Source organism: Dreissena polymorpha, chromosome 4 (genome assembly GCF_020536995.1).
Source record: "Dreissena polymorpha isolate Duluth1 chromosome 4, UMN_Dpol_1.0, whole genome shotgun sequence".
Lineage (NCBI taxonomy): Eukaryota > Metazoa > Mollusca > Bivalvia > Myida > Dreissenidae > Dreissena > Dreissena polymorpha.
Genome location: NC_068358.1, coordinates 137,898,370 through 138,042,548, shown reverse-complemented (window position 1 = coordinate 138,042,548; position 144,179 = coordinate 137,898,370). Strand labels below are relative to the sequence as shown.

Genomic DNA, 144,179 nt, shown 5'->3' with positions numbered 1-144,179 from the left:
CAAAGGTCAAAATGGCCATAAATAATAATGTCATAATAATTCTTAAAAATCGCCATTTAGATTCTTTTGTTTTGTGAAGACAGCATGCAAAATAGTCTGTGCCAATGCGGCACGTTGGGGTATACGTCACGTCTGTGACAAAGCTCTAGTTAAATTTATTTTTATTTGTTACAAATTATTATGATCTATTGCAATATCTCTATATTAACAATTTTTCCTTACAAATATTGGATGTGAGTTTTCAGTCGTTTGATTAAAATTGCAAATTACCCTACATTATCGGTAGGTCACTGTAAGAAACCTACTCTTCATTCAATATATGAGAATACTATGCAATTTGTATTAAAATTCGCTAAACACTTGGAGACACTTCTAACGCATCACTTTTCAATCTTGAATATCTCACTTACGAGTAAAGATATTGATTTAAAATTTTACATACGATCATTTGACTACTTTCTATGCAAGCTCACGATAAAATCATTTATCCGTGACGATTGGACGCTTCAGCACGTGGGGTATGTGTGGTTCTATATTTTTGCACGTGAAAATGTTGAAACGCGATTTAATTCTAGTTTTATTTCAATTTAATTATTTTAGGTGGGTTCTTACATAGGGAAAACATAAAATTAATTTACAAAACAATATAGCTCGTATGAATATTCATGAGCGCAATCGCGCACTTTACATTTTACAGGCTACCTTTCCCACTTGCTAAAGCGTCCGATCGTCACGGATGAATGATTTTATTGTTAGCTAGCACATACTGTAGTCAAATGATCACAAGTGCAATTTTAAATAAAAATATTTACTCATTACTGAGATATGTAAGTTTCAAAAGTGTTGCGTTAGAAAAATCACCAAGTGTAGTAAAAGGCGATATACATTTTATTCCAATTTAATTTTATTTTCATAATTCTAGGTAAATTTTTACACAAGAACAACATAACATTAATTTAAGAAAATTATTATGGCTCGTATGAATATTCACGAGCGAAATTGCTCAATCGGCATGTTGCAAGCCGGTCAGTTATTAAGACGTTTAAGTTTATGCGTTTTATTTTCACATTGTTATTATTTTACGTTGTACGAGTCTGCGAATTTGACTTTTGAAGTGACGTTTTTAATTTGTTGAGTTTTACTTTTCGTTTTTTTTTTTCAATTTCAATTAAATTTTCAGGAGTTATCAGATATGTGTTGAATTATTCTTGGTCCAAATTTCAACACAATCCGATCAAAAATACGGGAGCTATATTGATATGATTAAGTGATGCGTTAGAAGTGTCTCCAAGTGTATAAACTACAAATTGGACAACATTGTATGTTTGGTTAGAGCACGCGCCTATTGTGCAAGTCAGACTTAATTAGCGTTTATATGTGTTTTCACGCAAAAATGCCATTAAAGGGCGCACTCTGCCGTCATTGTGGTTGTCTACCGTACTTACATGGTCACGTGGTTTATTACCCATGTTTATGTCGCCTTTGATGTTATTTAAGCATTATGTTCAGTAATTACTAAAAACATAAGCTGTTAAAGGGTTAATGGTTTTTGCAATTTAATTGTTAATACGATATTTAACTTGAATACCATTTTATGACAACAATACCTTGTTTATGTGATTGTTGATGTTTCTATTTTATAAAGGTAAACCTTAGCCAATTTATATCCAACCATTTAAAAGGTCAAAATATCACAGATACCGTGGTGCAATTCATATTAAAATTATACTTGGTGCAGGCGGATGCCTCATTTATTTTGTATTTGAGTGTGTGCATTCCTGTCACATAACTCGAGTAATTAAAGTCCATAAGGTTTGGTTTAATTTTCGACCAGTATGGTGGTTTATATAACAATGCGTCTCACTTAAAAAAAATGGCGCAGAAGAAACAAAGGAAATTCAACTCTCGCTACAAAAACGTAAAAAGCCAGGATTCAAAATGGCGACACATTTTTCATTCCGACTCTTTTAAAAGAACATTCTCACGGGCCACAATCTTGTTGATTTGTCAACAGCCTCAGGCTCTACATGGTACTGGAAAGTTACCAAAGAGATGCAGTGATGTTTTACCAACATTGCCTTTGAAATTTAAATATTGCAGTTGTTTGACTGCATGACTTGTCTCGACTCTGGATGCTGTTGGTCAACATGGTCAAATTAATCGATATACCGTAATTACTATAAGTATTCGGTTATTTAAAGATAATTATTTGTTCGTGTCCGAAAATTTCAAAGACGAAAAATATTCAAAAATTACAGGTGTGCGAAAAGTTAGAGACAAAAAATTAAGGTGCTCGAACATTATAATTATGTTGAAAAAAAAGCAAAACATCAATGTACAATTATTTTATTGTGATTGACTCTTTTTTTCTACTAAACAAACATAAATACAACTTCATAGCTTTGCTAATTCTTGCCATAAATAATATCTATAGAACAGACAGGTCAAAACATAAAACATTCTGCTTCCTTAATAGTACGAAACTGTTTCCAATGCTGTTGGGTTAATCAATTGTTTTCGACCGGTTTTCCTGTTTTCTACCCAATTACGCGAATGTAATGATACATTGCCCTCAGGCATGCATCTGCCAGATTTTATTACCTTATTCCGGTTGTAAAAACCCATGATCGAAGTGTCACGAGATAAGCGAAAACAGGACCGAAGTCTGTAGAAACGCGCTGTAAAATATGCTGTTCAAAAACGCGCTGTAAAATATGCTGTCCAAAAATTAACAGACGTTAATTACGGACGAAAACATGTATATCCGAAAATTAAGAGTCACGAACAATGCCTATTTTTGCTATAAAAGAGGGTGTCCGAAAACTTAGATTGGCCGATATTTTAGAGTAATTATGGTACTCCATTCTGTCACCTCCTGCAACTCATAGGGTTAGTGTACTATTATGTGAATGTGTTGCTTTAAAACATTTAGCTGGTGTCAAAGTTGTCAAGCTGAAAAGGCCTCTTGTATATATGTATACTTATTTATATAAAGCATCTTAGAAAAAAACGGTGTATTTGTTTTCTTTTACACATAATATTTTAGTTTTCATAATTTATTGCATTATTTGGACATGTAAACACCACAAGAATATTCACGACAGCGCAAAAACTACTATTTAAGTTGAAACTTTCTATCAAACATTTTTGAAAATGTTGATACAATTTAAAACTTTCATTGCAGCAGCACCTTCTAAAGAAGAGTTTCATTCTATAAGTACATAGTTATTCGATAATGCTATACAGTTTACAAATGTATACATGTATAACGATAAGAAGTCTTTAGATATTTTGCGGAAACCAATGATACAAGCCTATATAACATTGACCTAGACATGATGATCACAATTTTATAGGAGTCTTATTTTATGATTGACCTCTAACCTTATGACCTCAAAATCGAAAAGAGTCAAATACGTGTACTTTATATAAATAATTTCTTAAATACATAAATCCTACCATATGCAACCAATGCATTTGTAAACAAATGCATCTAAATAAGTAAGCGAATAAAGATACTTGTGTAATGTAAAATGTTTAAAGCTACACACCTTGAAATGAAATATATGTTAATCAATACATATAGAAACAATTTGCAGGTGTGCAAAAATATCATTAAATCTATAGCATAGTTAGCAAATAATTTATATATTTTTTTAATTTAAAAACCGAAAGTAGGATTTCTATACGCATAGGTCCATTTCGGCAAACGCGATTATTTTTAAGTTTTAAAGCGCCACAAAGACGGATTTCTGCCGTTTAACCACCAGATATATTCAACTTGGCATAGATAAAATTAAATCTATAGCCTAGTTATCAAGTAATTTATTATTTTTCAAACGGTACCGCTTTTAAAACCGAAAGTAGGATTTCTAGACTTATACGTCCATTTCAACAAACGCGATTATTTTTAAGTTTTAAAGCGCAAAAAGACGGATTTCTACCTTGTTACCACGAGATATATTCTTATTGGCATAGATAAAATATGTTTCTTATTTATGCTTCAATTTACTTTCATTTCAAGGTGTGTGGCTTTAAGCCTCTATATAAACTATGCATATGCTGTCTAGAGTCGTTCAAGCAATACCCCCATTATACATGTATCAAGCGTATAGTAAATATATTCCATTCGTTTTCTTTGCATTCAAAATATAAATTAACTAAGTCCGAGGTGGTAACAAAGAATACCAGTATCTGATCATTAGTCAACTATCCGGGTGGTAAAAGAGGATCCGAATAATTTATTAAACGATATAACTCCTATTGTTTTGAACTGCATGTTCATTTATTTTAGTATATTCCGACAACAATCTGTTTACTTGAAATCGTTGAAAGACTGACATTAATCCGTAAACGTGTTGTTTGCTCAGCGGATGCAGTGACAGTACCCTTTTAATTTGGGCTAATGCCCTAGTAACCGCATTGCCCACTTGCGAATCCGTGTTTTGTTTTATGGTCATTTCTTCCCGATAATTTACACTAATTGGCTACTGAACTTCAATTTACGTCAATTTACGGGTGCAACAATGTGAAAACGTGTGCTCTGTCCAATAGAGTTACTTCAATTGGTCAATAAATATTTATGTCGTCAGCCGGCTTGGTACTAACCCTGCTAAGGTATACATTCAATAATGACTTATTTGATGCGATCATTCTTATCAATTAAAACATTTGCATAGTTCATCAGAGTGAAAAAAGATACTGAATGAATCAACTGTGTATAGAACGTATATACAGTAGCTTGTTTGAGTTTGTTTCAGTCTTACGAAGTTTTTTAAACAAAATTCCGTAGTTCGCGACTTTGAAATATTTCTTATAAATGATTTTTTTTTATAAAAAAAAACATTTGAATTAGTTTAACTGTTTATTATATTGTGAACAGAGCTAAATCACTTATTCACGCGGTTTTTGATGTTCATAATAATGTTCATCCAAGCCTCTTGTAGATTACTTGCACAGAATATGGATATCCGGATATATTCGGATACTGGATGCGGTCCCTGTTTATTATCCCTGCCAAAATTTCGGAAGGGGATATAGTAATAGTCTCCGTCCGTCCATCCGTCCGTCTGTCTGTCCTTCCGTTTAAAGTTTTGTCCAGGGCATAACTCCAAATATATTCAATGGATTTACTTTAAACTTAAAATATATAGGGATGGCAACTAGGAGAAGTGCAGAGATCAAGAACCATAACTCTATCTACTTTAATTTTTTAATAATCGCCGTTTATAAAAAGGGATAATAAACAGGGACCGCATCCAGTATCTGTTATCTGGTATTATGTGTTTGTCTTTTTAATATCTGATGAATGCCGAAATGAACTACGGTTACATTTTTTCTGAAAGACAAGTGTTTTGGAAATCATTTTCACGTGCGGCAAATAGCGACTAAAAAAGGGGGCAAAATCCAATTTAAAAGATCAAATACTTATTTGCGTTTTAAATCTATTTTTGCTATGTGTTTAGATTTATAATAGTGTGTTCGAAGACATACAGGCGGACATACGGACATATTGAACAGAACGGCAATCCGATATTTTTCCTCCACCCCTCCATAACTTACACGGTGGTATAATAACCCATATTCGCTAGACAGTATTCATTTGGAATAGTTTAAGAGGCGCATGTGGGCATTTTCGTTGCTCAGACGATGCACTTTCTACGCGATAAAACCCGTCTATGCAAATAACTTGTGTCTCTTCATCACTTTGATTTTAACCGATTTTATATATGTTGTTAGTTGTCTATTTATCGGTTGAAACTAAAGTAAATTATTGGCATTTGTTTAAACGTCGGTTACCTCGCATAAAACTAGGTCACATAATCGTATGGAATATTTTGGGAATGGCTGCTTTTGAACAGGTTTTTTAATACACCTGTAAATATGTATACCTTATTTCTGAAGTTTATTTCTTAAGCAAATAATGAACATGTGATAATTGCTTTCTGTGATCATATTAATAGATATTGGAAAATCTAAGCGCTGTTATAAAACATTTGAACGTCGTTGAGTAACATAATACATTTTAGGTTCCAAAACATTTTTATTAAATGTTAATATTCCCGTTTATTCAAATTTTAAATACATGTATGCTTAAATGTATTAAAGTGCTGACCTGTAACAAATGTAATTGTTATCAAGGTTCGTGTATATATCGTCTTTTCGTTGTCCGTTTTGTATTCGACACAACGAAACATCAAAATCAACGCATATTAGTTCATATTCCTATTTTCGTATCATCGAAACAAAAACTATATACGAAAACAAAATTAACTTCTTTTTATCGTTTTTCGTTGTACAAAATTTAAAACAAAGCACGAAATGTATTTCCCTGATCATATTTCGTTTCATTTTTCAAATAACAAAAACCAATGATAAAAACATGAAACGGATTGTTTGGTCCCGTTTACCGTTCTTGGTTTTTCGTTATTATACAAGTGCAGTACGAACACAGATGAAGCAATTTTCCCTGTTTTACGAGGTACCAAATGCACATGTATGACACAATATTCACGATGATAGGGCGAATACCACAACCTTTCCGCTCACCGCCGAAATTTTATACTTCTGACAAGTGCACCGTATCCTTTTGACGAAAAGTAACATTGCGGACAAAGACAAATCCGGTAAGTGGGTGACAAAATGTTTTATTATAAGACACTGAACAATGATTGCCACTTGCGAAGCAATCCACCGAATTTCTGAACCAATATGTCGTCTATTTAAAAGTTTACCAGTCGTTTTATATTTAGCATGACTTTGAACTAGTGGTTACAAAAAGTCGTGTCGCGCTCGACACCATTCGTACTTGTGAGAAAAATGTAATAATCCGATGATTTTCGATGTGTCAGATCTGATGTGACAGACTTAAATCATTGTATATATAAAAAGAACATGCCATACGAAGCTGTTTGTTTCAATATCTGTTAAAGGCCTAATTTTGATGAAAACATGCATCACTTACATAAAAATCGATTCACCGCGCAACACTGATTTTAAGCACCGTATATATATTCCGTGTAACTGAAATTCGTGGCACCGCTAACTTCTGCACGTGGTTTTAAATTATAAGCTATAACAAGCCATCGTGAGCTTAATTTATTTACGATTATCTTCTATTTATCAAAGTTACATGTCCAAAATTTTATCATAAAAATGATGACATGCTTGCACCAAAAAAAGGTTCACCGGGATCGATTGTCTTGCTTTCCAGTACGTGGAGGGCACATGTTTAAGTCTCATGTTTCAATTTATCTTTATTGTTGTGGTATAATACAATCATTATTGATAATTATTATTTAGTGATTTCAGATTAATTATCCGTAAATGAAAAGATGTCAAACTACGATTATAGAAAGGTATAGGCAAATGTTGGTGCAAAACTAACCGAAAGAAATAATAAATTTAGTTATCTATAGAGTGTGCATTGTGATGTTACATTGGTTACATTTATTTAAATATTACTTTGGTGTTTGTGGCCAAAACCAAAGGTATATACCAAATATGCACTCGACAACTTAAATCAGAAAAAAACAACTTTTTTGAGACTGTCAATAGAAGCGTGTGAGTGCACGTCTCCATAGATAAGACATTACAGCGCGGTCCGTTTTAATAAATATTGTGCTATATATTTGTTAACAATTATGACCCCAAACATGAATCTTAACACTTTTCCGTGAAATAATCTATACACAACTCTCCAGAATTTCATGGTGTCTTCTTTGTATGTAATCATTGAGGCAATCAGTAGACCGTACCACCTGACAGCATCCAGAAACAATAGCAAAGCAATATTTGTCAGCGGAAACTTGTTGTAACATAACAAATTGATAAAGTTACAAAAGTCAGAGCATAAATTTGCCGAGTGTAATTTTTTTAAGGAAACCTGGTAATAGATGTGTCACTTTTTCAGTCATGTTTTCTAAACTGCTATTTTCAAATAATTTCTTTCTTGATGATCTTGCTTTCTTGGTTTTCCGTTTGTGTGGAGCATTAACAATATTGTCATGGAAGGCTGGGCGGCACTGATCAGTTGGTGTCTCTGTGACATACGTGGAGCTAATACATGCCGGTTGACGGTCGCCTGGAGATGCGCTGGTATCATATTCAGCACCTGGAGGAAAAAGTCTCCTTTTCTTGTTTTTTGGTTTGTTTAAACATAAATTGGAACGTCTCTTCCATCTGAATGAAAAAAATATCAGAAAAAAGCGGTGCCAAAAATCATAAAGATGCGGTGCATTTACGGACATTGTTGAGCGGTGTCCATATTTCTATAATGTCAGTGTTGGGCGGTGCATACTTGCTAACACGTGTAAATGTAAAAATCACAGTTATATTCAATAAAGCATGTCATAATGTGTTGTAAATTGATTCTTCTACCATTAAATACCGTTTAACAAAAAAATCTTTCATTTAAAATGTTTAAAATCTGCAAAAAATACGATTTTTCGCGTCATGAAAGTCACTTCTTTCAAGACATGCTCAAATTGTTTTCAAAGTTTTGAAGTTAAAAGCGACTCAATTTTGATGCGGTAAACGGCAATTATATGTAAAGTGTATACTTCGTTCGATGGAATATCTTTTTATTATGAACTTACCTTCTATCTCGTTTTTTTTCTTTCATTTCTGTACTCGCCAAAAAGGTTGCGGCCATGTTTTTGACAGAACGATACGGTGCTCTTGTCAGAAGTATAAAATTTCGACGGTGAGCGGAAAAGTTGTGGTATTCGCCCTATCATCGTGATATTTGCCAATCTGCAATTCAGGACCGTTTATTGGAAATTGTTTATAATGCTTTTTCTGCCGCTAGAATCGACAAGCTGCGCGATGGAGGGGCGGAGGATCCAAATATATCATATTTTAGTCTTTTAAGTAGTAAAACGAAAATGTGTTATTTCGATTCCGTGTTTGTTTCCAGTATTTTCACGAATGACGATGTCCCTTTCATTTCTATTGCTTTTACATTCATGTTGATAAATCAAATTGAATCTATAAATATATTATTGTTTTTAAACGTTATTATTACCTAATACACTTATGTATATACATTGCAATCGTTAATGTTAATCATCATGTAAAAACTTATTTGTATTGCACATGTGTGCATAGCGATAGATGTGTGTGGTGTTACTGTAATCCAGTTGTGTTTGTCTTTGACATCCCAGATACAATATCATTAAAGCGAGATTATACGATTTTTATATGTGTTAAATTGTAATATATTGATATAAATATTTTACAATAACAAACAATAGGCAAGAAAAAAGTATACATTGAAGGCGAATTTCATAAAATGCAGCAACGACAAATAAGCGCCCCGAGCCGATTGTGACCAATATATTTCGTGCATATTTTCCTACAATAACCGAAGCATTCGTCTTTTTATTAGGATCAGAGTAAGAGTTCGTGTGTCGTATGAATAGATATCGTTGCAGGAATTTAAGAGGAACCGTTAAACTAAATGTAGATCCACAGCGTACATGCATGATATACATACTGGCGAATTCGACTGTACAGACATTTTCGATTTCAAAATTAAATATTTGGCTTATTTCGCATTGTTCGACACATGTTCTTCTTAACTTTTATTTTAATTTATATTTAAATATATGTATAATAAGGTTTTTTACACATTTTATATAAATTCATAAATATTTGACAAAATCGTATAATGTCGCTTTAATATGTTGAAGCATCTTCAACGTATACCATTTTAGCAACAACAAAAAATGTGTTAATTGAAAAGTGTCAAAATCCCTTACCTGGATTCGAATTTAAGTCACTTCAAGGAAAAAAGACGGGTTGCAACCTTAATGTGATGAAATTATATTTTTACCGCGTCAGGCGAACATCTGGACCTTCGCTGTTAACTTTAAATTCGCTCAATATATCGTGGCCTTCAAGCGAACAGGGTTATTCCAGACCAGTCTGCGCGAGTGCATAATTCAGTTTCGCTTAACGCGGCTCTAAAAGAGAAATGTCCTTGTCATGTAGTTATACAATAACTAGGAGCGACAATTCTGATCGGTATTGTCATAAGCAATGAAAGATTTGTCGCCCGCTATATATAAGTGAAGCTACAGACGTTGTTAGCCCACAATCAATTATAGAGCCATAATGTATCTAGCAAAAAATTGTTTACTTTTTTATGTCACACATGACTCTTATTAAATGCTAGCATTTTATTTTTCACCAATGATGACATTTTATTATTGTAAAGTTATGTAAATAATGGTTAAATAATAATTATTATCATACTCGCTTATATATTCTGCAACAAATGATTTATCCTTGTAAAATAACTCATAAACAACGAAAACCAAAAAATAGCAAATCTGACGATATACCATTCTTACTTCACCTTTACATTTATTTTTAAAATCCTAAAATAATGGAAATAATATACCTTTAAATGCTTTCTATTGGTCAGAAAAACTGTCGATCTGATTTATAGCTATGAACCAATGCGGGCTAAAAGCCTCAAAAACAGTTAATAAGAAGAATATTGAATTCACCAAAGTTCAACCGACTTGAGTGTATACCATGCATCGGCTGGTTTTCAAATTCAAATTTCAAATTCACCGTGTGCAGTAGATGTCGCTAATGATGTCAAACATAAACGTTCTCGTGTATCAGTAAAAGGCATCACTTGGCAACACAGTGTTGAACCATTTCTTAACATCAGATTAACCTGACACGTATTGTGAATATTCATAAATAAATGATGCATAGATCATTAATAGTCTGCGGTGAGCGTGCACGCAACGTTCTGTCGTCACCCCACAATTGGCGGGAAATTCGATCCTAGTCTCAGTGGGGCCATCAATCATCTGCGCGCGCATCCTGCTCATCACACTCCCCAACCACATTGTCTTTGTCGTCTGTAGAAGTTACTCGAGTGTTATCCTGCTTCTTCTCCAGCTCATTTATTTCGCCTTTCAATCTTTTGTTTGACAGAAAATAATCGAAACGCGATGTGATATAGATTAAATATCTGTACAGTTGAGTTACCTTCAAATAAAACGATCGTAAATCGGGAAACTTACAAGTTCAAAATCGCATGATATTTAATATCCTTCGATGCGTTGAACTGTATTGACAACGTGTTGTTATAGAATTGTAATATATTATAATATTGATCTCTAAAATCCAATATTAAAATTATATTTATAATGAAAGCACAAAATCATCGCAGCATAAAATTTGATGGGAAAAAAGACACTAAACATGTGAAACACAAAATTCAGTAAAATCTTTATATCTTTAAAAATAAACAATATTTTCGCCAGGAATAACATTTTAAATATAAAAAACTCAGTTCGAACAAATAACGAAATGCATGTATAACTGAAAAAAATCACACGTTATTAAAGGGATCTTTTCACGCTTTGGTAAATTGACAAAATTGAAAAAAGTTGTTTCAGATTCGCAAATTTTCGTTTTAGTTATGATATTTGTGAGGAAACAGTAATACTGAACATTTACCATGGTCTAATATAGCTATTATATGCATTTTTTGACGATTTTAAAACCTAAAAATTATAAAGCGTTGCAACGCGAAACGATTGAATAATTTGGAGAGTTCTGTTTTTGTCGTTAAATTTTGTGAAACTATGAAGATTGCTTATATAAGGTATAAAATACTTCAACTTTATGTACTCGGCGAAATAGCTCAGTAGGCTAAAGCGTTTTTACTTCAGGACTCTGGCAGGACTCCAGGGATCACTGGTTCGAAACCTGGTCCGGGCAATGTTCTTTTCCTTTTTTAAATTTTATTCTTGATTTTTTACTGGAGCTTTTACGATCCAATGTTTACATTTATCGTTATAAAGCATTTAATGAATAAGTTAAAAAAATGCCAAAATCTGTGAAAAGGCCCCTTTAAAGCCACACACCTTGAAAAGAAATACATGTTAATCGATACATATAGATGCAATTTGAAAGTGTGCAAAATTGTCATTAAATATATAGCCTAGTAAGCAAGTAATTTAAAAAAAATATATTTTAAAACCGAAAGTAGGATTTCTATACGTATACGTATATTTCGACAAACACGATTATTTTAAGTTTTAAAGCACAAAATGGACGGATTTCTATCTTGTAACCACCAAATATATTCTAATTGACATAGATAAAATTAAATCTATAGCGTAGTTAGCAAGCAATTTATTATTTTTCAAACGGTACCGCTTTTAAAACTGAAAGTAGGATTTCTAGACGTATACGTCCATTTCGACAAACGCGATTATTTTTAAGTTTTAAAGCGCAATAAAAGACGGATTTCTACCTTGTAACCACCAGATATATTCTAATTGGCATAGATAAAATTTGTTTCTTATTTAAACTTAAATTTACTATGACATGTAGTTTATTTCAAGATGTGTGGCTTTCAGAAGAATTTCTATGGATCTTTTGTATTTTAAGGTTTTCAGCCAAACTTGAGAGTATTAAATACAACGTTTGTACCACACACGGACAATGTCCTTCTTTAATGCAGTACAGCCTGTTTTGCGGAAATATAAATTTTATATTGACTCCCTTGTTTTATTTATTAATGTGTATGTGCATTTCCGATCTGATACTAAACAAATACATGGAATACCCTTTAATCCACGCATTTCTTGGTTGTTTCGATGGGGCTTCTTCAAAAACTGCCAAATCCAATAATCATACAATCCCGTAGCGTTAAACTGATCGCATTGCGCTAATTAGATCGACTCTTTTCAGTTGCCCTTGTTTTATCTTTTTGAGTACAATTCACCCCTTTCGACCTTTTGTGACACATACCGCTCGGTGCGAATGCGTGTGACTCACTTTGTGGAGTGTTGCCTTTTATAATCGTAATGATTATCTCCCTTCTTATCGTTTAATCTCCCGCTTATCAATCAAACAATAATCACTTTCAACCGCTTTTCTCGTGTTTGTCAACAAGCGATTGTGTTTTAAGTGTTGACACAAAAGGATAAAGTGAAAGGCCGTTTTGTATTCTTTTCACAACTTTAACAATCATTTGTTTTAAATATTTCTTTTTCAAGCAATTCGACTTTAAAACAGTCGTTATGCCCAAACGATTGTTGACATGCTCGATACAAAAGTAAAAGATAATAAAGTTTATCACACCATGTTAAACTGTATTGATGCATGATTGCTGTTTAGTAATCATTACAATAACGACGTTCGGAGCACGGTTCATTTTGCTCTTAAGCAGAATCGCATTTCGAGCACAACACCTGACCTTTGTGCATTATATTCGATCGATGTACACTAAACGCGATTTGGGAACACTGTTCGAGCATTTAATTATATACGAGAGTCGTGCGTAAAACGATTGTTGTTTTGAATATACGAATGAGGTACACTATACGAGCATGATGCACTATACGAGCTTTTTCAATTATCTTATAGCCTTATGTCATAGTAAAATTACCGAAGCGCTTACAGTGCTTGATATCTGTTATACTGCTTGCTTAGGCATTTACACAGTCGTTTTTAGTCGATTGGCTTTAGACAATGGACTTCATAACTAATCAAATCCTAGAGATGACTCGTCGGTTGAGTGCAGAATACGGTAAAAATGCCCCGGATGTAGTAGGATGTTGTCAGACGAAATAGATGCGGTCATTAACACTGAATTTTCTAATTCTTTCAATTTTTTCACTTAGCGACTTTTTTCGAAGATTTTCGTCCGAGATCGTCCATTTTAAGTTAATTTTTCTAAGACCATTTTACTGAAAAAAAACGTTCTTACAAAATAAAACAAATTTCGTTATTGGCAAAGCTTTATAACGTCTTCTATAGATATTATATTTCGCATAGGAAGATACAAGTTTCCGTGGCACAGTGAGGGCGGATTCCCTTCCTAATCGTGACGACGCGGGTTCGAATATCGGCGACAGAAGTGTGTTCTTTTTTCACCAAATTTTCTAACTATAATTTAACATTAAGAAGTAATCGTTATTAATGACATATGAAAAAAATATGTTAACAACTCCCTTAAAAACGTGCATGTGAACGAGATGTTGATTAAATTATCGTAGTTCCACAACTTGTTTCATATATGCTATCATTCCAATAAATATATTCATAACATTTTTTGCTAACTGTTTGCCTACTCGTTACGTGTTTTTAACAATGTAAATATCGTCGTTTTTGATTTTGAGACACTTTTTCAATGACTTTATGAATGGGGTACGTTACTTTAAAAAGCTTTAAAGAAAAAATAGTTGTCTTGTTCCTTGCAAAAGACTGTCGAGATTTTAAGGGCTGTAATATCGATAAACATTGTGACGGCAACCAATTACTAGTACCCTGCGATTTGGGGCGACAAGAGAGGGGGTTCAAATTACTGTATTTTGATATTAATCTGCAAATTATGTAGCATGTTATTTGAAATTATTTTAATAATTTGAATGAGGATTAAAAACTTCAAACGTGTGCTCAAAAATACAGCGTGCATGTAATAGTTTGCGTATGTAACGAAGTCGGTAAATATAACAACAACAACAACACAACAACGAATTGTTCCTTTCTGCTTAAATGAAAATGAAGCGATCGTGACAGTATAATGAATATTTAAAGACAAAGCAAGAGAAAACAAAAATATAACTTTGACATAAGCTTCCGAATAAAAAAGTCGTTCAGTCTCGTAAATAGTAATGATGTAATGGAAACGTTAATTTAAACAGGAACATAAATAAACGTCTAGCAAATCAGAAATAACTTTTGCATTTGCACAAAATACCAAGCACCATTGACATGCATTTGTGAATTTCCGATTGATATATGATGGTTTGCAATATTTCACCACTTCTTGCTTCATTTATCTGTACTTATTCTAACAAAAAAGCTTCTTTTTGATAACCCTTTAGGTTTCCGTTCAGTCAACGGTAAGATCCAGGTAATTAGAATGACACGGAATACTCATTTGTGAATATATATACATTTTTTTACAATTATTACGAGCCACTTACATAGGATGTCTTGCCCGGCCAGATCTATTCTCACCACAGTAGTTATAATTATTTACAGTTTGTACCAACTTTGTAACTTCAGGGATCGGTCAAGTAGTACAAAACGTATTCTCACACTAGTAATGCATCATTGCAAAGTGACATCAAATAGTCTGGACATCCAATGCGTGCAGTTCAAAGGGAGCTCATTTCAATCCAATTTATCTGGTTTCAATTAAGAAAGGGCGCTGGTCAGTTCGCATACAATTGGTCATTTAACGGTCAGGGCGCAAAGTCTTCAAGGAATCATCACATTGACGACCGGAACCGACATGATTGAAATTCATTAATCATCCGTTGACAATGTCTTTTAACCATGTTGTCGATGACCCATCAAAATCAGGCCCGGGGGTCAAGGGTCGGTATGGGACGGGGATTAGGGTAAATCAAGCGTACATTTGACTGGTTATTCGGGTTGTCACAATCTCCTTAGCAGATTAGGCATGATTTGGCTGTCAACGTTCGAGGTTCCCATGACTGTCAATATTGATAATTATGTGTTATCTTGACTTTGTCTTTAAAACACCCTCAAAAAGTTCAGAGACTCATTCCTTCGGTCGGTCTTACAATGAGGAATGGCTAGAAGTTTACGCATGCGCAATGCAAGTTTTGTTCCAATATATCACCATATTGATCATGATTCTATGAACTAGCTTCCGTGATTATGAAACTTAAAGGGGTCGTCCAACAGATTAAGCGTCGTGCGACGTGAAACGATATTTTGGGAAACTACGAGGATTGCTTATATAGGTAAAAATACATCCGCTTTAAACATGAGCGTGGATGGTCGAGTGGTCTAGGCGGGAGACATTTTTCTCCAGGACTCCAGGGGTCAGTGGTTCGAGCCCTGTTGAGGGTTACGTGGATGGTCGAGTGGTCTAGGCGGGAGACTTTTCAATCCAGGATTGCAGGGGTCAGTGGTTCGAGCCTTTTTCCTTTTTTTTCAATTGTATTCTTGTTTTTTTACTGGAGATTTTTAGTTCAAATGTTCAAATTTATCAATATAAAGCATTTAATGACAAGCTTCAATACATGCAATATCTGTTGGACGGCCCGATTAAAGGACAATGGTATAACTTAAACCCGGCTTTTTACATAAATAACTTTGACATCAACATATATTACTTACAACGTATAATATGCATCAATTCTGAAATAGGAATACCAAACTGACAGACTTACTGACAAATCTTCCGGCTTGCATATTCGTATTTAATGTGGAACGAAACATTTAGATTGAGTGGTGGGAGCAGATTTGAATACAGTGCTGTCGGTGACGTAAGAGCGTTTAGGAAAACGTAGGCGTTTAAAATGCTTGTAGTAGGAACTGGAGTTATACACATATAATAAGTATTGAAAAGTCAACTTAAAGGTTTCAACGTGGAATTAATACAACATTCGCTATAAAAAAATTACCTGAACTATATAACACAAATACGCATAAAACAAAAACAGTTAATTGCTTTACATACATTCGAACACACCAAAATCAATTTACATAGCAATGACACGTAACCAGGTTTTCGGCGATTCATTCATGAAATTTATTAATAAATCAAATGTGCATTCGCAAGTTACATTATAGGTTTGCGTAGGGGAAGTCTGACATGGAGAAGATGCTTACATTCCAAGAGATTCGGCATTCTTGACGTCTGGTAGAGACGCAGAGGGTAGTAGAGGAAAAATCCTGCTTGATGGTAAGGGGCAATTGTTGGGTTGAGATTCTGGTAGTGAGTCCAATTTGAGAGAGGAAAATGTGTCTTAAGCGGTCGAGACTCGGCGAAAGATGGTAATGAAGTGCCGATAATTCGAATGCCGAACGAATCCAAAGGATTAAAACATAATCAATGTCTTCACATGAAACTATTAATTTGTGTTTTTATTAAATTATTGTTCTTAATTTAAAGGAAAATCATCCGTTATAAGTATATTTTCATTAAATTTATTTATTATTAAATTTATCAGTTCATTTATATGACAAAGCAACTTTCTTATTTCCTCAGGCAAATTAATCCATCAGAAGATATTACCATTATGACTATCGGTAATATTATAATGAAAAAGACATACTGGCCAGATTACGTGAGATTATTATTATCTTTGTGCAAAGCGGGGATAAAAACATACATCAACAGAGACGGCTAAAGAAAACTTGACAAGGGAAGATCCGCAAGTATTGACAGAGAAAATATTTTCACAGTGTATCAGGCACTATATACTTGTTTACACGCTGCATTGAAATTGCACTTACTGCTTTTCCAGTTCAATGTATTTCATCGGAAGGTCCAGTTTTGTTTTCTGTTGATATAACTAGGCCGGTCACCTTCGTTTTGCTACTGATCGAACAAGAAACTGTGGCTATAGAGGGTACCGTAATTAGCGTACAGGAAAAGCAGAGTTCTGTGTTCAAGCAGGACTTTAAAGCTACCATAAATATACATTTGTCTTGTGTGTGTTTTGTTTGTTAATAATACAAGATAAGTATTGATGCAAAGCATCAAAGGGCGTCGGGAATTTCAGTGTAAAGGCACTCAATGAAGTTACATGGAACGATTTTTTTTCTACTGTAAATATTAATATATTGGCCGATTATTTTAAACAAAATAGAAAAAGATACTGGTATAACCATTATCTATAATTTTGTGTTATAACCCCCAAATAAACATTATTTATGATGTTGTGTTATAACTCCCAAATAACCATTATCTATGATTTTGTGTTGTAACCCCCAAATATTGCATAGTTCATTTTATTTACATTGGTTTCCTCTATTTACTGGCATCCGTGTGCAGTTTTCATTAATGGAACAGAATTGTGTAGGTTTTTAAAAATCTGCTTCATCTTGTAAGCGTAATTTCATATTTTTCTCAACTTCAAGGGGAGATGATTCTGAACTTATTCTTACGTTGCTCATTTACGATAGGGGTTGAGTACTCATTGCTATGAAAACACTGTAAAAGTTTGAAAAAAAAATGAATGAAAACTGTAAATTGCATAAAGAAGCTGCATTTCACAATACTTTGAAATTCAGTAAAAGATCATCATAGATTTATTGCTCCGATATTCATCATGGGTTCGAGTAATACTGATATAAAAACACTTAACAAGTTTGGAACGATTCAGACGAAAGTTGTGAAATCTTTTAAACAAGTGGAAATTGTTTATTTTGTCAAATTTGATAGAAAAAATCTGGACTTATTGTCACGATGTTTCTCATTTTAAATGTGGTAAAAATGCTCATTGATATGAAGACACTGTAAGTTTGGAAAGAATCTGATGAAAAATGTTGACATAATCACCTAACCAAGCAGTTTTTCACTTTTATTTTTAAATTCAAAGAGACATAATTCTGGACTTATGGTCCGATATTGCTCATATAGAGTTTGGGTTGGGTCCTCATTGATAAAAAACCTGTGCAAGTTTGGGAACAATCGGATCAAAATTTTGGACTTCGAACAACGATTTCAAAATTTCTCAAATTCTAAGGAAGATAACTATGGACGTAATGGCCGGATAATGCTAAAGGGCCCATACCACCTGGGTTACGTGTCGCGCTTCGCGCTCTATATGTGGTTCTTAAAAAAAACCTCCGAGGAGTGCTTGACTCTAGGGAAACGGGTTGCTGGGACACAGCTCCTCCTTGATAAGCGGCTGCTTTCTTTATCGCAACTCATTGTTACAATCAATAATACGTGTCGCGCTTCGCGTTCTATATGTGGTAGGGATAGTACTAAGGGCCTATGATAGACAACCATAAAAATACATGGATAATAGATGTGTTGTTTGCATTTATTTTCTAATATAAAAACACGTGAATTTTTTATAAGATATTTAAGTGATGTAAGAAATTTTAATTAACGTTGTCACCACGCGGCATCCATTAATTTTTATAAAAATGTCCAATTGTAGTAAAATGGATTTTAAAATGTCTACATAAAATAAAGCTTTATTATATTTATTAACCTGACTGAAAAAAATTGCCAGTCGCCGAACTGTTCCTTTCGTACCGGAACCCGGCATTGAACCGGGGGCCTTTAGATGATTGTTGCGTAAACAACTTCAGTCTAACGCTCTCCCAACTGAGCTATTCCGGCTGACATCATTTTTGTACTGCTATTTGGTGAAGTTGTGTATAGCGATCGTTATTATATGTCTATTAATAAACTAATACATTGTACGTTTTCGTACCACTACGCCTTCCAATAAACTTGCTTGCGCGATAGGTCGTCAAATATCGTACTACATTGACTCTCCACTAAATAAGCAAATTAGAAAAACCACAAAATAAATATTTTTTGATTATGTTTTGTTTTTATACAAAACCAGAAAGTTTCGCGTATTTGCCCAGTCCCTGTGATCTTTCCCCTGTGATCAGTTGTGGATCAGTTATTAATTAAAACAATTAGATTTGCATAATTGGCAATAAATGTTGTAATAAATGTAATAGGCACACATGCAGTACTTATTTACACTAATTTACAAAAAAAAATCACCACTATGCAAGATATTCTTAAAACAAAAATATATACATTGATCCGTAAAATAACTTCTCCTCCCATAAGCGAAAAAAAAATGCATTACATACTAGTCGACGCTCTCCAGAGCGACGCCAATAAGCTTTATTTACTTTTCGCAAAAATGACCCCATACATTGCGCGTATTTCAATAATAATTCACATGTATATTAAATATCGTATTTAGATAAAAAGGATCTTCTGCTATTCAGTATACATCACGCTGGTTTAAATAATTGATTTGCAAAATACACAAATCGTCCATTTCAACGCTTAAATGAAATGAAAACAATTATTTCTATAAAATTATATATATCCCTTTTCTTACTTGTTTGAATAATTTGTTTGGGCAATCTAGTAAATAATGTATTTCCATTGTTTCACTTGCTTGAAGCTAGTTGTTTTGGGCAATCTATTAAACTATGTTTAGATAAAGTTAACTTTGCAATGTTTCGCATTCACATGTAGCAAAACGCTTGTTTCCACGTGTTCAAACCTCGTTAGTGGTATTTAGTTCATACTAAGGCGACGATAGCATCCTCTTATTCTCGTAAAAGGAGCCATGCTAGGAGTAAAATGTTGGTTCTTGGTCAGAGTGCAAATGCTAAAATTATGCCACAATACCTTATTAGTTTAGTAGTTTCGTAGCAAAATGAAAACAAAATCGATTAACCACAGGATATTTATACCGATTAATGCATACATGCCAATTTTATTTTGACTGATTAAAATAAAATAAATATGACAAAACAATTATTTTATTTATGTATTCTTTACGTTCGAAATTATCATTGAAACTTCAAGGAAATTATAGTGAACATGTATGGCCAACTTTCGTATATGTGCACTTTTTGTAATAACGTGCCGAGTTTACAATAAACATGACCATATACTAGACAGGATATTTGTATGGCTCGGTAGTGCTTGTAAATAAAACACATGTTGTTGTTGTGTTTTTTTATGGGTAAAAAAGAATCAGAAAAGTCAGTTTATAGCATAGATAATACGTGACTTCAAACGCACACACTTTGAATATAAAAAAGTCTTCTGAACAGTTTACAAAGTGTGGATTGCTTTCAACATTCTAACGTGGGAAAATTCCTGTTGAGATACTATTTCAGTGAACGTTTGAAACTGTTAATGTGTTGAAATAAAGCACTCAAGATAAATCGAAAGTTGTACAATGAGACAAACTTAATTCCCGTTTTTGAGGTAAGATGTAATTATCACACGTTTAAGTTAAACTAGGTTCCGTTGTGTAATATTGTTGACACGCACATAAAGCTCAGGAAGCTGAGGGTCACCGGTTCAGGTTACAATGCAGCTGAAATTGGTCTTTTGTGAACATTTAGAGCAAGAAAAGTGTTTTATGTTTTACTATTGCGTAATTACTAAATTAACTTCTTTGCTCGCAAAATGATGGCTTTTTTCGATTTCCCGCGTCGATATCCATGGTAGAAATTCCGTAATATTGGTGGTCATTTTCTGGTCAGATGGTCATCCGAGTAGCGCGTCCGGTAATCGAAGGATTTGTAGGCTTTGCATTTTTCAGAAGTTGCTATCGAAAATAGGAGGATACGGCGACAGAATCGCTCTCGTCTGTTGGTTGTAATTAACCCCTTCTAAGTCTCTACACGGGCCATCAAGGGGCTGCCAATCACGCGAGATCTCTTGCTGTCTTCTTATCGCGAGATCTCATTTACCAGACGCGGCCAGCCGCGTAATTCCAAATCCTGATCGGAGCATATTGAAAGGTGCATCATTTCAAACGTCGCGACCCCTTAGATGGCAAAACAATGCTTTCACTGCATGAATTTCTAATTTACCTTTCATCGCAATATTTTGCTCGGGTCACTTGAAAAATGAATTAATTTATCTTTTTACAGATTTAGGAGTGAGTTGCAAGGCTATTTCAGGACCCCGGTGAGCCATGGATTCCGATGCTAATGAATGTTTAGACTCAATTTCCATGCGCTTTACAAGCCGAAATACACGCCTCATGCATGGCAGGATCTGTAAGCGCATCAACGTCTCATCACTCCACCAACCTCTATGACGTCACATCAAATGAGTGAATGCTCCATGCTCAGTAATTAGTTTATTGTTATAATGTTATATTTAATAATTGATATGTATATTATACGTGCAAACACACATTGCGAATCGACAAACGTTGACTTACTTATAAATATCAGACGTTTTGTATTATATGTATATTTAATAGTAAAATATATGGGCCGCGCTTTGGGAAAATCGTAATGCGTCGCCCAAGATCAGTCGATGCAGTCCGCACAGGCTTATCATTAACACCGATTTTATACAACTAAGCGTTAATTAAGGGGAAAAATCAATTCATTATAAATTATGGGATTATGTTTCGGAAACATTTTAGTATTCATCACATGCGAATGTAAACATCCACATGTTTTTCTAACTTAACACATTTTTCATAATTTCAAGAAAGCGTTTCTTTATCCACGGATTTCGTGTCAAACGATTGAATATGAACTAATTTATTACAGTTTAATATCGTATAGAAGCTATTTTCGAAATGATTTGTGATTCGAATAATTATTAATTTTTCAAACGCGCCGGCGCACTAAAAATAACAATTCATATTCCCAAAATGATTTAATCTGAAAATATTTAATTTCATCCTTAAAATCATTAAACCGTTAATCGCAATCAAACGTTTACTTAATACGTATCCATTTCAGGCTGCTCAGTTCCATTGTCAACTCATGGCTGTGACGTCGGATTGATCGGGGACTAATTATGTCATCCAAATGTCGATCGAAAGAACATCCATTACCGAAAACAGTCCATATAGTTCCTGTAGGTTTTGTGAATTGACGATAGTGTCTTTACACCAAACCCGACACAAAAAATGTTTCATAATATTTGGGATCTGGTAATTTTGATGGAAGGGCACACGTTCGTTATTTGTGATATGATACTTGAGATATACTTGTATATGTGTTGCACGTGCGGTACGAGATTGCGTTCCACTACATGGGCTTTCGTCGATCGCCCAGTCCGCTATCGTTAAGTTGAATTAATATTGCACATTTTGCAAAAATTATGGAAAATATGTTGCGAATATTATGGAAAAATAAGTTTTTCGATCAAGGTGTCATAAGTAAAGATTAGTATGCAAACGAACATCAATACTGTTCCCATATTTCCATTGCACGTGCAGCACGAGGGAAACACATCCGCACATGATCCTGGAGTGTCTGAAGACCCTGGATTAAAGATTAAAGATTGTTATGCACATTTGTAGAAAATGTTCTCAAACAACAGTATGCAAATGTTTAAATTGATATCTTGAGTCGGTTTTGATACCAAACAAAAAGAATTATAAAAAAGAAATGCGTAAGAAGTGCCTTTAAACAACTTTTATTTGAATAAGCATGTAGTTATTCATTATCATGTACATGTCTTTTTAACAAGTGTATGGTTGTCATGTGTTGTTGTTGTGGACGTTGTTGTTGCTGCTGCTGCGTCTGATTAAGTGTCATCAAAATTATGTGAATAACTAAAATCAGTTGAGTGTAATAAGTATACAACCTTTTGAATATACCAGCACTATAAATTTGGTTCATTCAATTCAATTCAGTGTTTTATTTAAGTGTCATCCATTTCATGTACATCATAATCACATAGCATTAAAACACACATAGAAACATGAAAATGGCCATTCTATATAAGAATTATAAGAGACTATGAAGTATGAAGAGTTAAATCTTGCGTATTTTCCACATACTTGTTCTCTATATACATATTTAGGTTAAAAAGTTAGGTTAAACGTTAGGTTGCCATTTCTAATCCATAATTAAAAAAACTGACATAAGACAAGTTGACGTTAAATACTGACACTGCGAAAAGAGGCACTAACGCGTTTAATATAAAATTGTTTAAGATATCAATTATCACCTCTGACCAGGTCGGACATTAACTCATTAGCAATGGTTACCCACGCTTAGATTAAAACTAACATACACTATTAACAAAGACCATATTTACATAGCTCACAATCTAAAACCATATCAGTTAAAAATTATAACTACGACAACCCCCTTGAACAGTGACTCCCGAATGATAGAGACATACTTAGCAGAGCAGATATCCGGTTCATACTTCTTACCCAGGACTTAATACCGTATTGGGTCTCCTCATTCTGGGTGCATACCATTTAAGGAAGTTATTTTGCACTACCTAACATGTTGCAATTGTGGATATAACCATGAAAAGGACAAAATACATGTACTCCAGAATAGTTTTCATTTCAGTTTTAAACCTATTTTGAGTAGATGCATTTTTTCCTTTCATGAAGAATAGAATAGCAGGTTTTGGCTGATAAGTACACAACATTCTCTGTAGTAAATATGTATTTCAATTTTTCACAATCTGACATGGCATGACTATCAGGATTTACACTTAAATTATCCATTAGCCTTTTCCTTGCATCAACATACATCGGACAGTGAAAGAGTACATGTATTTCATCCTCGATCTTATCTGTACAATGGAAGCAAGTTCTATTACATAGCTCAATATTTTCAAACCGGCCGGTCTCTAACCTAAGCGGCGCCACACCACACCTAAACTTAGTTAAAGCACTTCTATAATTGAATGGTATTTTACCACTGATATATGTTTCAGTACCAAAATCTACTTTAAATAGTTTGGTATGCATCATTGCCCCATGTCTAATGTGTTTGGTGCAATGCACGTCAATAGAGTCTGATGGGCTGAATAATGTCGTCTGGAAAAGAAGCCGTGTCAAATATCTGCTTTCTCCGCCCACCTTTTGTTTTATACTGTGTCAGCCATCTTGTCAAAAACTCTTTTTGCCCGAGGCAACATTTCATCATAACACCATACCAGCCTTCTTTTGGTAGAGCGCATAATAATGATGATAATCGTAGATAAAACGTGTTACATGCATTAACATTAATTGATTTCAATTTGTTGCAATGATAGAGGACATTTTATCTTTTAAAGAATCGTGACAGTCTAAGAAACACGTGTCACGAAATGCCTTCACGTTGGTCCGTTACATTTCGTTTGACAACTTGTTTAATATAGGCACCGAAAATATGTTGTTGTTGTTTTTAAAAATGTCTGAAACAACGGTTTGGATAGTTTTGTGTATATAGTGGCTCAGAGGTCTACTTGTATGAAGTATCTATTAATAGATCTATGAATAGCTGTTGGCGTTTTTTCTATGTTATTGTTTTAGACGTTTAAAGAATCATTACTTTTTTAATCCAACTTTTGATATTAAACTACCATGTGATTGTAAAAATAATAATAACGGGAAAACATAATTTTAAAATATGTCGATAGTTGGGCGTTGTGTACTCTTGACCCAAATGTATGCATGTAAAGACAAAAATACAATGACGTAGTTTATGCATTACCGGTATATTTTAACACCGTTACACATGCAAAATCTTGTTCATTGCATATTTGTCCAAGATATTTCACTACCAATCAAAAAACAAAACATTACGATGCCGCAGATGTGCAAAATCATAGCCTCCATTGAAATTTAGCTGTAATTGTTGAAAGAAAGCTATATTTACAACATTTAAAGAAAACAAAACCCATATAGCAAAGCCATTATTCAACAATTGAGACTGTTATCTATTGCCGCAAAGTCTGATAATCGAAGGAAAATGTAACCCCAAAGTCGCTACAAAAATATTCCTCATACAGAAGAATGGGCACAAGCAGACAACAACAATGTGCGGTTGTCCTTCCGTATGCTTTATCAGATACACATAAAATCGTTGTTGTGAATGAGATAACGTAGCATTAGCAATGTTGTTTTTGTTGACATAATTACGTCATCATGTTTTTGCTCTCAAGGTTGGGCCATCAATAATTGTTTTGAGATTTCTCATGGTGGAGTACTTCGCTTTGGGCGTTTGAAATATACAATTGATGGGATTATGAATTATTACTCGTGTAAATAATTGCAGCATCACACATTTTGAAATCAGACAAAATCGAAAAAAATTGTGCAGAAATATGAAATGTTTGTCCTGAATGTTCGTTCGACTGGAAAATAAGCAACAATTCTGTCGTAAGAATTTAAAGCATATCAGAGATGCGGAATGATATTTGCTAAGATTATTTAATTATTTACTTTTCACTTTATATCATATTAGTCAAGTTTGGGCACAACTTGAAAGGAATTAACTTGTTTATGAAAACGATTGGCTTATCATTTACAGATGATTGTCCTTTTGCCTTTATACGCATCAATTTTGGTGGTTGATATAAAACGTACTCATTAGCAATTTATACACATTTTATCATTTTACTTTTATAACGTGCTGATCGCTAAAAAACGCCTAATAGCTAATATCATTCTTGTGTACGGCGTGCACTTTTATCTTGCGTCCGAAAACAGTTTCAGCGAATATGAACTTGCAGAAATACGAAACTTAGCAATTTATTTTCAATACACTGTCCAGTGTAATTATGACACCACAACTGTCACATGCAGAGTTGACATCAACGTGTTTACTATCCGGTTAACACCTACGCGGATATATGGGCTTAAGGCGCGGGTTTACATGCGGGTTAAATGGGCTTTTACGATCGACAGTCGGGTGGCCGGACAAGTAGAATGTTTAATGTCGACAATGGCACATCTTTGACAACGACGCCAAAACGACTTTAGTATAAAGTCCTTCCAATCACAATGAAAAGTTTTGAGTATAAATCAGACTTACTTAGATTTACTTTATTGTTGATTAAGTCTATTTCGGTGTTAGCGATAAGGACTTGTAAGCGATTGACAATTTAAAAAATGACAGATTTTAATAAGTTCCATAGCTGTTTTATTTAGTCACCATGTCTGCCTGAAAGGCCTGTAGTGATGATGATGGCTGTCATATTTTCTTAATATACAAAGCTTTCATAAATCATTTCTAGCCATGCGTGCAGGTCAAATGACATTAACTAAATTTAAGTTTAAATAGCCTTTATGTACAATGTATCTGTATTAATATTACAATGTCTGATATTCTAGAATCAGATGTTGTTGTTTTTTCCTTAAATTTGTTTATTATCGTGCACTCAAGACTTTTATCAATCAAAATAAATTAAAGAAACTAAATTGGTCAGCAATAGTCTAAACACAATGCGTTTTTAAATTATGCAAGTCATTACTTATATTATATCGGCGTAATTTATTTTATTTGAATAGATGTTCATTAAGTTTCAAACAAAACATAACCATTAAATACTGCAAACATATTTATATGAATTTAAAACATATATTTGACGAAATTGGTCACCTACTTAGCAATGTAATTTTTCTTGTATATTTTTATTACTTTCCTAAACTTTCTTTACATATGTATCAAGTTGCCATGACACGTGCGGACTATCAAACAAGCACAACCAGCGTTAACAATCACGTTATCTCATTGGCTAAGACGAACAGGAGCATGTTCTTGTTATTTGAAGTGCCTTTTAAATTGTATGTAAGAACAGAGCGGTATCAAAACATATATTATAACACAAAATATATGTTCTAAATCCACATTTCAAAGTATTGATAGGTCACCTGTTTTGTCGAACTGTAATTACTTGATTAATACATGGCAATAAATCTGCGGTTGATACTGATCTACTAGATTTCACAACTCCACTCTTCCAAGATAACACCCGTATTAAACACTTTTTTAATGCATTTCACGGGTTCATTTTAATTTAATGACGAGACGAATTTAAGAAATAATGGACTTGACCTCCTGCGATCAGCCTATCTTTCTTTTATGACAGAGAACACAATATTTGTTCAAACCAAGGTGCCGAATGCAATTTACGGTTTTATAAAGAAGATTCCCATGGCAGGCATTTGCAAAGATTATCTTTCTTTGAAACTGACAATTAAATAGTTTAATAAATGGTCAAACAACTTGGAAATCCATATATGTGTTTTATTCCCCGATTTGTTCCGGTTGTATAAATTAACGGTCGTCCCGAGTACCTGTTAGTATCTGGTGATAGTGAAGCGGGTTTTATCTTCGCTTCGACCTCACGACCTTCCTGACCTTATAAAGGGCAGCGAAAAATTGCAAATCTCCGTGGCTTCTTTCGAGTGGTACCATTTGGCGCATGTTTGCACTGGACCTTGCAGTATCAAAACAGTTAAGTGACATTTGATAAATTACATCCCCGAGTTTCCTGATCACATCGATAATTCTTGAAATTAGTTGCATGCATTAACATACCAGCAATCTAATGAGCGGAAGATAATGTGTACTTGTTATTCTTATGTTAATGTCTTTTTTTTTTAAAGTAAGTTAATTAACGTGCATTAACAGTATATCATAAAACAACTCGCAAATCTATTATTAACACATTCATGCCTAGCGTCCTGAAAAAAGGACATTGCAAACAGCGTAGACCCAGATGAGACGCCGCATGATGCGGCGTCTCATCTGGGTCTGCGCTGTTTGCCTAAAGGAATTTCAGTAAGTAATATTCTAAATATAGAAATTAATAAACTAGACACCCCTAATTTTGGAAATAAATTGATCCAATTTAGAAGGATGGGAGAGTCCAGTGGGCATAAATGGGTTAAGTTACAGCGCATGTCTTACCATTAAAGCACTGAAATAGTTCAGCGGATTAATATGGAGTCAAGAAGCTAAAGATCTTAAATAAAACATTATGATGATTTTTTTTTTCAACACAAAATGCGCACTTATGAGCTCCTGTGAACACAAAAAGTTGTGTGTAATCGCTTATGGGAAACAATTCAAATACTAATGTACCGGTTCCGTGCGAGGGCTGCTTTCCGGTTTCTAGCAAATACAGAGACTTATTTACACAGTCGAGCCTTTGTCAGCCTCATCGAAATGCATTTTGATCATTTAACAACCGAAGCAAGTCACGAGGCTATTTGCGCGCTCCATGGCAAAATGCACGTGTTTGTTTTGACGACTTCCGGTAGAGTACTTGGGCGGAGGTTACAAGTAATTAGTCGGTTAATGAAATGCCAGACCATGATCGGCAACTTCAGATGTCAAACGGACCCCGTTTGAGTAATTTTCGTAACTCTTGACATCAAAAGTTTAATTTGTAATGCAAAGTTGGACTTTGTTTATCTGTCATAATGTGGCATTGCATTTCTGTATCCCCTTTGAAGACACATCTGGGCAAGTTTGATATATCACCAATTGTCAGAAATGTTATTTTACAATACATGCTCATCTAAATGTATGGTAAGTCTAAATGACAATTAATCAAGTTTCAAGTTTTCTGATCAATAATTTTCAGATACACGTTGTTTCCATTTCTATCTCTGTTTCCCTGTTAATATTTTAACCTTCACATGGGAATCGAAAAATCATTTTTGATCTATATTTTTCTGGTCGAAAACGCAGTATTTGGACGCCTTACTAACAATGTGTCATGTAAGAATGTCACTTCAAATGTGTGTTTTAATTACAAATCCTACTCAAAATCTGAACAAGTAAAGTTACAATAACCACGCTTAGGCTTTAAAAGGAATTCTTTAATCTTTAATTCGATTATTAATTTATTTAATCCAATAAAGAAGTTTAAGTATTTGAATTGGATTATACAAGTGTCATAATCAGATTTTCGTCCAGCGTTGAGTGTTGACATTTATGCGTCTTTCAACTTTGATGAAAAAAGCTTTCAATCCAATCAGTGTCTCCTATTCGGTTTGCATAATAAATCGGGCTTTACTGAAAGTCCGGAGTAGAGCGTTAAAATAGTTTATGCGAGAATAAATGTAAAAATCTGCGCGTTTCGCGACAAGATCACAATATGAGATCAAAATGCTCTCGCTTTACAGGTGCTTCCCCTCAAACTATTTGTTGGTTATCTTCTATCAAACAACGTGTAGAAAAATAATATAAGATATTCCTTTTTAATATTCAAATATTTAAGTGCTATAGAGGTACATAATCGTAAGTATTTTATTAACTTCAAATAATGATTCCCAGCACCCACAAACGGCACGGTAATTTTTAATACACGAGTAGCGCTCTGAAACAAGGGTTAAATGAATTTGCGTTAAGTATCTTCAAGATAAGTCCTTTATTTACGGAATCGTTTGTGAAAACAAATGAAAATGAAGTGTATGCGGAAAGTGTCGTCCCTTACTGCACAGGCGAATCTGGGACGATGATTTACGCCCATGCTTTAAGTCCGGCTTAACCGGAGTGCGACTAATATTGTTGTTACCTTATTGTGTTTAATTATATCATTTGTTAAAAAGTTTGTTAAATTGTATGCCTCTTACAAATAGATGAACAATTCTCGATCCGTCAATCTGTGAACTGATCCCTTTATTTCACTTCTCTTTTCCAATGTTTGTCACAGCGTTCATTTCTGTAATAACTTGAGTAACAAACAATTGACAAGCCGCGCGATTACGGTGATTAGTTACTTGCGACGATATCAGTTACTCGTATTTTGACAGCAAATTGCCGCTTAAAGTTGTTTGTTCATATTCAACAAACAAGCAACACGTTTTCTAAGCACACCATGACGTAAACTTGTGTTAAGATTCCGTGTAGTTTTTGCAAAACATCTTTGGAATCTTCATTTTCTTAAAAGTAAAGGTATTAACTACAATATAGTACGTCACATTGTTAAGTAGACAATTAATAAGTTGCTGAATGAGATTGTAAAATACGTTTTTGTTATTACGAACGGGAACGCTACTTTCATTAAGCCGATACAAGGTGGTATATGTAATTAACAAAACCATTCGGTTCCTTTTATCTTAAGCAGATAATGTCGAAAGTGTTTAATGTTTTTATATGACCCGAGCATATGTCAAGTTCGACCACCGTTTCGTATATGATCGCTTTTCGTGATTAATGACCTCCTAAAGTACAACTATGTGCATTTCACCAGCTCGATCGCCTCAAAATGATTAAGTTATTGGAACAATCAATCACGCGGTAGATTAGCCCTTCTCAATGCGAGGTTGGTACATGTGGAACGCCGTCACGTGCACGGATGCGTGCGCGCACAGACATCTCGTGCATACCACTCGTCAAATCTCGTCTGCTAATTGCAAAATGATTTCAGGAACAACTTGCAAAAAATTCTTTCACAGATCAACAATAATCAATCAAACGAAAACAAGGCATGGTGTCGATTTTGTATTATGAGGGACATGAGGATATAAACATGTTCTGAAATGAAGGTACATGAAATAAATATAAACAAGAAACATCATGGAATCGAGACATCCTTCATGACAACAACTGTTGGTTGATATCTCATGGCGTGCTCGAATGTCAGAGCGTCGTATTCTTATAAATAATACAATATTTTCATTTCATTTAAATGACAAGGCCCATTTGATGAAACAGTATATTACAAATGAAATTAATGAGGTTCTATATAAGTGCCTGCTTTGTTTGGGAATGTGTATTTTGACTAATTAAAGACGGAGCACAACACATTAATGGTATTAACCGGTGTGTCGCAATACATAAATTCAAGTCAATAATTTCCTGATGTAAAAGTGATATAACTTCGTAAATTAAAACACCTGTATTTACAAAGTTTTCAGTGACCAATTTGAAGAAATAAAAATAAATTAACGAAGTAGTCCTCTGTGTCGGTCAATTACTGGTAAGCGCAGGGCAACAAGTCATGCCTTTGATTCAATTAAAATCAAAGGGACCGGGACCATTCTCGATAACTGCTTGATAACGTCAACGTTTCAAATTGAAAATTTGAAACCCGGACACGTTCTCGAGCACAAGATATCACTTAATGTCGTTAATAATTATGATTTCAAACGGTTAAAGGTCCAAACGCCATCTTATCGGAGTTTCGTATTCTTGTCAATTAAACGACGAATTAACAAATTAGTTATACTGATATGCTAACATTGCAATATATTATTACATTAGTTTTTATATTTGGATCAATTGTTTTCCAAATATTAAATATTTATTCTGATTAAAACAAGAATATATTTCAATAGTGTTTCTGTCAAAAACTTTCTGCCGGTTAAAATTGACACGTTGTTGTAAACTTTCATTCGGATTGAATTCACATCGGAATTGGCCTATTTCTATCGTTATAAGTAAACAAAAACCAAATTATGTTTCACGTGCTTTGATTGATCCAATCACTAGCGTGGCGATGGATCTTAAGCATTTTGATCAGTCCATGAACCATATGAGCATGTGTCAAAACATCTGATTGGCCCAATCATAATATCAAAGCTTTGGATGCGCGTTGTACAATGTACAACTATTTTAATGTAAATACAATTCCGAAATGTTATACCATATATGAAATGTACAACTATTTTAATGTAAATACAATTCAGAAATGTTATACCATATATGAAATGTACAACTACTTTTATGTAAATACAATTCAGAAATGTTATACCATATATAAATATACAAATTGCACACCACTAATGAATTTCAAAAATAGTGTCTGATCGCTTATGATCTGAGACCAGGTTTTGACCAAACCAAAATAACTGCCTGTATGCGAAAATGGATTAAATTCTGATTATTGTGATTGTTTTGTTTTCAGTTTTGTATCCGATTGTTGTTGTTTTTCTTACATATCCATAATTCTGATATCATATCCCTAAATACCAAGAAACGTACACATAATCGCTGCTTCAATAAGCTGTAGTCGGTTACAAGGGAGCGTATTCATAATGTATGGCTTTCAGAAACGTAAATGCCCTGTAACGCGTCAATTCGTAAAAAAAACGTCGTTTCGTTCAAAGACCTACTTATTACTATTCAGTTATAATTTGCTTTAATAGAGGCAGCATGTATTGTGCCTAAACAAAACAAGTGTGAAAATTAACACACGTATATATCTCGATGGCTTTATGAGGTAAGATATCGCATGTCAAAATGACATCGGATGGATCTTTACAATATGCAGACACACGTATCTTCTCACTATCGCGTTGTAAAGTATCAATGACATTACATGGCGACAAAATTGCCCGGCCTTCAAAATATAAACACGTTATTATTACCAATCATCGATCACAAAGGCCAGATAGAGGGCTCATAAAGTCGTCAATTTGTGGAGTCATTTTTTACGTTCCGCGAGATATCATCTTATGCGAGAAAGCAATAAGAATACCCTCGCTGTGGTCAATTATGGAATATTAAACTCATTAAAATCTGACTGATTCCGGTAATGATCTTAAATATAGTCCTTTGACACTGTCTTTTCGACGTTGCAAGTGATCACAAAACTGAAACCATAATGACAATTTAATACTGTGTTTATTATCAAATTTACCTTCATTTATTTTTATCATGATATGTCTGCAATCACAAAGAGGTCCGTGTTTTCACAATTCAAATTTAATGCGTTCTGACAATGTGGCCTTGAAAGTAAAAATAAGATTGCAGTAACAACCTGTCCACAGCTCGACCTTAAGTATTTTTTGAAAATAAAGAAATATACATCAGTTCTGTGAATAATACATTTTACGGACCATTAGGGGTATTCGGGAAATGAGAATATGAGGTCAAAAGTTCACAGGAAAAACACAAGTATAATCGCACTCTTATTGTTGGGAAGTTGTTCTTCTTCTAACTCATGTATTTTATCCGCACACAAGTTTTTTATCACATTCCATCGACGGGAACAATGGTACTGGACACGTCGTGGATGATCATGTCTTACTTCACCGTGGCACTGTCATCTGGTAGGGCATATGTCACAACTGAAGTGGCTCCTATCTTCACACAGGGCTGGTTCAAGTATCACTAATACCTGATCTCCCATTCAGTCGGCCCGTTTATCACTATGCACATTTCGGACACCCAAAAATCGAACGAAATTAACGAAAAGTGGAGTAAAAGTTCTTAATATGATTGATAGTTTCAAAGGAAAAGCCATAAATCACATCGCTAATCGTTTTTGAAGCTCTTTCCAATGTACACGGAATGAGGCCATTATGTTGGCCACATTGTCCTATAGGTCCCTGCAGATAAGCCGAAGAAAAGGTGGATTATGGACGTTAAAGTGACGCATTAAAGGACTGAAGTGCATTATAAAAGCCGGAGACAACATCGCGCGCGGTATCTCCCGGTATTGTCACTGGAATTAAACAGGCCTCCGATGCTCAGCGGGACCGTTTACCATCAATACCACGCATATCTATGCATTTCCTATGATTTCATTTAAGTTTAAACAAGCCGACTTCCGACAAAGCCGAGTTTATCCATGTTTTCAGCAGGGTGTCAAATATAATAATTGACCATCAATCTGTTTTAATTTGCCAAATTCAATGTGAATCAACTGGCTTTAATGTTTTTATTTCAATTCAAACGTTTATTATTTTCTGTCGTTAAAAATGGGAATTGTCATATCGCAATCTTGTCTAACACGTGGAAAAGAAGCAGGTTCAAATATACAAACGCTGTGTAAAACTTAGCATTGCAAATATTGTACTAATCATAACGCATCATTATGCTTGCCTTTATTGTAAGAGTGCTTTATTAAAATGCAAGCTAATAATGTTCCAGATTTGTTAAGAATTTGGCTGTTCTTAATTATACAATTATATAATTATATTTGAAACCTGAGTTAAGTTATCAACGATACCAAATAAAGTCATTTTTTCCGTATGATTTCAAAAGCAAAAAAATGTGCCGCTTGTGTATTATTTTTAACTAAATCCGATACTTTTATCAGAAAATATATGTGTGTTTTTTAGAAATTATTCAAACAAGTACAACAAAATATAGGAAATTTAGTTTAACATGTTTTTGATGAGCATGATTTCTTACATTATTTTCTATATGAATGCTTACGATTTAAAATTAAAATACGATTATTGATTTAACAGGAATCTATTATGTGGCATAATATCTTTTGTTTTGGCATTAAAGGGATCTTTTCACGCTTTGGTAAATTGACAAAATTGAAAAAAGTTGTTTCAGATTCGCAAATTTTCGTTTTGGTTATGATATTTGTGAGGAAACAGTAATACTGAACATTTACCATGCTCTAATACAGCCATTATATGCATCTTTTGACGATTTTAAAACCTAAATATTATAAAGCGTTGCAACGCGAAACGATTGAATAATTTGGAGAGTTCTGTTTTTGTCGTTAAATTTTGTGAAACTACGAAGATTGCTTATATAACGTATAAAATACGTTTAGCATGTGTACGCGGCGGAATAGCTCAGTAGGTTAAAGCGTTTTTACTTCAGGACTCTGGCAGGACTCCAGGGGTCACTGGTTCGAAACCTGCTCCGGGCAATGTTCTTTTCCTTTTTTAAATTTTATTCTTGATTTTTTACTGGAGCTTTTACGATCCAATGTTTACATTTATCAATATAAAGCATTTAATGAATAAGTTTAAAAAAATGCCAAAATCTGTGAAAAGGCCCCTTTAACGTGACATTTATCAGTTAGAAAAACATAGTAACATAATAACTTTTGTTGCTAACATTAAGTTGTAAATGTAGGATATAAGACAGACGGCAGACGTTGCAAATCATCGAAGTAGGAAGTGTCAACAAGATAACTTTTAATTATGTAATTAGCAAACTTGATTGCTTTAACTGATTGTTTAAAGAACACGACCGTTGAGTAGTGAGATCGAATTCACGCTCGCGCCAGCAATTATTTCCATTGGTCGCGCCAGTGATTGTTTACATTTTCGCGCTTTATGATTGGTTTAAATATCTTTAGGGCGGAGCTAACATCCAGTAATCGATAGTGTAAATATCGGCTACAACTCGCTGGTTATTCATACACGCTTTCATAGCCATTGACAAATGGTATTGGAATTCGGAATAAAAAAATAACACTATCATTGGATTATCTGGTGCTTATCTGACATTACATGAGAGATTCATTTACTAAGTTAATACAGAGGTAAATCCTTTTAGCAAAGTGGACTTACGCTCTAATAGGATGAATTAGGTTTAGTGTTTTCATTCAATTGAATAAAAACACTCTTTTGCCACAGGGCAGAAAGGTAGTAGAACAGTCTCTTCATAATAGCATTATTTGTGCTTGTTTTGATGAGAAAATAATATTTATATTTCGTATTGTGCGAATCCTGGTTGACAAATAGTAGCAAACATTTCGGCGTCAGAAGAGATATAGTGGTGCAGGAGGACAGATGACTAACCAGATATAAGGCCGACTAACTTGTTTTTTCGAACAATTTGTATAACTTGTCAATTCATGTGCAATATGGCTGCTGCGACTGGAAAAGTTGCCAGTGTTTTAGTGCTCATCTCGGCGTGTGTTATTTCGTCAGCTCAGGATGTATTGAAGTATTCCATATACGAGCATCTGCCGGCGGGAGCCTTCGTCGGCGACGTTCGCGAGGACTCAAAGCTCAGATCGACGGCGTCGGCGGAAGACTTCTCTCAAATCGACTACAGCTTATTGAAGCAGGGCAAATTGTATGAGAGCCTTTTTCGAGTGAACTCAGTGAATGGATCTATGTTTACAGAAGCTGTGATAGACAGGGAGAATATCTCGGAGTGCGTATACGAAACTAAATGTCTTCTTCCCATCAGCATTGTGGCGAAATCCAAAATCAGCGCCTTCTTCCGCACTTTAAAAGTGAACATCACAGTAATAGACATCAACGACCACGCTCCGGGTTTTCCTGTAGACGTCACTTCGCTGAAAATATCGGAGGTGGCAAATGTCGGTTCTTCCTTCGCCGTCGTTGGTGCCACTGACGCTGATACCGGGAACTACAGCATCCAGAGATACTTCATCAAAAATGAGAACAGCCTCAATTTGCCTTTTACCACCTCGTATGAAACTTACGTCGACGGGACCTCCGTAGTGAAGCTTCAGATCAAAGGTGACCTTGACCGAGAATCACGGGACACGTACAGCGTGGTCATTGTGGCGGAGGACGGCGGCGCTCCAAGTTTGACCGGAACCATGACAGTGAACATCCAAATCGATGACGTAAACGACAACGCCCCAGAGTTTACACGAAAGGAATACTTTGCAACAGTGAATGAAACACTTTCCATCGGCAGTGAGATCATCAAGTTGTCGGCAACCGACGCCGACATCGGTGTCAACAGTGAAATCGCATACCGGCTTAGTCGAAACCAGATTGGTAAGATACAGGAACAATTTGAGCTGAACGCTAACACGGGCTCCTTGACTTTGAAGCAGAAATTTTACAGCGGTGGCGAATTCAAGATTATTGTGGAGGCAAGCGACAAAGGCACCCAGCCGCTTATATCACAAGCAGTCGTCACGGTTACAGTCGCGGACTCGCATAACAATCGCCCCAAGGCCACTGTCAACTTGTTCTCGAAGACGGACCTCGCATCAGTCTCCGAGTTTGCAGACATCGGGACTGTGGTTGCGCACATAGCTATAGAAGACAAGGACACCGGGGCAAACGGCGTGATCGTCTGCGACATAGCCAGCGACAACGGTACATTCAAGCTGCAGAGTTATGACGACAACGAATACAAGGTGACGGTCGCTCAAGCTTTAGATCGCGAGGAGACGGACTTAATTTACGTTATAGTGATGTGCAACGACCTGGGGTCCCCACCGGAAACGGCGTCCGTGAAGTTTGGAGTTCAGGTTGTGGACGAGAATGATCACTCACCGGTGTTCGTGCAAGATATTTACTTCGTGGACATCTTGGAAAACAACGCTAAAGATATAGACGTCGTCCACGTTTCGGCGATTGACAAGGATATTGGAAACAACAGCCAGGTATCGTACTCTCTTTGGGCGCCAGTCCCCTACCGCTTCACGATGGACCCACTGTCGGGAGGCATTCGTGCGCAGTCGGTATTTGACAGGGAACGCGACTCCACTATCACGTTTTATGCCTATGCTAAAGACAATGGTCTAACTCCGAGAACCTCGACTGCAACCATTCAAATCAATATTTTAGATGAAAATGACAATGATCCTAAATTCGACCGTCCAATCTACGAATTCAAGATCATGGAGAACGAACCTATGGGATCTAGAATTGGAAACGTCTCGGTGAGTGATGCAGATGCCGATCGACATGGTCGCATAGGTCTCTACATCGACGCTGCACTTCCGTTCCAAATTTCAAACAAAGGTGAAATAACGACGAAGGAGCCACTCGACAGGGAAGCTAAGTCCACGTACAGCTTCCTCGTGATGGCCTTCGACCACGGCGTCCCGTCCCGGAACACCTCCGTCAACATGGTCATCTTCGTCGGCGATCAGAACGACAACTCTCCACGATTCGTCTTCCCCGACATAGCAAACTACACCGTAGAAGTCGACAGCGAATCTCTACCGCGATCAGTTATCGCCAAAATCAAAGCGTTTGATCTTGACGACGGCAAGAATAGCCAGTTGTTTTACTCCATTGAAAATTCACAAGTGAGCAATCTGTTCGCCATTGACGCTAACACGGGAGACTTGCTTCTCATGCGTGCTCTCTTCGAGTCGGACCCGCAGATTTTCAACCTTGGCCTCCGAGTGGAGGACAAGGGTAACCCTAGTCGTCACGCCACCACTTCGATGAATATATTCGTCGTTCGCAAAGAACGGGCAGCTCCGATTACTGACACGAAAGGCGAAAACCTTCTGATCGCTATCACCGTAAGCGCCGTTACATTTGTTCTCGTGTTTACCATAATATTAGTGCTGTGCATCCTCAGGCGACGCTGGAATTCCAGGAGAAATAATTCCGGCTCTGAGAGCAAGTTTTGCGGAAATGACAAGGAGGGGCGCCGAGTTACGTTTGCCGACAAAGTCGATGCAAAGTCACCCAGTCCCGTACGCGATTCAAGACTTCCTGCGCTTGAATCCATGACGACGTTCAGCTCCGACGGAAACGACAGCTCGGATATGACGTCATCAACCGTGGATCTGGAGACGCCGATTCTTGAAAAACAAATGGTGAGTATTGATTACTTACTTTATTGCTATTATTGGGCCAATCTTTATTAGGTAATCAATACTTTTCCGAAATTACTTTAATGTGAATTTTGTCACTTGTATCATTAAGAAGGCATAGTTTATCAAGCACTTTGATTAATATAAGGGCAATTAATGACGAAGATTTTGTCCAGTTTCATGGATAAGGTATCATATGAAAGTAATCAAATGTTCATGTGTAGAAACAAATTGTGTGATATCGTGATAACAAGGGTATATTATTTTCATACTTTCGTGACTAACGCCATCCAATCTAAAGGACCTTTTATGTCACTGGTTCTCAACATGTTCGGCTATTTATCTGAAATTGGAATCTACTTTCTGTAATGAGGTGAAACCTTTCATGTTTAAGTTATGATAATAACCCTAATTAGACAACTGTAAATTGCGTTAAATTAGAAAAAAAAGTAAACCAAAATTGTAAATAGCTATAAGCATTGATTCAAAGATTGTTTTACAACAGTCTGCCTTACTTTTTGTTCTCACTATATTTTGCAAACTTAAGCGTGCTCTTTCGTGATATATTTTCAAAAACAAACATAAATCGAGCATAATTTAGCAACATAATGTATCTGGCAATAACGTTAAATTAGACTTATAACATCATGGTATTGTTTTTAAATATCACGTGAATCTGATCTTATTTATTTGTATAAATCATTTTAAAAAATAAATAAATGAAATTAAAAGGCGCGCCCTTACTTGGATACCCATATACATGTAGGTCAAAACCGAGTAAGTGAAATAGTAAGGATTGGATCAACAATGCACTGTATTCAAACTGTTACGTTAGTCAAGTATTTACGCCTCAAACCCTTAATTTAAACTTTAAAGAATGTTTGTACATCAGGTGTGCACTTAACTTGTTGAAATGGTCCATAAAACCATGTGTTAAATTTTACGAACCAGTGAGAAACGGAATAACACTGTGATCTCGTATTTATTCGATTTACTCATAAGACTTTATAGTCGAAAGTAAATGTTGCATTTAAGCACTTTCAACATCTGTAGTCAAACCATAAATTGAATTATTTATTTCCACTTACGATTTTAAATACCTTTCCGAGAGGGTGAAGCAAAGTTTCAAATATTTCAGTGGTATGAGTTAAATAAATTTACTTTGAAGCGCACAAGTCAAAGCAACACACCTTTAAACGGGGCACATACTAAGTGCAATTTGTTTTATGCGGTTTTACAATGAAAATGCGTCCGAGTCTAATGTTAGTTTTATGTGCGTCCTAAGTAAAAGAAATGACGCTTATAAAGGTAACAATACCCGGCCATCAAACGCCAAATTACTTTCTTGCGACCATAATCTATGCGAGTTTATTGATTTAAACTTTTATCTTTACATCTTTGCGTCATAAAACAATCATATAGTGGAAATAACAGTCCCTATCCCGCTAAATACCTTTAATAATAGAGGAGTGATGATTACTCACCGAATGTCCATTTCGTTTTCCACTCTCACTTTTCTTTTTGCTTTAGCAATCAATTGTCTAGTAAAATGATAGTAATGATGATGTGCTGATGATGGTATTGCTGTTGCTTGTTATGATGATGGCCTGACGCGATTTTCTATTGGTAACTTAAGTCTGTTTTATCAGGTGCAAAAGTCTTTATTCTGTAGTGGTCGTGGTCGACTTTTCAATCTAAACCCGCCCAACAAAAGAACTTTTACTCATGATTTCAAAATGCTATGTGGTACGAGCAGGAAATGATTTTCACAAACTAAAAGAATGACGACTCATGAAAGACTACTTGTGAACTCTTTGTTTCTAAAGAATAAGAACTCATTTTAAACCGGCGCACGAAAAATCAATTAACCAACGTGTCGTCGTATTTAACTTTCACGCCCATTTCCATTTAACCATTTAATATTACAATTAATATCTCAAAGAGCCAGAGTTTCATATGAGCAGGCAATTAAAGCACTGCAAGTTTTGTTTGATAAAAAAACTACAAAACCCGAGCGTATGAGTAAAAGTAAGCACAATCCATAAATGAAAATTGGCCGTATTATACGTTGACAATGGACTCGGGGTTAAACAAATACGAAACAATGCCCTAACAATCAATACGTGTAATTTTAAGCACATGTCTCACACTGGATTAAATCGTTTAATTTTTTGATATTGCGCTTTGTTAATAATTTAATTGCTACGTTGAATTCGCGAGATTGTAAAAGGCGGTGTACATTGTAATTAACTTCACTGTTGGTCGGTGTGTCGTTCGCCTCTTTGAGAGGGGTGACTCATACGATTCGATCGAAATTCATTCTAACCAAATATTTATCCCCAGTGTAAATAAACATGTAGGAAAGTTACATTTTAAAGCTGGATAAGGATTTAGCACATGTATATCACAAATAAACATAGGTCTTAAATAGACTTCAACAGCCCTCGGTAAACGTACCATTATGTTTCAAAACAATATAATTTATCGATGTCTTTCCTTTTCGTTTAATTGTAATATTGACTGATGGCGATATTTATTAAATTGCATGTGTACATTTTAATACAGTTGCACAATCATACAATGACTTAGTTTCTCAAATGTTTTAACGTTATAACGATTTTCGACTTATCTGTTTTTAGAACATTTCGAAAGAAAAGGCTTCCCCCGTAACGAGATCTGACCTACTTCCGAGAATCCCAGAAGCACGCGCCTTGCACCATTCCACGCCTCGTTCTGATGTCAACCAGCCTCATTATGACAATATACCTCTCTCCGAATACCAGCTGTCTGCTCTCGAAAAACACAGCGCAGTTCTCAACTCTACTATCAAGGTATTTTTTTAAGATTCTGAAAAAAATGTATAATGTATAAATAAATAATAATAATAATAATAATAATAATAATTATTATTATTATTATTATTATTATTATTATTATTATTATTATTATTATTATTATTATTATTATTGTAATGTCATAAGCAACATTATGTTGACTCTTTTAGCCATAATAACCAATTATCATCAGTTCTGAAATAAAATGATTTTCCATTAAAATATAGTGTGTTTTTAACTTTTAAGTCCCCAGTTTAACCCATAGCTTAAATACATATATTCCAGCCTCACGGAAGCAGCCGTCGCCATGACGACAACCACTCGCAGACGTCTGCGGACACGATCACGAGCGACAGTGGCCGCGGAGGCAGTGAGTCGGACATCCAAATCACCAGCCTCTCCCTGACATTCGATTCCGGTAAGTTAATGGGTGAAAGATTTGTTTAAGTATTATATAAGCCATAAAAAGACGAAATGGCATACACACGAAACGGTTTAATGTTTTAACATATTTTTTAATATTAAAACGTGCACTACATAATTAATTCGGTACTTTTTGAAACAACAAATGTGAGTTTGATTTCTTAAATGTATGTTGAAATTATTATATTTTTTTCTTTCAGACATAAAACACACATCGGACACGCGTTTAACGACTGGTCCAAAGCAAAGCACTTTTCTTGAGCCACCAAAGGCTTGGCTAAATTTAGCGGACCTTCGGTATCACAACTGCCACAAACTGCCGGTCGCTCAGCAGCTCCATGACGACCGGAAACACCGTCTTCAGCTGAGAAACCTTGGGGAGCGGAAGAGCAGCCGACCGGTGTACCCATCCACAGAGAGAACACATGGCGCGCTCAGAACTCAAAGTGACGGGAACATAAACAAAATGCGACTCCCAGTACTACCCCGTCAAACGGCGGTTCTTTCAACACAGGCCGCCGATATTGACCAAAGTTTTATGACGTATACCGAAGAAGACGACGACATGTCGACTACCACTTCCGGGAGCTACACGATTGACGAGGAGGATATCAGCCTCGATTTGAGATCTCCGATTCCTAGAGTGGCGGGTCTCCGGAGCTGTATAGTGTGAAACGTCGTCATTACTTAAAGGGCTAAGGCAAGCCGGATCGAGTCGACAGCCCCCCCCACCCCCATAAGTGCCATTTCCGGAACTAACATGACGTGGTTGAATTAGGACACGTGACGTGAAGGATATAATGAGCTTTCGTGGTAAGTGTGCATTTGTATTCATTAAGAAATATGATATTGAAAATAAAACTTGTTATATCTATACCCCCATTTTGATTATTAAAAAGACGAATACTTATTGATAAATCATGCACTATAAGTCTGTAACGATGCGTACAATTTGCTAAGTATATACTATTACGGGATGCATAATTTTGATGATAAAACAAATGTCTAACGAGTTTCTTACATATTATTTTTCAGGTGACTTATTAAGTCGGGACTCGATCTAATTGCGCCACAGCGATCTAAGCGTGACGTCAATTTCACTACCTAGTACACGTTATGGATGGCATTAAACGAATGTCCAGCTAATTCGACCGAAATGGGGCTAACTCGGTGCAAGTTCAGTGCTGTACTGTGCAATACGTTTGTGATTTGTCAGTGATCTCGTTATAGCTATTGTTATACATGTACATTCAATATAGACAACTATGGATTGTAATTGGTGTACAGTATTCGATGTTCATTGTGAAGTTATTTAAAGGTTCACAATTGTGTGCTTCTTTCGAATTGCCTGTTCGTAAATACTTCAGTAGAATTTTTTACATTATTATGCTGAATGATACGTTGTTAACCCATTTATGCCCAGTGGACTCTCCCATCCTTCTAAATTGGATCAATTTATTACCAAAATTAGGGGTGTCTAGTATATTAATTTCTATATTTAGAATATTACTTACTGAAATTCCTTTAAGCAAACAGCGCAGACCCAGATGAGACGCCGCATCATGCGGCGTCTCATCTGGGTCTGCGCTGTTTGCAATGTCCTTTTTTCAGGACGCTAGGCATGAATGGGTTAATTGAGAAAGACATATACCCTCTTTCTGAAACGTGTAGTTATGATGTGATGTAAACTTGAAATTGAATAATCTGAGTTGTCGCAATAGTTTTGTTTTAAAAATATACTACGATATTTAAAAAAAAAACAGGGTACACTTTATTGAAAATACGTGAATATATATCTGTTATAATTAACATTTATATGGTATCTCCATTGCATGTATTATTGCAAATATAAATCTTAAAAAAAATAATCAAGTCTTTAATAATTTTATTTATATTACATAGTGCAACGTGTTCATTTCTTGTTAACATAAACTTATCGCCCATGTAACTTATGTTTATTTATAATTTATTTTTAGTCGCTACGCATTTGTTATACATGTACATTGTTATTATTATTGTTTTGTAAAAATATGAAACTTTGAAAAATAAAAATATCACAATTATTCTTAAGTATGTGTTATGTAACGTGTACATCAACACGTTTTTACCTTATACACGTAGTCGATATTGTAGACTTACCGTTATTGAGAAATTAACAATATATAGTATAGGTGGATAACTTTAATCGGACATTGACCTTTATATATTTTCTTTAATATCAACCAATGTTGAAAGAGATAAAATCCAAGTAAAGTGCAATTTCGTCTCGAAGAAAACTAAAATAAAAATTAAAAGACATATATTTGAAATGATGTATGAGATTATAAATAAATCTACATGACTGTGATTGAATGGACAACAATGAACAAGTATTCGTTTATTGTTTTGTCCCGAATAGGTATTCTTTGTCAACATTAATTGACGAATATACATGAGCCTCACTATTGGAAAATGGGGCTTAATGCATGTGTACATCCTAGATTAGCATGTGCAATATGCACATGCTAATCAGAGACGACTTTTGTTATGTTTATGGTATTTTTGGTTTAAATGATTTTTTTCTTAGAGAAAATCCAGTGAAGACGGAACGTGTTGTCGCTGATAAGCCTGTGCGGACAACACAGGCTAATCTGGGACGACACTTCACGCAGATGCATTAAGTCCCGGTTCACATAGCGGGACTCATATCACCCGGGTAGTCGCACGAAAAGAGCTGTCGTCTTGTGCGCCTCGCGTTCTGGCCATTAACTGCTTTCAATGGAAAAGTCTGTACGAAAAATATGGACCTAAAGTTCGCTTATTATCAAAGCAGTCCATCATACTATATTATAGAGTAATATATATTAAAAACGAGTAGAAGTCCACGCTGTACATAAACGTTGATGATTGTTTTGCAGTACCTTATCACTAACGACCAATTGCAGTGATCAAAGCGCTTTCTGAATGTTTTAATAGTGTCATTCATCAGACATACGATCAACGGGAGCATCGATTAATTCTCTGCATTTAAGATAATGTATTATCAATGATACGAGCACGTTTATAACTTATATTACCCATACTTTCATGCGCTTTCATAGGCTTCGTCAGTTAGGAGATACAACACAACGTTAACAGAAGTTAACAGCTGAGAAACAAGCGTAAATAACGACCATAAATGTGCATGTGATTGTGTTTAGATGTGCATGTGATTGTGTTTGGATATGCATGTGATTGTGTTTGGATGTGCATGTGATTGTGTTTAGATGTGCATGTGATTGTGTTTGGATGTGCATGTGATTGTGTTGATGTGCATGTGATTGTGTTTGGATGTGCATGTGATTGTGTTTGGATGTGCATGTGATTGTGTTTGGATGTGCATGTGATTGTGTTTGGATGTGCATGTGATTGTGTTTGGATGTGCATGTGATTGTGTTTGGATGTGCATGTGATTGTGTTTGGATGTGCATGTGATTGTGTTCGATCTGAAATAGTTCGTTCACTCTAATCAGATCATCACGGTCTCAATATTCTCATCATCAGAACAAACTATAACGTATTTATTTTATTTTCGGTAGCAGTTTGGACAATACGCATCATAAATGAGCGTTTTTTATTAACTTAAATCAGCTAAATACCATTTGAAAATTAGTACAATGATTCTGCAAATGTATGCATGTATACTATTAGGATGAAGATGTGGGGACTTCGTAAACATAGCATAGAATCCTCTGAACAAATCCGGTTATACTTAAAACAATTAATACACACTCATACATACATGTCCTTTTAACATAGAATTCTTAAGGTACTTGACAGGTAGATATAAGTTTTTTTTTGACTCATACGGCTTTTGTGAGAAAAATGCTTCGGTCAATACCCAAGGTCCAAGAAATGTTGAAGAGATAAGTACAAAGATCATAATTCATTGCATTTTGATTGAAATACTTTAGTAAAGCGGACAAATAGATTGACGGCCAGCAAGAGCTGACAAAAACGTTGCATCCTCGACTCAAGTATTCAAAGAAGGCTGACAGTCCCTTTACGGAAAAGAACGGCATAGAATGCTCGAATTAAACGATCTGTGTTCTGCGTGACGAGAAAGAGTAGCATTTGGGAAAAAACGTTTACATCACGTAAAACAAACGTGCATTCTTGTTTTACCAAAACAAAAAAAAAACAAAAAAAGTATGCAATGAATTGATATATGTCGTTTCCATGAGCTGCCATACGCACAGAAGTAAAGCTACGTTATATGAAGACCAGGCTTGTCCCAGATACGGTTGTCTTAGACACCTTCCCTTTAGACTCTTCAAAAGTTGGGATTATTTTTTATTCATGTTCTTGTTTATTAATGTATTTTACTTTTATTTCTTTTCAGTATCGTCTTAATATATGTTTACAAATTTACATAGTACCAGAAAAAAACGTCAACTGTCCAATGTATGGTTTCCACAAATCATAAACGAGTAGTGGAAGGATAAAACTAGGTTAGAAGTGATTGTACCAAGCCGGACATACCAACAACACACCATTTAGCATGTCTGTAAAACATCAACTAAAAGGGTACAAACACCTTAAAGTCATTGTCTACATTGAATTTCACATAGGAGCGTTATAGTTATGAAAGTTCACGAAGTCTTTAAACTTTTGGGAACAAATTTTGTTTCGTTTTTACTCTATATGAGTAATTGAGTTTTATGTCTAATATTCAGGGGTGGTCAGTTTTTACATTGTTTGGTTCGACGTGAGTTCATTCGACAATAAAACGCAGAACAAGGCGTCAAAAACCTGTTTTATTGAACATGAAGATGACCAAATATTTAGATTCGATATTCCGAGGTGTGTTTGCAGAGGGAAATGAGATTTAAACAAGGTGGCGAATGTAACACGAGAAGTTGCGAGATCGACATTTTGACTGCCAAATGACTGTTTTAAATACTGACATCTCCGAAAATTCGTGTAAATCGAGATTTAAGAGGAATGCTAGTAAAAGGTTTTATTTTCGAGCTTTTAGGGTCCGAGATGCGAATGTATTTAAACCGCCAGAAATAAAATTTGGAATTTTATTGCCGCCATTGTGATTCGAACATCTGTTTCAATGGGGCGTTTTCTTGGACTCAACTTCCTTTTGATCTGAGCGACACAGACGCTCATTCAAGGATGGAGGAAATAGAAGACAGGATCATACCTGAAATAAACTGCTATAAAACATACATAAAACTTGGATGTCTTTGTGAATTTCAATTTCCCGGGTCGTATCTTTGTACATTTACCTCCTAATTAAAGTTTGTAAACGTTATGTCTGTTATAAAATGAGTTTATCTGCAAATGACTATTGCTTAAAACTAATCTAAAATCAAAAAGCTCAGTGATATTATTATGTATATTTTGTTTTCGTGCCTAAATTAGGAGGTTCTGTGATTTATTGTCATCCTATTTTACTCTTTGAAAATAATTTAACGAGACGTATTGCGAAAGAAACTACCTAAATCGTCAATTTACAGGTATATGTATAAACATTATTAATCTTTTTTTATTTGTTTTATTTGCATGCGACGTTTGCCTATTAAAATCCCTGTATTGGGTAAAATATTGATGATCCAGATACATGTAATAATATTGCATTTTTAAAGATTCCTGTTGACGATTAGTCATAGAGTGCAGAGTAAAATCAACAAAGAAAAGAACATCTCAATGCTACTGATATAGCAAATTAACAGAGAACATGTTAAATTACTAAGCACTTCTAAGCAACTATAGCAAACATCGAATCCGTCGTTCCTTTATAGTCAGTGTGAAAGGTGGGACCGTATTGGCCACCGTTGTCTTTAAAAAAAGTATTACCCAATGCATTTTAGCCGTGCTCTGTGAAAATGGGGTTTAATGCATGTGCGTAAAGTGTCGTCCCAGATTATCCTGTGCAGTCCACACAGGCTAACCAGGGACGACAATTTCCAATTTTATTGTATTTTCCGTTTGCAGAAAGTCTCTTCTTAGCACAAATCCAGTTAGGGCGGAAAATGTCTTCCCTGATTAGCCTGTGCGGACTGACCAGGCTTATCTGGGATGACACTTTACGCACATGCATTAAACCCCCTTTTCACTGTGCGCGGCTCATTTTGATTAATAAGACTTCGTATGCACGTGTTAGAACGTTACCATAATGAAGTGATACTATTCAGATAATAATATTTGCGTGTTATCTTTTAAGTACCGTTTTACAACATATTGCTTCAGTGATCAAAATATTAATAATATCCGCATATACTAGTAGTGATGTCAACGTAAACGCATCATTTAATTTACTTATGGGAATTATTTTGTCACGCGTGACTGTTTTGGGGATATTATTGCAGATTAATAACTTATTTACGGATCAAACTTTCAAATAACTGCGCTATGATAGCATTTTATCATCTTTTATATCGATTTAGCGATATGATCAAATAATCATTACTCAGCATAAAATTTAATGTTTTCATTTTATTACACCTCTGTTATTATAGATGATGTTATGTACATTGGATTTTTAACAAGTGGGAATAATACACTGCGGTTTTGAGCCAAAATATACCTAAGGTGTGCAATGTTTTCAGTAATTTAGTCAGTCCTTTTTTTGTAGAATGTTCCTTTGAACTCTTAATGCACACGTGATCGATAGTCATATAATACAATCGATTTGCTGTCTACGATTTAAAGGGGTCTTTTCACGCTTTGGTAAATTGACAACCTTGAAAAAAATTGTTTCAGATTCGCAAATTTTCCTTGAAGTTATGATATTTGTGAGGAAACAGTAATACTGAACATTTACCATGCTATAAAATATCCATTATGTGCATCTTTTCAAGATTTAAAAACCTGAAAATTATAAAGCGTTGCAACGCGAAACGATTGAATAATTTGGATAATTCTGTTGTTGTCGTTGTATTTTTTGATACAACGAGGATTGCATATAACAAGTAAAAAATACATCTGACATGGTATGAGAGCGGATGGTCTAGTGGATAGAGCGGTAGTATTTTGCTCCATGGCTCCAGGGGTCAGTTGTTCGAGCCCCGTTGAGGGTTACTTTTTTATTCTTTAATTGTATTCTTGTTTTTTTTTACTGGAGTTTTTTAGACCCAATGTTAACATTTATCAATATAAAGCATTTAATGACAAACTTCAATACATGCCAAAATCTGTGAAAAGGCCCCTTTAAAACCGGCTGTATTATTTCAAACATGTGTCCGATGTTATTATTCAAATAATGTGAATACTTTTGGCTGATTTCGTGTCCTGGTTAAATCTCAGTGATCTAAAATTATAACAGTGTGAGTCATATAAAATTATGAGAGATCAATTACACAAGGGGGGGGGATCTAAAATTGTAAGCGATCTAACATTCTGAGTGATGGAACATTGTGAGTGATATTATATTGTGATTGATCTAACGGTGTGATTGATCTAGCAATTTGAGTGATCTAATATCGTGAGTGATCTAACATTTCGAGTGATCTAACATTGTAAGTGATCGAATATTGTGAGTGATCTAATATTGTGAGTGATCTAACATTGCGAGTGATATAAACGTGTAAATGATCTAACGGTGTGAGAGATCTAACGGTGTACTTAGTATATAATCTAACATTGTGAGTGATCTAACATTGTGAATGGTATTATATTGTGAGTGATTTGACATTGTTAGTTATCCAACATAGGGAGCTAACTTACAATTTTCGCATCAGGGTGTTAAGCCTTTACAAATGAGTCGACTGAAGGCAGACTTAATGCTGCGCCAAATGTCATGCCTAATAATGATAATTGGTCCAAATTACACTTCACGTCAAATTAAACGGCTTAATTCACCAATCAACGTTCGATCAATATGGGTTTCCTTTGTGCAATTGATTTCATAAATAGTTATTATTACATACGACGATTTGCTGCAATATATTACTAATTTCCCACGCAAAATTATTCTTTAAAGATGTCATTATTCGTCACTCCTGTGTTTACCACTAAATTGGCAATTTTAATGGAAATTAATATTTAATGGGTGATAGATATTTTGCTTATTATGTTGTCCAACGTTTGTTATGCTTATTTAAAGAAACTTAAAAAAGTTTCATGAAAATGGCGTTCTAACATCATCTTTTTAATACAAATTAATATTATTAACATACGTGTAACACACTTTGAGCTGATAAGCCACATTTTTACGGATGAACAATAAAGCTGGTCATAAAGTAGAATGTGGGAGGATCGCATAATTACATGATTTCATTAGATGCGCAAAAACTTCATAGAAAATGAGTATGAATTGATTTGTGAACAATTATATATATGTAATTATAAAATTGCATACCTTGAAATCTGAACCGTATTGTTCATTCATGCGAAATAAACGCTCTGTGTAAAGTAACTAAGCGCATTAAATGTGATGACTGAAACAATACATGGCCCTAAGGAATATCTTTGCAAGGAGGAACTTTCGAACATTGCGTTCAAACTACATGTAAATACATGGCTTTTATATAGACGAAGGGATTTTACGATAGTTATAAAACGAAACATTATTCTGACATAATTTTTGCCTTATAGTACTCTGTATAGATATTGATTGATTGAATACTGATAACGTCATGGATAATGGACCACGGGATATTGATGATTAAGATGGAGAAATGACAATTGCAACTGTGATGATCATCCGTTCGAAGATAACGATCAATATGATGTAGTTGATTATGCTCACATTGTAAGACCCGCGATCGAAATGCTTACAATGAGCGTTCCTAAATGGACATACTTGTCGACCAAAACACATGTGCATCTGTGAAATAAGAGCGACTAGGTGTTTATTAGTTGCCCGTTATGCATCTGGTGTAAATAATGTTAAGTATCTTCTGTTATACCAAGCTTGCAGAGTATATACAATCATAATCCAGTACCAAACGTTATTGAAAGTTAACATTATTTAATTATTTTCTTCCATACGAACATAGTTCGCAGCAAAAAAGACGCCGTATGCTTTCAAAAGAGTTATGCCCTTTAACCCATTCATGCCTAGCGTCCTGAAAAAAGGACATTGCAAACAGCGCAGACCCAGATGAGACGCCGCATGATGCGGCGTCTCATCTGGGTCTGCGCTGTTTGCTTAAAGGAATTTCAGTAAGTAATATTCTAAATATAGAAATTAATATACTAGACACCCCTAATTTTGGAAATAAATTGATCCAATTTAGAAGGATGGGAGAGTCCACTGGCCATAAATGGGTTAAAAATTCATGGAATGATTTTCAGCGGACTCAAGAGCTCTACATAGCAAGGATACATTCGTTTTTACAATTTCTTCAAATATCTAGAGCTTTATAATTGATCCTAAATTGTATAGCTCATATCACTTGAGACGCAATAATTGTCTTGTTTATGATCACTTACTAACGAATGAACACTGATCTCTGATCTTAAAATTTCAACACAGAACCACAAAAATGCTCCGTGTTCCTCGAGCCGTGCATAATTACGCCGTAAATATTTAATGTTCACGAGAAGCTAGAACCCCTGCGTTTAGAGACCCAGTAATTACAGTCGGTCGACTGGCTATCTGAGTTAAGTACGAACCCCAACCTTACCATTAACGCGCCGTAAACACACGCAGTCGAAGAACGGCGAGTGTCGAATAGCCACTGATGTATTTTAAGTGTTTACAAAATCTCAACACGCAATTTTAATGGAATTGTAAGGTTATTTTGAACACAGGTGGTTAGCGTGTGGCTATGATATTAATTAGTAAAAACATCATTTTGAATGATAAATAATCATTATATAACGAAAAATTTATTTTTATGAAAAAAAAATTCACTATCAAACATAATATATAACAAGGTATGCAACTCAAAATCACCCCAAAACGGGGTGCATCGCTTTGAACAACCATATCTTCATCAATTGTGCAGCGATTTTCACGATCTTGGTCTTATTCAACGCAGAAATGAATTTCCTTTTTGGAAATGTACATGTCTTACAATATGTTTACAAATGCTGGGTCAACTTTTAAGAAATAACACGATACACAACTCGCATGACCCAGTTGACAATGATCATGCAGTCTTTAAGACTGAAATCTTCACGGAGTAAAGGGCATCTTCCCTACAAAGGTCATGTACCTCGATACCATAATTCAATAAAACGTATGAAAAAACATTATTACCGTTCTTGTCGTTACATTATACATCAAGACTAACTGTCCAGCGCCGTTTGAAACCTTTGTTTACATACACTTCATCATCATCATCATCATCATCATCATCATCATCATCATCATCATCATCATCATCATCATCATCATCATCATCATCATCATCATCACCACCACCACCACCACCGCCGCCGCCGTCGTCGTCGTCGTCGTCGTCGTCATCATCATCATCATCATCATCATCATCATCATCATCATCATCATCATCATCATCATCATCAACATCATCATCATCATCATCATCATCATCATCATCATCATCATCATCATCATCATCACCGTCTTCATACAAGCTGTTACTTTTTTACTTCCGACACTAACTTATGCAGGGCTTCCATCCATCAATACTTAATTTCACTGCAACGATCAAAGTTTTTCAGCGCTGGTAATGAAAGCTGTTAAATATCAAATCAATGTTAGGAATGGGTTAATTTCCAAATTATGTCTTTTTAATCTTTAACATAACATGTGAATGTCCCATATTGTGTTACTCATCTCCTTTTTCATTTATCAATTAAGTATAATTAAACATAATTTCATAATGTACGTCTGTTAACATTAAAACTGGTATCACTGGTAGTAAAATCTGCGTGAGCAATTATTCAGCATTTATTAGTGAACTAAAAAATAAAATGAGTTAATAATCGAATACAAATAAAACTGTCGGTGTCTTTAATGTCGTTATTCTTAACAATTCATTATTCGGACGAGATTGTTTTCTATACATTAATAACAAACAGTCTCAATTTAAGTCTCAATTTAAAATACAAAATTAATAAAAATATTTAAAACATAAAAACTATATTTATATGTTATATTGGAGACTTCAATATCTGAATAAACATTAATATATTTGCATGTGTACTGCTTTTCGCTTATAGCCACGATTTTGTCGCTTTGATGCACTTTGATGCACTATCGGTTGTTTTCACAATCTTTTTTTTATCTAGCTTTAAACTCACGTTTTATTTTGACAGTTTTATAAAAAAATATGTATGTATTTTTAAATTTTGTTCTCGAAGTGATCTTCTCCAAATGTTGGAAACATACAACTACAACTTTTGTTAAAATTTTGTATTCTTGTCTACACTGTCCGTCAACACTTGTATTGTATATATGTTCTCGTGGGCTTAAATGCCTTATTGGATTGAAATAAACTGTCTGTCTGTCTTTCTATTTTAAGAATATTTCTTACAGAAATTCCTTTAAGCAAACAGCGCAGACCCTGATGAGACGCCGCATTATGCGGCGTCTCATCTGGGTCTACGCTGTTTGCCAATGCATTTTTCTAGACGCTAGGCATAAATGGTTTAATGGAAACATCGTAGTGTGTTAATTCCACTTCATTTGTGTACGTCCTTTATTACTTACGTTTACCACGACTATACATTAAACTTACTCCTTTCCATAGTTTATTGACATAATATTAATGTAACTCTGAAATCGTGAATCTATGTAAATATTTAAACAAAGCTTTAACCATACGCAATTCTATAATAAATAACACTTGAATGTAAATTAATAGTTAACTGTACGTCTTTTGGAATACGTCTATATCTGCTTTTAATCAATTATATTTTGTGAATTATTTTATATAAAAAATTCTTTATATTTAAACCACGTATACCGTTGAAAACAGATGTAATATCTTCCCTTACTGCCTTTGAAATAGGTAGGTTTCTCCAACTTCAAATCGTTATTGTTTTCTGTTAATGTTCTTGCTCTGTTTTAATCTTATTCGGAATACGATTTTGTAAACATTATACTATATAGACACGTATACAAAATATATTCTTTATTTAAAAGTGTTTGCCTTAGAGACGATGTACATATGTATAATAGTGATTGATAATACTAAATAGAATGGCTGTTCTGTTATCACGATGTTATTTAAATTGCGGTTACGCTTTCATAATTTAATTCAGCATGTAATGTATTGCAAATCGCTGTTTATTTCCTTATCAGCAAATCTAAGAATGATCATTTAGGAATTATTAACTATAAACTATTTTATGTTTAACGACCAAAGAGACTGCGAATTGAATTTAAAAAAGACAATACAATATCATATTCATTTGTAATTAAAAATTGTTTATGGTCCAGATACGATCAGTGAAAATTGATGACTGAAAATGTGCTGGTGGGAGGTAAGAACAATAATAAAGCAACCTTTTAATAATTTATTCATAGAGAATCAACTTCAAATAAATGTAACACGCACAATATAATTTGAACGTTAACTGCACAAAGTCAACGGAAAAAATAAATAATGCATATATACACGAGGTTGATGATTTTTCATATAAATAATATGAACATATGTTTTCCGCACACGGGTATGAACTATATACAACATTCAGCAATACTAATGTGGCTTTTCTTTGTAAAAATTGATTAATGTTATAATACAATACTCTTTATAGACAGTGCACACGAACTATAGCCTCAGTGGGATAATAAACTTGGAAACTGCAAATTAATGTATGATTAATTAATTAGGGTAACGCGCGTTCGTTGGTAATTGAGTTTGATCAAGATACAGGCTTGTTTATTAGTTTTATATCACTGCATAAATTTAATGTATCATTTATTTAAACCCTTATCAATCATTTTATACCAAGCAAAATATGGCACACACTGATGTTCCTACAGACAAAAAAAAACAGGTTTAGCACGTAAAAACCGCAAAATGAAGCAGGGTCAAATATTGCTCTAAATTAAATCGCACAAACGCGTCATTAACACATTACGAAATTAATGTCATATCAATCTGTTGACGCGGTATCAATTCTTTAAGTTGAACCATTGATGCTTTTTATATAATAGAAAATGTTTTGATAATATTAGTATCATTGTACACAACAACAACAAAAACTACAAGTGGAAGCTCTTGATATATACATGTAAAATGAAGAATACATTTTTTTGCAAACACTCAATGCGTTCCGTTTAATAATTGATAACGAGAACTACGGAGCATCGAGGGTTTGGCATTATGAATGTTTATGGCTCACATCATATAAAACAAAAGTTGTGTTAGAATGTAACATTGGTGTGCCGAGTTTAATAAAGCATAAATAACGTATACTTATGTCATATATTGTGCTAGGTTTCTGAGCAAGATTTTTCAACACATATAACATACAAGTTGAATTGTTGCGCTTCGGTGATGAGCCAGATCAGCATTCGCGTTCATTAAAAAATAACGTATACAGATCTTGTGCTGGGATGATGAGCTAGAATAGCTTATGTTGATTGCTGAGAGGTGTGCAAACTTCACTATTCTCGCTTATATGAGAGTACGAAAAAGAAAAGATGAAATACCGGTAGCAATGTCCACTGAGCTCAAACAGAACTTTCTGTCTTGGATATATTGTCCATAACCTTGCGAAGAACCGAGAACGTCTTACTGTCTGTCGAGAACACGCCGTCGGGCTCCACACAATACACGGGTTGAATGTAGTCCAGATGTTCCGAAGACAAAATCGTCGGCGTGTCAACGCTTCTCATTCGAACCTCAATCGGCGTCGACGTCCGCGGTCCGCCATTCGGAAGCGAGCCGTTCGGCAGCGAACCGTTAGACGCTCCAATTGCGTCCATCGTCGAAGGCAAGGGATTTTCGAGCCGACGACGTTTTCGTCGTTTAGCTTTCACTACACGTTTAGTTTCTTTAGTCTCTTCCGGCGGTCTTGGAGGAAGCTTCGGAAGACGAATGGAACTCAGCGGAAGCTTATGGTCGCCGTTGGGGAAATAGTCTGGAATGTGGACTGTCGCAGTCTCGGGCGCTATTTTATCTTCCACGTTGAGGCTGGGCGCTTTCTCGCTGTATAACGATTTCATCGACGAGGACTTGTTTCTTAGTGTTCGAGGGTCAAATGTTGTTTTTAAGCTCTTGTCGTTTACCTCATTTACCGGGTAACTCTTGACCGCCGAGCTGGGCCGTTCAGGAGCGAACTTATTTTTTTCTAAAAAACATCACAACAAAATCAATGTAAAAACGATGGTGTCAAAATAATTACATAGCACATTTAAGTGTTCGACAAACAACTAAACTAGTCTATATTAACGCTTCTAATACTTTGCGACTACATCTACTTGTGAATATTGACTGGGTTTCAAGTAAGAATCATATTGTATATTAGTGTTGCTCAAATATTAAACTGTGAACCTATTATAGCAGCCGGGTAATTAACCGGCTAGCTGAAATATCTCGCAATATTTCAAGACTCTCTCAAAACACGACACTAATTAATTTACATTACGAAGTCTATTACTTTTACTACGAAGTCTGTTTCTATACCCATGAAGATGACGCTACTATCACAACTACACCCCAACCAATCCATAAAAATATTCAAAATGGAAAACAAGAATTACCGGAAACGGTTTCAGGTTGTGAGCCGATCTTATAGTGCTCCTTCCGGTACCTCATGTAGCAGACGAACGCGATCGCCACCAGTGCGATGATGACTAAAATCACCACCACCACGATAGCAATGAAAGCCTCACGGGGGAAGGTGAGCGACCCGTCGTCTGCCGGTACCGGTGTTGGCGTCGTCGTCTCTATCATATCTGAAAAGGAGAAAGCGGTAATAAACATGCCTTATTCTGAGATTTTCATTCGTTTCTTCGTAGTTATGTTACTATTGTTTTCCGTGTTGTAAATGTTGTCCTGTTGTACTGTTAGTGTAGTTTTCAATGTTTCAATGATAATTTAAGAAGTATTTCTCATTCAGGCTTATCTCAAATGTGACTGCAAGTACATCACACACATTGACTTTGTAAAATCAATTGGAATACATCGGCTGTTAGTAAAATATTTGCTTGAGACGAGAAACAATCTGCAAAATTGACATTCCCAAGATTTAAAAAAAGTGCAAGAGAAGGTGGACAACTCTTGCAAATGAAACATCTATTTCGTCAAGAGTTACCGCATCTCGGTTCTGTGCCGTCCCAGCCAGTGCCGTCGGTGGCGCAATATCTGACGTCACTGCCGACGAGTTCAAAGCCGATGTCGCACGAGTAGTTTGCCGTCATGCCATCGTCGAGCAGCTCCATGGCGCCGTTAGCAAGAATACGGGGCGGGTTGCACACTGCGGGACGGTGGGATCATATTTGTACATATTATGTTATTGATTATTCATTAGGAAATATTAAGAAGAGTGTCTCATATTAATAAGATAAGACTTTATATCGATGTTTGAAATGTACATGCATATATTAAACCTGAACGTTTGATGTTTTAGCTATCTTCTAAAAGTGTAAATGTGCACTGTTTATGTAAATAATAGATGATAAAGCTTAATTATCTTTTACTTTTGTGTTTAAATAAGTTTGGATAAAGTCGTAGATTGTTTATGCTGTTTTGACTTCAAACAACTGATGTGCAACCGAAACTGAAGAGGTTCCCTTAAATGCATTCTTATTTGTATATTGATTTTTTTTAAATATACGAACACCCATTATACATATGTATTATACACTGAGATATGTGTTATACATAGTATACTTTGGCGCATATATATACTATATATTACGATCATGAACTTTAACCCACCGCAGAAAGGATCCGGTAGATTCCAGTTTCCTGTGACGTCACACTTGATGACTGCGGTTGAGTTTACGTCATATCCGGTCAGGCACGTGAACGTCGCCGTGGTCAGCAGGCCGTCAGTGGTCAGCTTGACACGTCCGCCAAGAGGGTCAGTCTTGTTTGCGCATAGAACTGTTGTTACGTAGAATAATTGCCTTCATATAAAGCGTGAACGTCATTATCATTAAGTACAATATCAACAACATGAACACGGTTGAAAAGAAGCAACTACAGTAATGGCAGCAACAGCGACCGCGCTATAGTTCTGGTCACAATTCTACCAAATCTGGTCGCAGATAAAGTTCCTTTACAAACGATTGTTGACACATAAAGGCCATTCGGCTGCCTGTGATAGATTCAGGTAAATCAGTCAATCATGCGATTGAAGAGAAGTTGAGTACACACAATTTCGGGGACTTAATATTGTGAAGTAGAAAACAGAAAAGGGTCTTAATACTTCCAAAACTTGTTGCAGCCAAAACTATCTTTAAAATTATCAGGGTATTTAAGTCATTTGGATGATAAAAATTCAGTGAAGTAAGCAAAGCAGTTGAATAGATGACTACATACAATTTTGGGGACTGAAATTATAATCTAAAATGGAAAAAAAAGACAAATAGTTTTAATTCTGCCCAAATGTCATGCCTAAAGATCTTTTATACGTAAAAGGTAATTAAGCTGTGCACATTTGAGCGAACTAAAGGATTTTGGATTTGTCACACTCAGATCGTACCACATGTTGGCATCTGGTAGTTCCACATGCCGCTCGATGAACACGTATGCACATGCTCGCCCAGCAGCGTGTAGTTGTTGGAGCATGCGTAGTGGGCGGAAGTCACCGAGCCATTTGACGTTAACGTCACCGTTAGCTCCGGCGGCGTTGTTATGTCATCGCAGAGATCTGTAGAGATTTCAAATAAAATATGATTGTACTGTCAATTTGCATTAAAAAGAGTATAATATGCTTATCAAATGTACGATGGGTGGTACATAAAGGTCGGTTGAACATAAACTTCAAATGCATTTGAATAACGTTGCCTCTTTAAGAGAAAACGTATCGATTTAATTTCAAAGGTACTAGCCAAACATTTTTGTCAAGGTTCTGTAGATATGTATCTTAATTAAGAGAATAATAATTCGCAAGGAACTAAACTAACACCTTCGTCATATTCAGCATAACCAAACTCTTTACACTTACTGCAGGTTGGGTTCACGTCTTGCCAGCCTGTTCCGTCGCTCATACAGCGACGTGACGTCATACCGGAAATGCTGTATCCCAGTATGCAGCTGTAGTGGGCCACCTGACCCGCCGCGTCATCTGTGATGAACATGCCGCCTTTCGTCGGCGTTGAAGGGGAATTGCATTCTGAAGGCGGAGTTTATCATATTTTTCAGAAATGATAAACACGGAAATGATGCTGGAACAACCACTGGTGATGAATTTTATCCATTGTAATTTTTATCCATAATAATAATAATAATAATAATAATAATAATAATAATAATAATAATAATAATATTATTATTATTATTATTATTATTATTAAAGCATAGCTATAGTCCCACTTACTGCAGGTTGGGAATGCGCTTCTCCACTTCCCGGATGTGGTGCACGTGATGCTCCTACTTCCACTGAGGTAGTAACTGCTGATGGTGCTGTTACAGTCGAAGGTCGCCGTGGTTACGAGGCCGTCAGTCGTCATGGTGACATATCCGCTGGCAATGGTGGGAGATGTCGTACATTGTACTGAAACAATAGAATATGCTTTGTGACGGGTGATTTGTAATTCAATGGGTCGACTCCAAAAAAGGCGCAAACATTCAAGGAATAATACATTTTTTACGAAGATAGAACAGTTTATGATTGTGACCCAATCGATAAAAAATCATCGGATGTCGTATCTATGATATGATACACACATAAATGGTAAGCACTTTAATTATCTGACGTCATTTCAATTAATGTATCCATTTTTCTTGGTATCGTTCATATTTTATTTAGTTAAGGAAAATACAGATCATACACTTTTTTTTACAAATAAATCATTAGTGTGGCTTACACTTGAAATAAGATTCTAATCAAACGAAAGTTATCGAAACAGTATAAGAGTGAGTCCTCGAATAACCATTATACAATTTGTGAACAGATTGTCCTTTGGCTTATCATTATTTATTCAATTAAAAAATTATACGACTGTATTTTGATGTGCAATTTCTCTGGTGACCATATACTCACCACACTGGGGTTGACTGAAGTCCCACGTGCCGTCTCCTCGACACGTGATCGCCACGTCACCACTTAACGTGTAGCCCAGGTCACACGAGAACGAGGCCCTGGTTTCCAGACCGTTAGTTGACAGGGTCACGCTTCCTCCGGAAGTGGTTGAGAGCGTCTTACAAGTGCCTGCATGATTTGTAGCACTGTGTTATTTAAGCATTTTTTTATCGTTGCATGATACCAATAAAGAACGATTTGGAGTTCTGTCCTCACTAAATGATAAAGGCGCTAGCCCGGATTAATTTATAACAATTCACTCAAAAGCGAAGAGTTGTTTATTTGTCGATAAATAAAAAAAATTCAAAATCTATTTCGATTATGACGAACAAATATCATCAATTGCAACTTTAAATGTATCTTTTCACATACTTTGGCATGTATTGAGGTTTGTCATTAAATGCTTGAACTTGATAGATGTAAAACATTGGAACAAAATCTCTCCAGTTAAAAAATACCAGAATACACTCAAAGAAAGAAAAACACATATATCTATCACGACGTGTATTTATAGATCTTTGAAAAAAGTAAATCTCAACAGGGTTTGAAGAGGGACCTAAACCTGTTTGTATAGGTACCTGATTCGAACCACTTACTCTTGGAGTAAACGACTAACACTTTAACCATTCGGCCATCCGTGATCACATGGTAAGTGGTGAATTTTATACTAAATACAATAAGCAATCTTCGTTATGTCAAAAATATAACGAAAACAACAAAACTCTCCAAATTACTAGTATTCAATCGTCTCGCGTTTGTAACGCTTTAAGGCTTCAGGCTTTTAACTCGTCAAAAGATACATATAATAGATCTTTTCGAGCAAAGTAAATGTTCTGTATTACCGTTTCCTCGCAAAATTCATATCTACAACGAAAATTGCAAAATCACCGCAACTAGAGAAATAAAAGAATGAAAGCGAATCAATCAATACGTACTGCATGCAGGGCTAGTTCCGCTCCAACCGGTACCGTCCAGTGCGCATGTGCGGATATGAGCACCACCTAGCGAGTACCCGACCTTACATGAGTACGTTGCTATAGTACCGTTATCCGTCACGGTGCCATGCTGAGGGGGAAGTAGGGAGTTGCAAGCTGATAATTAAAAACATATCTCAGAATTCGTTCATGATAACGTTAAAATATATAGAATTCATATCTTTATAATAACCATAATTATAATGACCACCATATTCATCATCAACATCAACATCATCTTCACCATACTTACAACAGTAAACATAACCGTCACCGCCATCGTCATAACGCCATATTGTTAAGATCAAACAATCCAACGACAGAACAAAACGCCGCACACATTAAACCGCTTAAGAAGCGCAATCCATAATTCTTACCGCACGTTGGCGCTGTAAGGTCCCAGGTGCCGTCTGGGAGGCACGTACGCTGGGTAGTACCAGACAGGAAATATCCGCTTGCGCATGCGTAGTTGGCAAACGTGACGTAACCAGTGGAAACTAGCGATAGGCTGCCGCTTGACGGAGGGTTCAGTGTCGGGCAAGCAGCTGCAATTTTGTTTTCATTTCCTTATTGAAACGATATTTTCGATATATATACAACGTTGGTCAAAAAATTGGCGAAGAGCGACACCTACGGCTAAAGGGAAATTAACTAGTTACAAAAGAGTAACATAATTATTCATTATTTGCATAAGGGAGAAAGAGATCGTGTATAGTATTGATGGCATTTAGTGACTGTTGTAATTTATTGACACAAACGTTACATCTGAAGAGCACATAACTATACACATTCGTTCAGCCATTTCATTTTCGTGTATTTTCGATAACGACGTAATTAGTTATTTTCGTTGACCGGTTTATAATGAACTACATTATAAATTGATTAATTGATTGTTATTTTGAACAATTAAAGCAAGATTGAATGAATGAATTGATTACTAATATATTTTTTGATCGATTATGGACCTATTGTTTGCTTTATTCGTTTTTGCATCTATCGCTATCCACTTACTGCAGACCGGCGACACCTCCCAGATACCGGAACTGCTGCAGTAGATCTTGCTCACCCCGTGTATCGTATAGCCGGTGTTGCACGTGAACATCGCGAACGTCTGACTCCCGGTGGAGCCGAACGTGAATGACCCACCCACAGGTGACGTCAGCGATGCACACTTATCTGTTAAAGAATATTGTAAGAAATTATTCTTTGAGCTTGACTTTTATCCCTTCAGAGAAAGCCTACATTTTATTCTCTAATTACCATTTTCCTCTCTGTGTCATAAAGAATAAAATATTGTACAATAACCACCTTGCAAGGTTATCCTAGTTCAAGTTTACAATTACAGCATTATTTATTCAATTTATTCACTTTGACTCGACAGAAATTTAAACTTAACTTCACGTTTTCAACACTAACATTAGTATTGTATAGCACCTTGGCTATTTGAGACAGCCAAGTGCCACATGTTTTACACTATTTGAGACAGCCAAGTGCCCCATGTTTTACACTATTTGAGACAGCCAAGTGCCACATGTTTTACACTATTTGAGACAGCCAAGTGCCACATGTTTTACACTATTTGAGACAGCCAAGTGCCACATGTTTTACACTATTTGAGACAGCCAAGTGCCACATGTTTTACACTATTTGAGACAGCCACGTGCCACATGTTTTACACTATTTGAGACAGCCACGTGCCACATGTTTTACACTATTTGAGACAGCCAAGTGCCACATGTTTTACACTATTTGAGACAGCCAAGTGCCACATGTTTTACACTATTTGAGACAGCCAAGTGCCACATGTTTTACACTATTTGAGACAGCCAAGTGCCACATGTTTTACACTATTTGAGACAGCCAAGTGCCACATGTTTTACACTATTTGAGACAGCCAAGTGCCACATGTTTTACACTATTTGAGACAGCCAAGTGCCACATGTTTTACACTATTTGGGACAGCCAAGTGCCACATGTTTTACACTTTTGTACAGGCTCAAGACCAACGGGTACATATATGCGCGAAGCACTTACTGCAGACTGGATCAGTGTCGCTCCACCCCAGGCCGCTTGTCAGGCACTTCCGGTAAGCCTCCCCTTGCAGCGCGAACCCTATATTGCACGTGTAATTGGAAGTTTTTCCGTTGGCGACCATTGTCCCGTTAGATGGCGTGGCAGGTGGGTCACATTCTATAACAAGAAAATGTTTTTCTTTAAGACTGTGTATTGCTTGGCGAATATTGACTACTGTTTTATATTTGACATTTTGTTTAGTTAACCCTTTATGAAAGGTAACAATATGTGTTATTTACATAATCGTTACCCTAAATCAGAACGTCAGTAGCTTTGTTTTCATTTAAGATATTGCTTTCAGTTGGTTTGTATAAATCAACTTTTTAAGTATGGGTATCGCAGTTAATCACCCTTAAGACCTCACAAAAATGATTTTCATTCTGTTACTTCAGGTCCTATATCTGTACAAGATGGGCATTACATAACAGCATTCATTAAAAAAGCCCGGACACACAAACTATCAGGTGTTATACGTATTGAGTAACAGTTACCCACAGCAACAAATAATATCGAAAATAAATATACCACATGATGGCGTCGTTCCATTCCAAATTCCGGAAGAAAGGCACGTGCGCGTTGCCATGCCCACAAGGGAATATCCGACAGCGCATGCGTACACGGCCGTGCTGGTAACACCGTCCGTATGCAGCGTTACATTACCACTGGCGGGAGAGGACACAGTTGAACAATAAACTGAAAGAAAAGTAGGACCATAAATAATTTATTGAAGGTTTTATTATTTTAGTTTATGATGCAATATCAAATATGAATTTGTGCATCTATAAAGGAACACGAATAGATGAAAGTAAAGGAATGTGAACTAATTTGAACAACCTCCGCGCAGATATTTCACACGTTCGTGTTGCTCGTATAAAATCTTATATTAAAATGAAATTTTAAAATATGATAATAATTGTCGATTTTTTTAAAAATCTAATTGAAAATTAGACTGCGATTCGATCCCTGTCTTTAAAACATTTCCAGGGCAAATTACAAATTAATGCGACTTTTTTTAATTCCAATTACAATAATATATTTTTGGCACAATGCTCTCAGTCATACCACATGTCGGTGCTGTCGGTGTGAAGGTTCCGTTCTGATGGCACGTGCGAAAGGCACTGCCGGTCAGTGTGTAGCCGACCACGCACGAGTAGTTCGCTGTCGTCGTCAGTCCGTCAGTGGTGTAAGATATGCTGCCCCCTATCGGATTTGTTAAGCTCGCGCACTTTTCTGAAATGATATTTACCTTTATAAAATCAAAGCGTTGAACGCCGAAGAGAACGACTTTCTGGTACAATCATTTCAAGATTAGTATGAGCATTTGTTTTCGTCATTTAAACTGTTTCTTCACGAACACTGTTTGAAGTTCAATGATTAAACTGGGGACATTGTTATCCTGCGTAATAAGCTATATAATTTTACAATGCACAAAACAACAAACAAATTAAATGTGAATAAATGCAGATCCTTCAGCTTATAACTATGCGATTCTGATTGGCTCTGAGGTCAGTTCTCTCCCTTGCTGAATGATATATTCTTCAACTAAACAGGGGAGGTCACTGTGCAACTGGCATAGCAAATTGCGATTACAGTACGGTACTAAAGAAACCGGCTTTCGCCACTGTCTAAAAATGTATTATTTGAAAAAATAATTTTGAATAAAAAAAATTTAAGAATGATTCTGATATAAGTATAGCACCAGCTATAACAAAAGCAGCATATGAACATTGCCAACAAGCGCAATACCATGATCCATCTTGCATGTGACTTACTCTTATGAAATTGATACATTTTGGTCAAGTTTAGTTGCCTCTTTTTATGAACCGGTAAACACATTTGTCTACGCTTTCTTTTTCACTTTATGTGAAATTTGACGCATCGTCGGGCTATCACTTGACTTGGCACAGCAATTTCTTTTACAATAAGCGCTTGATGGGCAGCATTTTTTTTATATCCGCGTCCTTGAACTTGTACTTTTCATCAGTAAAGCAAAACATCCACCCCATTTTTATTAAAGAGAAAGATTACAAAATACATGGGATTTCACTACAACGTTAGTGGGTTTCTGGTACAAGCTTCATATTATTTTTACGTGAGAAGTGACAACCAACAACGCATATTTTGTCAAAACACGTGTTCTGTGACCTTACCGAAAGTTGAACAGCCTGTACCTGCAGAGTCACGTAACGTAACTCACCACACGTGGGGTCTAGACCCTCCCAGCCGAAGCCCTGAGCTTGGCACTTCCGATTAGACGGACCGGATATTACGAAACCTAGGTTGCAGCTGTATCGGGCTGTTTGCGTGTTGTTCAGGTCCGATACCACCATGGTTCCTTGTGAGGGGGTGGAAGGGGCCAAACACTCTGCAGACAAAGTCGATTAATATTTTATGCATTATATGACCACAAATAATTTGTACCAACGCGTGTGAATAATATAAAACCAATATAAAAAAGAAGCGGATATGTTAGGGAGACAATATTTGAAGACATAGAAAGGATGCAGGTAAATAATTTCTCACTAACTTGTTCACACAGTAAAAGCAGTGTGTACTATTTATGCACATTTACCAACAATAAGGGACAATACAGTCCTTATTAACAAATACAAACTTATTTCATGAATACAATTATATTATTCTTACTGCACATGGGAGTGGCATCGCTCCACTGTCCTGTCGGCTGGCACGTGATCGACCTTGACCCACTTAGAATGTAACCAGGGAGACAGGTGAAAGACGCGACCGTCGTTGTGTTGTTAGTAACAATGGAAACAGTACCGCTGGATGAACTCGTCAATGTGGGACACTGAGCTAGTGTGGATATGTATAGTTCAGTGTAAAATATGAAATAAGTAAACGTTCCATGGAGGAAATTAATCTACCAGATGAGTCAGTACGTATACTTCAGCGTTTTTTACATTTAACGAGTTAATCAGAAATTGAACCTTATTTAATAAAATGAATTGTCACTTTCATGGCTTAAACTAACTGACTGCTTGGCGATTTGTCAAAATGATAAACAGAACATCTCGAAGCCACTATAAAATGCCCGCGGTGGAACCGCGATCGCGAAACCACGGTGGCCCGCCGCGATGTCATACCGCGGCATTTTTTGAGCGTCATATTAAACCTCCGCTCTCTTGAAACTCGCTACCGCGGCATCAACGCGGGATTTTACGAATGTATTTTAGCTGTACAGTTTATTAAAGCATTAAAATGTTAAAATTTACAAGTTAATTTCAGGCGATAATTGGAAAATGTACGATTCAGCTTAATGTTATCCCCTACATTAGAGTTTCCAGAAACTTACAAGGCATGACAATTATAAAAGGTTATAACAACCATTTAGATCAAGCGTATTTCTAAAAGTGCACACTTCATGCACCTACCACACAGGGGCTGACTAAAGTCCCACGTGCCGTCACTCCTGCAAGTGATGCGCACGTGGCCATTCAACGTGTAGCCCACCGCGCATGAAAACGAGGCTGTTGTTTCCAGCCCGTCCGTTGTCAAGGCTACTGATGTTGACAGCGTCGAGAACGTTAACGTTTTACATGGCGCTGAAATTTGGAATGATGCCTATTTATTTTGAATATCATGTTCGTGTGTAACGTAATTTAAACACATGAACGAAAAACTAATCAGGAAACCAGTTTTGACATGGGAACTTGTTTGTATGAGTTTTCATAGGCTAAGGTGAAAAATATGTTCGTTTATGATACTGATATTTCTTTAAAATAACCCTATCCTAAAATATTCGTATGTTTTTAGTTATGATTAATCGCTTAAAACTTTTTGGATTGAAAAATTCTCTATATACTTAATAATCCACGTTTACAAGTGTTTAAAAGTTACGTACTGCACTGTGGATTTTGTCCGCTCCAACCGGAACCATCGTTTGCGCATAACCGGATATGATCTCCGTCCAGCGAGAACCCCACAGTGCACGTGTAATTGGCTGTGTAACCGTTATCCATCATGGCACCGTTTTGAGGGATGGACGGGGAATTACAAACTGCAAACAAGGATAGTGCAAAAGTACTAGTACTTATAAAAAAAACTGTTCAAATGTTCAATATAATACATTTACAGAAATATTGTCTAATAATACAGCATGACGGACTTCATTTTAAAATGATTACTATATTGCTGTTATTTCACGCACAACATTTGGGTGGTTGTAGATCCCAAATTCCAGAGTGGTTACACGTTCGTTGCCGGGCGCCATCTAGCGCGTATCCAGGAGAGCACGAGTATGTTGCTATGGTAACAAGCGAGTTCGACGTCAACACCACTGACCCACTACCAGGCGGATCTAAGGGTGGACAGGAAGCTGAAAAAGTGTTAAAGTTACAAAGGGTATATACACATTTACGCTATTTTGTTTGTTTTTTATAACAAATATATTCACATCAAAATTATTTGTTTGTTGTTATCATTGTCGTTGCTTTCGACGATAATATTGATAATAATATTGATGATGGTGATGATGATGATGATGATGATGATGATGATGATGATGATGATGATGATGATGATGATGATGATGATCATGATGATGATGGTGATGATGATGGTGATGATGATGATGATGATGATGATGATGATGATGATGATGATGATGATGATGATGATGATGATAATGATGATGATGATGATGATGGTGGTTATAATGATGATTATAATGATAATGATGATAATAATTACGATGATGACGTAGATCTTACCGCAAACAGGGACAGCATTCCAGCTGCCATCGCTTCCACAAAAGATCTTGTTCGAACCGGAAACTGAATAGCCACTTTCGCATGATATAGTCGCGTGAGTCTGTGTGCCGGATGTTCCGAGAACATAGGTACCTCCCAGCGGCATGGTTGGTGTAGTACAAAGCACTAAATAAAAATGAAACATATTAATATGTTTGTGTGCAAATCACATATATTTTTTAATATCAACATTAGAAACGAATTGTTTTGGATAAATAATTAACACGAACATATAATGAACAGCGAAAGATGCATAAACATTATTGTAAAATTGTTATTAATATCAAGAAATCACAATTTAATTAGCTTATCTGACATGAATTTCAACTCGTATTATACCGCATAAAGGATCACTGCCGCTCCATCCGGTTCCGTCCGCCGCACAGGCCCTAATGCTCGACCCCTGGATGGAGTATCCCGCGTTGCAAGTGTAGTTAGCAGTCCGTCCGTCCGCGACCATGCCCCCGTTGGAAGGGACGCCGGGGGAGTTGCACTCTGTAAACAAAAACAGCAAAAACCATTCCGAATACATGTATTAGATTTGTATTTTAACAACAGTATTTATATTGTTGAGGTTTTATTGAATTAAGTAACATTAAATTGAAACAGTATATACGAAAACCTGATGATAGGTAATTAAATATTCCGGTTGTAAAACAAATGCTTTGTTACATTAATACACTATTATTTTGAGCTAACGATAGAAGTGAATGTTACTATAGAAACATGATTAAAGTGTTTTTAAAGATATTTCTTGATTGTGTAAAATCAAACATTATAACGGGCAACTGATGCCTGAAAAACAAGAAACCGTCGGAGACGGGTGATGCTCCCCAAAGTTTTTTTTTGTCACAATATTGCACTATATATTCAGATAAAAGGAAACGTCTTGAGGGAACAGTAGTTTGGGGGACAATATTTTTTATATAAAATTTCAAAGGGCCATAAATCTGTGAAAAATCATCCGACCAGAACCCGCTGATAATTACACATCTCCTCTTGGTAGTGAAGCTTCCCATAAAGTTTCATTGAATTCCAGTCATTAATTGCTGAGAAATAGCCCGGACAAAAATTGTGCACGGACGGACGGACGGACGGAAACACGGACGGACAGACGAAGCGGCGCAATATGCTCCCGCCAAATTAAATTTTGGGGGAGCATAAAAAACGATAAGATACCAACATTTCCACGGATTTCACAAAGAGCAAGTCTATTGTACTCACCACAGACGGGGGTCGTACCCGACCACATCCCGGTAATAAGACACGTGCTAGTAGCCGAACCCTTTAGTGTGTAGCCGCCGAGGCATGTGAATGTACCGACACTTATTCGTCCGTCTGTGCGAAGCGAAACAACGCCGCTTGGCAGAGTGGGGACGTTTGAACAATACACTGAAAGGTCATCATTTCAACACAAACCTATAAAGTTTATAGGAATACTCCCCAACAAATAGGTAAGTTATTATAAATGTAATAAAGAATACAGATGCAATAATGGGAACCAGATACAAAAATAACTCATTGCCATTGTTATTACGCAAAAAGAAGGCCATCATATAAATAGCGTTGCAAATGCTCAGTAACAAAAAAATGGTGCGAAAAAGTTTATCTTATAATATTGTTTTATGATCTATTGACGTTTCACTGTTAAGAAAGCACGCTGCTACCAATATGTTTAGTATACAAACTTATTTACCTGATAGTCGAAACTCATTGATAAATGCTACAAAATGCTGTTTTAACTTCAACTTGTAGAAACTGCTATATTCCAGCCTCAAGCTTAGAAAGTGATTGAATAGTCGAATACAATAAACACTACTCACCGCATACAGGAGCCTGAGGGACCCAGGACTTATTTGTTAGGCATGTTCGTACGCTATCACCGTCCAACGTGTATCCGACGACGCAGCTATAGTTCGCCGTCGGCGTCAGTCCGTCAGTAGAGTAGGAAATAGTTCCACCGGTGGGATAGGCCAACGTGTTACATTTTTCTGTGTTGTAAAATCCGCATATCATAAACTCACAATCTTCACCTGACATGTGTATATAATGGCTGACTCATGCATTGTATCATACACATCAATTGAAGCTTACACGCTCTTTTTTGTAACATAGTACATAATTACATATTGTATTCTGAGATAAACGTCGCAGCATACAATTTATTTTAAATTACCTGTTTGCTTCGATCCTTTTATTTATTGTAATAAAATGTACTATAGTTGCGAGAATTTGCCGCGCCTTTCAGAGCTCAATGTAGCGCCTACAAATGTCGCATCGCCGTTAAATGTCGCAGGCTACGAGATTTGTCGCAACGTTGACGATAAATGTCGCAAGGACCGACATATGTCGCAAATTCTACTGACGATAAATGTCGCAACTTTAACGATAAATGTCGCAAAAATTTCAACTGCCGATATATGTCGCAACATTAACGATAAATGTCGCACACCTTTGTAAGTCATGTTAAAAACGAAAACTTGAAGTAAAATGACTAAAACCTTAAGGTTAGATTTAGATTACCCGACGAGGTTCTTTGAGCCGACTTCCACCAGAATGGTCAGTTTTTAGTTAGTATTGTCCGAAATGGTCAACTGTGGTCAGTATTTTCCATAATTGTCAGCTGCGGTGAAGATCGACCGAAGCGGTTATATTTATTTATTTTCGACCAAAAACGTTAAGCTGTAGTTAAAAATGACAAAACCCTTGTTTTAAATTGGTCGGAAATCGGAAAAGCGAGGGGTCCGTAAGTTTTTGCTTTGGGTTTAAGGCGGGTGGGTTTAAAGCGGGTATATACGATTTTGTCAAATATTTATGAATTTATATAAACTGTGTAAAAAACTTATATATATATATTTCAATATAAATTAAAATAAAAGTTAAGATGAACATGTTTCGAAAAATGAGAAATAAGCCGGATATTTATTTCTGAAATTGAAAACGGCTGTACAGCCGAATTCGCCAGCATGTATACCATACATGTACGATGTGCATCTAAACTTAGTTTAACGGTTTATTTGAATTCCTGCAACGATATCTATTCATACGACAAACGAACACTATCTCCGATCCTAATACAAAGACGAATGCTTCGGTTATTGTAGGAAAATATGTACGTCACTATCGGCTCGGGGCGATCATTTGTCTTTGCTGCATTTATGAAATTCGGCTTTAATGTATAATTTTTCTTGCCTATTTTGTGTTTTTGTAACATATTTTATCAATATATTACAATTTAACACATATAAAAAATCGTATATACCCGCTTTAAGGCCGTTTCGACAAGTTTGGTTATATAAGGTCAGTCTGACAGAAACCGTCTGGGTAGAACAACATGTGAATCCCTCGGTATTTTTGCTGGAGACTGACAGCTTTGCCATCTTTGAATCAGCGATAGAAGGCGAATAATCTTGGATAGAATCATCGATCCAGGATCACACCGGGACCTCTGGTCCCAACCTCTGTGCTCAGCTCTTTGGGTAATTATGGGGCCGGCAAAGGAAAATGCCTTTCTATGAAAACTGCCAGGAATTACAGGTTCTCTTCTTAAACGGGTGGTCGTTCGGGTGCAGCTGCGCAATGCATCAGATACTAAACCCATAATCAAATTATCGCCGAATAAAGCTCACTTTACTCTGTGAACGGCTTTACACCCAACGTCAGTAATCAGGCTCAAATGACAAGGACTCCGTGTCGGTCGTAATTACCAGTTAACTGAACATGCCATCCGATTTTCCTACCTAAATATGAAGAAAGGCTTGCACTAGAGTCCGTGTCCATTCAATATTCTTGTACGGCGATAAGATAAGTTCAGTAGCTGAAAAAAGTCTCTTATTATAAGCGACACATACATAACTGTTGTCATTGACACAAAAAAGATACAAACGACAATTCTTCATAGAAATCGGAATATATTTATGTCATTTTTCTTAATTCCATTTATGTTAATTTCACCAGATTATTTTCCAATATTCACAGTTGTGAAACAAATGTGTCGTTTTGGTGTTCCCATGAACATTTTGGGACCTTGGCAAGGGCGGTTTTAGGAGGGCGGAAGCGGCGTGCGCCCCCCCCCCCCTAAAATTAGCCAATATTTTTTTTAATAAAATGTGCATATTTGGGGCCTTAAAATCGAATGCCAAGGGTTGGTTAACCCAAAAAATTGCTTGCGGCGCATAGAATAGGATATCATAAGCTACTATCAACCGTTTTAGGGTTGTCAATTTTTCACTTAAGTATCCACCCCCTGTAAAACTTGACCTACGCCCCCCCCCCTATTCGAAAACCCTGGAACCGCTCCTGCTTTGATGTCACAAACATGACATCACGAATTGACAGATGTCAGATGTAAGACACAGTACGAAGGTCTTATTGATTACAATCATTTTTGATAGACGATTCCATTTATTTAAAAAAAATGGCAGCAAAATGAGATCGTCCATCCGGTTGACATGTAGTTTAGACTATTCATGTTTCTACAAGATGCAAACACGATTCGCGATTATAATTTAATTGCATGAAGTCTTCTTATCCAACAGTTGACTTATCTGGGATTTCATTTTGGTACACTTACTAGAGAAAGAACCATGAAGACAACGATGCTGATTTTGAGGTAATTATTTTTATGTTGGATTTTAGTACGGCATGAATATACGATTGCTCGTGTGATTAAACCGTGGTAACTATAGCATACCTTTATATACCCTGATTTCATAAAAAGCTTTGCAAAGTCATATACATAAAGAAAACGTCATTTGCATGGCATTTGTTGGTGAATTTTGACTTTTTTTAAATGTTGAAGAAGATATTTTAATTTTGAAAGGCGATTACAAAAATAAAAAACAATGACGCTAAAAATTATTTGTTGTTGTCCGAGGCGAACACTTTATTACTTCAAAACGTAGGACACGGGTGCAATATTATTGGTTGTTCATTTTCTTGTATCTTTAAGACGTTGCCAATAGTCTTTAAACGAAATATTCAAATTGGTAATGCCGTCTATTTACTAAATGGTTTAACTATTATTATAAAATGCATTTAACATGAAAAGTATATGTATCAGAAAAACGCATGAGTGTCGCGACTAGTATTTTCCATAAACATCGAGACCAGGACCGATTCCATTATCTATTTCCTATTTGGATTCAACATACTCTAATAAAGTTTATATGCGAAAATTAGAAATCTTAATTTCAGAAAAGGAACGTCTTTGCATCGCCTGCCTACTCCACGGTGAAATATTACTTTTCTATGGCGAAATATATTTTAATAATAAATGCATATATTGTAATTATTCAATTTTCTAGCGGAAATTTTGCGACATCCATGACGTCAAATCAAAAGCCTTCGACGTCGCCAATTAACGTATCGCGAGCATTAAAGGGCGACTACTCTAAATGAATTTGTCGGAGCAGAAGTATAATGCTGCCACCGGACTGAATACTTCGAGTTTTTTCATTGGCTAATTTAATGAAGCGCACGTGCCGTCGCAATTCGTTATCACGCGCTCTCTATTAAATAAGTCAATGGAAACAATCGATAGTATTCACCCCGGAGGCAAATTTTGACTTCTGCTCCGACAAAATCATACGAGTATTCGCCCTTTAACTCAGTGCGCGTGGCTCGCGATACATTAATTTAAACAATACTGTAAAATGTTGAGATAAGGGGGTACGAGGGTCAGCCCCAAAGCATATAGAGTGTTTCAATCATTATCAAAGTACTTGACGAATTTACTTGACACTTTGTCCATCCATCGTATTACCAAATGCTTATTACATGTGCGATCGCACGGGGAAAATATGTTTCGCTTGCTATGGAATCAGGGAACGCACAATTAAGGTCTCATATAATCGGCCGGTGCAGGTCAGGGGAAATGACGTCGTAACCATAACGTTTTAATTGGAATAATGTCAGCAGTGTACTTTTATGTCAAGCTTGGTAAACAGTGAGCTGTATTGCTTGTTGGTTAAGGTCTTATAATAAAGATTGAAATTCCCGTATTTTGCGATTTTTCGAAAAACAGGTATTCTAAAAATATTACAACAGTTTAACGTTGATAAAACATGTAAGTAAAAGCAATAAGATAATAGAACCGTTAACAGAGTTTTAGTTTATTGTTGTTAACTAACATAATATTAATGCTTTATTTCAGGTTGATATGTTTGCTGTTGCCGATTGTGATGGCGCTAGCAAAGGGCTGGAGGACGTGCGGGCTAATGTCCGATACAGAGTATAGAATCATGATCGAAGCGGTATCGGAAGGGACCTAACATGTACCGGTTGCAGAAAGGACACCCTTAGAACGATCTACACTGCGAAGACTTCACAGATACAAAGAGTTTTATTCGATTGAAAATAATCGACTGTACTATAAGGGAAAAGAGCTTTTGTGTGAATCAAAATGCAGCAAAGTTATAACTCATAATTACCATAAAAGTAAAGGCATTGGTGTGAGAAGGTTATATCATCTGTTAAAACGAAGACATACTGGAGTTTCAGAGGCATATATAAAGCAAGTTATTTCTAAACTGCCGGATTATCAGAAGAGAAATGCAAAGTTTTCGAACAAAGCCCCTCTCAAGCATGTGTGCAGCAGTTCTGTGCACGATATACTTCAAATCGATCTCGTCGATATGCAGAGACATGCAGTTATATACAATAAAGAAAAGTGTAAATTCATTCTAAGCGTAATGGATATATTTAGTCGGTTTGTGTGGTTACGAGCTATACCTAGCAAATCAGCCGATGTAATCACTAAACATTTGAGTCGCAGATTTGCAGAATTCGGTAAACCAAAAATAATTCAGCATGATAGAGGACGTGAATTCGATGGAGAAGTAAAACGGTTGTTGAAAGTTCTCAATATAAAGAATATCAAAAGTCGCCCTTATCACCCTCAAAGTCAGGGGAAAGTTGAAAGGATGCATAAAACATTGAAGCAAAAGATTGCATACGATTTTACGCATGCGAATAGCTTTGGTATAAACTGGGCAAAACAGCTACCAGAGTATCAACGTATACTTAACAATGACCCAAAAGAATGTCTAGCATGGAAGTCACCGCATGAAGTTTACTATGGAAGGGATCCTTATAATGACAATTCAAAGCTAAATCGCAAACTGCTAATAAAGAAACTAAGAGATGCCGCAAAAGTCGCAACACTACAGTGTGATAGGCGAAACGACAGAGCTCAAGAGAAGGCAAACAAAACACCGATTTATAATATTGGAGACTCAGTGTTGTTACGCTATAAGAAAAAAGGTTTATTAAATAGGAGAATATGGGCAGTAGATGGGGTGATACAGAAGCGATCTATGAAAACAAACATGTACAAAATTAAATATCGTGTCCCCGAATCTGCTCGAGCAGGACAATCTGCCCGTTCGGAAGAAAAATGGTACCACGTAAGCAACCTCACACAATATACGTGTACATCAACTGGTGCATCCAACAAGAAACGGTTACATCGAAAACAATATTGCATAGCTACAACAAAATCGTCTCAGCTTGAAAACTTGAGATCGGAATTCGGATTGCCCGTCGTAATGGATCCTATAGGGAACGGAAACTGTCAGTTTGCAGCTGTTTCATATCACCTACGCCAGTATGGAATACATAGGTCGGAAGAAACGCTTAGACAAGAAGTAGTAACCTTTTTGAGGCAAACACCCGTACTTGGTAATAGGATTTGTGGAGCAAACTGGTGGAACTCAATACTTGAGCAACCACGAAATTATTTGTCGCGGATGTCTACAGAATATTAATACGGTGATCAAATAACATTGCAAGCGATGTCGCAGCTGAATAATATGCAGATTTTAATAGTGTCGACTAGGAATAGTGCCACTACATTGATAAGTCCGGATGGGAGTTCATGTCTGTCAAGCCGTTACCCTCTAATAATACTTGGACATTACCCAGAGGGCGCCGGTGAGCATTACGTTGCCCTTGGTTATAAAAGGCATGTATTAGAAAGAATTGTAGACACATCAGCACAAGTAACGTGGGAAACTGATCCACCTACGAGCGATGATGACCTGAACGTAGGCGGTGATGACCTGAGCGCTGGCGATGATGACCTGAGCGCTGGCGGTGATGACCTTAACGCTGGCGGTGATAACCTGAGCGCTGGCGGTGATGACCTGAGCGCTGGCGGTGATGACCTGAACGCTGGCAATTATGACCTGAGCGCTGGCGGCAATGACCTGAACGCTGACGGTGATGACCTGAACGCTGGCGACCTGGGATCGCCCAATACCAGTGACATTACGCGATTGAGAGAAATGGTACAGTTTAAAAGGAACCGAAAACACGTTCAGCAAAACCGCCATGTGATCTTGCCGAGTGAGATTTGGTCTATAATTGTTGATATTGTTCTAAAACTAAGCCCTTTGTCAAGATACTCCCTTCAACGGGTAAATAGGATGTTTAGAGATTTAGTAGGTAAGACACCGCCTCCGCGGTTGTATCTATGCCCTAGTCGGTTCGGTGACGTTACCGTATCGCCCATCAGTGTTCGAAAGATAATCGCATTATCTGGCTCTGGCAGTGGACTGGTCCAGGCGATTCGACAACTTATAAGGCATTCCTCGTGGGTAAATGCATGGCTATTTCTGCGATTAGCTACTTTATGCGGCTGGTACACGGTAGAAGGAATTTGGTATAGACGGCAACGGCGCAATTAATGCCATAGCGTTATATGTTCAGCTGAAGCAATGGATATACATAAAACATAATAACTGAATACACAATATGTGTTACCATTCTATTTTAACAATATGAAAATTAACATGAAAGTTTGTATTTGTTCACAGATTGTGTTCCCAAAAACTACTTGTGATATAACCAATTACTTTTACGGCTTTTCATAACATGATGATTTTGGAAATATAGTAATTAAATAGTTTGTGTTGTAAACATATATATATATGCATTTACCCACGAAGAATGCCTTATTGTTTTCATCATATCAACAAAGACATTGTTGGTATTTTACAGTATTTTATTTAAAAATGATTATAATGTCTACATTTATTGTTTACTTATTATTTTGTATTCATTTACTGCTAATTGCTTACAATATGTAGAAACATGCAGTTATTTGTTGTTTTTCAATTTAGCGTAAAATAAAAACAAATTGTTTCGTTATTTTGTGTCCTGTTGATTTTCGTTGCAATAGACCTTCATATTTTGAATTATATTTTATCACATGCTATACCTTGTTTTCAATGTAATACAGACATTACGTATTTTTCACATTGCTTCATTTACTGCTAATTGCTTACAATATGTAGAAACATGCAGTTATTTGTTGTTTTTCAATTTAGTGTAAAATAAAAAACAAATTGTTTCGTTATTTTGTGTCCTGTTGATTTTCCTTGCAATAGACCTTCATATCTTGAATCATATTTTATCACATGCTATACCGTGTTTTCAATGTAATACAGACATTACGTATTTTTCACATTGCACATGTGTTACTAAATGACGTCACGATATAAAAACAACTTTTAGATCTATCAGCATTTGTTTGGTCAATTAAGATGTATTTTATTTAGATTAAAAGCATGTGATAAAAACGATCTGACACGAGTTGTCATTCCATACCATATTTTATTAAACTCGTCCAGGAAATTAGTTAGTAAGCTCGCCAGAGGCTCGCTTACTAACAAAATTTCTGAACTTGTTTAATAATAAATGGTATGAAAGTCAAACGAGAACTCGTGTAAGATTATATATACACACAATTACTGTGAACGGAGGATGATATTTGACACTGTAACTATCCGAAAACTTTTATATTCACGAAAGTAAAGGAAATAACTAACAGAAGGCTAAGTTCACTGATAAACGGGGATGAGGTATTTTTCACTAGATTGATACTCTGCAGCGAGCCAGTGAACCGGCGACATAGAATACCGCTGCCTATATGTTAAGCATTAATTGAAGGCAACGATATCGAAACAATAAAAAGAACATAGTATTCATCAGTCAGTTCATCAGTATGCCAGTACAAACTCCGGCATATGCCAGTGCGTCTGCAAAATAGTAATACATTAACTAAGGCTCGATTGGTCATTGTCGGCTCGGGTACTACTAACATGTACCCCGGGTACTCTTAAGTATACTTACATGTACCCCGGGTACGGTAAATATAATTAATCGTACCCGGTCGATATTAGACTGTACCTGAGTTGTATTCCCGCCTAAAACCCGATGTCGTAAAACGCGCTACCGATTATCTTAAACAAACTTCTCTTTAAAAAAAACTGCGTCAACATGCTATGTGAGTATGAGTTTCGATAATATAGAGGCCATTTTACAGAAAATTGACATACATGTGTATATAATTTATTAAAAAAAATTAGCCGACAACGACCGATTTAGCGTTAAATTTCCCGGGTACGTTTTAGTATATTTACCGTACCCGGGGTACATGTAAGTATACTTAAGAGTACCCGGGGTACATGTAAGTAGTACCCGAGCCGACAATGACCAATCGAGCTTAACTAAGATAATGCTACATGTACTACAGTCATGTAACTAACATACAATATTCAATACAATTTTATCGTAATTTGTGTTGCTGTAATAATGTTACAGTTTTATCACATCTTACAACATTTGGCCAATCTTGATAACAGCAGTCCATTTAGCACAGGGAAATCAACAACTGGCTACTCGAGCCAAGAATTATAAGAATTGATTGGGTCAATATTGACAACAACTGACCATTTCGGACAATACTGACCGCAGCTGACAGTTATGGAAAATACTGACCACAGTTGACCATTTCGGACAATACTGACTAAAAACTGACCATTCTGGTGGAAGTCGGCTCAAAGAACCTCGTCGGTTAATCCAAATCTAACCTTAAAGTTTTAGTCATTTTACTTCAAGTTTTCGTTTTTAACATGACTTACAAAGGTGTGCGACATTTATCGTTAATGTTGCGACATATATCGGCAGTTGAAATTTTTGCGACATTTATCGTTAAAGTTGCGACATTTATCGTCAGTAGAATTTGCGACATATGTCGGTCCTTGCGACATTTATCGTCAACGTTGCGACAAATCTCGTAGCCTGCGACATTTAACGGCGATGCGACATTTGTAGGCGCTACACTCAACGAATGGTGGTACTGATTAGTCACAGATAATTTTTTCTACCATGATCCAGGGTGCAGGATCACGTGACTTTTGGGGGTTCCACCTTATAACTTTAAAGGGATCTTTTCACGGTTTGGTAAATTAACAAAATTGAAAAAAGTTGTTTCAGATTCGCAAATTTTCGTTTTAGTTATGATATTTGTGAGGAAACAGTGTTACTGAACATTTACCATGGTCTAATATAGCCAATATATTCATCTTTTGACGATTTAAAAACCTAAAAATTATAAAGCGTTGCAACGCGAAACGATTGAATAATTTGGAGTGTTCTGCTGTTGTCGTTAAATTTTGTGAAACTACGAAGATTACTGATATAATGCATAAAATACTTCTATCAAGTATGCTTGGCAGAATAGCCGTGCGGGCTAATGCTCTTTTAGTTCAGGTTACTCCAGGACTCCGGGGGTCACTGGTTCGAGTCCAGCTTCGGCTACTTTTTTATTCTTTTTTTAATTTTATTATAGATGTTTTACTGGAGCTTTTAAGATCCAATGTTTACATTTATCAATATAAAGCATTTAATGACTAATTTCAAAACATGCCAAAAACTGTGAAAAGGCCCCTTTAATGAGTTTAACACGACGGTAAGTGGTGCTTTATTTCAATTAACTTTTTTAAACAAGTTTTCTTAAGAATTAAAAATAGTGCATAAAAGACAGATTTTTATGCTACTTATGGCAATGTGAATAACATCAGAATTACTTTATTAAATGAGCATGTGTTCTTGGTCAAATATTCCATATATACTGCATCATTGTACACGGCTATGTTTTATTTACGCAACGTGAAATTTTGTCACTGATTTCAGACGTATTCAATGATTTATTCTTATGCCTTAAGATATCGACACAAACTGCAAAACAAACTGTCTTTTATATGCTATAGATTCTGCAAATGTATTTCAATAACTTGAGATATTTGCAAAAATAAAGTTCGTAACGGTGTGATTATATTCTGTCCAGCCCGTGTGTAAACCCTGAAAACCCCGTTGATTCTGTACCGTGGACCACAGAACTGTAAAAAAAAACGTTCTCATCAAAAATTATTTACTGAATCGTTTTTTCCCCAAAAGCTGTCGTTAAATATGTGAACATAAATAAACATACACATATGTTTACGGGAAATTATTTATTGCAATCATCAACGAGCTAAACACAAAATTATCGACATAAAACACCGAAAAGATAAATCATACAGCACTTAGAATGCTTATAAATAGAAAACAAGTTTATGTTGATGGCACTGTAACTATCCAACTATAGACAACAAAAGAACAAAATAACAAAAATACGCTATGTTGAAATACATAACATAAAATTCACAAAAGGGAATGCTAACTTTACTTGGACTGTAGTTTGAACATTTTTACAACGAACGATTTAAAGAAAAAACATTTATGGTAAAAGTCGCTTTAAGGATACGCGGTTTCCCCTAAAGAGTGTCGCGTGCACTTGTCAATGACTGTATTGCAAGGTTTTATCATGTTGTCAATGGTATATATGCACCAATCAAAAATGGCACTAAAATAAGCAATAACATATTTTAATAACTTTCATAAGTGCATGTCCACAGAACAATGTTCTTAGTACAAGTACTAACAATCAATAAACGTGTTATATCCACGTCGGAAACGTTCACGCGACAAGGATGTGGATTTGATGAGGAAAACATGTGGGGACATTATATAATGGAAATCGTTGGGTAACGTTACTCACAGGCTGACAAAAGCCGTAATTTGTCCGAAATGCTGCAAGAACGAAGAATTTGCAAGATTACGTGTAGTTGATAAGGACATAGAGTCATTGTGTGATTCATATGGGTGTTATACTACAATATGGTGATATTTTTTTATATAAAACTTTAAAAGTCCTTTTCTAATGAAAACAGGTAGCAAAGTTAAATGGGCGAGGAGGTTTGGTTTGACAAGAAGGAAAAGTAAATACCATGTGCTATCAAATATTATTACAGGGTGAATTTAAAACAGATACAATGGTAAAGTGTTAGAACACACTGACTGTACAACAACAAATAACTAAAATATGAATGAAATAATATAAAAAGGAACAATATACCAACAAAAACATACAACTCAATAGTCATTTTCCATTATGTTCATTATCAGCTCTGTTCTAGTTTAGAACACGTCAACAGTTATGATCTGAAATCAAACATCTACGCATCTTCTTATAATTAGAATGAACTAAGATTAAAACAATTAGTTCATAAGCATACACAAACGCTCAGTGTGGCATTCTATATAAAAACAATACTTACACTAACATCCTACAAGGACTATACATTGTGTTTGCATATCTGTTATACAATATTATAACCACGTACTCGCCGGTATTCATATAGACAAAGAACAAAATAAGCGTTCAAAAATATACGTTAACAATGCAGAAAGTAAAACCCAACTTGAGCACAACTTAGTATATTATAATTCTCTTAAAAATTGAACAAAACATTTTTAATCTTTATAAAATCCTGCTTTAATCGAAATAATTCTCGCACGTAAAAATTCTCGCAAAAGAGTTATTTATTGCAAATTAAATTACTCATAATCCTTGACATAAGTCGCAATTTGGTTCTTTAGTAATACTGTTTAATGCATGCAGGATGTTTCTAATTGCACAGGCTCATTCCTTTGTTGTAAAAAATTTACAAAGCTACATACGAATTTCAAAGCGCATCCACAACATTACTGAGTAGGTAAGTAAATCAATGAAACGATCATAATGTCGTCAGCTACTCTCAGTCGGTAAACTGACAGTGGATTTACAGAGTCAAGTTGTATATGTCCAACGGGTTTCCTAATTCGTTGCTATGGTTTGCCACCTGAGGTTACTCCGGTCCAGCGTCGGTCGTGTTCAACGGAAGTTCCCGTCTCGCGGACTTCCTCCTCTTTGTTTTCAGGCGCTTGCTTTTCTTGCGCGCCTTGAAATCGGCTTCAATGGCCATCTCCACGTCATAGCAGAACTGAGGCAGAATGTAACCAAAGTCAGCCGTTGACAGCAGGTCAGGTGTCATTATGCGTTCCTGTGGCGTCTTAGGCCGCAAACCTCGCGCCGATGCCTTCCGAAGTTGGCCTAATTTCTTCAATTTCAGTTTATTTCCGACTTGAAGATGGCCGGTGGGTGGTTTACTGCTTAGTGGCGGAAGTCGCACAGATTTCAGAGAGAGACTTTCTTTTTCTCTAATGGCTGCAACATGTCCATTAGAAATCGGTGCATCAATCTCCTTGGCTGATAACGTGTTGTCAACTCTCGTAGGCAGTTGTCGTTCATATTTATGATTAAACATAGGCTTCTCACCACCTGGCTTTGAATCTGGCAACATGTCGTCCACTTCTGAAATCGGAAGTGAAATATTATAAAAAGATGTTTCCACAATTGTAAATCGTGTTGGCAGCCTATGATTCTCGTTAATATATTTTGTTAACTTCTTATTTTGCTTGTATTTTGACTGTTGAACTATGGACCACATAATACGGAGTCGGTTTGTGGTTTAGTGAATATTAAAATAGAATTAATTATAGAGCATAGTGGCATTTTCTACATGTAAGTGGAAAATATTAATAGTACTTTTATTTTAATTGATTTTAATTTATCACTTGGAATTATCAAATTTAGTTTGGAATTATTGAAATACAGTTTCTCGAGACCATTCGCAAACTCAAATATCCGCTTGCCTTTCGGGGTCTGTATGGAGCGGCCGGTGGAGGACGCCACGCGAGACGCCTGTTTACGGTTCCGGCAGTCCCTGTATATGAAGACACCAGCGACGACGGCCGCGGCAACAATACCAACGGCCAAAAGGGCAACAGCTACTATGAAGCCGGTTCCGTATTCCTCTGGATTTTCTGTAACTGGTGCGCTAGCTAGGGCCGGGTCCACTGAAGAGTGAAAGACAGTGGTATAAGTTGTGAAACTACGAAAGTACATATGGTTTATTGATAGCGAGACGAAAGCTTCATTATTATGTGTAAAGACGCCTTTTAATTGCAAGTAAAATGGTTAAACATCTGTTAACAATAACACATCATAAAATTAACCTAATTAGCGCATAAGTTCTCATTTTAGAAAAAAATACTATTCTACACATGAAATAAGAAATCATACATCGTTAAAATTTGCGCTAATTAGGTTGAGATAACTGAATGATAACATGTTTTTTCTAATACATTTAATAAAAGTCAACTTACACTGTTAAGATATGTATTCATCTCATCCTTCAAAGAAAATTGGAACTCCGCGTGAAATAAACAACGCAAAACTTTTTTTTCAAAAATACAGCGCGGTCAAACATTCCCCCCTAATTAGCGCAAACTGGTACACCAAAGGTCACCCATAAGTCCATACCACATGTTACACGTGTCTTTAGTTGGGTTACACCACACTACAAGGTGACAAGCGTGAGTTCTTACCGCATGATGGTGCAATTCCGCTCCAGCCAGTGCCGTCAAATTTACACGTGCGTGTAGAGCCGCCCACTAAGATGAAGTTGACGTTGCACGTGTACGTCACGGTGGTTTTGTCAAGAGAGACGTCGAAATAACCGTTGGAGATAAGTGGAGGGATCAGACAAACTACAAAAGAGCACATGACAATATTGGCCTTTTTTAATTATTGTATTTATCTCCCACTAATATTTAAGTGTTATCCTATTGAGTTCTTAAAAAGGTATTAAAAATAATGAAAGTCTTGGTAAAAAATAAAGTTCATATTTAAAATTGTTTTAAAGTTTCTTCTACAATTAGGGTGTTTGAAAAAAGTGGGTAAGCAATGAGTTTTTTTATGGCAGTGCAAACCATGTCGATCTTGAATAAACCAACTAAATTAAGTCGGATAATGCTATAAAACCAACAAGAGTGCATCCATACGAACCACATGTCGGACTTGGGCGGTCCCAATTTCCGGTCACTTGACACGTCAACGTCCCCAGAGACGTCAGCTCGTACCCGCTCAAGCAAGTATAGGTTGCCGTGGTAACGGTGCCGGTGGTTGTCATAGATACACTTCCGCTGGTTATGGTACCCGGCGTCGGACATGAAACTATTAACGCGCGCGTACATGTATATTGAAAACATGAAAATGTATAGATTATACTTATCAATAAATTAAAAAAATATAATAATTTCAAGACACGAATGTCTCTTAGTTTTTACTAAATAAATACAAGATACGGATGCCTACACGTTACTTTAAACATATTTTATTTCCAAATAATGACATTGTAAAATATATACATTGGTCCATACATACATTGTCTACACGACACATGTTCGGACACATAACAATCCCGGCTTTTTAACGGGACTTGTTTCCACAAAAAATCACCTTTATATAACAGTTATACTTTTAAACATTACAACAAAAGGAAAATAATTCTGCACAACCTGGTCGCAGTCAATTTGCATTTATTCACAATCTAGTACACTATATTGTTAGTACATCGCGTTGTGAAAGTGTGTTAAATCCGCCCAGAAGTTTAGTACGCAATTTGTTGGAAAGTAAGTATATTATATAATGGAATCCAAACGTCCGTAATTCTGTAAAATGAGTAAAAGCTAAAAAAAACTTTACGATCATATGTACATTTAGGTCGTTCAGGTCTGAGGTCGTAAAAGTCTGAGCAGGTAAAACAGACAACGGGCCATTATTCTGCGAAAACAGGTCAAGACAATATTCCTTCTTTACTGAGCTTCTTTACTGATCGCATACATAGGGAAATTCATCGAGCAGTTCTAGATGAATTTACCATACAAACTTCGAGGTCCGAACGTACGAACGGATTGACGGACAAGTGCGCTGCTATATGAAACAACTTTTGTGGAGGCATAATATGTATGACTTTACTTGGGTAACATTAGTCCTGCACCAGATTCGTTAAAATTAGCATGTTGTTAGGATACCAAGCGCAGATCAGATATATGAATAGTGTAAGCCATAACTGCGCTCAAAATATGTCGATTACGACCTACCAGCCACATACAGTACACGGCATGACAATAGTCGAGTGTTAGGTTTCGTCCTATTCGACCAGCCATTACGACTTCAAATTGAACTATATTTAATCTTAATCTCTCTTTGTTAGATGCAGCTGGTAATGACTTGCTTTGTCTGACTTGATTTTAACCCTTACACGAAGGACAATTTATAGAATTAGTTTAAAATACAACAAGAGAGCGAAATAAATTTAGGTTCGTATATATGTAGACCACTTTTGACTACATTGTATGTATGTTTACTCATGGGATTCAAGCCTAATGGATTCTGAAATAAAACCTATGAAAAACCTAAAACCTATAATTTTCTAAGTAATTTTGTAAATTAGTTATGATCAGATCAATGTTTTCGAAGCATTGAGTCAGGATGTAAATGCAAATTACCACAGGTGGGAGGGCTTGAGTTCCATTGACCGTTTGATTGACAGGTAAGCTCGCTTGTTCCCTTCAGTGTGGAACCACTATCACACCGGAAGCTGGCAATCGTGTGTGTACCGTTCGTGGTGTAAGTGATTGTACCAGTACCGGCAACAGGCAGCGTCTGACACACGGCTGAATAAGCGAACATGTAATTGTAAAAGTGAATTGGTCGATGCAAAACAATGCCTGGAAATTTAAGTTATAACTTTAGATATTTTAAAAGTAATTTTATTGACGAAGTATGCCCAGTACATGGACGTCGTTATAAACCCATGGATGAATGCATGTTTTAATACGCACTACAAGATGGGTCGGCTCCCTGCCAGCCACTTCCGTCACTCATACAGAGCCGGGAGTTCAGACCGCTCAGCGAGTAGCCGCGGTCACAGCGGTACGCCGCCGCCGTAGCGCCGGCACTATCCGACACCGACACCCCGCCATTCGCTATCGCCAGCGGGAAGTTGCACTCTGCAAAAGTTTATCTTTGATTTTATATATAGCACAACCGTCAACATAATCTTTTATTTTAAGAGGTACGTTATTGCGTAAAAAGACCAAATTCATATTAGTGTTCGCAAAAAAAGAGGCAATTAAAGATGGTGATCACACTATGAAAACAAACATGGTGTAGTTTTTTTATTAATCAAAAATTGCCATCTAAAATTTGCATGTTTACTACATAAAAGGTTTTGTAGGAAGTCTTTAAAGACATTCACATATCTGCATTATACATATATCACTGAAAAATGCTACTAACTGCACGTCGGGGCAGACTTATCCCAATTTCCGTCCGTCTTGCAGGTGAGCTGTGAGGCGCCGCTGATGTAATATCCGGTCGCACATGAGAACGAGGCTGTGGTGACGCCCCCTGACGAGTTTACTATTACCGTCCCACTGCTCGGGTCAACCAAATCCGGGCACTTGGCTGAAAATGGTTGCCTTGATAAGTGGTTTGAATTTAAATATTATTTAAGCGACACAAACAAATCTTCATCGCATCCTGCATTGTTTCGCGACGTCATAATGTCCGACAAGTAACATGTCTAATATTTAACGGCGATTGTTCAAAAACAGTAAACAAATGTTTTGTATTACTCTATGCATTTCTATAGTAACACATACTGGATCAATGTTTGGTCACCTGACAAGATATTTTGATAAGATAAAGTACCGTTTTCCGTGTTGTTTCATACGGAAATGACATCTTCAAGTTTGTACTTTAAGTAAGCGTCGCATGCACAACAATAGTGATTTGCATGCAGTTATGTTTCCTTTTCTATTTGTCCGTTTGCTTAACCAACACTTAATAAAACTGCTTTCTACCGATTATGTTTGCGCCAGCCGCGCCAGTATACTCGCAAGGAGAAAAGCAACACGTGTTATGTAGAGAGGCTATGGTAACGCCTTATATTGCTTTAGTCGTGGCTTAAAATAAATAATCAAATGGCGCCTCTTTGATGCTATGCATACACGGTTTTCTTGTATAATACTCGTATTTAAGTGTTTAAAACAGATGAGCATTATTTTACATACCACAAGTGGGAGGTTGGAAGTTCCACGTGCCGTCGCTCCTGCACGTGATTGGGGAAATCCCATTGAGGGTGTAACCGGTGAGGCAGCTGTAAGTTGCCTTAGTGTTTAATCCGTCTGAGGTCATCAAAACGGATCCACCAGTCGGAGACGGAAGTGTGGCACACGTGGCTGCAAAAGGAAGTTCAGATTACCAAATTTTGAAAATAATAACATCACTGAAGAGTTACTATTGCTAAAACATAAGCTTTTGGTGAATATTGCAGAGGTTCTCTAGAATACTGTTTGATTGATAATAGTGTTTGTTTCCAAGTATAGGTAAATATGCTGAGTTTACTACAGTATCATCTTACGTAGTTAACGATGATTTTATGGTTTTGTTCTGATATGAAAGATATACTATAGTTAATTCATTTACATTAACTTTGCTAAAGCCTTGTCGGGGAAAAATTCAGGGAACAAAATGAGTTGACTGTGATAAAGGATTTCTCTATCTCAACGACGAATAAGACAGGGTATATAACAGGTAAAACGGTACATCAGTATTTAATTCTCAGATTAATAAATAACTGCATGATGTCAAAGCCTGTCTTATCCTTACTGCACGTGGGATCGGTGTCGCTCCAGCCACTTCCGGTACTGCTGCACGTCCGGGTGCTGACCCCGCTGATTGAATAGCCTATATGGCACATGTAAGTCGCCTTGCTGCCGTCGGAAGTGACGTTCCCGTTCACGACGGATGGCGGCCCTATGCATGCTGCAATGCAAGTAAACGAAAATATGTAAGAACATAGTTTTAACAAATTGCATTTATGTCATCATGTTATCATAAAATAAAGTTCTTACTCTGCATACTCCAATGTCTTTTGTGTGTGTTTCTGTGAAGTTTTTTGATAGCATCCGAGATTTAACCACAAAAAGATGTTACTCTTGCACTCTTGTGAAATGTGACAAATGGATTTTATGAGTCTCATATTTTTGAAAAATACTTGAGAGAAACTTTTACTAACATACATCGAGTACTATATTTATATTTTATTTTCCCATGCAAATCAATTTAGAACAAGATGATCAAGCATCCAAGGACTATGCTTAACTGTCTTCCATGCATATTGAAACTGTCAGCGTAGGGGACATAAGACCTTTGTACAGCTTATTCATTGTATACATTTACAAACGTTTGTAAACAGTTCCCAAATTGTGTGGGTCATAAAACAAGCTACAGTCAGAGATAACTTTTTAAGCAAAAATCACGTTAATGTATATACAATCACGTGTGCTGAAATGGAAAGGCGCGCATGTAGTGTTTTACAACTTGAAACCACGCCGAAAACTTACTGCATGTGGGGGCTGATAAGCTCCAACTTCCGTCCGGGTTGCACAGCCGGATTGTGACGCCATTGAGGCTATAACCGGACGAGCAAGAGTAGGTGGCGCTCGTCTTTGTCCCGGACGTCAGTAGCGTCACTCTGCCGCTCGACGGGTTGTCAAGTGTTGCACATTTTACTAGAATTTGTGAATTAAACGAAGGCGTTATTTTCGTATACTCTTCAATTCTTATGCTAAAATCTTGCAGTTATATTGTTGACTAACCTGGCTCGCAGAATTAAAGTAGAGAATTTATTTTATCTAAACGTAGAAGCATAGTATGATGATAGAATGTAACACAGGATAGGACACATTTACACAGGATAGGACACATTTACACAGGATAGGACACATTTACACAGGATAGTACACATTTACACAGGATAGGACACATTTACACAGGATAGGACACATTTACACAGGATGGACACATTTACACAGGATAGGGCACATTTACACAGGATATGACACATTTACACAGGATAGGACACATTTACACAGGATAGGACACATTTACACAGGATGGACACATTTACACAGGATAGGGCACATTTACACAGGATATGACACATTTACACAGGATAGGACACATTTACACAGGATAGGACACATTTACACAGGATAGGACACATTTACACAGGATAGGACACATTTACACAGGATAGGACACATTTACACAGGATAGGACACATTTACACAGGATAGGACACATTTACACAGGATAGGACACACTATTAGTTGATTGAAAACACAATTAGTCTTAACTTAATAAGCTGCTTACATATGTTACATTTACTGGTTAATAATCATCGTGCATGTATAACAATTATTCAATTGATCTGATAATAAATGCTCTTCGAAATTCCGATAAATGTCTGGACCGGGAAAACTTTGAAACCGATGTGACTCCATTTTTGTCCGATTCGAATTTTTTTATTGAGAGGCGTTTTACGTTGCGACCGTTTTGCCTGTCCCTATTAAAATTGTGTGTAATATTCATCGGTAAGGGTTACTTAAATTCAACCAAAGACCAGATCAATGCGAATAAATACAGGTGATATTGCTCAAACAACTGAACCTTCACGTGAATTAAGTACTCAATGTCAATAAATTCTTATATCCGTAAAAGGTTAATACCGAAGTAATGACAATGACAAATATATTAACATAATTATACAGTCGTTGCTTTATAAAAAAATACTACAATGTGAGCTTAATTCATACAATTGTTTGCACGCACCACTAGACAGTTTTTTAAAACATCATACACATTTACATAAGTCGTTGTCGTTATTAAAACACATATGAGAAAAGTCTAGATTAAAATTGCACTCAGTTCTTTTATAAGCCCCCGCCCCCCCCCCCCCCCCCCCCCACACACACACACACAGTGACACACACAATCATAACATATATCCCACTGCCCCTCACAGCAAGTCCAAAACAAAAATATGGAATATCTGACGAAATTCAACATATTTTGTACATATTTAACTATAAGTAAAGTTGAGCAGGATTATAAACTTAATCAGAAGCATTGGACGCACGCAAATCCAACATTTAGTTAATATGTAAAATATGTAAACACTTATACAGCACATTACCTTTATAAACCTAGATCTCCACATATATGATTTAATAATATTTAAATCCCAACAAATAAAGAAAATAGGAAAATTCCATGCACCACATGTCGGCTGAACAGGGCTCCAAACTCCGGTTGACTGGCACGTTATTTGGTTATCACCGTTGAGAGTAAAGCCAACGTTGCATGTATACGTCGCTGACGTCTGTATGCCGTTTGTTGTTAACGAATAACTGCCTCCGACTACCGTAGTTAACGTCACACATGTTGCTGAAAGGGTACACATCAAATGGACAAATCAAACTTTATCGTTAAGTGTTCAGACCTTTTGCACATTTCTAGCATTGTCTAAATATAATTATTCAAGCAATCATACACGTTTATTATAAATATCAAACATCGATTCGTTGACAAGTATTTTTAATATGATCCGAATTATAATTATTAAATCAGATAACATAAAAACGAAAATACACACATAAATGAACATTGAACTTGGCTTTTTGCCAGAAAGTGTGAAGTATACATAACATTATCATGGGTTGATAATGGAATGCTCTCAACCAACATCATCAGCATGGATTCCGCCGCCATGGAGTGTTTCAGCCCTTTATTCCATGAACACTCTGGTGGCGGTGGGCCCACAGTGGTGATCAATCACTGTTTGTCGGTTGATGCTTCCAGCTCTTCTCCTCTCGTTTAAGCCACAGCCAACTTGACGCCCTCTCAGCTGCTTGGCTCAGTGTCTGGATAGCCCCCCTTCTGCCTCTTCCAGTAGCCCAAAGTGCAGTCATCAGTCTGCACACTGACTGGGAACAGAAACCTCTTGCGCCGACTTCTACCGGGAACAGCCAAGTACGACAGCCACGTTGCTTACAGAGATCAAGGAGCTTTGAGTACTTTGCTTTACGTAAGCCTCGTCACACCTTGTCTCCCATGGTACTGTCAGCTCGATGACGATGTGCTTCTTCCCTGACTTTAACCACAGTACGACATCTGGTCGTAGGGTCGTCTGGACCACGTCTGGGAATACAAGTATCTTCCCCAAATCCACATCTATATTCCAGCCAGTTGTGCCATCTAAGATTGACAACCTGTGTGTCGTTTGCGTTTTACTGGTCTCACCAGTCTTCACGAAGGATATGAGCTTATGAGCAGGGTGGTTCCCTCGTTCCTTCTTGGTCTCTCCTTCCAGCCAGTCAGCCAGCTCTCTGAGTACTGAGTCGTGCCTCCATCGGTACCTCCCCTGTGTCAGAGCTGTAGAGCAGGATGACAGCACATGTTCTAGTGTGCCGATTCTGTCGCACAGACTGCATTTGGGATCCGTTGTGTGTCCCCGTCGGCATAGGTTGGCTGGATATGGTAGAAGGTCATAGACAGACCTGAGGAGGAACGAAAATCTCAGTGGCTCGTATTTCCAGATTTCTCCCCAGGTCAACTTCCTGTATGTGGTGTTCCACGTGGTCCATGTTCCCTGCGCTCCCATCTCAACTGCCCTAGCCTGTCTTGCGCTCTCCTCCTCTCTTCTGACCTCTGACTGTATCATTGCTCGTCTCTCCTTCTGGTCTGATCTGCTCCACAATACGGTCTTGGTTGCGCCGATCCCCTGACGTCCAACGGCAGTCACTCCGGCAATGTCTTTGTGCTTGAGGTTGCTCTCTGCCTTGCCCACATACACTTTTTGCTAGTACGGGTTTCAATCCCTGCTCCCCGAATACAGTCATCCGGAGAATCCCTCAGAGTCAGCACAAGTCTTGTCGTCTTTGCGATTTTGAAATCTTCTACCAGTGAAGATAGTGGGAGCTGCAGCTTGTTGGTCTTCCCGTAGAGTCCAATCCTTGTGAAACTTGGCGGTACTCCGGGCCACTTTCTGAGGTGCCTGCTGGTAGTCCTCTCTTGGGCTTCGACTGTCGTAATAGCAACCTCGTACAACATCAGTGGCCAGAGTGGTATTGGGAGCAATGCATGCTGGTACAACCAGGCTTTGAACTTCCCTGGTAGTCCACAGCGATCAATCTTCTTTAGGCCATCTTCTACCTGTTGCTTGAGCTTCTTGGCATTGTCTCGATCTCGTAGACTTGCATCAAACCATTTCCCAAGGCACTTTATTGGGCTTTTCACTATGGACGGGATCTCCTCATTCTGTATGTGGAGCTTGAATCTTTTTGTTGTCTGTCCCTTCTTAATGACGAGGGCTCTGGATTTGACTGCCTTGAACTTCATTCTTCCCCATGAGGCGCCGTCTGTCAGGGCCGTCAGCATCCACCTAGCTTGGATATGCGTTGTAGTCGACAATGTGAGGTCGTCCATAAAACCTCTGCTTGATGGGAGATAGATTCCCGATTCCGTCTTTGGACCTCTCGTCTCGCGTTGAGCCGCGTTTATCAGAAGGTTCATCCCCATAATGATAAGAACCACGGAAACAGTGCATCCTGTCACGATTCCCCTTTCCAGCTTCTGCCATCCAGTTAGCTGGTCACCTACAGCAAACCGTAGCCGAATGACATCCATGAAGCTGGTGATGATCTTCTGTACGTGGCCATCTACATGGTAGTGCTGGAGGGCTGTGTAGATCAGCTGGTGTGGAATGGATCCATACGCGTTGGCTAAGTCAAGCCAGACAATGGTAAGGTCCTTCCTGCCTTCTTTCGCCTCACGAATGAGCTGTGTGATTGCGCTGGTGTGCTCCATACAGCCGGAGAAACCAGGAACTCCCCTCTTCTGAACTGAAGTGTCAATGTACTTGTTTCCAGTCAAGAAAGATGTCAGACGCCTTGCAAGAATAGCTAAGAATATTTTTCCCTCGACGTTGAGCAACGAGATCGTTCGGAACTGGTTGACTGTCTTGGAGTTCTTTTCCTTTGGTGTAAATACTCCGTCTGCTTCCTTCCATGCGTCTGGAATCTCCTCCATACAACCCTAAGAAGCCTCCACAACCGCTTTATAAGTAATGGGCACATCTTGTATACTTTATACGGGATGGCGTTGGGTCCGGGCGCTAAAGCGCATCTTGCTTTCCTGATGGTATCCTTAACTTCCCCCAGTGTTGGTTTCAAGACATCTAACGGCTTCTCTGGTTCCTTAGCTGGGTCTATTCGTTCACAGTCCGCTAGCGGTGCCTCTCGATTGGGGTCAGAGTGTGTAGAATGGAGATATCTTTCAACCTCTTCAAGTGATGCTTCTAACTTCCCTGACTGTTCTTTGTCGAGTAAGGATCTTGCAAACTTGTATGGGTTGGCTGTGAATGCTGCTCTCTTCTTTGCCCTTTCCCTGGCTTTCCTTCTTGTGTTTTCGGCTTTCCGTAGTGACATCAGCTCTGACCGTAGTGTTTGCCGGAGTTGCGTTTGTCCAGTCCTTTCCGTAGGTGAACTGGTTCGGTATCTTGAGGTCAGCTGTCTGAGTTCGTGTCTCAGATTCTGTATACGGGTCTGCCGTCTGTTAGGTTTTGGAGGTTCTTTTCATGCAACTCCCTCATCAAGTCCAAACCTCTCCCTCCCTTTCGAGTAGATAAGGGTGGTGAGGGTGGTGAGTTTCCGATCCACTGGTCCTTGCAAGAATGTTTTGAGGATGATGTCGAGATCCTCGTGGAGTTGTTTCCATGATTTCTTGTAGGACGCCTTGAGCCACATGATTCTTTCTTTCCTGGTTCTAGTGGCAGCATCTTGCATTGGTCTATCCGGAACATAATGCAAAAGAGAATACGTTGTTGGTTTCCATAATTATCTCTTAAAGAACTCTGAACAACGAACTTACTGCATGCGGGATTGGTGCCGCTCCAGCCACTTCCGTCCGACTGACATGAGCGGGAGGCTGAGCCGATGATGGTTGACCCGAGATTGCACGTGTACAGCGCAACGGAACCGTTCGCGGCTACACTTCCGCCGATAGGGGTGCTAGGGGCATCGCAAGCTGGAAGAATCAAGTTTCTGAGAAGTTTGACCAGTTTATAATGATAACAATTATTCTATTAATTAGGAACACGTTTACATGTATACTTGACTATAGCGGTAACATGTATGATGTACAAACAAAACTCGCATACATGCGCATAATTGTAGCGTTTTCAATCTTGCACACCTGCAAAAGGATAAATTAAAGTATTGATAAACCGATACTGCCAGACTTACTGGAAAGCAATTTTAGTTGAACAAGAATGATTCTCGCAACAACGAAAACACAACTCACAACACGTCGAGTCTGCTCCATCCCAGTTGCCGTCTGTCAAGCACGTGCGGTTGGTCACGCCCTGTAGCGTATATCCTGAGCTGCACGAGTACGTCGCCTTGGTGACCAGGCCGTTCGTGGACAGCGTCACTGTGCCGCTCAACGGATTGGTCAGTGTCTTACAGATAGCTGGTAACAGAAAGGACGCGGATAAGTTTTTGAATTTTTAAATGGATAACGTCCTAAGCAACGGTGACAACTGCAGAATAAAACAATATGTGTTTATGAAACACTATGTAACCCCCATATATTTGATCTTTGACCTTGAAGGATGACCTTGACCATGACCTTCCAACACTCAAAATGTGCAGCTCCACGAGATACACATGCATGCCAAATATCAAGTTGCTATCTTCAATATTGCAAACGTTATGGCAAATGTTAAAGTTTGACGCAAACAAACCAGCAAACAGACCGGGAAAAAAACAATATGCCCCCCAGTAAAGACTGGGGGACATAAAAAAGAAGGGCGTTAACATGTTCAATAAATATGTAATGGACAGAAGTGCTTATGCATTCAGCTAAAAAACATTAAACGTGTACATTCGAAAACATCAATACAAATCACAAGTCAAAAGGCGATGTTCAATTAATAAGCTTCTCACTGCAAGAAGGTTGAACATCAGTCCAGTTTCCTGTCGACAAACACGTCATGGACGCTATTCCGTTCAATGTATAGCCGTTTGCACATGAAAACGTCACTGACGTCACTGTGGCGTTGGTAGATAGCGTCGAAGTCTGGCCGCTCACTGACGCCAGCGTTTGGCACTTCACTGAAAAATAACCGTGGCTTGCAATACGTGAAAATTCATGTTTAAGTAAATTATATAAACATATGATTCAGGTGTTATCGGTTATTATAAAATTACTTATATAAAAGAACCATATATATCTATTTTGTAAAGACATATCAAAGCGAATGACTTTAACATTTCAGTTTATTATCGTTTCTTACGTACTTTATTCAATGCATCTATCAATAAAATGATTTAAAACAGCTATAGGGAAGAAGCCATTGGCTTATCCAGTGTATTCGACATTCTGTTAGTTGTATTTTACAGGTCTTCATGCGCATATGATAGCAGAAAAACAAAACATCGAATGTGTTTATATCCATTTTGCTACCTTACCGCATGTTGGGTTCGATCCGTCCCAGGTCAATCCGTCCTGGCACATTCGCGTCCTCACGCCGCTCAACGTGTATCCAACGTTACAAGAGAACGTGGCCACGGTGCCACCACTGTTCACCACCACAATTCCGTTTGACGGTGTTGGCGGGATTGCACAGTCTGGAAAAGCAGATCAGTGTAATGGTATTGTATAAATGGTGTGTCATATTTGCAAAACCATTAATAAGTTTGAGGTATAATGCATAATTTAAAGCGAGCACTATAAGTATTGAAAATAAATAAGACTATTTAAGATCCCTTCCGTAAACATGACGCTCTGCAGTGATATTTCTGACTGGGTGTTCATGGTTCAATAATAAATCAAAAACAATTTAAAAAGACAGAACGTTTTAAACCCAAAATATCAAAATAAAAAAAACTTATTTACAGTTGTAATATTTGCAACACCAGTACGTACTGCAGAACGGTTCAGACCCGCCCCACTTGTTGTCTGCCTGGCAGATACGTGACACGTTACCCCACAACGTGTAATTTGCCTGACACGTGTACGTCGCTGTGGTCACGGAGCCGCTCGTTGCTATGGCGACGATACCTCTCGGCGGGTTGCTGAGTGTTTCACACGTTTCTGGTAGTATTCAAAATATAAGACATACTTTTCTTTTCAATTATGTAATTAATTACTTTAAGATGTGCATCATAGAATAGGTGATGATTTTACTAAATAAGAGATATATAATATAAATAGTATGTGTTTTATTTTCAAATGAATAATAATGTCACCAAAATGTTCATTCGTTTTTAATATTTGATTTTCATACATGTAACTTCTTTTTTTAAAGAATGGTTCTGATAGAACATTCGTTTGTATTTGATATGAAAACAAAATGTACTTACGACAGGAAGCTGAATTGGACAAAAAGAAATTATTAAAATTCCTTTAATTCCAATATGCGTTGAAGACAACAAATATTGCATGAAGTGCGTTCAAGAACACTTAGAAACAAATTCATTTTTGCACACTCTCAAAAGTTATAATTACTCGGTTCAAATCGTTCAAGTCATGAAACAAAACAGAATCGATGTACATCTATTTGTTTTAAATTTGATATTTTACAACATGAGCACATTTAAAGAAGGTTACAACACAAAGCATCGAAATAACGAGTTCTGTATAAACAACTTCACCAACAAAGATAGATCAAAGTGCTGACAGTACTGGTGTGACGATGCTTTTGAAGAGGATGGATATTGAAGCATCAATTTAAGTTTATCACCACCATTGTGTATATGGGAAGGAAAATTTGGGAACGAAAAAAAGATTGGGTAAGAAAAGTTTGGGATTGAAAAAATTATGCCAAAAAAAAAATTAGGAACGAAAAAACATTGGGTACGAAAAAAAAATGGGTACGAACAAAATTTGGTACGAAAAAAAATTGGGTACGAACAAAATTGGGTACGAAAAAAATGGGTACGAAAAATGTTGGGTACGAAAAAAATAATGGGGGTACGGGGAAGAACATGTGGTACCCGTGGGAAACTTGACCCATTCGGCGAAACTGGGCGACGGGTTACATTCTCGATCAAATCTAAAAATAACTACATTTGGGGTTTTCCAAGCGTTACAGCGTTTTAAGTGCCACCTGGTATTTTCGTGTCTCGTTCATGTCCCGATTCTCTCGAGGAAACTTGAAAGAGGACGGGAGCCAAGATTCATTTACTATTATAAATGATAATCAACGAGGTATGAGAAAATTAAGCTAACTCAATCGGACTGGCTCGGTCTTTTACACAGGTCGCCATTGTGAAGATTTTTTTCATGGTATGCTAACTAAGACGAGCTGCTTTGCTGAAGCAGCATCGTCAAAAATAAAAGACCTGTACCTAAGCTCCAAACGCCTTCTCTGTGTAAGCTTTTTTCCTAGGATTAGCAAGCATACATGTATATACGTATGCCAGACAACTGCCTTAATTGAAAATGGCCGTGTAAAATATTTCATGACCAATCAACAGTCACGTTTTGTGGTCAAATCCATAACCCTCGGATTTTTTAATCAATCGCTCTACTAATAAATACGTCATGCAATCCAAGGACAAGTTATGTTGTAGAGTCCGCAATCCTCTGGCTGTGCATCAATCGCTTTACTAATAAAGACATTCTGCATTAGTTCCTCGAAATGGAATCGATAGTGTGTTAGCCTTCATGGATTTGATGCAATCGAGCTTTAATATTTAACTTATGCGTAAATCTGCAGATATACAGACCTCCTCGTGAGGACAACGTCGACAGCCGTCCACCGATCATGATACCGGAATTCGTTGTGGGAAAGGCAACCGGCGTCTGTCCCGAACGGCACTGCTGTGGAGCAACGGAAGCGCCACTAGCGTTCGACCAGACAGCCTAATTGCATAACAGACACTTTAAAAGTACAAACAATATCTAAAAAACGCTTTGAATGTGGTCCACATCTAATACTTGTCAATATGGAGAAACGTTACGAGAAGCAAAATTCTTCGATGCTTACATTATAGCAGTAATACCTTGACGTTATGTTGACACCATGTCGGAAAAATACCGTACAGTAAAAATAACAACATGTTTTTTTAAACGAATGATTGTAATAACGAAATGTCGAAACTGTATTGTACAATAATGTGTATTTATAATATGAGTCAACTCATTTTACTTAAACAGTGGACTCAATATATAATTATTTTGTTTGGTAAGTGTTAACCTATAATTATGATCGAGATAAATGGACCTGAGACAAGGTTAATAAAATGAAGAAAATTTTAGGCAAGTAAATATTGTTCGAGGTATGATAAAGTTACAGTCTAAATCTATTGAACCTTTTATTGAGCCGTTGTTTTAATATTGCAGTGGAGCTAGTGACTTGCGCGCGACATGTATGGTGTACATTGTTGGCAAGGTATTGTTAAATTGCATAGTAAATGACGAGATTACAGTCTGTGCAAAGTATATTATGTCCAATTTGGAATTTCGGACTCTATATGTGGAACTTCAACTTTGAACTAAGAACACGCGTCTCCCGTGCGGCACACCGTCTCCTCGTGTTAACATTGGTCGCAGATAAAAAATATTATTGTTATTGACATTGAATTATGACTGGTAAAAAACGCCAGGGAAGGAATGCTACATTACTTACCATGCATGCGTATCTATAGACGTTAGTGTTGTCAATAATGCCATCTGCGTCATTTCCATTGAAAATTGTGACGTAATTTACATCGTTCATAAAAACGTTGTTTACGCACCATACCGTGTCGGACTCTGAAATAATTAACTACAGTGTCATCGACAGATAATGCGCATAATAAAAATATGCATTCATTTAAATTAGTATGATGATAGAACGGTTGAGAAACCACAATGCAGCTTTACAACATTGTAATGTTCATGACCTCATAGCTACACATAACGCTGTATTACTAAACACAATCCGAGTGTATTTGAAAGTTTGTAAGACCCTAACGTCCCTAAGGCTCCATTATGTGACGGCCCGGAGTGTGACCTTTGAACTTTTCATCCAATCAACTTCAAATTCAAAAATAGGTCATCAAAATAGGTTTCTGAGTAACTTACGTGAGTAGGTCACCCTGGTAGAGCAAGCTGTATAGTTGAACTTCATGTGTTGCGTATTTGTACACGCGTCCAGCTCTGACGTTGCTGCGTCGCAAGTAAAAGACCCCGTGGATGAGAAATGAGTGTAACCATAGCGACCAAGAAATGTATAGGGACAGGTCACTTTTGCTGCGCTTTCACCTCCTGAAAACAAAATGACGGTAGATAATGGTTTCGCGATAGCGGAGATGGTAGAGGTGGCGGTGGCTGTTTTAGAAGCAGCAGCAGCAGCAGTAGTAGTAGTAGTAGTAGTAGTAGTAGTAGTAGTAGTAGTAGTAGTAGTAGTAGTAGTAGTAGTAGTAGCAGTAGCAGTAGCAGTAGCAGTAGGCGTAGTAGTTGTAGTAGTAGTAGTAGTAGTAGTAGAAGAAGTAGTAGTAGAAGTAGTAGTAGTAGTAGTAGTAGTAGTAGTAGTAGTAGTAGTAGTAGTAGTAGTAGTAGTAGTAGTAGTAGTAGTAGTAGTAGTAGTAGTCGTAGTAATAGTAGTAGTAGTAGTAGTAGTAGTAGTAGTAGTAGTAGTAGTAGTAGTAGTAGGAGTAGGAGTAGTAGTAGTAGCAGTAGTAGTAGTAGTAGTAGCAGTAGTAGTAGTAGTAGTAGTAGTAGTAGTAGTGGTGGTAGTAGTGGTAAGTGTGAAACATCAAATAGGCTAACTAACACCATACTAACCTACGCGTATCAGCATGTTATACTCTGGCCCGGACGCCCCGTGCGTGGTATTGCAGATCCTGCTCGGTTCTGTGACACTATTCACGATGGACAGATACACTCTCTCGGAGCCAACATTCGGATGAGGCTCTGAAATATCGCAAATATATTTACTCAAAAGCACTATTCGTAGCTCGATAACATTACTCTTTCACTCGAGCACACCATAAGCATTCAATATACGCCTTAACCCATTTATGCCAGGTGGACTCTCCCATCCTTCGGAATTGGATCAATGGATTATGTATCGTTCATGATTTGCACGAGTTTAATGAATCCATAACCATACTTATGATAAGCACGCTCAAATGATATAAAATGTTTGCACACATGGAATGGACCTTGGGATTTATTTCAAATATTAGATTGCCGATAAAAGACGACTTTTGTCATTACCAAAGGTGAACGTGGATGTTATGGTGTGTAAAGGGAACATATTCAGGTTGACGTATAACTGATATAAGGTGAAATACTCATGTTGCTGTAGAACTGATATAATGGGAAACTACTCACGTTGATGTATAACTGATATAAGGGACAATACCCAGGATGATGTATAACTGATATAAGGTGAAAATTCTCAGGTTGTTGTAGAACTGATATAAGGGACAATACCCAGGATGATGTATAACTGATATAAGGTGAACGTACTCAGGTTGTTGTAGAACTGATATAAGGGAACATACTAGGGTTGTTGTATAACTGATATAAGGTAAAAATACTCTGGTTGATGTAGAACTGATATAAGTGAAAATACTCAGGTTGTTGTATAACTGATATAAGGTAAATACTCTGGTTGATGTATAACTGATATAAACGAAAATAGTCAGGTTGATGTATAGCTGATACTAGTATAAGGGGAAATACTCAGGCTGATGTATAACTGATATAAGGGGAAAATTAGTCTGTCAACAGACTGATAATATTTCTTGAGATGTATTGCAATACAATATTAAAGCTCATTTTCTCTTCTGGCTGAATTATAGTCTGTCAACAGACTGATATTTTTTTCTAATTTCACAATTACTTCTTGAGATGTATTGCAATACAATATCAAAGCTCCTTTTCTCCTCTGGTTGAATTATCATTTTAAGCAGATAAGAAAATGTAACTCTGTATAGTATAAGAAGAAGTAGGAGAGAGTTATCTCTATAAAAATGATAATGCAGGACTGTTAACAGTCTAGGGGAAAATACTCAGGTTAATGCAGAACCGATAAACTGTGAACAAACTCAGGTTACTATAGAACTTATTTAACGTGAATGTACTTAATTTTTTGTAGAACTGATACAAGGGGAACATACTTAGGTTGTTGTAGAACTGATATAAGAGAATATACTCATGCTGATGCCAAACTGATATAAGGTAAAAATAATCAGGTTGATGTAAAACTGATATACAACTGTAAGGGGAAAATACCCAGGTTAATGCAGAACTGATATAAGGGAAAATACTCAGGTTTAATGCAGAACTGATAAACTATGAACAAACTCAGGTTAATATAGAATTATTTAACGTGAATAAACACAATTTTATGTAGAACTGATACTCAGGTTAATGTAGAACTTAACACGGTGAACCTATTTAGGCTGTTTTAGAACTGAGAACTTACCGTGGCGAATGTAGAACTGATAGGATGCGGTCGTCACTTGCGTTAATGTAATGCACAGGTATGCGTAATAGTTGTTGGATAAAAGATTAAAAGAATTCCGGGTCCTGTAAGACAAAAGATAACTTTTTTTTAAATAAGAAGAAAATGTAAAAAATAGCCAAAGTCTGACTTTCAGTTTGTTTAATAATAGGCAATCAAAAAGGTTACGGTTTTGAAATTAGAAAATTGAAATTCGAAATCGTCAACAGTATGTTATTAAGTGTTCTTTACCATTAAACTAATTTATTTCAATCGGATAACGTCGGTTAGGCTTTTTGCAAATTTAAAAGATGAACTAAAGTGATATATACATTCAGCATTAACGTATGGGTTTTACATAATGTGATATATGGCTTATTGTAAACAAAACGCGGTCACTTAATAAGAGAAAACATGCTGTGCGATTTATTATACGTCTTACAGCATAATAAGAGTGCCGTCAGTTGCAAAGGTGGCATTCGACAGACACTCCCACGCGGAGACTGAACCACCGGAAGATCCCTGTGGCTGGAACGCCCAACCGTCCATGTTGGTGCCAGTAAATGTGATCACCCCTCGTGAACTGTGCCACTGCGAGTCGCGTAGGGCGATCGGCCACTGGCAGGCTCCATCACCTAGGTAACGAAAAGTGTCCACAATCTTATCAACATAGATTCAATTTAAGTCACGCAACTGACAATACGTATGTAAAATAATTTATTATATTGCAATAAAGGGACAGGGAGCTAACCTTTTGAATGAATTTCAAGCGTTGAATATGACTATGCATATACTAATATTATGTCATTCGTTATTGCGTATTCAATTTTTCAATTTGACCACGGTATACAAATCTGTCAGGGTAAAACATTCATAAAGATACAATAATATACCATTTCAATCAAACTTCAATTGTAATAAAAATAAATAATACATGGGATAGCGAGATAATGAAACTAAAATGTTAAATGATACGACGAATGGTTCCTGTCAGTTGAAACTACATTTCGTTTAGAATTGCATGGGATGTTACCTGTTATGAAACTACTGCTGTTAAGTTGCTTTTGATATAATAAGTTATTGAAATTATCATCGTTTAGTATTCAGTTGCTGTTTTTAGCCAAGCAATCGATGCAACCTTTCAATGAAAATACAATTATTAATAACAGTATCACAAAGGACTTTACCTATCAATCAATTGAACTATACTTTAAAAAGTATTACGATGGACTTAACCTGCTAATAAAACTATAGTTGTTATGTGCTTTAAAATAATTGAACCTCTCAAAAACATTATAACTGTACAGAAATACAAGAAATGTAAACTGTCCATGAAATTACAAGAGGGAACTGTAATCGTACAGTAATATAAGGAATGTGGGGTGTCAATTATCCTACAGTATTCAAAAATAAAAAGTATGTATCCTGTGAATACGCACAAATGGCTAAGTAATACAATGGTGTAGCTTGTTAATGAAGCTCCAAACGTTTAAGTTATACAAGGGGGTTATCAAACTTAAATCTCTAAATAATACACGGATGTAAGCTGTTAATATAGCTAAATTTGCCAAGTTATAAAAGGATGTGGCTTGTTAATCAAGCTCCAACTGCTAAGTAATACAAGGATGTAACCTGTTAATTTAGCTGCAATAGCTAAGTCATACTATGGTGTAACATGATAATTGAATAACAAGTGATAAGTAATACAAGGGAAGAGCCCTTTCCATGAAACTGTATTTAAAATGTTTTGCAAGGGCCATAACCTTAAATAATATCATTGGCTATAATGGAAATTGTTATGTACTACAAATGATGTAACTTTTCAATTAAACGTAATTTGCGAAGTAATAAAAAGGATGAAACTTTTGAATTGTTTAGTTATATAAGGCATGCAACCTGCCTATGAGAGACCATGTAGTCAGTAATACAAGTGATACAACATGTCGATTAAACTACTTTTGCTAAGTACCGTAGTACAATTAAAGTCACTTGTCTATGAATCTACTTGAATGTAACCTGTCAATGAAACTACACTTGCTTAGTACCGTAATTACAATTACTTAGTATTACAAGGCATTTCTGTCAATGAGATAAAAACAAGAAACAAAAGGGAATGAAACTGTCAATGAAAAAAAAACAATTGATAAGTATTAGAAGGGATGGAACCTGAAAATGAAAGCACACGTGTTAAGTATTGAACATGTTATCGAACCTGTCATTGAACATACAAATTGTAAGTAGGCCTTTTGTGGAAAACATCTACTACGACAAAAGATCCCTCTGGTGAGATTTTCGGTATACTATTATACCCGTACTATAGTACTATTCGCCGACATATACAATGATAAATATAATGTTTTGATGGGTACCGGAATAACTGTTGTTTTCGTTTACTTGACAAAATCATGTCAATAGAAAAATATATAGCGACAGCAATTCATTTTTACGTCTACAAAAATATCATGCTACATAATTAACCATGGTGAATATACGCACATTTTGATATTTGAAACGGATCATTACAGTTAAGGATTAAATTTGAAAGATCGACGCGTTTTCGCGGATTAGTTATGACTGGTGGGATTAAATCGAAACCCAAACACAATTTCACATGTTACAGACAGTGAACAAAAACATGTCCATACAAATTTTGTTGTTTTTTAACTGAACTTATGTCATCGACGTTTTGTTGTCAACCACAGTTGCTCACGGTCTTTTCTGTTAAACTGATGCGTTCACATTATAAACAATGCGAAATTGTACTTATTAATGTATATTTTTAATTTATCAAAACATTTCAGGTTTTGATTCCAATAATTATTTAAAAGCACTTGTCAGAGAATTGTTCATTGCGAATTCATATTTCATTTGTATTATGACATTTAACAGATAGTCGATTAATTCCATACAATAAAAACTTTGAAAGAAGATCGTATATTTCTTTGTGATTCAATTCATCAGAACACAGAACAGAACAGAACACAAGTTTATTACGACTTGTAAATAGTACATCGTCAGTCTTAACCTAGTAATTATACATACATCAACAGGTCATGTGAATAGGAAGTGATCATACAGTTATAAGTAACATACATTCAATCTAACGTAATGCATTCAAGTAGTTTGAGGAAAAAGAAAATAGCATTTTTACAAACTATTTATGTGGAGGTTGGCTATCTAGTTATCAACATTTACGGAAATATACTAAATTAGAATTTGAATCATGAATATATGCATTTTTACAAAGCAGAACTGATAAGAATAAAATAGACGAGCAAGCGATTATATGCGACATGTATTTCTTCGTTTTGGCAAATACACTAATTTGATCCCAAATCTGTTAAAACCGGGCTTTAGACATGTGCTTAAAATGTCCTCCCAGATTAGCCCATACATAACACACAGGCTAATCAGATACGAAATGTTACACTTTTATGGAATTTTTCGTATGAAAGAAGTATCTTCTAAAACAAAATCGTGTCTTGGCGGAAAGCGTCGTCCATGATAAGCCTATACGCAATCCACAGGCTAATCTCGTACGACACATGCATTAAGCCCGGTTTTCAAGTTTGGGTTATTTCTATTCTATGATGATTCTTAAGTTAACCAAGTTCAATCTAAGCGTCGTCCTTTGGTAAGTCGACAACGTTTTGTAGTTATGAAGCAAAGTTAAAGAATCATGTTAGTTGTACACTAAAATGAATATGAGTTATGTAAATGCCGATGAAACACGGTAATTCGAATATTACGTAGATTCGTACATAATAACTATGTCTGCTATATTAACTTTACGGTTATACGCCCCTAATATGCGTTTTATTGTTGATTACTAGACAGTATACTGTGTTCTTAGCCTTAAGAAAGATTAACATGTATCCTGTTATAATAATGAACAGTGATTAACAGTAATTCAGCGTAACGTTTTTTTTTCTAGGCTTCACAACGCTGTAACAAAATGCAGCATAAAAGAAAAGCGAAAAATATAACGAACCTTTTCCGAATAAATGCACTCCACACAGTAAAACAAATAGTATTCCATAACAAGATGTACCAATCATCGTTGAGAACTGTCTGATATTGTTAATAAATACATATTTTATCACTGTATTATACAATGCCGTAAGCTTGATCTTTTTTAAAACAAAGGCGTTCTTCCAAAATCGTGTTTGAACTTATTCCATTACAATCAATATAACAATAATTGTAATGTCCACATTTGTTTTTAGCCGTCAAGACAGTATTTTAAGACAATTGATTGTATATGCGTGAAAACGGCGTTCCTTTTGTCACGCGTTCAATGAGTTAAATTGAATAGAACAGTAGCGATAGGGATATCAGATTTACTGTTCATTTTTTTGTCCGATTAGTAACGGATTAATGTTTAACCGAATCTTCATACACGAGCCATAATCGATTAAGTATTTGTTTTCAGTGGGGAACTTTGTTCAATTGTTTCACTACTACTGTTTCATTATTTTGCCTTTCATTGCCATAACAAATGATGATTAATTATTCATTGAACTTTTTAGACATATGTTCAAATAATTTATGACTCGGTGTAATTGCATATGGTAGACTTTGTTAAGCGTTTCCGAGGGTATGGTAAATTCGTTTGAAAATAATGGCGTGTCTACTGGCTACTTATTCATTCTGCAGTTTAGTTCAAATTACTTCTGGTTGCTAACTGATTGATGCGTTGATGGAATATTTGGCTACCGTAGTTAGTTTGTTGCTTTGTTTGTTTGTTTGTTGGTTGGTCGGTTGCTTGCTGTCTTAGTTGCTTGGTTTGATATAGATGGATGGATGGATGGATGGATGGTTGGATGGATGGATGGATGGATGGATGGATGGATGGATGGATGGATGGATGGATGGATGGATGGATGGATGGATGGATGGATGGATGGATGGATGGATGGATGGATGGATGGATGGATGGATGGATGGATGGATGGATGGATGGATGGATGGATGGATGGATGGATGGATGGATGGATGGATGGGAGAACGGACGGACGGATGGGTGGATGTATGGATGCATTCACGCATTCATTCACTAATGCACTGATATATGTATGGTTGATTAAGCGCTTGAATGGTTCGATAGTTTGGTTTGTTGTTGGATGGTTTGATCGGTAGTCTTGTGTTTGCTTGCTTGTTTTGTTGGATTGCTGGTTGCTTCGTTGTAAAGTAGGTTGAATGGTTTGTTGGTTGATTTCATGGTTGGTTGGTGTGTTGGTTTGACTGATGGGTGAATGATTGGTTGGCTAGTTTGTTGGTTAGTAGGTTGTTGGTTAGTAGGTTGTTTGGTTGGTTTATTGTTCGGTTTGTTGATTTGTCGGTTGATTCGTTTGTTGGTTTGTGCGTGCGTTCCTTGTTTCCTTCTTTTGTTGGGATATTGGTCTTTTATTCGTTGATTGGTTCGTTGTTTGGTTCGTGTGTTGGTCGGTTGGTTAGTAAAGGGGTTGATTTAACATTGCTGATTGGTTTATCAATTTGATGCTGGACTGGTATACCTCTGTTTATTTGTGTTGTTGCTAGCTAGTTGGCTATATATTAAAGCTATTGTTGATTTTTTGTTTAACAAGTGTGAATATTTTTAGTTTAAACCTATTTATTTTAGCTCGTTTGCATCGAAAGCATGAGACTTATTTAAACGCTCTCGAGTCCGTTTCCTGGGCCTATAACCAGTACTTGATGTCTTTGGGAGAACGTACGCTCCCACGGTGGAGATCGAACCCGTGAAATCCCGGTCGCTAGGCGGACACCATATCCATTACACCACGGCGACCTGAATATTGTTGGTTGGTTGTTGGTTGGCGTCTTAGTTTGCTTGTTGGTTGATTTAGAATTGGTGATTGGTTTTTGTTAGTTCATCAGTTCTGGTTGATTAATTGGTTGGTTCGTGGACCGCGTTAACAGTTTGTGTTGGTTAATTGGAAGCGTATTTTACCGCACTATTATGTTTGTTTTATTGTTTCGCAAGTTAACCACTCACCAAATTTTGGTTGGTTGACTGGTTGCTTTGATATAATTGGTTGATTTATTGATTTTAGTGGACCGCTTAAACTTGTATCGCAATATCTTAGGTGGTCGATGTATCATTATTTGATGGATGTTTTGGTTGATTAGTGTGTCGCCTGATTATTACTGCTTGATATCGTTATAAATTGTTGAGAAACGCCTGATTAAAATGCATTGATTTGCATTCAAGACACAAAACCGTTTTGGTTTTGTTTAACATTATTATTTCATTTATGAACATAAACTTCCGATATGTTTATACCTTGTAAGCGTAAAGAAAGCATTTAAACTGATAAGCGTTTTGTTAAACGGCATTGTATTCTAATTTTACTCCGTGATTGCCTATTGTTTATAAACACTACTATTGTTTTAATTGAAATGGCTTTTAAATGTGTACATTTGTTTAAATGGCCGTAAATGGTCGTAAACAAAATGTTCAATAAAATGTATTTTATGTTATATTTTAACCAAATAATTATACTATGGTATATACCGGATATCCTACCCGTTGGTAAGAAAATATTTCGGTTTTAATTTGTTGATGTTAATTCTATATATATATATATATAATGCTAAAATAAATGAAACATATCTGTCGTTCAAATAAATTATCATTTTATGTTTGTGTGTTTATAGGCAAATTATCAAGATATAAAACTTTAATGTAATATCAAATCACATGTGAGGTATTATACTGTCTGAATGTTGAAATACACATTTCAGACATCATTCACCAGCCTATGCGTGTGTACACTTACTCTCATGTTTAAAGTGATATTATGCGCAATAACAGTATATGTTATGTTTATTGGTGTCTATCGCAACCGTTTTTTATTTTTGGTGTTTTCACTTCATTTACACTTATATTTGTTAATGCAACATCAACATACTAAAACAATATCCCGGAAAGAGAAAAATAATGCATTTGAATATGAACCGTACTTTCGTTTTGACAACTGACGACAGAAATGATTCGATGCATGATGGGAATCTAAATTTAGTTTTAGTGCAGATTCGTTGAAACGACACAAAGCCACGATTTTGTTTTACGGATCATTTCAATTTCGTTCAACGATATATATTTATACAACACACGAACACTAAATCCGATCCTAATAAAAAGACAGTTCGGCTTAGAGGACTGGGACAGTCATGTATAATATCGAATGTAATATATATTTTGTTATAAACAAGTGGTAGCAAGATGAGTTGCAGATAATTGGTCTGTTACCACAGTTTAACTCACTCTTTTGACCTGTTAATTCTTTTCAGCTCAATTCAACAGTGAAAAATGCCCATAATATCACTTTAATGTACATACATACATACAATCAATCACGTGGGACATATAGTCAGACACATAGTCAGATACACATACAGTAACATGTACATGGCCAGACACGCATTAAGACATAAATATACAGTTAGTCATTACACATACAATTACACATTTTCACACACACGCAGTCACACAAACATACATGCACGTGGCCAGTTATATACACAGACATACACATAGACAAATTCACAGACAACTACACCGACATATTCAAAAACAAATTTATGACAGCACACCGAAAACATTCATAGAATTCGACTTTGACCGTATCTTGATTAGCCCAGTCGACCTAAACATATCTTAAGAGCACGTACAGGCGCGAACCTTCTACCCATATGGTGGGCCACGTACAGGCGCGAACCTTCTACCCATATGGTGGTCCAAGTGTGCTAAAACTTTTCTTCCACGACAAAACCTGCATGATAGCAATCAGTGATGATGAAGCGAGAATACATTTAAGTCTCGCTCTGATAGAACAGTCCGCACAGGCTCATCAGGTACGACACTTTCCACATTAACTGGATTTCCGATAAGTAGATGCCTCCTTTTCACGAACAATACAATATAAATGGAAAGTGTCGTCCGTGATTAGTCTGTGCAAAATGAACAGGCTAATCTGGGACGACAGTTAACGCATTAAATTCCGTTGTCACAGAACGAGGCTCATTTTCAAAGTAACATTTGGTTACGTTACGTTACGTTAGTACGTACGTCATGGAGTAACAGCGATCTGAATCATTATGAATCAGAAGTCCACCGACTACACTGTTATAACAATTGATGTTAGCGCCGCACGAAGAGGCAGCTGCCCCATCTTGAATTTCCAGTCCAAAACATCATAAACAATTCTGTATCAGAATAATCAAAGAAACTTAAGGCACAATGTTGTATAAAACAGAATATCATGATCATCATACTTTTGCATTAATGTATTTTTTTCTGAATGCGTATGCATGCAAAACCGGGGCGTGGTTGTTAAAACTTATGCAAGAAGTTCCCAGGAACGCAATTCAAATTATTTTCCCGACATTAATGCCATACGTGAATTAGGTTAAAAACTTGTCATTTGTGTGCACGTGTTTTTTTATGCTAAACTAGCAACTGTATCTACACAACGCAGTGAGTCGTATTAGTTTGTGTTTACAACTGGCTTATTGGTCGCACAAACACACAAGGGATGTTCTAGGACACAGAAAAGATGTTCTAGGTAAACATAAAAATACCGTTGACAACATGAAAATCACAAACCAGACTGCCTCAGCCTAAATGTACCCCAGGCAAAGCAGGTATCTAAACAAATGCTTGTTGAGGTCCCTAGGCTACGCTCATGTTTGTCATTATCATGTATAAAACATAATGTGATTGAATAACGCAAAATTTAATCTCTGTTAGTCATCATCGTTTTTCATTGGCCTTAGAGGGCGCGTGTCAGTGGCCTGCGCCGCTAGGCGGAGCCACGTGGCTCGACAGCGACAAGGGGAGCCTCGTGTTCAGCACCAGTACCATGAAGGGGTGGAGTGTAACCCACGCGGGCACGTGGGCGATGTTTGACACGTGGGACTGCTGGCTGTACGACGAGACACGTGCGTTGCTAGTTATGAGGTGAACATGTTTACCCGTCTGTTTATGACAAAGTGGAGTATAGTTGTGTATTTTTTTAAGAATATTTCGCAATCTGTGTAATTTAGTTTTGAGTTGTTAGTTTTGAGTTATTTAATAATATATATTAATACAATCATTTGAACCCAGTCTAACGATATTAGTGGAAATCGATGAACTATATAAGTTATAACGGAACATGAACAGGGGGTTGAACATGAACATTTTGTTTTAATTTTGTTTTAATTGCGAAACAAAATGTGATTGACGTTGATTTTTTGATAAAGAACAATATCATGCGAATATAAAATCAGCAACGTAAAATTATTACACCCTTTTCCAGAAACGCGTTTTGCCTCGTTTGTATACACCGTTTTTAAGATATGTTATCGTTTTTTACATCAGTATTTTATTGAATCAAGTTAATTTTTTCTGCATGCTTACTTCTGCGTGATAAAAAAATGCTTTGAATATCGGAATATGCTATTTTACTTTCAGATGCAAGGATGCGTTCGCTCCCTTCTTTCCGTCGTTTTCGACCGCATATCGATGTCTTTTGCTGAAGCAGATTACAGACAAATCCTATCGATATTATGAGTTGACGCGTATGATTTGTGTCCCTTCTATTATTGTACTTTAAGCCCCAAATATAGAACGTTTGTACTTTCTTTGATTACCTTAGCTAAATATATACCAATTTGGTTTAGCTTATATGACTGCAACTTTAATCATAAACTATGCAAGCGTTATTTCATAATATGTGAATATTCTGCACGCTGACGCATACGATGCTTCAATACATTAATTAATGTTAATTCAATGTTTGCATTATATCAAGGAGAAATAATATAATAAATAGTTGTTAATAATTTAATGACACCTATAAAATTACAGTTGGAAATAAATTGTAATGATTTTTAATGCGACGAAAAAAGCGCCATTTTTTGAAACAGCGGTCCAAACGGACATGACGGACGCTGAGCGCTTGTACATCAACGACGCAAGTGACGTCACAGATATGACGCAGTTATGCTCACCAGAACTAGGCGCGTCGGGATCAGAGTTCAAGGTCATGCTGAAGGCTGGTGAGGCGTTTTCTTTGACATGATTTCAGTTATGTGATTCAATTTTAAACATGTGTATTGTATTTTACTTTTTCCATCAAACAAAGTTTTTATACACTAATGAGCCGGAAACAAAGTGAACTATGCCCTCTAAAAAGACACTTCGTCAAAATAATTGCACACTTTAATAATGTGTTTTTGATTGTGAAGAAATATAGGCCACAGATTTATAATTGTTTCATTTTGTTTAACGTTGTAACGAGACAAATTTTTATTCTCATTTCCTATTAATTTATTGTAATAATTGTATTGAGGCTGACGCCCGAGAGGTTTGGAAATTGTAGATATTTTTTACTGGCCGGTAATTAGCGACACAGCTAACATAATTTCTGAAATACCCGTTAATATATTGAAAACAGACGGCGTTGCTGCTGCCCGTGTAACGTGCCCCTACAGCCTCCTTGCGGATTACAAGTTCTCGTATACTCCATCTAGCGGCGGCGCCACATGTTCCGGTACAATGAACATGTGCGCAGACACACAGGAAGTAGTCGTGTCGTCGGTCGGGTGTGGTTTGCCTCTGTACTCTTGTAAGCATTTGTGTTATTATTGGGAAAGACAGCGTTAATCATAAATTATGCATTTACATATTGTACATGTCGTTTTGATACCCAGTTCTGTTCGTAACTATTCTGTGACTTTGTTAGTCAGTATGATCTTCTTCAAATTATCCATTTTTCTGAGAGCGTTTGTGTACACTCGCGCAGATGTTATATCAATATTTGTAAAAAAAGAAATTGCGATAGGTTATATGTGTACAAACGAAATATTTTACTATAAAAACAACAACAATGGTTTGTGTTAGATAGTAAGCACAGGTACCCATATATATTTTCCATTAAACATTTACATTGATATCGGAAGCTAGTGTATGCAAGTATTTAAATAAAATGTCTTAACATAAAGAGCATTGTTCTAATCAGCTAGTGGAACGAGCGTCTGCGTTGACGTTTTGAGCGTAAATGGAACTCAATACGTCACTCTTTACAACGGAGCTACATCTACGTCTTCATCGACCATGTTCACATGTGTTGTAAGTATGTTCTAGTGTGCCGTTAGTATGTTTTCATGTGTTATGTATATGTTTTGTGTGCTGTTAGTGTGTTCGCATGTGCTAAGTATATGTTTTTGTGTGTTGTTAGTATGTTTTCATGTGTTTTGTGTATGTCCTCATGTGCTGTTAGTATATTCTCATGTGTTTTGTGTATGTCCTCGTGTGTTGTTAGTATGTTCTCATGTGTTTTGTATATGTCCTCATGTGCTGTTAGTATATTCTAATGTGTTTTGTGTACGTCCTCGTGTGTTGTTAGTATGTTCTCATGTGTTTTGTATATGTCTTCATGTGCTGTAAGTATGTTCTCATGTGTTTTGTGTATGTCCTCATGTGCTGTTAGTATATTCTCATGTGTTTTGTGTATGTTCTCGTGTGCTGTTAGTATGTTCTCATGTGTTTTGTGTATGTCCTCGTGTGCTGTTAGTATGTTCTCATGTGTTTTGTGAATCTCCTCGTGTGCTGTTAGTATGTTCTCATGTGTTTTGTGTATGTCCTCGTGTGTTGTTAGTATGTTCTCATGTGTTTTGTGTATGTTCTCGTGTATTGTTAGTATGTTTTCAGAATTTGTGAGTTTTTTTTGTGAGTCTTTTTTGTGTTTTAAGTATGTGTTGAAAGTATTCTCTCGTCTTCTGTGTTTATGTATGTGTGTCCTTGCATGCGTTGGGACCTTGGTGCATACGATCATGCGTGAATGAGTGGATACGTGGGTGCATACGTACATGCGTGAATGAGTGGATACGTGGGTGCATACGTACATGCGTGAATGAGTGGATACGTGGGTGCATACGTATATGCGTGAATGAGTGGATACGTGGGTGCATACGTACATGCGTGAATGAGTGGATACGTGGGTGCATACGTATATGCGTGAATGAGTGGATACGTGGGTGCATACGTACATGCGTGAATGAGTGGATACGTGGGTGCATACGTGCATGCGTGAATGAGTGGATACGTGTGTGCAAACGTACATGCGTGAATGAGTGGATACGTGGGTGCATACGTACATGCGTGAATGATTGGATACGTGGGTGCATACGTACATGCGTGAATGAGTGGATACGTGGGTGCATACGTATATGCGTACATGAGTCGATACGTGGGTGCATACGTACATGCGTAAATGAGTGGATACGTGGGTGCATACGAACATGCGTGAATGAGTGGATACGTGGGTGCATACGTACATGCGTGAATGAGTGCATTCGTGGGTGCATACGTACATGCGTGAATGAGTGGATACGTAGGTGCATACGTACATGCGTGAATGAGTGGATACGTGGGTGCATACGTGCGTAAGTACGCTCGTGCATACGTACGTACGTTTCTATGTTTTGTAAGTAAGTATATATTTGTTGTAGGTATTTCTACGGATCGTTACATTCATATGCGTATGTTATCCCGCGAGCTCAACGGTAGAGCAGTGTGACATTTTGACGTGTTTAGCAAAACAAACAAAAATCGTTTTTAAATGAAAATAAAGTTAAATTTATATTTTACTTACTAATTGACTTAGTGGGCAATAAATGTTCAAAATATCAGCTCAAAACAAAAATCAACAATAAATTGCACAAAGTCGAATGTAAGATGTGTTCTTCAATAAGAGAAAATAAAAAACATGCTGTAGATACGTGTCTATGTTAATACATAAACTGTTTTATTTATCTGTATTAATCTCTTTCTGCTCTGCAGGGTATAGGATCCGACGGGAAGCCAGTCTCTGTGGCCCCAAAGCACTGCAGAAAGAACCAGACCCCTACCCAGTTCCCGGTCAGCAACAAAGGGGTCACTTTAGGCGCCAAGATGATCCTCACGAAGGCATCAGGTTAGGTCGAGATCATAATTCTTAAATTCTGTCTGAAAGTGCTTTTACGAAAGAAAGTACAGTGTATTTATTTAGACACGCTTAAATGATACAAATTTACTGTGCTTGAATTATATTTTAAATGTATTTGGTTTTCCAACAAATAAATAGAATTAAGTCCATTAAAAATTTAGAAAAGTGCACAATTTGGTTTTATTAATGTACTATTTAATGAAGTAAAAGTAACAGAATAAATACATTGGGGTTGGGCGGTCAAGTTATCCGTATAATGAATACCGCAAAGACTAGACTGACTAGATGGGGGGGTTCATGTAGGCCAATAACTTCGTATTAATCTTAATACAACTTTTTTCCTTGTTTCCGTAGTACAATATCGATAACTTAGCCTTAAAAAGTAACTAATTGTCTTATTATATGTACATTTCAGAGCCGTGTCGTAAGTATTAACGCTTTGTTCTTTTACGAAACATATTTATGTTCCTCAATGCGGCTATTTAGTAACTCAACTAACAACATAGCAAGTCTGCCTTCTAGTCCCCTAATTTATAAAAACAAAACGTCGAGCAAGATCAAACGGTGTTTTATATACGTTTTGGGACCGGGCAAGGCAAACCTAAGTTAATAAACCCCGATATTGTCTTTGGAACTCCAATAGTTTTAGTGCTTGAGCGAAGATTTGTCCCAGCGCGATGTTAGACGCAAACAGCAATGTACTCGACTCTCGTTCGTCCGTCTATTCATCTGTTCGTAAGTCCTAATCTTTTCCGGGCTGTTACTTCATCACTTATCAGGCAACATTACAATTGGGCTTTAAAGGGGCCTTTTTACAGATTTTGGCATGTTTTGAAGTTTGTCATTAAATACTTTATATCGATAAATGTAAACATTGGATCTAAAAAGCTCCAGTAAAAAATCAAGAGTAAAATTTAAAAAAGGAAAAAAGGTAGATCGCATCAGGGCTCGAACCAGAGTCCCCCGGAGTCCTGGAGTAAAAACCAATTAGACCGCTCGGCCATCCTGCCAAGCATGTATAGAAGACGTATGTTATACTTTATATAAGCAATCTTTGTAGTTTCACAAAATTAAACAACAACAACAGAACTCTCCAAATTATTCAATCGTTTCGCGTTGCAACGCTTTATAATTTTCAGGTTTTTAAATCGTCAAAAGATGCATATAATGGCTATATTAGACCATGATTAATGTTCAGTATTACTGTTTCCTCACAAATATCAAAACTAAAACGAAAATTTGCGAATCTGAAACAACTTTTTTCAATTTTTTCAATTTCCCAAAACATGAAAAGATCCCTTTAAACCAGTGACCCAAGCTCAAAGACAAGGTTATACATGTATAAAACATATAAGCACAATACAGCTGATAACTTAATTTTCATTCAGGTAATACATTTGTTGAAACGGAGTGTTGCACGGAATTCGTGTGGTAACAATTAAATATCAAAATGGTATTGTTGGGCAATTGTCTCTTTTACGCATAATTTTGTTTTGTATATAACAAGAGATAATATGACTGAAATATTAGTGTAGTTTAGTATCGAGTATATAAGACAACAATAGACTATATCAGATCAAAATTCCGTAACTTAAATGTACAATCCATTTCTGTATTAAACGACTCGAAACGAGCTTTATAACGAAGCCATTAATGAACATATCAAAATGACGCCTTGATAGAATATAAACATTTACGTAGCTCTTGCGAAATGTATGCATCATTTGTTGCGTTGGTGACTGGTTATTTTATGTTTTATCGTTTGATCGTAAAAATTAAACGGAATATTTAATGGCTTTAGTGGTATTAGTGTTCTTAAGTTGTGCTTCGAACGTGTTGATTGTGGCTTGTCAAAAACAATGTCACAAACAACTCATATCATACAGCCCATTGGAACTTCCCGGACATGTAATACTAGTTTTTAATGTTTACATGATGAAAGGTGTCTTCGTACGTTTATAAATAATAAGAATTAAATGGCATAATTTGATGCAATTTCATCGATTCATTAGCCCCCTGTCCCCAGCCGGCGGCCCCTTTTAGAGGCTCTGTTACCATAGCGACGGAAGGCTCGCTCACCATGGCAACCTACACCTGCGACCAGAATGCAACTGCCGTGGGTGGCGTGACGCGGATTTGTCAGGCATTGGGCTCCTGGACGGGGGCAGCGCCCTTGTGTTGTAAGGAGAATTATGTTGAGTTGTTGTACGAGTGTTGAACTCAAATTATTGACTTGTCCGACACGTATAAATGTGTCATAATTATTTTATTTTATTGATAAGCTTTTGCGGACAAGTTCAGCTATTTGAAAATTTTGTAAATTTCCATGAGTAATTAAGTATTAAATATTGTATTTTCAATACATATAGTTAAATGTTAAAAAGCAATGCACGGCCCAGTTATATATATTAATATACAATTTAATATTTAATTAAGAAAAACTGCTGAAGGCTTTTCATCGTGTGAATATGACAAGTAACTGTGAATTTAAATGTTTAACGTCTCATTCATGCCACAAATCGAGTGCTTTTTGTACATGTATATTGATAACCTAAGTGTGATCTATATTACCCCTATACAATGTTGCATATCAGTGATGCACAAAGCCGTAAGATGTAATTGAAGCTTTAAATTTAATTGATACTGTTTCCCATGAAACCATGTTATAGTTCTTACAGTAAAGTGAGTATACCAAATGAATTCAATAAAGATTCGCGTATTAAAAAGCATGCTCTAAGGGTGATAACTGTTGCTAACATATTCGATAACCGATTTCAAGTAGTCTTCCTTTACCCGTTCAAAAAAAAGTCGAAACGCTATTTGTTTTAGCTTGTCCACCGCTTTCTGGTTTAACCAACGGAGTCGTGACCGTTGATGACGCCTACGTCACAGCCAAAAACGAGTGTGATGACGGTTACACACTATATGGTGACGTCACAAGATCATGCGACTCTGCGACTTACACGTGGGTTGGCGCGGAACCACAATGCGGTAACGTCTAGCTTACCAATACTTATGAAATACCATATTCAATGTTACAATGTACGATTATATAAATTGATTGGGATATTTACAACTGGCAATGCAGAGATGTCATTTGAACATGCTGTTACTCTTCGGAAGGTATCGAAAACTTAAAAATTAAGGAATTAAACGTTATTGCCATTTTACTATCACTGTTGAGCAGTTATTTTTTTGCTATTATAAGACTCGTATATCGAACATACTTTTAACTAAGTCATACACGGCCTTTAACACGTTTACATAAACGGTGTATTTTAACCCACACTTATTTGTATTAACAGTTGCCAGAGGTACCAGCACAGCTACTTCCGGTTCCAATAACCTTCTTCCGGCAGTGATCGTCCTAGCGATACTGATGACGGCGTTTGCTGCCGGATTAGCAATCGCTCTGTGGTACATCTTTACACTCAAGAAGAACACACCGCATCGTAAGTGATAGCATTGTCAGAATATTTTGTTTATTTGCATTTACATAAACAGCAAAATTATTAAGCATGTCGTTGCTACATGTATATGATATAGTATTTCACTTTAAAGGTTTAAAAAAGGTTCCTGTAGTGACATCTTTTTTTTATTTCGTCAGCATTATGGATACCTATTTTTTTAAACAATTCAATATGGTTCATTTAATTCGATGATTTGCAGAGATACCCAAACCACCTCTCAAAGCGGGAAGTGAAAACAATGAGGACAAAGATGACGAGGGAACTCCTCGCATGAGGATCTTCGGTCTAAATAACTTCCTGTTTCAGTCGTCAAGGCCGCCCGTGGAGCACCGGCAGCACATGCTCACTACTGGTGGCGAGCCTCAGTTGCCGGGAACCTCAACACGAGCTCCGATCGGCCACCAAACTAATGGGTAATTAGAAATCTGACAAACCATATATGTACATATAATACACTCAGAAAACACCATTTAAGTATTCTTATTATAGTATGGCCTATTAAATGTGCAGTCGACAAGGGCATTAATGTATTTTGTTCGACAATCTACGTAACGTAATTTTGTACCTTTAACAGGGGTTTGTTTAAACTTCGGACCTCAAATTCAGACGTGTCCACTAGACAATTGCAGCTCGATCTTATACGCGAGACGACCGAGAGCTCCATATTTCCGGACCGGCCCGCTCCGTGGGCCAGCAAACCAGCAGAGGACTGGCTAGATTCTTCGTTGGAATCCGGTACATTCCGATACGTGAAAAACAGGCAATTACCGGCTTTATCCAAGGATAAAGAAAAGCGTTCGGAGTCCTTTGTCGGTGAACGGCGACGAAAGAAGGATTCCGTCGGCAAAAAAATACGTCGCCAAAATTCCATAGACACAACGGAAGATGGTAAAACACCTGATGAGATGGAACTAGCAGACGAAATCTCGAAGACGGTTGTCATGAATACCAGTTTCAAGCAGACGACTTCCGGGAAGATCGCCCGTGCGAGCTCCCTGAAACATCAGCTTCAGATTCCCCTCAAGGACATGAATGGGACACCGAGGTCCGGCCCCATGTCTTCGGTGCAATGACTCTCCTTAAATGTGTGATAGGTAATAAGTGATAAGTGATAAGATAGATAAAAACAATTTATTTGAAGTATTTCGATGTATCTTTGTTGATTGGTCACTTACAAATATTTTGGAGGCATGATGCGTAAGAGTTGACACCCATCTGAACGACGTCGTCTGACAACGCTGTTGTAAAATATATTTCCATTCTTACCTGGAATGGCATGGTTTTTTTTTTTGCACAATTATAGGAGAAGAAATTTACAAAGTCAAACCCTGCCAAATTTCAGAGTGCTAAATGCGATAGGTCAGAAACGGGTATTCGAGGCGTTGACAAACGAATATTGTTTATAATGTCTGATTTTAAACAGGTTTAATTTCATGAAGTCATAACACGCGTTATATTTATGTATCTCTTAGTCGCCCATTTGTTTATAACACGCGTTATATTTATGTATCTCTTAGTCGCCCATTTGTTTTATTTATATTATAATACATGTTCATTGAAAACACTACAGTTATGTGTTTTCTGTCTCATCACAGCATACATATCTGCAGTAGAGTCTAGTTATTTAGAGTAACTGGACTACATATTAGCAACAAGACAATAGCAATCAAAATATCTACTTTATTACGCATGTATATTACTCATAGTGCGAAAATGGGTCTTATGCAAGATGCGCTCAGTCTGGCCGGGAGGTTCCCTGTCCGCTAATGAGACCTCGAAACCTTGCATGACTTTGTAGCGCATAGCGCAGCACCTGACCAGACTGCGCGTGTTCGCAGGCTCGTCTGGCGCGGCGCTGATCGCATATGACATTAAAGATATTTTCTCAAAAGACGCGGCTTAATTGTTTTCGAAATAACACGCTTACTATAAGAACAGTAACAATCATGTATAGTCAATCGTGTAAATTGATGTTCTTTAAGTATTGTATTACAAACCCAACTTTACCATCAATCACATTACATACATTGCTTATACATGAATATCATATCTTGTAAGCGTGGCTGGCAAGCACGAGTCTAATAGGAATTGAGAGAGGTCATACTTTTTGAAAATTCGAAATATTGGTGTTTCGATTCTTAAGAAAACGAAGCCCTATAAGTTATTATACGATTTACTACTTAATCTCGCCTGAAAACTAGGTCGAGACAAGTTATGGATTAAACTATCAGCGAACAAGGCCCACTTTGTTTTTCCATTCAATGAATGTTGATAAATATTTCAGATCAATCGACTTCATGTAAATGTATTTAGATAGAAAAGCGATTCAGTAACATTGCCAGATGAAGAATGTGACTTTTCCACAAGTCGACAAAATTACGATTTAAAGACATTGTATGCATTAAATTCAAACAGGCAAAATAACTCTCCAGACGAAGTCATAGATTTGAAAAAAGAATCGGTTTCTTTATTAATAATCATCGATTAAAATCGGTATAATTAAACATAAATAATAAAATATTAATAATAATAATGATAGTAATAATAATAATAATAATAATGATATATTATTATTATTATTATTATTTATTTATTATGATTATTACTTTTATTATTATTATTATTATTATTATAGAAGAAAGCTTAGAAGAGACTTACCTGCCTGATTTTTTAAAACATTTAATTACTGAAATACTTTGAATTGCGAATGTTTTTGTTTTATAATATACTTTCGACAAAATTCACATTTCAAAAGGTGACATTTACTAAATTGACGGTTACCAGACGAAGCTTTACTGTTTACTCTTAAAGTGGCCTTTTCACAGATTTTGGCATATTTTGAAGTTTGTCATTAAATGCTTTATATTGATAAATGTAAACATTGGATCTTAAAAGCTCCAGTAAAAAATCAATAATAAAATTAAAAAAAGGAAAAAAGTGGCCGGTACCAGGGCTCGAACCAGTGACCCCTGAGACCCCCGAAGTCCTGGATTTAGTCTGAAGTAAAAACGCATTAGCACTCTCGTCTATTACGCCGGATCTACACAGTTAAAGTATTTTATACGTTATATAAGCAATCTTCGTTGTTTCGTAAATTTAAACGACAACAACAGAACTCTCCAAAATAATTCAATCGTTTCGCGTTGCAACGCTTTTTAATTTTTAGGTTTTCAAATCGTCAAAAGATACATATAATGGCTATATTGGACTCTGGTAAATGTTCAGTAATACTGTTTCCTCACAAATATCATAACTGAAACGAAAATTTGCGAATCTGAAACAACTTTATTTCAATTTTATCAATTTACCAAACCGTGAAAAGATCCCTTTAAAGGAACTTATCTTGTTCGATTGCTCGGAGCAGGTTTAAACAATGGCAATGGCAATTGTCTATTTACAAGTTACACGAAAGCGATAACTGAAATGACATTTTTAAAAAGAAAATTATTTTAAGAAACGTACATACTCCAAATCAACGAATATTCGCAAGACATTTAGTAAAATAAAGTGAACCCATAAAAAAGCAGTGTTCCTTATATAATAAGCAAACATTTCAACGCCAGATGTGGTTTGGTAATATAGATTTGACGAGATACACAATGCTCCTTATTATTTTTTGTGGCACAGTATATTCCTTTTCAACTTCCCGCGATGATATATTTTCATACGACACACGAACACATTGTACATGAACATGTGTTGAATATATTGTTTCACAAAAAATAGCATTTTGTATTTGTATATGTGTCAGGGGCCACCATCGCCGTATCAACCAAATGAAAACAATTAACATACCTGTATATCAAATCACCAGTTGTTATTAGCAACAGTCAAAATTTATTGTAAAACAAACAATAAATTTCGGAAAGAAAAGTATTGAAGACATAGACATACCGAACATTATAGATTTATTTACATATTGACTTATGTCAATTCTATTCTACGGTGGCATAAAGGGGACATATGCAATATTTTACTTAACAGTCTCTATGACGTGCGCTGCGCACCTCATAAAGTGGCATAAAGGAGGCATAGGCAATATTTTATTTAACAGTCGCTATAGCCTTGACGTGCGCACATCATTACTATGACGTGCGCACGTCATAGAAATAGTTAAATGATATAACATAGGAAATATTTTATTTAACTATTTCTAAGACGTGCGCACGTAAAAGCTATGACGTGGGCACGCATAACTATGGCGTGCGCACGCCATAGTTGTGACGTGCGCACGTCATAGAAATAGTTAAATAAATATGTCCCCTTTATGCCGCCGTACTATTCGGCAAATACGCTATACAATATCATTTGAAATAACAAAATAGGGTTAACTTCAATGAAAGAATTCCTCGAGTTCATACTTAACATTGACCAAGTATTTATCTTCGTCTTATCGCGGACTCTAAAATTACTTGTACAAATACCGTGGTGGCAGGGGGTAAAGACCATTGGTATTGGCACTGAATTGGCCTGGCGGACAGCCCGATAAGGTCATCATGTAGTCGAATAAATAAGTTTATCAACGGTTTTCGATGTTCTCATTATCTGAGTCTACATTCCATTTTCCTTCCACGCTTGGCGACGTAGGCCTTCCTGATAAGTAGGCGTTAATGTCCCTTGCATTCGATATATAACTTGACCTTACATAAATAACTATATTGATGTTGCCCTGAAAACATCTCCGGAACAACACCATATTAATACAGTTAAACATATTTCAGGACAACTTTTACACCGCAATGTGCAAAGTTATATTTATGATTAAAGGTCTACATATTCTTCTATGGGTCCGAAGAGAAGATAATGTATATTTAGGCCAAGGAAATCCATGCGGATCCTCATTCTGTACTTTTATTCAAAAAGGACCGCATAACATTTATATATTTTCTTCTGCATACATTTGTCTTGAATGACAAAATGTGTGAAATTTGTTGGAGCTAACGGATATTCGAATACCGACCAAGATCGGAAGTGTGCCTACGGCCCTATGCATGTGGCCTTTTCAGTAATGCCATCACAATCGCAATATCCGTCTTTATCTATCGCTCCATCTTCGCTATTGAAATCACTGGCAACATGTTTGCATGTTAATATTTGTTGCCTAGTATAAACTCAGTCTGATTTCTAAATTCTATCAAATCTGCAGTGAAAAAACTTATCGCCCAGTATGATATTGTTATTTATGCGGTGTATTAAACAAGTCTTGTGGTTTCTATCACAACGTTTAGTGAAATAATGCATGGACAAAATTATTCATAAATGATAAAAACAGTTTCAATATTAATTTTGTTCGTATTTTTGGAAAGAAAAACGTAAAGGTTTTAACAAATTACAATGTTTAAATTTTTACGAACATGTCCTCTTAAGGACTCGTGGTAAAAGTTCGATAACAATTGCCATCGTGGTTTCAATATATATTAACTAATTACCCAAGCAAACATTTGCTTCACAAATATTTAAACACTTCAGCAAATGTTGCTACCATTTTAACTAAAAATAACACGCTAATCTTGCCCTGTTTGTTCACTGACCGCAAGACTGACCGATATAAAGTCCCAAATCGAATTAAGGACATTAAGTAATTCATTCACCTCTTAAGTAATGTAACCATGTGGTCGACCTCCAGAGCTAGTCTGAAATGGTGACAAACACGTGAGTATATTTAATTGTTTTGCTTGGGTAGCAGTATGGCTATGGCTACTGCAAACTGTCCCATTCTGATCCGATTTATTTATTGAACTTTCAACTCCAATAATTAAAACTCAGCGACATTTGGCTGAACTTTTTAAAATTGTACTGTCAACAATTTAGTTTAAATATGTTTAAGTATGCGTGTCATTTTGATTAATATAATTATGGACAATAACGTGAGAGTAAAACTTGCTAAAAGAAAAGTTATTTGACTACTTGAACGTTAAATTCAGTTTATTTTCAGACAGAGATTTCATCTATAATTTGATAGATACGATGCGACCCTTTTAGACACTTATGTCATGAAAGACGACTACTTATAAACTAAGTGACCATAAAATTTGGGCCTTTATAGGGCGTTTGCAGACGTACCTAAGATCCGTTCGGAAAGAACAGGAGATATTGTGTTATTTATGTTATATTACGTCTGTGTATTTAAATAACTATTATGATGATCATTTTGATAGAGTCGATGATTATGATAATGCAGATTATTATATTCATTTTCATCATTATCATGAACATAAGAAATTCTTCCTTAGCATAGCTATTTTAAGAAAATGCAAAGATGGACACGATGTTAAGTGAGATGTGGTTCAAACTTTCCTAAATGACTTAATACCATGAAACTATTATTTAAATGTTATTTATTGAACGCGATAAAATGAAGAGCTAGATAAATGGTTCAATTAATATGCAAGTAACTGTTCAAATACAAAACAACTGAAACACGCATTCTAGTACAATTAGTTAATGCAATCTTGGTTCTCGGACACGATCACATTAAGGCAAAAGTGTGAAACATGGCGATCAAGATATGGAATATACTTTTAAGTTCACTGGGTTAATTCAGTTGGGTTAAGTCAAGTCTGAAGAAACGCCGCCTGTGTAAACATTCTTTCGTAGCCTTTGTAAGGTTTGTGTTCGTTGTGAAATGGCATTATTTTATGGTTTAAACCTTTTTAAAGTTTATAAAACCAACCGTCTCAAAACCACGTGACATCTCCAAAAAGACTGACAAAATGCCATACTTAGTCCACTCTGGTTCGTGCTAAACTCACACAGCTTATATGCATATATGATTCTTTATGTTTTGTTCTTATTGCTCAAGATGAAATATGATGTATTTGTTGTAAATTGTATCTTGTTAGAAGACCTTGTTGAAAATAAGAAATGTATTATATAAATTGCATATTATGTAATTTCATCTGATGTATTTCTTAACAAGTCTATCTTCTTTAAATAAAGATTCTATTATTATTATTATTATCATTATTATTATTATTATTATTATTATTATTATTATTAGTATTATTATTATTATTATTATTATTATTATTATAGCTCGATCAGTGCGTTAATGACGTTTGCTAATGTAATACGTTTTTGAAAAGTGCAACATTTTTCGAAAGATATATTTCCACGTTGATATGATGAGCGGAAATGAATCCAGGTTCCAAATTCGCGGAATCTTTACTGTCTAGAAACAATAACAAGGTACAGAAAAGACCGGATATTTGCTGGAAGATCGACTGGATACACGCGCAACTCATATATTACTGATTTGAATAATGCTAACAGGCATAATTGGGTATGCATTAGAGTCGCGCTCTAAGAAAACAGGGCTTAATTTTTGTGCTTAAAGTATAGTCCCAAATATGCAAAGGCTAACCAGGGACGACACTTTCGGCCTTCGTGGATTAGTTTCTTTTAAAGGAAGTCTGTTCTAAACGAAAATCTAATCTTTTTGTGGAACCATGCCTTGCAATGTATAATCTATTATATAATGTATGTTGTCAGTGAATGTTGTCGTATTTCTATATCTTCCCTATCGTTAAATACTTAAATAATTCATGCTTTCTATGTTTAATTGAAACTATGTCTTCTCAGTAAGGCGAATTAAACACACGTCGGAGTCTTCAAAACATATTGTTTGTTGTGTCAAAACACGTTTATTAGGTTATTATTAATTATTTCGTTTCGGGTTACATACGCATTAGTGCATGTATTTTTCTCGTCGGTAGTAATTAACAACACTCAATAAAATGCAATCTGTTTATTTCATAAATGAACATTTTAATTATTTTTTACAGAACAGAACAGAAAGTTTATTCATATAACTTGAACATTTTCAGTTCATCGTTAAATATACATAACTGACAATATATAATCAATAAGCACATGCATAGTAATGCAAAAGCGACCAAAATAGTACATAAAAAGGTGTTAAAAATGCACTTAGGCCATCATATCACTCAACGTTTGCATTCAATTTATCAGTTCTCATTTTAAAAGCATTTTTACAATATATTGTGAGTTTATTTAGGACTTTGGTTTTAGTGTTTGTTTACAAAAGAATAAATTTATGCATTCTAGGTCGGTTATAAGACAGAAACACGCGATTTATCATGTGATAAATGAATGTAAGTATTTGTTAACCTTTCACACTCTTTCGTCGTTTGACGTCATTATCATGCATTTCAATGGTCGGACTTCACACTTAGCCCATAACTGATCATTTATATATTGAATAGTTAGAACATTAAACACTATTTGTTGCCCTGTTTTATGAAAGAAACTACCATTAAATTCACATAATTATGTATTATCATATTCAAAGATAGGGCTAATATGCAATTAATCTTTATTTATACGTATTGTAAAAAGTAATTGAATTCTAATTGATGACAGTTGATGGCGCATTTAACAAATGCTTTGTCGATTTGAATGCACCGGTATTCAAATTGCCGTTCAAAGGTTCAGGGCCATTCATGCTTTTGATGTTTTTTTTATGGTAATTGAGATGTTGTTTGTATTAAATTTAATTTGTTTTCGCTACTTGTATTCATATACGTAATGTAGTGCATTTAAACAATTTGAATTGACCATCTTATAAGTGTGATGCTGTGGTTTCGGTGGAATATCGAATGTGTTATACTTGTAACGGTATGTGATATTGTTCGTAACTGATCCTTGTGTGATACAATAACAATTTACATCAGTAGCTGATAAACTCTTCAATCCAATTCAACATGGTAATATCAAACGAACATGATTTTTGGACCTTCACATTGCATAATAAAATGCATAAGTTTGGTGTTTTGGAATTTAAACAATGTCACTCACTTGAGACCAGAGTAAAAGTAAGAGCATGTGTGGTGTTTGCGTTACAATTTAATAAGTCAGATAAGATATCACAAGCATCCATATAATGGAAGGGACTACAAAGAAAACTAATCCCCAGAGTGTGGACAATTATGTCCCCTGAGGCATGGTTGGAACAATTTGGTAGAGGGACATTTTATGATGGTACAAAACAAATACCAAACCTCTGTTCACTATGTACATGTTATAGAAACAACTGACCCATACATAACGTTGCCATCGTTTAAGATGCCCCTATCATCGTTTATGGGCATTATTCACTGACAAAAGTCTGATGACATGTTTTATAATGGGTACACCAAATAAAAACACGTTGTCAGTCGCTGCTTGAGTGGTATCTACGGTTTTAAAACTACGTTGACCGTAATTATGACACGCAAGGTATTATGGTGTTATTAGCGGACAGGGTTGTTAATACCATTTTTTTAAATGTTGTCCGGCGTGCGATTTATCGTTAATTAAACATGTAGTCAATGAAAATACTCAAGGCGTAACATACCACATGTTTGTAAAATAAAAGACATACGTTATGGCTGCGTTGAACGAAACTATAGGGTATAGTTCTAATTACCTACGTCATGCGATAATGGGTCTTATGCCATACGTGGCAATATGCACCAGTGTAGCTCCAGACGTTGTTTTAAATTCGCATTTTTATGATATTGGTTGTTGTTTTTTCCTGATTGATTAAGACATGCGAACATTTAATGTTTCTTACGTAAGGAAAATATTTTTCTCATGTTTTTTGCCAAAGAGTTTTCAAACAAACCTGGTCCGTCTACAAATAATAGCTTTTAACAATATATCGCCACTTTAATCGTGCATATAACAACTGTGATACAATGTACATGTATTTATACTAGTGGCACAACCAATTATGAAGGATGTCATGTACTTTGGAAATAAACTTAATTTCCAATAAAAGTAATTAACACTTCTTATTGCGGTGATTTTACAAGTTGTACACGTGTACATCGGTAAAAACGGTGAAAGTGTATATAAATGAGTTAAGAATATGTCGTATATGTCCATGATTTGGTTGCATGTACTAGACCAACTTAAACGAACTGATCACATAGATGTGACTTTTCGTACACAAACTTTGGTATTGAAACTAAAGGCGATTTTATGTTCTGACTTTATTTTTGCCAGAAGAGCGATGTGAACGAATAGTTTTAACATGACACATCACAGAACAGCCCAATTTTATTCCCGTTACGTCTTTGATTAGTAACGAACGCGCGTTTATTTCTGGCAAGGTAGACGCACGTTTTTCACATGTAATGGCTAATATGCATTCCAACGGAAATAAAACACGTATAACAAACCGATTCAATACTCTTAAATGAATGACTTGGTCGCGATTACGCCTGATCATCGGCTTCAAAATTAATGCACTGGTTAGGTTAAGCACATGATTCAAACGGATTAAATTAGTAATGTTAGTATTTTTTACAAAGAAAATGCTTCTTAGGCGTGTTTTTTACCGTTCTTGATATTTAATCACATATTAATCCATTGAGTGCCCACCTGTTCAATAACATATGACATTCTATAACACAATCATTTCCTAACGTCAATGACGTCCATTGATTTCAAAGAAATCGCGATACTACAATAAACCTAAACAATCAGTGCATGTACACCAATCATTGTAAAAAGTCATTCATTTTGCCAAAACAAGCGTACATCAACAAATCCGCTACGATCCGGCAATTGGAGCGTGTAGTCGCCGTGTAGCTCCGTATCGATCTTTCTATGCCCTGAATGTCCTGGAATGTCCTAGGGGTTTCGAGAGGCCAACACTGCAGTTTTAGGAAGTTAGGACGAAACTTCCACGCGGTACTGATTCTAACTGTGCGAATTACTACAATGACAATAATTTTTTTGTTTGCCGTATGGAAACTGTGTTACAAAAATAATGTACTTTGTTATTTTTCATTACTGTTGCGTTTGAACTGTTACTATGTGATCAAATGTTGTTTTTTCGGTTTCTTTTAACTACGGCTGTATGATGAAATTGTTTTATATTTAAAGCGCTTTACTTAATATTCATGTAAACGCGACGTTACGCTTATCCGAAAAAAAAATCATCGCATGTTCACTGTATACATCGTAATCCTCATTAGAGTTCAATTTATTTAAGAACCTTTGAAAATAAGGGCATGCCGTTATTTATGTGCACTAAAGTTAACATTCTTAAGCGATAAGTGCGTATTCAACCTGTCATCTTTTTGAAAACAAAGGTATCTTTTATAAAGGCTCTTCAAACGTTTAGACAGGCAAACATTTTACATTAGATCTGCTTGTCTATCGTTTGCACTGTTTAAAATACCCATACAGTTAATCACAAAACCGGTGCATTTATAATTGCATTTTCTTTGCCAAACATTTCACAACTTAATCGCGCATTTACATATAGAGCTTTATCGTATTTACACTGATGTCAAACTGACTTTCGACGGATTGTACGACCCTTGAACAAACTTACAAAATTAAAACACTCCTTAACAAAATGCAATCACATGACAGCACCCAAGATTATTGTTTGTTTTTACCAAATTGGCAGTCTGTTTTGCGACCCGTCACATTGCATGGATTTGCCACATGATATCGTCAGCGACAGATGACAGACAACAAGTTTGCGTATTGTTTGTATGGTCTAGTTGCGTGTATCCAAATTTTGACCTGGTAACCTGATCGGAAACTGGTGACAACACTTTACGTAGTTGCACATTAGTGAAACATCTAAGCCCAAGAATCCAATACACTAAATAACCTCTCAGTACCCAGAAATATGCAAATGAATGCACACTAGTGCAAAAATAATAACCTACCACTTAGCAAATCCAGACTTAAGATATTGCAGTGCCGAATGTTATTTTGAAATAAAAATCATCCGAGTAAACGTAAAATTTACGGGTATTATTAAGCGGTTATCATCGTAAAACTTATTTACGATGATTTGTTTTACACAGACTCTACATTAGTAACAGACACACTTACAATGGCCGCGTTTTGTATTTCGTGTGTGACTTTGATTTATTCTTACATCTAAAGAATGGGTTGATGAATACGACCTAATATGATCTATTCGAGACATGCATACAGTTTAAACTGCATGTGTATCAATTTGTACCAGCCGTCTTGAAACCGGTGGTAATATGAGACGTCTGCGATAACAGGTGTAAATCTTGAGCCAGGGCTTATTATTCTGTCATTAAGAAGAAAAACATATACGTTCAATGTTTATTTAAACTAATAGAGCTCTAGATAAACACTTGCTTCAAGATATTATAAATGCCGCGTTTTATTTTTGTACAGGTGAAAGTTGATACGATCAATGGTCTCCAAATAAAAGCACTCAAAAAATATTTCATAGAAGCACAAAATTCTGACACGTGACTAAACTTAAATCATGTGTGCATATATGCGATTTTTTACACTTGTTTCGATCCTCGGTTAATTCAGTTTTTATACATCTATCGCCTCGTATGAGAGGTATGATATCATAATATGGGTAAGCGGTATCGGACATATATGTTTTTAATTTCGTCGACTGTGTACCTTGTATATTAATCTTTTTGGGGAAGAACACACACGCAACTTAAACACGGTTCAGCATTAAAGCGATACAATTACCTTCCGTTCGATATAAAGTTTCTTTTAAAGAGAGATATTTTGACATACGTAATGCAATATCGAAAAGGTTCGATGCATAAAATATTGGCATTTGCAAGTAAAAATAGTATGTCAGCCATAGATCCATAGATAAAACGATTGCGAAGCCGCATGTGACTTACTGTAAACGTTCAAGTTAGCTACAAAACCTATATCCTCGACTTGTCCATCTTTCAAGAAAAAAATATCGTGACACATTCCGTGTTAGTTATTTAGTGTGAAAGGAATGTTTTTTAAAAAGTAGTTATGACACATTTGTTTATGTAATTACATTCAATTTAATTATTTGCCTGAACAGAATTAAAAAATTAGAGCTAATCTTCAATCATCTATAAATAACATTATATTATAGCAATCATGTTTGGAAATATGATTACAAAAAAATATGTTTCAAAATTGAATGTTGATTCGGATGCAGAGGTTTCTCGTAAATATGCGCATATTAATACACAAGAGACAAATATTTTTCGTCACATTTGTTTCACCATCCCGCGTGAACAAAAATAATCGCAAAGACATAAATGATCCGATTTTTTATTACTTTGACAATTAACATGATAAATGAATGTGTCAATGTGACCTGTTAAACCAATCATTTACATCAAAATATTTTACTGTTCTATTTGCGCTGTGGTTAAACAGTGACACTTTCCATCAGATGTCACTTTAATTTGAGAATGTCATATCGAAACAAATACATCATATCAAATGCATTCCGACATACCGCCACTAAAATATCGATGTAATTTGGACCTTTTAATATCATCTTACACGCCTATAATTTATTCATAACTATCAAGTTTCATAATTCAAAATGTTTCCGATTGCCCTAAAGAATTGATTGCGAAGACGCTCTCTAGATGTCACAGCACGATGTCAAGCTTCCCTTCCTACAGACCAGAAGCACATTTGAAATAATAATTTGATTTTGAATATGAAAAGTCGTTATGCTCAAGAATGCATTATTTGATAGGATATTGCCAAATAAGTCTGAAAAAAATGATCACTTGCGTCAAGGAGTAAATAGTTGAATACTATAATTTCTTGTTTAAAAAGCAAAGCCTTCGGCAGGCTTCATGATAACGTATGAAGCCTGTTCTTGTCTCCCCGCCTGATTTACATAAAACTGCTTATGTTTTTAATTTATTTTATTTAAATAAAAATATCTTCATTCTATTTAGCAAATATCTGTATTGCTTTTCGAACATAAAATCCTGGAATGAAACAGATTTTGAAAGAATAATACGAATGTTCTCGACTGACGTGATCATAACATGAAGCTATGCCATCAATATGTAAGACGGAATCTACAAGTTGCAATTGCTTATAACTGAGGAAGTGTATTGCAGATAAGGTTCGTATGTCAAAGATAAACGTTTATTTTTTATTTACCTGCTGAACTCGTTCTACAATATATATGTGCACTTAATATGATCTTCAAAGGATTATACATGATCTTGTAATTTTCACTGTCGTAGTTCTAGCTTATTCTTTACGCATTATCAACATTTAAGGATAAATACAATCGGAAAATGACATTGTTGTTGTGGTAAGTAGTTAAAAAACGTACGTCATACCATTTGAAGGAGTGGCTTTATTAAAAACGCTGCACAAAGAACTTGATCAACTTAAATTGGATTAAAGAATGAATGATAAGGCTTTTAATCCTATCTTATTTCACGTTATCGATTCGAAATGGGAATTAATGTGTTATTATAGAACCCAAATGCATTATAGTCCAAACGACATAATTAAAGGTCTTATTGAATGGTTAATGTTTTTGGCCAGATATTTAAACTGTTATTCATTCCTTATCATCACGTGCGTGCACTCTCCACTGTCTCCGATGGACATCTGTCGACAGAACTTCTTACAATTCGTAATCCAAAAGGCAAGCATAAGAATACATTCTGTATTTTTCCGCATCATTTTGACATCCACTGCATTTGCGCAAACTCAGGTTTTGAAACTTTATTGACGTGTAATTTTCTTGTACATGTATTTTTATCTCAGACTTCTATTCTATCATTTCACTTCATGCTGGGAAACACAAAAGCGCCGCCCTAAGAGTGCAGTTGAACTTTACATTGATGGAGGACGCCAGTACGGATGCTTGAAAGCTCACGCGAAATTGTTGAAGTTGCTGTTTATCAAAGGTATTTCGCTAAAAATAATAAACACCACTTTTATATCGGTCAGTACATGAAGCTCTTTTTGTAAGTATAACCAAGGGAGGTTTTACGTTCGCACTCAATCATCCCATTTATGTATATTGTTCATAAGATTGCTGTATGGGATCCTACATGAGTGGTCTGTCATAACCTAGTTATATTTGATTACACGAAATTCAAGGTAAAGCATGTGATAAAGTTTAATTAGGTGTATATTTCTTTCTAGCAAAAAACACAATTTTAAATATAGATATATATGGACATGCTAAATTTGAAGAAATTAGTTTGTGTAACGCAAGAGTTTTTTTGTCCGTTTTAATCAGTGACTGTTTTGTTTTTGTAGAATTGTATATAATGCGTTTACAGTATAGATTTATTTACCTATTGACTTGCAATTATATTCGGAACATACGCTATACAATATCATTTGAAATGACACAACAAGATTGTCTTCCATGAAATAATTCTTTGAGTTCATACTTAACTAAATACCATCGGCATTGGCACTATAACGGCCTGTCGGACAGCCCGATACGGTCGTCATCATGTAGTCGAATAAAGTGCATTAACGGCCTTCGAGGTTCTGATTATCTGAGGCAACATTCTTTTTTCCACACAACAAGACCACGCTTGGCGATGTATGCCATCCAGGTAAGTAGGCGTTAATGTCTCCAGCCTTCACATATAACTTAACCTTACATAAAGAAACTAAGTGATTTTCCCCTCTGTGTTTTAATTCATCATATCAGGGACAACTCCAGATTGAAACTGTAACACATATTTCAGGACAAATCTTAAAACGCAATGGCAAAGTTAAAATTAGATTAAAGGTCTACAAATTTTTCTATGTGTCCCTAAAGAAAATAATTCAGATTTAGGCGACGAAAATCCATGCGGGTCCTCATTCAGTACTTCAATTCAAAAATACCTCATAATATTCATATATTTGCTTCTGCATAACTTTGTCTTGAATGCCTACATGTGTGAACCTTATGGAAGCTAACTAGCATCTGGATATTCGAATACCGACCAAGATCGGAAGTGTGTATAGTATGTATACCGCCCTATGTGTGCGGCCTTTCTAGTAATGCCATCGCAATCGAATTTTCCGTCTTTATCTTTCGCTGCATCTTCGCTATTAAAAACGCTGACAGCATGTTTACATGTTAATATTGGTTGCCTAGTATAAACTCGGTCTGATTAAGGAATTCTATCAAATCTGCAGTGAAGAAACTTATTGCACAGTATGATAGTGATATTACTACGGTGTATAAAACACGTATTGTGGTTTTTGCCACAACTTTTAGTGAAATAATGCATGCACATTATTTATAAAATATGAACATGGTTTCAATATTTATTGTGTTCGTATTTTTTAAGGTTCCACACATGACAATGCTCAAAGTATGTGCATCTCCTCTTAAGCACTCGTGGTTAAAGTTTGTTAAGAATTGCCATCGTGGTTTCAAGATACATTTACTATTTACCCAAGCAAACACTTACGTCACAAATATTTAAACACTTCAGCAAATGTAGCTACCAGTTCGGCCATAAAAGCACGCTAATCTTGCCCTGTGTTCACTGTCTGACCACAAGACTGACATATATAAAGTCCAAACTCGAATTAGGGACATTAACTAATTCAATCACCTCTTAAGTAATGTGACCAGGTGGTCGGCATCCGGAGCTTGTCTTAATTGGTGACAAACGCGTGAAGTATATTTCATTGTTTTGTTAGGGCTTGGCTATGCATACTGCAAACTGTTCCATTCTGACCCTATTTATACATTAAACGCTTGGCTGTTCTCCAATCCGCCATTTTATGATCCTAGTTTGAGAAAGGCAGTAAACAATGGCTAAAAATAACAACATTAAGGACTTGCTCAACGCTTTTTAAGTTTTTAATACAAGCTATATTGAGTATATAGGCTATGCTAATAGAAGCCATTACCCGATATTGCATATTGTAATGTTGCGAAAACGCTTGTACTTTGCCAGTCATTTTCTTGTAGATTTTGAAAATGTAATTGGTTACAATTCGTTTAAAGGGATATTATTATCCCAACGCTATTCGGAGAAAAATGGGGTTATGGTGTTATCTCCGCCGTCTGTCCGTCCTGGCCACTATCTCATCCTACGTTATTAGAACTAGAACCTTGAAACTAACACACATGTAAGCCATGAGCATGTGTGCGACGGTGCACTATTTGGAATTTTGATCTGACCACTGGGTCAAAAGTTATGGGGGTTGGGGTTGGGCCGGGTCAGAGATTTTCACTCATTTGTTAGGCTATTTTACATTAACTTCTTCATTTCTACACCGATTTACTTCAAATTGATACTGAATAGTCAATCTCAACAATGCATGGCCCCATTACCAACCCTGGGGCGCCCATGGGTCAAACATGCGGCGTGGGGATACGCGTCGGCCTCTGTCGCGACATTTCTAGTTCCATTTACGGTTATAATAAATTGTAATTTATTCGTGAGTTTTTTTAAAAGAATATACAAATAAACCTGCATAGTTTTGCCCATATTGCCGATCTATACTTGACATAATATAAGATGTAAAATTGTAACATTGAGGAAAATATGTATGTAATTTTTGAACGCCATAGAGATTGAAAGGCCAAATGAATGGTCAAATTAAGATGTACGTTACGTTTAACATGCAAAAGAGCTCACAACTGTAACACACGTTTTAGTACAAATAATAAACGCCATCTTGGTTCTTGAGCACGATCACATTAGGACCAAAGTGTGAACACGGCGATCAAGATATGTACTTTACATTTAAGTGCACTGGGTTAAATCAATATGGTAAAGCTAAGTCCGCATGGGTCAACATTCTTTTCTCCCTTTGAAATGTTCGGGTACAATTTAAAATAGCATTTTTTTTTGTTTAAACCTTTTTATAAATTATATCACCAACCGTCTCAAAACCGCGTGACAACTTCATAAATAACTACAAAGTTGTCTTTCCTTAGATCACTCTGATTCTTGCTAAACTATCGAAGCTCGATCATTGCTTAAATACCGTCGGCTAATGAAATACGTTTTCAAAAGGTGTAATATATTTAGAGTGATACGTTTCCAGTCAGATATGATGAGCAAAAACGAATAACGAATATACTGAGCAGAAACAACAACAATTAAGTTACATACGATACAGAAAAGGCCGAGTATATGCTGGGCCATTAACTGGATAGCGTTGCATGTATAACTAATAAAACTAGTTCTCGTGGATATATACGGAATATTACGCTAGTCAATTGTTCCAAGAGTTTGTATCACTCGAGTGGCTTGTTTGATGACGTATCACACGAGAGGCGGAGCCTCGAGTGTGATGCGAAATAGCACAAGCCACGAGAGTGATACAAACTCTTGGAACAATTGACTAGCGTAATATTCCTTTTATTATATTCAACAACTAACGAAAACAGTTAACAAATGTACTTTTTACTTTAGCAAAACTGACAAAACAATGACTAAAACGGTACGCCATAATTTATTTAAGACGCGTATGAATACAGTTTATGTAAATTAACGTGTAAACATTCGAACCGGGAAAACACAGGTTTCCGACACGCTTTCCTTAATGCCATCGTTAATCCAATTTTTATAACAATTAAGTTGCAACTTTAATCCGATGTTTATAACAAAAACGTTTAAACAATATGCACTCCCACTTCTATCTTCCATGTCTTTATCGAAACTTAGTTTAAACCACACTATTTTATTGTATTCCTATCGAAATTCAATTTTAATATTCGAAATATACATTTATGCATGATAAACACACACTCCAAAATACGTTTTTAACACATAGTTTACTGCTAAAAAACACCAGGTCCGACATGTCCTTACAGAGTTTAGATAAAACTATTGTGTTTTGTCACAGAAATGACGTCACACGATGTACTACGTAATATATTTCGTAATAATAATAAATAAAAAATATTTCTATTTTCGGTGCGTGTAATGTGACGTCATTAAATGGGTCGAAGTAGTCCGGCAATTATGGTAATATGGAATTGGAAACAGCGAGTAGCGTAATACGGGATTTTTTATTTCAACGATTGATACAACCTGTATTTTGTTAAAAGCTTTAAACATGTATATAATAAAATAGGGTATCCATGGGACCCGCGCTCCGTGCAATGCGGGCTTACTGCATGTGCGTCAACTATCTTCCTGTATTATCATATGCCACGAGGGAGTACACAGGCTTATCTTGGAAAACACTTTGATCACATTTAACCCAGTTGTATCCAGAACAAGGTTCAGGTTATCCTCTCGCACAAGAACAACGAGAGATAGTCTCATACGGGAAGGGTTATGGCCTGATGGATCTATGGACATTGTTGAATGTTATTTTGTTTATGCATCTTCATGGAACTATGCCTTACATCGCATAACCTATTATATGTTTCATTTTTTGGTAAATGTTTTCTTATTGTTATTCCATACTTGCGATCTTCCATAACTTAAATATCGTGTAGGGGAACCTCAACCTAAAGATGGGATAATTTGATTAACTACAACATGTTTACCGAAGTTTCTAACATTAATTAACACAAATTAAAAAATGCAAACTAAAAATATACTTTCAAATAAGAACGCAAAACCGTAATGTATACATTGAAATGTATCATAAATACGCATGTACACATTTATTAAAAACAATCTGAACATGCAATCCCAAATCGGCCCTGGTAGATGAATTCTATGACAAAAAAGTTCAAAACAATGTTGAAAAAAGGTATCAATTCTGTCCATGCTTGTTATTTTATATTTTTAATTAAAAAATCAACAAATGTCGTATGCTTAAGAATATATTGTTTGTATTGTAAATACGTGTTTAACAGTTCATTATGAATTTTGCGTTGTTGGGTTAAGTAAACATTAGTAAATGTTTTTATCTTTAATGTAGTAATCAAACATTTTAAACAAATTCAAATCTCTTTATTCAATAAAAGGAACATTTTAATTATTTCTTTGAGCTTTACCCGATTGATCATGTGAATTACAAATGTACGCGTAAACTCTATTCAATAACTCGTCATTTGACGTCATGATCATGCAATTTAATTATCTGACGTCGCACTATGCCCAATAATGATTCTTTATAAATTAAATATTGTGAACATAAGTACACAACCAAAGTGCCCTGTTTTATGACAGAAGCAACCAGTAAATACATATAATTCATAATGTTGATATACAAGATAGGGCGCGGATGCAATAAATCTCGAGTAGAACGTATTGTACAAAGTAATTGAATTCCTACTGATAATAGTTGATGACACAGTTAACACATGTTCAGTCAAATTGAATGCACCGGAATTCAATCGTCATTCAAAAGTTCAAAGCCATTAATGTTATTGATGTTTATTTAATGGTTATCAAATTGTTGTTGGTATTAACTTTAATTTGTTTTCGCTACTGTTCGTCATACGCATCGTAGTTCATGAAAACAAATTCTACTGATCATTTGAAATGTTTGATCAAATCTAATATGTGTTGTTATGGTACTGGCATGTACAGACCATTTTCATCAGCACTTTCAAACTCTCCCATACAAATGCAAATCATATCAAACAAAAAACATTTGTGGAACTTTTAATTGAATGGACAAATGCAGAGGCTTGATGTCTTGAAAAGAAAACAAGGTCGCTCACTTAACCCTTCGCCACTTAGATACGTTTTTTGACGTAGTCCCTTAGAAAGTTAAATTTATAAAAAGGCATTTCATACTAGATCCAAGTTTTAAAGGTGTCAGTTCAAAGCCTTAGATACTGATGAGTAGCAAACAGCATAACACCTGAACAGACTGCGAATTACTCACAGTATGTCCTGGTTTTATGCTGTTTGCACATAGCCATTTTCACTTAGCTTCTAAGTGGGACAGGGTTTAGGCCCGACGGAACTTGACTGATTTGAGCAGCTTATTTGTTGTTTCCATATAAATACGAGTGCACCGACGGCGTTTAAAGTCTGTTAGCAATATACAGGTGTCAGTTGAAGTATTTGTTAAAGGAACAGTTCACTGAATGAAAATCTAAACGACTATTGAAAAGAAAAAGGAAAAATAAATGAAAGAATAAGTGATTAAATATTGCAACCCACGCAATATCTTCAAGAATATTTGAGTCTTGTTAGTCAATGGCTAGTTTATAATAAATTATCACTTCATTTAGGTAAGACTGAGTCAATCTTATTTGGGTCTAAACATAGACTGAGGTCAAATTCATCCCTTGATATTACTTGCAACGGCACTGTGATTAATCCAACTTCTTCGGTCAAATATATTGGAGCTACCATAGATCAATCTCTGTCTTTTGATACTATGGCTTGGTCTGTTTTGCAGAAGGCTTATGCTCGGTTGAAATACTTGTATCGTAAAAAGGACTTCCTTACCCAACATACTAAGAAACCCCTTATTATGTCCTTAATTCAATGTCACTTTGATTATTGCTGTTCAATATGGTACCCCGGTCTAACTCAGTTTGCTTAAACACATGTTACAGGTTACTCAAAATAAGCTAATTAGGTTTGTTCTTAATTTTGACGACAGGTCACATGTTGGTCCACAACACTTCCGCTCTCTGTATTGGCTACCTGTCAGCAAACGTGTTGACCAGATTATCATTGGTCATGTTTTCAAGGTCAAAAATGGTTTAGCTCCTGAATATATGGAAGAGTCGTTTATCCATCAGGATTCTGTCCATTCATATAAGACAATGTCATGTAGGTTTTGGTTCCAAGTGCTTCTGCTCTCTTGGTTGCACCTTGTGGAACAGCCTACAAGCTGAAATATCCAGTATTGGAAGGTTACCTTCATTCAAAATAGTAGTTAAGAGGTACCTGTTGGACATTTTATAGTATTCTCATTTTTATATCATTATTATCTATGTGTTATTATTTGTTTCGGTATAGAAATATTTTAATCAGTTAATCTAGATTTAGTCATTTGATGATTTTTTATAATTGCTGAAGTTGTGATATTGTTTTTATCAGCTTTCTTTTAGTTAATATTAAATTGTTTTTATTAGGTTTTAAGGACATTGCGTAATGTGTAAGTTTGTGTCTTAATTCCAAGTATTTTCTAGCTTTTTTGAAATCCATAAATATATTTCTTTATATTATTTTATAGTCTTGTCCTTACTGTGATACAAAATGCCAAATATAGATTTGTACTGTGATAATAAAATTAGGCCATTTATCTGGGATATCATTCCATTTAACAATGTGTACTTATATGAACTTTATTATAATGTTAATGTTTTAAAAGATACTTTTTGTTAGTAAACACCTCTCTATGTCATGCCACCAGCACAAAGGACCACAATGGAAATAAGAGTCGCTCTTTTTGTGTTATCCTTGGTGTTGGTGTGCATGTCATGGTTTATTTATTCTCATGTGTTTACGATTCTGTATTATACATGTTGTTTTAAATGTCAATGTATGTGTATTCCATGCCGAAATAAATCAATCAATCAATATATTAATCTGAAAATCAGAAATATGTATCAAGTTTTTTGTGGGCAAGAACATGCCCGGATGTACATGTCATTTCTGATCGGCTAGGCGTTTATTTATGATATTTATTAATTAACGTTATCATAACATCATTACTATTTACGAGACTGAACGACTTTTTCATTCTGAAAAAAAAAACTCGACAGTCTTCTGCAAGAAACATGACGATAATGTTTCGTTTAAACTATTTAAAGTAACGTACCCCATTAATAAATACATTGACAAGGTATGTTATCTTAAAATCAAATACAACGAGATTCACTTTGTTAAATTCACATAACTGAATATTCAAAAAGTTATCGAAAAAGGGACATATTCATTGGAATGGTATTTGTGAAACAAGTCGTGGAACAACGATAATATAATCAAAATATCGTGCCATCCACCTGTTTAAGGGAATTGTTAACATATGTTGGATTGTTTTCAAATGTCATTAGATATGTTTGCTTACAAATCTCAAATGCTTTAATAGTCTTTACTAATTTTTATAGTAAGAAAAAAAGTTAAAAATAAACAAAACAAAAGAGTTTCGAACCCGTATAGTCATTATCGGTAAGATGCTGCGCTACCACTAAGCCACGCAAACTCTCTTGAGATGTTGCGAAACATTCTATGTAATGACACGTCTATCTATATCGTCTGCCAACATTCTATTCGAGTATATCTATCTCTAGAAAAACACGCACCTGACTGCGATACGTGTTTCTGATTTGCGGTACAATAGTCCATAGGCTAAAGCTAATAGACTCAAAAGTGAATAGCCTCTTAGTGTTCATGTTTTGCATCGTGATGATAATATAATTTCGTGGAAACTGATTTCAGCAAACTTTGCAGATGACAATCATATTATGTTACTTAACAAAGAAACACACATCTTTATAGTGGCCGGGAAGTACAAGAGAAACAGCTTACCCACCAGGGTGGATACAACGTTGTCCGCCGTGGCATTATTTGAACAATTTGGTAGAGAACCATCGTATGTTGTTACATAACAAATAACAAACCTCATTTTAATATGAACATTTTATAGAGCAGGTGACACGTACAGAGCGCTGCCATATTATAGAGCAGGTGACACGTACAGAGCGCTGCCATATTATAGAGCAGGTGACACGTACAGAGCGCTGCCATATTATAGAGCAGGTGACACGTACAGAGCGCTGCCATATTATAGAGCAGGTGACACGTACAGAGCGCTGCCATATTATAGAGCAGGTGACACGTACAGAGCGCTGCCATATTATAGAGCAGGTGACACGTACAGAGCGCTGCCATATTATAGAGCAGGTGACACGTACAGAGCGCTGCCATATTATAGAGCAGGTGACACGTACAGAGCGCTGCCATATTATAGAGCAGGTGACACGTACAGAGCGCTGCCATATTATAGAGCAGGTGACACGTACAGAGCGCTGCCATATTATAGAGCAGGTGACACGTACAGAGCGCTGTCATATTATAGAGCAGGTGACACGTACAGAGCGCTGCCATATTATAGAGCAGGTGACACGTACAGAGCGCTGTCATATTATATAGCAGGTGACACGTACAGAGCGCTGCCATATTATAGAGCAGGTGACACGTACAGAGCGCTGCCATCATTGAAGCTGTTCATTCGCTATCATTTGAAACAACAATTATAATGCGCACTCCAAATGATTATGCGTCACGCGAGAATGGGTCGTATGTCATATGCGGAGACGTTAGCTCCAGGCCAGCCTGTACAATCGTTCAAACTGGCCAGGAGCTAGGCTTTCCGCTATAAAGTCACGCAACGTTTCGTGGTCTCACAAGAGGACAGGGAAGCTCCTGACCCGACTGTCCGTATGCGCGTTTTGCCTGGAGCTACGCTGGCCGCATACGACATAATGCCCTTTTTTACATGACGCGGACCAAGTGTGATTTGATCACAATACAAGAGTTGGCTATGTCGTTACATGACCTTCTTAGTTTCAAGACTTATTAAGACGTGCCCTCGAAAGATTTACCTCGTTCGATAACTTTTTAAGTCACGCTTTTTACAGGATTTTGTATGAAAAAAACATCGAAAAAAGAAGCTTGGAAATTCCTTACTTTTTTGGTCGTCTACATTTGCCAACGACTGCTCGGTCACTTGTTATAATTGTTACTATTTTTCTTCCTGTTTTGTTTTTTAACGTTATGAGGACTAAATTTTCATTTTGTTTAAGTGTGTTTTTCCTGTGTTTTTGTGTTTATTTAAACGAACATGCGAACTGTTTTATTGACAAAGAGGTTACGACAAAATCTGGTTCGTCTACAAATAATTGCTTTTGGTTTGACTATCTACCATCACTTAAATCGTGAATGTAACGGCTGTGATTCGACGCATGAACACTAGTGTCACAATTAATATCGACGGATTTCAGGTACGTAAATGAACTTAATTCATATATCACTTATGTGTAATTACCCTAATATAGAAATCGAACACGTCTTATTGTAGGGATTTGCCAAATGATACACATGTACATTCGTAACAACCAGATAATAAAGGTGTATGTATATGAGTTCAGAGTACGTATTATTTTCTTTTTTTGCGAGAAGCGACATGTCAACGAATTGTTCATTACACATCACGGCACAGCCAAATTGTTTTCACGTTACGTCTATTATTGAACGAACGCGTATATTTCTGCAATATCCACGCAGAGTTGTCGTTCCTTGCTCTCACATACAATGTATGTAATGTAACCGTCGTGCAAGACATTGATATTTCTGGCAAAAATGAAGCACGTTTTCTGCATTGAAATGGTAAGAGTCATTCCATCTTGAATTCAAAGCTATTTTATACTCATTAATGATAATGGTATATCGCTTTGGTCGCTATTAAGCCAGGACATCGGTTTTAAAATCTACGCGTCTATTGCAGTTTCATGCTTTAGCGCATGATTCACATAGATTCAAATATTGATTGCGGTTTTATTGCACAGCGAAATGCCTATAAGGCGTGTGTGTAATCAGTCTTGATAGTTGATCTTGATAGTTTATTAGTTGAATTAGTTGAATAATGATATAAAGTGAACACCTGTTCAAAATGATATGACATTCTATATCAACATCCTCCGTGGACGTCAATGAAAATCGCGATACTACCATAAATATGGTCCGTGCTGTGTTAAAAGGGGGTTAAATGAATGTGCGTAAAGTGTCGTCCCAGATTAGCATGTGCAGTCCGCAGTAGTAGTAGTAGTAGTAGTATAGGTGTTGGTAGTAATAGTTGTAGTAGTAGTAGTAGTTGTAGTAGTAGTAGTAGTAGTAGTAGTAGTAGTAGTAGTAGTAGTAGTAGTAGTTGTAGTAGCAGTAGTAGTAGTAGTAGTAGTAGTAGTTGTAGTAGCAGTAGTAGTAGTAGTAGTAGTAGTAGTTGTTGTAGTAGTAGTAATTGTTGTAGTAGTTGTAGTAGTATAAGTAGTAGTTGTTGTTGTTGTAGTAGTAGTAGTAGTAGTAGTAGTAGTAGTAGTTTTTCAATCTTTACCGTAGCTAACACTGACTGTGAGACCAAATTGTTTATTTAAGTTTCTGTAACCTTAGGCTGTACAATCGACTTGTTTTTGTTCAGACATAATTTAAGAGTGATGTGATAGCATATTAGTAAAAAAAGCCACTGCATTTTGATTGTAGGCATCAAGTTCCTCATTAAAATTCCATTTATTTCCGAGTCTTTGAAAATAAGGATTCGCCGTTATTTATGTGCACTGAAGTTTACATTCTTAAGCGATAAGGACACATTCAACATGTCATCTTGTTGAAAACCAAGGAATCTATTTAAAAAGCTCTTCAAGATTGTGGACAGGCAAACATTTTACATAAGATTTGCCCGTCTATCGTATTTAATGTTTCAAATATATATACAGTTAATCACAAAATTGGTGCATTTATAATTGCATTTTCTTTGACAAACATTTAACAACTTAATCGCGCACTTATAGACAGTGCTTTAACGTATTTACACTGATGTCAAACTGAATTTCGACGGATTTTACGACCCTCGAACAAACTTAAATCATTACAAAAAAACGCAAACTCATTACAGTACCCAATATCTGTGTTTGTATTTCCCCAAATTGGCAAACTGTTTTGCGACCCGTCGCATTGCAGATTTGCCTCATGATATTGTAAGCGGCAATCGTCGGGCAAAAAAGTACGCATTATGTTTGCAGGGTCCAGTTGCGTGCAAAATTCTGACCATGTCAAGTGATCGGTTAGTTATGACAACACCGAACATTAATGCACACTAGTGACACTTCTGAGCCCAAGAATCTTATAAACTTAATAAATGTGTCAGTATCCAGAAATCTGCAATGGAAGGCACACGACTGGGAAATAACTAAGCTACATGCTGGTTATTGCAGATCTGGACTTAACCCATTTATGCCTAGTGGACTCTTCCATCCTTCTAAATTGGATCAATTTATTTCCAAAAATTAGGGATTTCTAGATGAATATTTCTT

The 144,179-nt window shown here is 36.2% G+C and overlaps 4 protein-coding genes across 5 annotated transcripts; 3 read left to right on the top strand and 1 right to left on the bottom strand.

Moving 5' to 3' along the window:
• The first annotated feature begins 35,332 nt into the window (after nt 1-35,332).
• LOC127875877 (protocadherin-11 X-linked-like) lies at nt 35,333-43,218 on the top strand. The gene is made up of 5 exons (XM_052420612.1): nt 35,333-38,443; nt 41,080-41,271; nt 41,560-41,692; nt 41,898-42,510; nt 42,733-43,218. Exons 1-4 carry the CDS (start codon nt 35,750-35,752, stop codon nt 42,368-42,370), a joined length of 3,492 nt encoding a protein of 1,163 aa, XP_052276572.1. The 5' UTR covers nt 35,333-35,749; the 3' UTR covers nt 42,371-42,510; nt 42,733-43,218.
• A 10,965-nt stretch (nt 43,219-54,183) lies between these two features.
• On the bottom strand, nt 54,184-101,636 carry LOC127878833 (sushi, von Willebrand factor type A, EGF and pentraxin domain-containing protein 1-like). Its single transcript, XM_052425358.1, has 41 exons — nt 101,456-101,636; nt 100,996-101,099; nt 99,345-99,473; nt 98,643-98,825; nt 95,499-95,666; nt 95,042-95,200; nt 94,517-94,684; nt 93,873-94,040; nt 93,441-93,596; nt 89,790-89,957; nt 88,073-88,240; nt 87,336-87,491; nt 86,738-86,905; nt 85,962-86,129; nt 85,505-85,672; nt 85,169-85,336; nt 83,664-83,831; nt 83,204-83,365; nt 69,430-69,597; nt 68,831-68,998; nt 67,946-68,101; nt 67,568-67,732; nt 67,006-67,173; nt 66,700-66,855; nt 66,230-66,400; nt 65,484-65,651; nt 65,035-65,202; nt 63,900-64,067; nt 63,363-63,530; nt 62,799-62,954; nt 61,776-61,940; nt 61,142-61,309; nt 60,726-60,881; nt 59,752-59,919; nt 59,086-59,262; nt 58,714-58,881; nt 58,249-58,416; nt 57,480-57,647; nt 56,854-57,015; nt 56,300-56,494; nt 54,184-55,887 (listed from the first exon to the last, which is right to left on the bottom strand). Exons 1-41 carry the CDS (start codon nt 101,560-101,562, stop codon nt 55,268-55,270), a joined length of 7,131 nt encoding a protein of 2,376 aa, XP_052281318.1. The 5' UTR covers nt 101,563-101,636; the 3' UTR covers nt 54,184-55,267.
• LOC127879588 (uncharacterized) lies at nt 73,229-76,810 on the top strand. 2 transcript variants are annotated; one of them, XM_052426539.1, is made up of 2 exons: nt 73,229-73,546; nt 73,761-76,810. In XM_052426539.1, exon 2 carries the CDS (start codon nt 74,242-74,244, stop codon nt 75,370-75,372), a length of 1,131 nt encoding a protein of 376 aa, XP_052282499.1. In that variant the 5' UTR covers nt 73,229-73,546; nt 73,761-74,241; the 3' UTR covers nt 75,373-76,810. The 2 variants fall into 2 exon arrangements, with proteins under 2 accessions (XP_052282499.1, XP_052282498.1); XM_052426538.1 differs by having other exon boundaries at nt 73,229-73,631.
• Nucleotides 101,637-116,008: 14,372 nt separating the features above from the next.
• LOC127879969 (uncharacterized) lies at nt 116,009-118,937 on the top strand. Its single transcript, XM_052427115.1, has 5 exons — nt 116,009-116,170; nt 116,820-116,981; nt 117,296-117,442; nt 117,660-117,873; nt 118,035-118,937. The coding sequence occupies exons 1-5, from the start codon at nt 116,071-116,073 to the stop codon at nt 118,531-118,533; spliced, it is 1,122 nt and encodes a 373-aa protein (XP_052283075.1). The 5' UTR covers nt 116,009-116,070; the 3' UTR covers nt 118,534-118,937.
• Nucleotides 118,938-144,179: the final 25,242 nt, after the last annotated feature.

Excerpts from the sequence above, each read along its gene's own strand:
- LOC127875877 (XM_052420612.1), top strand. The coding sequence starts at position 35,750 with ATGTGCAATATGGCTGCTGCGACTGGAAAAGTTGCCAGTGTTTTAGTG. Across the intron at positions 38,444-41,079 it reads CGATTCTTGAAAAACAAATG|AACATTTCGAAAGAAAAGGC; the intron begins GTGAGTATTGAT and ends ATCTGTTTTTAG. Across the intron at positions 41,272-41,559 it reads TTCTCAACTCTACTATCAAG|CCTCACGGAAGCAGCCGTCG; the intron begins GTATTTTTTTAA and ends CATATATTCCAG.
- LOC127879588 (XM_052426539.1), top strand. The coding sequence starts at position 74,242 with ATGCAGAGACATGCAGTTATATACAATAAAGAAAAGTGTAAATTCATT.
- LOC127878833 (XM_052425358.1), bottom strand. The coding sequence starts at position 101,562 with ATGGACGGTTGGGCGTTCCAGCCACAGGGATCTTCCGGTGGTTCAGTC. Across the intron at positions 65,652-66,229 it reads CTTTAGTCAGCCCCTGTGTG|CTCAGTGTCCCACATTGACG; the intron begins GTAGGTGCATGA and ends TATCCACACTAG. Across the intron at positions 60,882-61,141 it reads CCTTACAGCGCCAACGTGCG|CTTGCAACTCCCTACTTCCC; the intron begins GTAAGAATTATG and ends TTTAATTATCAG.
- LOC127879969 (XM_052427115.1), top strand. The coding sequence starts at position 116,071 with ATGGCAACCTACACCTGCGACCAGAATGCAACTGCCGTGGGTGGCGTG. Across the intron at positions 117,443-117,659 it reads CAAGAAGAACACACCGCATC|AGATACCCAAACCACCTCTC; the intron begins GTAAGTGATAGC and ends GATGATTTGCAG. Across the intron at positions 117,874-118,034 it reads ATCGGCCACCAAACTAATGG|GGGTTTGTTTAAACTTCGGA; the intron begins GTAATTAGAAAT and ends TACCTTTAACAG.